Genomic DNA, 144,179 nt, shown 5'->3' on the forward strand with positions numbered 1-144,179 from the left:
GTAGACAGTTTGGAAGAATGTTACAGGTTGCAGGGGGATTTAGATAAACTGCAGAATTGGGCTGAGAGGTGCAAGTGGAGTTCAATGCAGCTAAATGTGAGGTGATGCACTTTGGGAAGAATAACAGGAAGGCAGAGCACTGGGACAATGAAAAGATTCTTGGTAGTATGGATGTGCAGAGGGATGTCGGGATCCATGTACATAGATCCCTGAAAGTTGCCACCCAGGTGGATAGTGCTGTTAAGGCGGCATACGGCGTGTTAGATTTCATTGTAGAGGGATTGAGTTCTGGAACCGCAATATCATGCTGCAACTATACAAAATGCTGGTGCGGCCACAGTTTTAATATTGTGTACAGTTCTGGTCGCCCCATTACAAAAAGGATGCGGAAGCATTGGAAAAGGTGTAGAGGAGATTTATCAGGATGGTGTCTGGTCTGGAGGGAAGGTCTTATGAGGAAAGGCTGAGAGACTTGGATCTGTTCTCATTGGAAAGAAGGCAGCTAAGGGGGGATTTGATAGAGACATACACGATGATCAGAGGATTAGATATGGTAGACATTGAAAGTCTTTTTCTGAGGATGACGACGACAGCTTGTACGAGAGGGCACAACTACAAATTGAGGGGTGATAGATTTAAGACAGATGTCAGAGGCAAATTCTTTACACAGAGAGAGTGGAAAGTGTGTGGAATGCTCTACCAGCTAAGGTAGTCAACTCAGCCACATTAGGGAGTTTTAAACAATCCTTAGATAAGCTCATGGATGATTTTGGGATAGTGTCGGGGGACGAGTTGAGACAATTCCACAGGTCGGCGCAACATTGAGGGCCGAAGGGTCTGTTGTGCACTGTATTGTTATATGTTCTATTTCTATAATCTGCATTTTTTTCCTCTAGAAATGACAAATTCTAGAGGCCATAGATTTCAGGGGACGGGGGAAATTTAAAGAAACTAAAAACCGAGAGAACAGCAGATGCTGTAAATCAGAAACAAAAAACAGAAGCTTCTGGAAATGCTCAACAAATCTGAAAGCATCTGTAAAGAGAAATCAGAGTTCACGTTTCTGAGGAAGGACCCGAAACATTAACGGATTTTTATTTTCACAGATGCTGCAAGACCTGCTGAGCATTTCCAACAACGTGTGAAAGTTTAAAGGGAGTTATATCAGGCAAGTTTCTTATGCAAAAGGTGGTAGATGACTGGAATGTACTCTCCTGGGAGGTGTAAAAGCAGAAACAATCACAATGCTTAAGATGCATTTGGGCAGGCGCATACACTGGTAGGGTTTGGCAGGTATATGGATCATGACCAGGCAGGTGGAATTAGTTTGGGATGGCATCATGGTCCGCACAGACATGTTGGGCCAATTATTCAGATGCTGCACTGTTCTGTTTTCCAGGGTGTAGAATGTGTGGAGCGAGAGATAATATTTTGAGTGGAATATGTCTCTTCTTTAGAATACACAGTAAGTGGATGCATTTTGAGAGAAGCAACGTTGAAACGGAATATATATTTGAATGTCACAGACACAGAGAGCAGGACAGCAAGAATGGGGGACAATGTGTACCAATCATTAAAAGAGAGAAGTGTTTTGAGTGTTTTGAGTAAAACATGAAGTGTTTTGAGTAAAACAAATGGGATGCTGGGCTTCATTAATGGGGGAATGATAACAAACTCACGGAAAAGATGCTGACCCTTGACAAAGCTCTAGTTAGGTCACAGTCAATCATTGCATTCAATTCTGGTCAACAGATTCCTGTTCAGAATGAGGAAGTTAAAATACCATAGAGGGACCAGTTCCATACCTTTTGCTTCTCTTTCAGGACACCGTGGGGTCTCAAGGGTTTAACAGTCCCTTGCCAAAGGCCTTATTTCATCAACTGAAGGTCTGTACTCTTAGACTAGAGACAAAACACCTCAAAAGTGGGGAGGCTGACAGTATCCCAAAATAGAACCTCTTGCAGCCACACATGTGGATTGCCCGGTAACCCCAGACAATTTGCCCTTTCCAGACAAGACTGAGTGCCCTGGGCAAAACCCTGTTAAACTGCCTCCGGCTCCGATTGTCTTACCTCCCGTCTATATTAGCATAGGTAAGTGAATCCCCCATTTACTGAAGGAAGAACCCTTCTGCCTTAATCTCTTCCCATCAACACATAAACATGAACATTACGATAATCAGTTAATGTAATCCATTACACGTTATCACAGGACATCGCCATTCATCAAGCTTTGTAAAGTCATAATTACCTACTTTAAACTATGTAATGACAATCGCCCATGTGACTGATATGCCTTTGTCTAATTCCTATTAAATATACTGTCTCTGGGGGTAAGGCAGAGATTCAGGAAGAACAGCCTCTGCAAGTAGATACTCGGCTACTTCAGAGACGCTTTGAAACTCTCGCTGGCTGTCCAATAATAAAGCTACTGCTGTTGTGCAGAAAACTTGCATCGTCTGGATTTGTGGAACAAAATAGGCATCAACAATGAAAGATATGAGTGATCTTCAGAGTGTGGAATACAGACTTACTGGAGTGGTTCACTGATGAAGAAAATGCAGTCACTGGATTGATCTGAAGAAATTGCGATTTTCTTTGAAGTGAAGAAGTTGGAAATATTTTTGATAGAGCTGTATAAGATTATAACAGACCTAGATATAGCAGACAAAAATATCTGCATTTGATAGTTGATGGCACAAGAGTTAAGGTCAGATGTAAGGTTTTGAGACAGTGGGAAATGAGCAAGTGTTTTTGCTGACTGTATTGGCTGGAAATATGCAGAACATGTTGCCTATTATGGTGGTGCAAGTTGAGAAGATCAATGATTGAGAAAAACAATTAGATCAGTTCTGAGGGAAATAAACTTGCAGAGTTTGGGGTACGTAGAGGGAATGAGAATATTGGATTCTGCTACAGAGAGCCAGCTTGGATTTTATGGGCCTCGTTCTGTGCAATAGTGCATTTTATTTGGACTTGCTTAACTTGCTGTGGTCACCGATTAAGTTGTAATTTAGGTAAATCTGCTCAGTGTTCCTACTCAGACCAATACAGGCTGTCTCTCCACAGCAGGAGATAATGTTTACTGCTTTATACTGGGTTCTTGGGGAGATAGTGGAGGGGGCGTGGGTGGGGGCGGGCTAACGGTGTGTGTGACAGTCTGCTACCATTTATCTGAAATGGCAAAACACCAGTGCAGCCAGACTGGGGACCGACTCTGGAAATATAGGGAATGCCGAAGAAAATTCTTTACCCATCACACCTGGAAACTGGCCAAACCAGTCAGACTGGGGAGAAGCTGTTCACCTGCTGTATGTGTGTATGTGTGGAGGGGGTGGGTGGGGGTGGGGGAGTGGAAAGGGACTCACTCAGGCATCCAGCCTGCTGAGATACCAGTCAATTTACTGATAGCCACAGTTGAAGGATTTATTTTCTCTTTTTCACGCCCAAGTAATGAACAATGGTTTTGGCAGCTCATAAAGTTGTGCACACAGAGATCTTCGCTTTGGAAATGTTCACAACATTGTAGAACATGCACAGATTCACACTGGGTACAGACTTTTATTTTCCTTTATTCATTCACAGGATGAAGGTGACGCTGGCCCGGCAGCATTTACTGCCCATCCCTAATTGCCCAGAGGGCAGGTAAGAGTCAACCACATTGCTGTGGGTCTGATGTCACAATGTTGGCCAGACCAGGTAAGGATGGCAGCTTCTTTCCCGAAAGGGCATTAGTGAAGCAGATGGGTTTTTCTGACAATCGATTAATGGTCATCATTAGACTCTAAATTCACAAGTTTTTTTTTAATGAATTCAAATCCCCCCATCTGCTGCAGCAGTCTTTGAACCCAGGTCTCCAGAACACTATCTGCGGTTTTAGATTAACTGTCTCACGACAATACCACTCAGCCAATACTTCCCCACATCGCTGTCCATCTGCAGAGTGAACTGCGATTTTCTGGTTCATCAGAACTGGGTAATCACACATACGTTTGCTCAATGATTGTAGGAGTTGGATGTTTACGGGCTATTGACATCCATCTCCGAACCATGTATTCTGGGGTTTGTTTCTGGTGATGATTGGAAGCACCATCAGTCTTGTTATCTTTTGGGGATAACAACAGTTTCAATTAGCTTTCTGTTAAATGCATGGCAATCAATTCTATCTCACAACTCTCAGGCAGATTAGTTTCTTTTGAAGGGCTCTCCATCTCCCCAACCACCTCCATCCTCACCCCCAACAGTACAATAATCTCATAGAGTCTCTTTATGACTATGAATGAGACAATCTGATCTGCTGCTTCTTTCCCTACTCCTATGTCAAGTTGGATCTTAAACTCCGCCCGCTTACTGCAGTTCTGATCCTGCATCATTGTACAGTGTTGCTCGTATTTCATGTCTTGGCCTATCAGTGTTCATGATACTGCATGTAGTATATGGGGCCAACAGTGTAAGAGTTTAGCTCTTTCCTTCCAACAACAGCAGTAGAATTGTGCTCCAACAAAACTTACAGAGATCACGGCCAAGCATATCCCCCAACTTACCTCTTACTATCAAACCAGAGTATCAATCCTCATTCAACTGAGAGAATTCAGGAGGGTATGCCAGTAACAGCAGCATGAATACCTAAAAAATGAGGTGTTAACCTGATGAAGTTCCCAAAGAGGTCTACTTGTGTTCCAAACAGCATAAGCAGCAAGTGATAGACAGAGTGAAGCAATCCGGGAAACAACAGAACAGATCTAAGATCTGCAGTCCAACCAAATCCAGTTGTGTATGAAGTCAGAGCACAGCTGGAGTTCTGAGGACAGTTCTCTTCAAGATATTAACCAACAAGAATGTTAGACTGGATTAATTATCATAAAACTCAAGTCCTTTTGATATTCATATATTTACAATCAGTGTTCAATTCACCAAATGTAGCTGAAGGTAAAGATAATCTTCAAGTGATTGTAACAGTGAAGACATCTGAATACTTGATCAGCAAATTAAAGCCTGTTGTGTTGAGATAGTAATAATTTTAAAGATATTTTTAAAAAGTAAGGTGACTTGAGTATAATGGAAGAAGTTGATTGGTGGGTAGCTGATAATGTTGTTTTAATCTGAAGTTAATTTAGGATTAGTGAACAAATAAACACATGGTAGGGAATCCCAGCCCCATGGAGTGCACATCCAGTTCCATGTGGGAAATCCAAGACACTTGTCTGAGCGACAACCACAAGAACACAGAGGTGACGTGGGAAATGTCAGGAACACTCGATTGACTGCGGTTAAAGTACTGCACACACTTCTGATCCCCTTATTCCAGGGTTGATGTAATCACACCAGAGAGGGTACAGAGGAGACTGATCAGAATATTTCTACAATTGGAAAATTTCTGCTCTGAAGAAAGGTTGGAAAGGCTGGGGATGATTTCCGAGGAGGATGAGCTGAGATTTAATTGAAGTGATAAAATGCTGAGGAATCCAGATCGAGTGGATAGGAAGGAGCTATTCATTAACTGAGAGGTCAGAAACTGGAGGTTTTAGATTGAAACTAATTCCCAGAAAGAAGGAGGGGAAAATTCATTTCGCTCGGAGATGGTGGGGAGCAGGAACTCATTGATGGAATGGAAGAGGCAGTAACCAGCATCACATTAGAATAAAAGGACATGGATGTAACTGAGATGCTGGAACATGCAAGGTTGCGGACTAAAGTCTTCAGAATGGGATCATTGTGATTTATTTAACATTTCCCCAGAATATTAAACTCAAGTCCAATTTGAGAATTTATGAACATCATCCGACCTGAATTCCAAATGTCAGAATAAATTTATCAGAAAGTACAGCACAGATCGAGGCCACTTGGCCTATCCTGCATGTGTTGGCTGTAATAGAATGACCCAGGCTTTACAGCGTTCTGTACTCACCAATGAGAGCAACAATTTCAGACTGTGTACTCTGCCATCTATGTTGTTATAACCTGTTTATTCAATGTATTTCTTTGACAGCTGCTCCCCTTGTTTCCTGGTTTCTTTCCCAGCCCTAACTCCATTCCCTGTGGCCTTGAGGGGCTACCATTTCTGCTGTTTAATCTCTCCTGCCTTCTCCCGTGTGACAGACTGTCTTTTTGTCCTTGTCTCACTCCCACCTTGCTCACAACTTGTTACATTTCTGATGGTTCCCAGACCTCTGTGACTTCACTGCGTCCCCTGGGTCAGTGGCACGAGTTTTGAATTCTCTTCCTCATGAGATAATCGGAAATCTTTCTGGCTGCAGTTTCCCCCAGATTTTATTTTGAAAAAAAGAGGATTTGCGTCAGAGTCAAGTACTTGTGAGCCTTCATCCACAATCCTGAGCACTTAGACATAATATGTGACCCTCCCACAGATGTGCAGGTTTGATGGATTGGCTGTGCTAACATGCCCTGTAGTGTGTAGGTTCGGCGAGTTGGGTTAGCCATGCTAAATGTGTAGTTATGGAGGTAGGGTGGGACAGCAGGTCATTGCAGACTCGATGGACCGAATAGTCTCTTTGTGCGCCTAAGGGACTCTGTAATTCTAACTAGTTGTGATTGTTGTCACATTTTCCTAAGTCCAGGTTCATTCAACTCAGGTACACATGCTGCCTTTTGTGTTTCTTTGGGTGCTCACTCAATCCTTTCCTTCTGATTTACATCAATTTCACACTGTATGTGAGGGTGGGAATGAATGTGTAAATTTAAATACTCCAACCGAAACCCCTCACAAGGCAGGAACTGTTTCTGCTACTAGCATCACTCACAACAGGAAAATAATGGTTCAGTCACAAATCTGACAGAAACACAGTAGTTATAATCACCAGGAAAGGCTTAACAGCTTAAAACTCTTTTCTTAAGAAAAGAGGAGGCTGAGAGACAACCTGGTACAAGTAGGAAGGTTTCAGTCTATGTTTTCAGAGGTTTGAGGTTGAAATCATTGGATTGAAGCATGTTTCATTGCCCCAGGTCATCGAAGGTGCTATCTAAATGTGCATCTTTCTTTCTGCCTATTTGTCTGAGTCAACAATCAGATGGATAGGTCATTGTCTGAGTGTTTTCCCAAATCCCTGATTGAATTTGCCTCCCCCCACAATCTCAGGTGCCAGCTGCCTCTAGTGCACCCACATGGGCATGTTGAAGAGCATGACAGGAGAATGGATTGAAACCGAGAGTTCAATACCAGAATGAAATAGGAAGAAGGAAATAGACGGGACTTTTGGATCCCAGGGGATACAGACTCCAGGATTAGTCCTTGTGGGCATTCCCGCAGTAACACGAGACAGCATTCCATGATGAGCGTTAAATCCGAGTGGCAGTAGAGGGAATCACTGAGCATGAGCAAGTTTAGTTCAAACACAGGAGGTTTGTTCAGTCAGTAACAGTGTGTTAGACATGGAGGTGAAGTGAGCATTGAGGGGAAATGTTACCACAAGCTGCAGATGGATAACTTTCATTGGAACAGGAGGAAGCCATTCAGCCCTTCAACCCTGCTTTACCATTCAAGAGATCATAGCTGATTTGTGGCCTAAGTTGCAATGTTCAAAACTCTCCAAACTCATCAATAAACTCCTCTGCAACAGACAAGATCAATATACAAAAACGAAACATCTGCAAATGCTGGGAAATCAGGAACAAAAACAGAAATTGCTGGAAAAAATCAGCAGATCTGGCAGCATCTGTGGAGAGTGAACCTTTGGGTCCTGTGACCGGTCAGGTGACCAGCTGCAGCTGACCTTTCTGCCTTTTCTGTAACACTCTCTGGAACAGGTTCCAGTGCAAGGGGAATGAGACTGTCAATAACAACTGAGAGAAACAGGAGGACGTGCTCAATCAGAATAAAACACATTTTGGTCTTTCACTTTTAATTCAACTGCAAAAATATTCATTATCATTTCAGAAATAAGATAATAGGCCAGAAATCAACTCTTCATATCATTGGGTCTGGGAGACTGTGTTAATTCTGACCTGGTCCAGCCTACATGTGAATCCAGACATTGAATAACATGATTGACTCTGAACGATCTCTTGGGCAGTTAGAATGGATGACAAATGCTGCCCCAGCAAGTGATGCCATGATCCCATGAACAAACAAAACAAATCCAATCGCTGTGGTTAGTTGTGAACTCGCCGGTGTTATTGGAAATGGACGAATGGGAAGGTTTATGGGGTAAAGGGAGAAGAATGCATTCAGTGAGGTGATCCTTTGGAGAGCTGATAAGCCAATCAGCCTCCTTTCATACAGTAACAATTCAGTGAATATTTCATTCTGAGCCATCTAAGGAAATATCAGGGCAGGGTTTGTAAAGAGGTCAGATTGAATGAGTGTCTCGGTGAACAGAAGTGAGACACAGGTACAGAGAGGTTTTGGGATGGATTAAATTATATTTTATACATTTGCATAGTCATCAACATTACAGCAGTTAAAACTGGGGGTTATTTATGCAGCTAAAGGGGAAACTGGGTAAATATACCGTAATTAGTGCTTACTTTATTCCAGGCACACCAGCCTAGGAGCACATCCTTCCTGTATCTATCCTCTCGAGCTCTTGAAGATTTTTCTTCCTTTGAAGTGTTTCATGTTTAGATACTCCAGAGAAGACAGCTTCAAGCTCCTCAATCTCTCCTGCCAGTGCAATGCTGCTGTTAGAATTCAACTCACTGGTGCATGTTACTGGCTGCTTCATGGACTGGAACTGGCAATTGAGACTGAAAGGTTACTGTATAAAATACCTTCAATGGTATTGCCAGACGAGAGTGGTTTTAGGGAAATGACCTTGACTTACGGGCATTGAGTGTCAGAGCACTTCCTGTTGTGGGGCATCCTGTTTAGATACAATCTATTGATAACTATTAGAACTGACTTGCAGTGGCTCCGTCAAAGTGGTCAGAGCATTATGGCTGTCATCGAAGCTGGTAACAAACTTCCCATGGATTAAAAATCGCAAATGATAGAGTAGGTACGAGGTCTGATGGCACTGTTGGAGTATTGATGTTGTTAATCACATTAACTCGGCTGGAGTTGACTGAATTTATATTGTCTCTTTCTGAATCTCAGGATGTCTCTCTAGGCAGTAAGTCTCCACAAATCGCAATGTGACAATGCGCAGGGATCATCTGTTTTGATTTAAATTGTGACTGTAGCACTGCTGCTTCACAGGACCAGGTACAAGGTTGGAGTCCAGCCTTGGCCAACAGCCTGTGTGGAGTTTGCACATTCACCTATGATTGTGTGGGCCCCCTCCAGGTGCTCTGGTTTCCTCCCACAGTTTAAAAATTTGTGGGTTAGGTGGATCAGTTGTGCGAAATTGTCCACAGTGTCCAGGTATGTGCAGACTTGGTGGATCAGCCATGGGAAATGCAGTGTTACAAGGATGGAGTGCTCCAGGTGGGATGCTCTTTGGATAGTTGGTGGGGTTTGATGGGCAAATGCTCTCCTCCACACTGTTGGGATTCTATTCTATGATTGAGGATAAAACAGGGCGTTCTTAGAGAAGGAGCATGTGGTATGTTTCAATGCTCTCGATGCCTTTAGATCGAGGTTGGCATCGCAGGGGATACCGTGCTTTATCTCCACTGCTGCCCCCTCACCCCTAACTCTACTTTGATTTAGTCCCTTCCCATTCTGTCATTTGAAATGGTTTGCTTTGCCCGTAATGGGCTTTGTTTGTAAATATTCAATTGGTTACACGGGTGGTTTACTGCAGGTGATTATATATTAACAAAACCCAAAATGGCGTAATGATGAACGTGGGAAGGTTGCTCAGCTCTGTGTGATAACACGTCTGGGTCGGAGAAATGGTGGGGGGGGGGGGGGGAAAGAACACTTCACAGCTCACAGAAGGAGAACTGAAAAGCAGTGAAATCAAACAAAGGTTCAGACAGGGAGGGAATATTTCCCTGGAGTTTGAGTAACTGGAAAGAGATGGTGTCCGGGAATAGACAGGATTTTGTTTTACAAGGCATTTGAAATTTTTAAAAACTGTTATATTCAGATAGTTTCATTTCTTTTCTTTTAGTTTTATTTATTGTGGAATAAATAGCTACAATATTTTAAAACCAACTTCACAAATGTTAAATAAAATCCATCAAACCGTCCTTCACTGAAAACTGATGTGGAAGTGCAATCTCCTGGAGAATCCCTGCCCACTTCTTCCTACCTGGGCTCCAAGGCTATATATACATACCTGGGAGATAGCAGCAGGAGGCCATTCGGTCTTTCAATCCTGCTCCACCATTCAAGGGAAAACAGCTAACCATGCAGCTCAATCTCCTGTTCCTGCTGTGTTCCAATCCCCTTTCATGACTTTACCTTGAAGAACTATATCTAAGTCCTCCTTTGGCTTCACCACCTTTTGTTCCAGTGGCGTTGCGGTGTTACTGTGTGGGTATAGGCAGGGGTATTGTGATGGTGCTGCCTCCTGGAGGATGCACTCAGCGTCCCTCATCATCCTGCAGTAACACCAACTGGGTTTCAGCAACTAGAGATAGAAACCATTTCCAGGATATGGGCATCACTGGCTCAGCCAGCATTTATTCCCCATCTCTAGTTACCCTTCAGAAGATGGTAGTGAGCTGCTGTCTTGAACCATTCACAGTCCATTTGGTGATGATAGACCGACAATGCTGGGAGGGAGAGTGTTGAAGGATTTTGGCCGAGTGATTCTCTATCTTTGGTTCTTCAAATGCTGGTTAACTTAATCACAATCTGTATATGATTTTGAGATTTCAGTCTGCAAATCTTCACCATCTAGCACCCTGTATAAAGGAATATGTACAGATTAGAAATTCAGAGCAGACAATTCTAGTTTCTCTGGAATATCTTTTTCCCCCTTTCTTCCCTCAAAGCTGTAACCCTCCAGCCCACTTACTCTCTCCCACCATTCTGACTCTGCTGCCCCCTAATGTACCCCTAATGTACATTCTCATGGAGTTACTGATAAACAGATCTATGCCACCACTTCCCGTCCCTGGTTAGACGCTGCACCCTTTCTGGGTTCACTTCCTTTCCCTTCAGTTGCTGCAAGTCAATAATGTAACAGCAGAATGAAACAAAAGGAAACAGACAGGGAGGTGGCAGATCCTGGACAGTAGAGGAACCTTCAGTCTGGGAGAATGGGTCAGATTCTTCTTTGTTTCTCATTTGTAGATTCCAGTGTTATGACAAGTTGGGAATGGAACTTGGTTCCATGTGGGTGTGGTGACACTTTGACCCTCCAACAGATCAATACTATAAGCAAATACGTTCCTCGTCCAGCCAATCACAGTGTGAAATCCTTTCCACTAGTTCCCCCAAAGCACATGCTCCAAAACTCACCCACATTCTGTACTTGTGCAGTGCCGGGTTTCCCCACAGACGTGTGGTCCCTGCCTCGGAATTTGGGAGTTGCAGTCCTCATGCAGCCACTGGATCCCTGTCTCTGGAACGTGAATGAAAAGTGTGGGGTGGAGGATGTTGTGTATTGGATCCCCATTCAGACACACGGGACATGTGGGCTGTCACTGGGATTTACTAAGACATCCGCTTAGACAACCTGATTTCTGATGTAAGGAACATATATTCAGCCAATTGGGGGCTAGGGAGGTTAATAAGGGGCAGCAGGTTTTAAGCAGAGGTGGCTCAGTGGCTAGCACTGCTGTCTCACAGCATCAGAGACCTTAGGCGACTGTGGGGAGATTACACATTCTCCCCATGTTTGCATGGTTTCATGCAGTTCTCCAGTTTCCTCACACAGTCCAAAGATGTGCAGGTTAGGTGGATTGCCCATGCTAAATTGCTGATAGTGTCCATGCATATGCCGGTCAGACAATTAGCCATGGGAAATGCAATGTTACAGGGAATGAGTGGGTCTGAACGGGATGCACATCATAGGGTTGGTGTGGACTCGATGGATGAATACCCTGTTTCTGCTCTATAGGGACTCTATTCTATTCTCATGAGGAAGAATGTACTTATCTCGATGTGTTGTGAATCTGTGGAATTCCCTACTCAAAATGCGGTGGATGCCAGGACAATGAGCCAATGTAATGAAGAGATACAGATGTTCAATTTGCAATGGGTTGAAGGGTGAGAAAGAGCTGGCAGGAAAATCCAGCTGAGACCGATGTGAGCTCAATGATCACCTTTTTAAATGGTGGGGCTGGTTCTCCTGTGCCCAGTGCGTCTCTTCCTACGGTAATAACTGGAAAGCTGAATCCAAAACTCACCACTTTCACCAAAGGAGATTTTCGGAAAATGACATAGTCAGATGGATTAGCGTTCCAAACTTAGATAGTGAGGAAGTGTGTAGGAGATAATGATTTTGCAATTTTAAACTGAGGGGAGACAGTGATTTATGGTTTTTGATTGTGTAGTACATTCACACCGCCCAGAATACGTTGTTGTGAATATCTATCCTGTACTTTATTACAAAGCCAAGGTCACTGACAATGAAAACCAAAACACCCAGGTAACATCGTCTCACCTCGTAATCTGATAAAAGACTTCTGAGAAGTCTGGTTGAACTTAGAACACAGATGAAAAGCTGGAAGATTAGATCCACTCCCAAGATCCTGCGCTTTTTAAACAAAAGGAGACTACAATAGGATGAGGCAGAAGTTGGCTAATGTAGACTGGAAACAAAGACTTTACGGTGGGAAAGTTGACAGACTGCGGGAATATCAAAGCAATTTTTCAAACTGCTCAGCAAAAGTATATATCAGGGAAAAGGAAGGACTGTAGGAAAAGGAATAATCTGCCATGGGTGGCTGAGGAAATAAGAGAGTCTATCAAACTGAAATAGAATGCATACAAATTGCCAAAGACCAAGGAGATTAGAAAAAGTTTAAAGATCAACAGAAAGCGAGATGGGATTGGGGGAGAAAAGTGATGAGTAGCTATCCCCAGGGACAGAATAGCAGTTTACACTGTTAGAGGGGAACCTATTGTGTGAGGAACATATGGCCTCTGTAATTGTTGAAGCACTTAACTGTTACCACAGAGATAATCCTGATCAAGTTAAAAATCACAGCACTCTCCAAAAGCTTGTACTTCCAAATAAACCTGTTGGACGAAAACCTGGTGATGTGTGGTTTTTAACTTTGTCCAACCCACCACCGGCTCCTCCACATCAGAATCCTGATAGACAGCCCCATTGAAACTGAAGCGCCTGTCAGATACTTGAGGGAGCCAAAGGGGCATGGGGGGAGGGGTGTGTGGTTTAACCACAAAGTGCTGAACTGAACTCGACTTTCAAACTGCCGTTGCCATGGAGATAATACTGAGATACAGTTTCTATTCAAAGTCCCAAACCACAAAGGTATAAGAATGGGAGCGGCACATCGGACAGGTGGGGAGTTACCTGATGCTGCCTGGAGGTGTTCTACATGTACACTATCCAGGTAACTGCCATGTTTCATCAATAAAGACTCAAAGAATAGCTCTCAGAGTTCTGTGCCTAGCTATTCCTATCCAGCAGGGTTCAGGAATATGAGGACACAGCAGTCAGTCTTCACAGTGGAGGATACGAAGAACATGCCAGTAATTGATAAGGAGACTGAGGAAGGTGAGGACCTAGAAACAACAGTTATCATGAAAGAGTTAGAGCTGGGCAAGCTAATGGAGCTAAAGGTAGACAAGTCTCTTTGCCCTGATGGAATATATCCCAAGATACCAACAGAGTTAGGGGGAGAAATAGCAAATTGACATAGTCATAGAATCCTACATCAGAGACAGGCCCTTTGGCCCAAACTGGCCCATGCCAATCAGAATGTCCATCCATGCTAACCCCATTACCATGCACTTGGCTCATCTGATTCTGAAACTTTCCTATCCATGTATTTGTCCAAATGCCCTTTAGATGTTGTTAACAGACCCACCTCAACCGCTTCCACTGGCAGTTCATTCCATATACATACCACCCTCTGTGTAGAACAGTTGCCCCTCAGGTTCCCTTTTATTCTTTCTCCTCTAACCTTAAACTGATACCCTCCAGTCCTGAATTCCCTGGGAAAAAGACTGAGTGCATTCATATTACCCATGCCTCTCATGATCTTATACACTTCTTTAATATATTACCCCTCGGTTTCCTCTGCTCTAAACAAAAAAGTCCTCGCTTGTCTAACCTCTCCCTGTAACTCAGACCCCTGAGACCTGGCATCATCCTTGTAAATTTCTTCTGCACCTTTCCAGTTTCATAACTGGAACCTACACTGCACTCATCACATTTCCCGTGTTACCCCACGGGGCACTGGAACCGACGTGACAACACCAATGAATTACAATCCATGATCGACAATTCACTCCGTTACAACAATTCCATTTTCACAGCTTCTTCCATGATGCAGGAATCCTTTTGTCTTTCTGGTTTCATGGTAAATTGCCCTCATACAAAACCAATCTGGGGCTTAACTGTTCCTGGGAAATGTGCCATGATTTTTTAGACTTTCAAAAACCAAATGAAATCTCTCTCTACAGTCATCACACTAACACGGACTTTGCTGTCTCAGTACTTTTTCCAGCCGCACTGACATTTGAGATATTCGTCCACGGGCAGAATGCACACCTTTCGTTCCAGATGAAAAGGCCAATGATATCCAGATCGGCACGGATCAAGTAACTATCAAAACTGAACATGAAATTCAATTTGAATTTCTCAACTGCAAATCCCCCCTTTCAGTACTCTACAACAGAGAAAACAAAGTGCTGGAGATCCTCAGCAGGTCTGGCAGCATCTGAAATGGTGACAGATGCAGAAAACATTGCAGCCTGGAAGAAGTGTTCAGATGATTACACCAGGCACGTGCGCTTGATGACCAATATGGAGAAGATGGGGGCATTGTGTTCAACAGTTTTATACCAGAGACTCTGACCCCATTTTATTCTGTGTTTCTCTGAGATTCCCTCTTTTCAGAAGCAGGCAGGAGTGGGAAGCAGTGGAGAATGTAAATGATGTGTGACCTTCCTAGTGAGAGGATTCGAGTACCGGAGCAGGGATCCCTTTCTCGAAGGGCCTTGGCGAGACCACACCTGGAGTACTGCGTGTACCTTTGTTCCCCTTTCCCAAGGAAGACTCTCCTGGTTACTGAGAGAGAGTAAAGGAGGGGCACCAGCCTGAGTCCTGGGATGTGTAGATAGTTAAGGGCTGCAGATGCTGGAAGTCAGAGTTTATACAATGTTGATCTGGGGACGTGCAGCAGGTCAGACAGCATCAGAGGGGCAGGAACGTTGATGTTTTGGGTCAGGACAGTTTGTCAGTCCGAATGAATAGTCCTGACCCAAAACATCAATTTTCCTGCCCCATCGTATCCATGCTGGTCATCAAACGCCTATTTATTCTAGTCCCACGTTCTGGCACTCCATGTAACATCTTGGTGTGATCATCTAAACACTTCTTCCAGGCTGCAATGTTTCCTGCATCTGTCACCATTTCAGATGCTGACAGACTTGCTTAGGATGTCCAGCAATTTATGTTCTTATTGCAGATTTCCACCATTTTGCTGAAGCACATAGACATGTATACAGCTCCATATTTTGTTGACTCACATTTCTGAGATGGCAGGACTGATGGCTGAAGAGGGACTCAATCCTCGTTTAATCCTCCTTTTCTTTGGCTTTCTGAGCTGCTGACTACATCACTAATATTCTACCTCCCATTCCCTGACCTGAATCTGACCCATCTAAGCCGACACTTTAGTTCCCAACCCCCTGCCAGACTAGTTAAAACCTCACCAATGGAACTGCAAAAGCCCCCATCAGATTTGTCTCAGCTCTGCTCAGGGGTAACCGGTCAGGCTGGTATAGGACCCACCCAGAAACAGTCCCAGTGCCTGAAGAATCTAAACCTTTCTCTGGTACACCATTTCCCCAGCCACACATCCAGCTGATCTACCCTCTTATTCCTGCTCTCAGTAGCACATGGCACTGGGAGTAAGTCTGACCTTATTACATTTCAGGATCTACATTTTAATGCATCTCTGCTCTCCCTATATCTAGCTTTCAGGCCCTCATCCCCCTGTTTAGCGATGTCGTTGGCATCTGTGTGTTCCACCACCATGGGCTGTTTAACTTCCAGCTCCAGAAAGTCCTGCAGCCGCTCCATGATATTGCGGATCCTAGCTTTATGGAGGTAACATACCATCCTGGATTCATGTCTATGGTCACAGCAGTGCCCGCCCTAACCCTGAGCATTGAATCCCCTGTCACGAGAGCCGTGTTTCCTCTCTTTCCTCCCGCTCTTTGCAGCGGAGCTCTCTGTGGTGGCATGACCCTAGCTGGTGCTGATTTCCCGAGAAGCCACCCCACCCATTCCCACCCTTACAGAATCCCAAGCGGGATACAGTATCTCTATGAGAAGGGGATGACCACTGGGCACCCCTGCACCCCATTTCTGAGCCTTTTCCTTGATCTGATGGTCACCCATTCCCTTTCTGCCTGTGTAGCCCTCACCTGCAGTGTGACTAACTCACTAAACATGCTGTCCATAACATTCTCAGATTCTCCACAGTGAGTCCACTCACAGCTCCAGGTCTGAAAAGCAGGTTCCCAGTAACTGCAGATGAACACACTTGCAGCACACATAGCCGTCAGGCACACTGGAAGCGTCCCTTATTTCCCACATTGTACAAGAGGACCACACCACGGGTCTGAGGTGCCATATCACAACATCTCTCTACATTTATCTCGTTACTCCCATTAAGAAAATTTAAATGAGTGCGCAACCTTCCTTCACTTCAAACATGCACATTATAATAAAAAAAAAACTTTACTTCAGCAGATATGTCATACTTTAAAAACTTAAATACTCAGCAGGTATCACTGAGAAATTGACTGTTCCCATTGGGACCACGCGAATTACTGAATGGCCTGAACTAAACTTGAGTTTCAGCTTCACCTTCTCCCAGTCTCACCTCACTCTGTTTACACCCAACTCCAAAACACTCTCATTGAGCCAAGCAGCACTCTCAGTGCAGCCTTGTCATTTTCAATGTCTGCTCACACCGACACTGCCCTCAGCCTCCTGTACTGTTCTAATGCATCTCAATGGGAGCTCAGGAACAGCATCTCATCTTTCAGTTCAGCCCTTTGCAACCCCAGAGTCAACATGGACTTCAGCAGTTTCTGGATGAACAGACAGTTGTCAGAATCTGGAATGTTCCACCTGAAATGGTGCTGGAATTTGAGTCCACAAGGAAATTCAATGAGAAGCTTGCAGGGAATTGGAAGTAGAGGGTTTACAGGTTAACATCATGAAATGGGTGACTGGGACTAAATCTGGCATTTGGATAAATCTGTGCTCTCTCTCAGGCCAATACCTCCTTCCACAGCTGCAGGACCAAGAATTGAACACATACCCAAAGGGTGATCTGACCATGAACTTGAACATCTTTCTGCTTTTTGCTTGACAAAACTATTGGTGATATTTTCTCAGACTGAACAAACCTTTCTCGTTCCACAGTTAAATGCCAATGATATTCAGATCGTGATTATTCCGTGGACTGTAGAAACTTGTTTTTGAGATCCCAGTCTCAATTATTCTCAATTAATATCCTATAAAATGAATTCGCAAAACAAAGCTCACAATCAGTGCAAGACGAATAGTGAGGGCGAACACTTCTCTTGGTATGTGTTTGATGTATAAACACTCCTCTTGAAATCACCCCACCCCCCCAAAAAAGAGGACATGTGCATGCGCCTTGCTGTACCTTACCCCAAATAAAGATGGCGGCCATAACCCAGGACCTCTCACTGCCTGAGGCCCACAGCTGTTTTCCTCTTTGCTGCAAATGTGGGACCAAGATTTTCTAATTCAGATTAACAACCTGCACAGAGTATGACTAAACCCTCCCAGTCTACACTGATACATCTCATCCGGTTTCTGCTGCCACTCTCCCCTTTCCACCTCCTGCAAACACCAAGGGTCATCACGGGTTCTGTGACCCTTCATCAGAACCGAAAACAGCTGGGAAAAGTAGAATCCCTATAGCGTGGAAACAGGCTCTTCGGCCCAACAATTACACATCCACCCTCCGAAGTTCATTTCACCCAGATCCATTCCCCTCCCTATTACTCTCCATTTCCCCGGACTAATGCACATCCACGAACACTACGGGAAATTTAGCTGGGCCAATTCACTGAACCTGCACATCTTTGGACTACAGGAGATAGGGGTAAAGAGTAAATAATAGGTGGGGACAGAGTGCAAAGAGAGACAGGAACATTTGTAAAGACAAAGGAGTGAATAACGATCTGGTGGGACGGTGGAAAGCTGTTAGTGGAGGAGACAGGAACCTGGTAGCATCTGAGTGGCAGTGGTGGAAATGGTGACTGATGAGTTACATTGTGGCTGCAAAAAGGCCACACTTTAACGCAAGCTGGAAGAACAACACCTCATCTCCCAGTCGGGGACCCTGCAATCCTCTGGCTTCAACATCAAATTCAATAATTTTAGGTCTGAACTCTCCCACGTCCTAGTGTCTTTGCCCCCTACCCCACATACCAGGCCTTGTTATTACATAGCCTGCCATTACACACTACCAATGTTTAGCCACTAACAGTCCCCATAAACAGCTATTCACCCTCCCCTCCCCCCCCCCCCCAAGCCAAATCGTTATCCACTCCTTTGTCCAACTGCTCCTATCTCTCTCTTTGGACTCTATCCCCCCCTATCATTTACTCCTTAACCACTACCTTCTGCATAAAAACCAACATTTTTTCCGAGTAGCACTAGTTCCTGAGGATGGATCACCGAATCCAAAATGCAAACCGATTTCTCTTCACAGATGCTGCCAGATCTGCTGAGCTTTTCCAGTACTTTCAGTTGTTGTGTGTGATTTACAGCCTCCGCAGTTCTTTTGGTTCTAATTTCCCCGGAGTATCTAATTCAGGTCCAGCAGACTGAAACAGTGTTTATCAACCCTCCCAGTCCACACTAACTCCATCTCTCTCCCAGTATCTGCTGTCTCTCCCACTCCTTCACATTCAGTCCCCCCTCACAGTGACACTGCGCCTGCAAAGCTGATGGTCATGTGTTGGCCTGCTGGACCCACCCCTCATTCACTCCCATTGGCTGGAGGATCACGCCAACTCTCCTATTGGTCTGAAGCTGTGTCAATCAGCCAGGCCCCATTGTGACCTGAGTGGTGGGATCCTCCCAGGTGCATCAGAGGCTGAGGGGTGACCTCATAGAGGTTTATAAAATCAGGAGGGGCATGGGTAGGATAAATAGACAAGGTCGTTTCCCTGGGGTGGGGGAGTCCAGAATGAGAGGGCATAGGTTTAACATGAGAGGGGGAGAATTTAAAATGGATCAGAGGGGCAATTGTTTTTCCCACTGAGTTTGGTGCGTGTATGGAATCTTCTGTCGGGAAGTGGAGGATGTTGCTACAATTATACAAATTTGGCATCTGGATGGGTATATGAATAGGATAGAGTGATATGTGCCAAGTGTTGGCAAATGGGTCTAGATTAGGTTGGGATATCTGGTTGGCATGGACTTGTTTAACCAAAGGGTTTATTTTCATGCTGTACATCTCTACGGCTGTGCCCTGTGATGAGCTTCATCATTCACAGTGAATTGGGCAGTATCACAGAGCACAGGGGCTGGAGGCTATTCCGCCCATTGGGGCTGTACTCTCTCCCTCTGGAGATAGTGCCAGTCAGTCCCAACTCAACTTCCATTTGGACATAGCCCTCCAAATCCTTCCTTAAAAAAGTTAAATTTCAAATTTGTTTTGACAATAGCTACTGAATCTGCATCCAGCTGTCTTTCAAACTGTTCCAGATGCTCAGAATTTAGTGAGTAAAATAATCTTCACATTTTTAATCTGCATTATTTGCCAGTTACCTGAAAGTAGTTGCTAAAAATTGTGACGTTAAAAATTTCTCACTCTGTCTCTCTATAAATGAAATGCCCTGGAAACAAATCAACTCCTGGTCGAAATCACAGCTTAACCTTCTCAGCTCCAAGGAGAATTGTCTGACCTTCTGCTAACTCTCCATAAAAGAGAAACCTATCTTAATTTTAATTTATTAGTGCCATAGAGATGTACAGCACAGAAACAGACCCTTCAGTCCAACTTGTCCAGGCCAACCAGATATCCTAAATTAATCTTGTCCCATATGCCAGCACTTGGCCCATAACCTTCTAAACCTTTCCCAATCACATATCCAATGAGATGTGTTTTAAATGTTGTAACTATACCAGCCTCCACACTTTCTCTGGCAGCTTATTCCATACACGTATCACGTTCAGCTTGAAACTTTGCCCCTAATATCCCTTTTCAATCTTTTCCCTCACACCTGTGCTTTCTAGTTTTGGACTCACCTAAACAGGAATAAGACCCTGGCTGTTTACCCTATCCATGCCCCTCACGATTTTATCAACCTCTATGGTCACCCCTCAGCATCCGATTCTCCAGTGAAAACAGCCTCAGCCTATTCAGCCTCTCCCTATAGCTCAATCCCTCAACCCTGGAAACATATTTTCTGAATCCTTTCAAGTTTCACAATATCATTCCGATAGTGGGGAGACCAGGACTGAAAGCTGATTCAGTCACTTCTGGAATTCTATGTCCTGTACAGCCGCAAAATGACGTCACAACTCCTGTACTCAATGCACTGACCGATAAAGGCAAGAATACTAAACACCTTCTTCACTACCCTGCCTATCTATGATTCCACTTTCAAGGAACGATGAACCTGCACTCCAAGATCTCTTAGTTCAGCAACACTGCCCAGGACCTTCCCATTAAGTGTAGAAGTCCGGCTCTGATTTGCTTTTCCAAAATGCAGAACCTCACATTTATCAAAATTAAACTTCATCTGCCACTCCTCAGCCCATTTGATCGGAGTCTCATTGTACTCTGAGGTAACTTTACTGTCCACTGCACCTCAAATTTTGGTGTCTATTGTAAACCTACTAACCATAGCTCCTATATTCACATGGAAATCATTGATATAAATGACAAAAAGCAGTGGACCCAGCACCCAGCCTGACAGCATTTTGCTCACCACAGGCTTCCAGTCCTAAAAGCACCCTTCACCAAGACACTGACTGCTCAGCAAGGTTAGAGCTCATGGAATACAGGGAGAACTAGCCAATTGGGATCCAGAACTCGCTCAAAGGCAGAAGACAGAGGGTGGTGGTGGAGGGTTGATTTTCAGACTGGAGGCCTGTGACCAGTGGAGTGCCACAAGGGTCGGTGCTGGATCCACTACTTTTCGTCATTTATATGAATGACTTGGATGTGAACATAGCAGGCATAGTTAGTGAGATGACACCAAAGTTGGAGGTGTAGTGGACAGTGAAAACAATTACCTCAGAGTACAACGGGATCTTGATCAGATGAGTGAATGGGCTGAGGAGTGGCATTTGGGGAAATCAAATCTTAGCAGGACTTATACACTTAATGGTAAGGTCCTGAGGAGTGTTACTGAACAAAGAGACCTTGGAGTGCAGGTTCATAGCTCCTTGAAAGTGGAGCCGCAGGTAGATAGGATAGTGAAGGCGGCATATGGTTAGAACATTAAGTACAGGAGTTGGGAGGTCATGTTGTGGCTGTACAGGGCATTGGTGAGGTCACTATTGGAATATTGCGTACAAACCTGGTCTCCTTCCTATTGGAAGGATGTTGTGAAACTTGAAAGGGTTCAGAAAAGATTTACAAGAACGTTACCAGGATTGGAGGATTTGATCTCAGCTGGGGGTTGAATAGATTTTGAATAGACTGGGGCTATTTTCCCTGGAGCGTCCGAAGCTGAGAGGTGAGCTTATAGAGGTATATAAAATCATGAGGGGCATGGATAGGATAAATAGACAAAGTCTCTTCCCTGGGGTGGTGGATCCCAGCACTAGAGGGCATAGGTTTAGGGTGAGAGGGGAAAGACTTTAAAGAGACTTGTAGGGCAACGTTTTCACAGAGGGTGGTATGTGTATGGAATGAGCTGCCAGAGGAAGTGGTGGAGGTTGGACGAATGCAACATTTATAAGGCATCTTGATGGGTATATGAATAGGAAGGATATGGGCCGGGTGCAAGCAGGTGGGACTACATTGCGTTGGGATATCTGGTCAGCATGTACTGGTTGGACCGAAGGGTCTCTGCTTCTGTGTTGTACATCTATGACTCTTTGATGTTCCAGTCAATTTTGTATCCAAATAGCTAGTTCCGCCTGTATTCTATGGTGTTGAACTTGCTAACCAGTCTGTTATGTGGAACCTTGTGTCTTTCTCAAGTCCAAGTTAATGACTTCCATGCACAAAGCCATGCTGACTATCCCTAATCTTTTCTTGCCTTTCCAATGACATGTAAATTCTGTCCCTGAGAATCCCTTCCAACAACTTGCCTGCCACTGACTTCAGGCTCACTGGTCTATAGTTCCCTGGCTTTTCCTTACTACCTTTCTCAAATAATGATTTGGAGATGCCAGTGTTGGACTGGGGTGTACAAAGTTAGAAATCACACAACACCAGGTTATAGTCCAACCGGTTTAATTGGAAGCACACTTCCAATTAAACCTGTTTGACTATAACCTGGTGTGTGATTTTTAACTTTCTCAAATAATGGCACCCATCTTCCAGCACCCTGTCTGTGGCAATCGATGATACAAATATCTCAGCGAGGGGCCCAGCAATCACTTCCCTGGCTTCCCACAAAGTTCTGGGATACACCTGCTCAGATTCCTGGGATTTATCCACCTTTCTGCTTTTTAAGACATCCAGTACCTCCTCAACTGTAATATGAACAATTGCCAAGTTATCACTATTTATTTCTCCAAACTCTCTAGCTTCCATATCAGTTTTTACTGAAAAATGATGTGAAATACTGACAGAATCTCTCCCACCGCCTGCGGTTCCATAGACAGCCTAACTGATTTTTGAGGGTTGCTATTCTCTGCCTGGTTACTCTTTTGTCCATAGTGTATTTGTCGAATCTCTTTGGATTCTCCTGAAACCAATTTCCCAAGCTATCTCACGTCCTCTTTTTGCTCTCCTGGTTTCCCGAGAGTTTTCCTCCTCTAGGAGTCACACAAACACAGCTCTCAATACCTGCCATATCCCTCCTTCATTTTCTTGACCAGAGCCTCAATTTCTCTAGTCATGCAGCATTCTCTACACCTACCAGCCTTGGCCTTAACAGGAAAATACTGTGTCTGTACTCACATTATCACAGGCCTATGGAGGCATTGGCAGATGTGGACATCAAAACAATCAATCATTCTCAGTAAAGAGGTACTGTTGAAAAAGCTAAGAGCCCAAAGGTAGATGGGTCTCCTGGCCCTGATAGAATGCATCCCAGAGATGGCGGGGGAAAATAGCAAATGCTCATGTGATTATTCACTAAAATTTGATTGACTCTGGGACAGTTCCGACAGATTGGCAAGCTGCAAACGTGATGCCACTTATTCTAAAAAAATGCATAGGCTGCTGGTGAGGCCACACCTGGAGTACTGTGTACAGGTTTGGTCTCCTTACTTCTGCAAGGATGTACTGGCACTGGAGGGAGTGCAGATGAGGGTCACTAGTTTGGGCCTGGAGTTGAGAGGGTTGGTGTATGTGGAGAGATTTAGGACTGAGTTCAGGAGGAACTTCTGCAGCTAAAGGGTTGTGAATCTGTGGAATTTGCTGCTGAGTAAAGCAGCTGAGGCTTTCATCTTGAATGTGTTTAAGGCAAAAGGTAGATTTCTGAACAGGAAAGCAATTAAGGGTTACAAGAAAGAGCAGGAAAGTGGAGCTGAGGCCATGAAAAGATCAGCCCTGGTCTTACTGAATGGCAGAGCAGGCTTGAGGGGCCAGATTGCTTACTCCTGCTCCTCTTCCTTATGTTCTTATGTTCCCCCTTTCCAGCCATCCCTTTCCCTGGAAATAACTTCCCGCAAACAAATTTTGCAAGTTCTTACCTTGTGCCATCGAAATTGTCCAATTTAGAAAGCTATCTATTAGATCTGGTCTATTATTTTCTGTAACTATTTTAAAGCTAGTAGAATTATCAGAGAATCCAGACAGCGTGGAAGCGGGCCATTCAGCCCATCACATCCACACTGAACATCAGAGCCTTCTACCCTACCCCTATAACGTTGCAATTCCAATGAGCAATCCACCTGGCCAGCACATCCCTGAACACTATGGGCAATTCAGCCTGGATAACCCACCCATCCTACACATCTTTGGACTGTGGGAGGAAACCAGAGCAACCAGACGAAACCCAAGCAGACAACCACAACAAGGTGATCATCCCTTTCTTATTTCCCAGTCCATCCAAATAACTTCACTGGAAATACTCCCAATAATATCCTCCCTGAGCACAACCATAAAGGTATCCCTAATCCAAAATGCCATTCTGCCTCCTCACGTCCCTCTTTCTATCCTTCCCATTGCATCTATACCCATCCATCACTGAGCCACGTTTCTGTAATATTCATGATATCCCAGTCCAATGTTCAAAACCAAATCCTCAGCTCATCTGCCTTCCCTGTCGGGCCTCTTGCACTGAAATAAATGCAGTGAAACTGCTCGGTCCTTCCTCGTTCTGTGCCTTGCCCTTGCCTGCCTTGACTGTCTAACTTGGAGGAGAAAGTGAGGTCTGCAGACGCTGGAGATCAAAGCTGAAACTTTATTGCTGGAACAGCACAGCAGGTCAGGCAGCATCTAGGGAACAGAAGATTCGACGTTTCGGGCACATGCCCTTCTTCAGGAATGACTGTCTAACTTCTCAACTGTACCAGCCTCAGACATACCTCTTCTCTCACTATCTCTTTAGGTTTACCCCCCACTCCCTCACTGGTTTAATGCCTCCTGAGTAGCACTAGCAAATCTCCCTGCCTGGATATTAGACACCTTCCAATTCAGGTACAATCCATCCTTCTTATGCAGGTCAATTCTACCCCAGCAGAGATTCCAATGATCCAAACATAGCAATCCTTCTCCCTGCACCAGATCCTTAGCCACACATTCATCTGCTCTATCCTGCTGTTCCTACTCTCACTAGCATGCGGCACAAAGAGTAATCCAGATATTACTACCCACGAAGACCTACTTTTTAATCCTCCAGGATAATTTGCTATATTCTCTCGTCAGGACCTCATCCTTTCCTCTTCCGATGTCATTGGTACTAATGTACAATGAGCTCCCACTGATCATACTCCCTTTTGAGAATACTCTGCTCCCTCTCCGAGACATCCTTGTCCCTGGCACCAGGGAGGTACCACCCATTCTGATGTCTCACTGTCAGCTGCAGAAACGGCAGTCTGTGCCCTATACCAGAGAATCTCCTATCACCATCGATTACCAGGCACCTCATATACCTCACATTACATTGGAGCCAGTCTCTGTACCCCAGTACCTTGCTTGTCAGTGCGATATGCCCCTGAGAGGGTGACCTCCGACGCTTTCCGAAACAGTGTACTTGTTTGAGATCAATCAGCCGGGCCCCATTGTGAGGTAAGTGGTGGGATCCTCTCTCTCTCTGCCCAGTGATGAGCTTCATCATTCATAGTGAATGGGGCAGTATCACAGAGCACAGGGGCTGGGGGCTATTCAGCCCATTGGGACTGTACTCTCTCCCTCTGGAGATGCTGCAAATCTGTCCCAACTCCCCTCTCACTTGCCCAAAGCCCACTAAGTCCTTCCTTAAAAAGTAAAATTATAAATCTGTTTGAGAACATCTGCTGAATCTGTGTCCAGCTGCCGTTCAGCCTATTCCAGGTGCGCAGAACTTACTGAGTGAAATAATGTTCCCATTTTCACTCTGCATTATTTGCCAGTTACCTGAAAGTAGTTACGAAAAATTGTGATCGTGCTAACAATTCCTCTCTCTCTGCAAATTAATTGTTTGGAAACAAATCTGCACCTGGTCCAAATCACTGCTTAACTTAATTATCTGTGCTTCTGCTAGCTCTCCACAAAAGAGGAACACATCTTAATTTATTAGTGTCATAGAGATGGACAGCACAGAAACAGACCTTCGGTCCAATTCGTTCATGCCAACTCGGGATCCTAAACTACTGGAGTCCCATTTGCCAGCTATTGGGCCCTATCCCTCAAAACCCATCCCATTCATGGATGCCTTTCAAATGTTGTAATTGTATCAGTCTCCACTACTTCATCTGGCAGCTCATTCCACACACACACCACACTCAGCTTGAAAACGTTGCCCCTTAGATCCCTTTTAAATCTTTGCCCTCTCAACTTAAGCCCATGTGCTCTTGTTTTGGACCCACCTCACCTGGGGGGGGGGGGCGGGAAGACCCTGGCTGTTCACCGTATCCATGCCCCTCATGATTTATAAATCTCCATAAAGTCACCTCTGTCTTTGACTCTCCAGGGAAATTACCCCCAGCCTCTCCCTGTAGCCCAAATCCTCCAACCCTGGCAAAGTCTTTGTCAATCTTGTCTGAATTCTTTCAAGATTCAGAACATCCTTCCCAGAACAGGGGATTTTGAACTTAAAACAGAATTCCTGAAATGGCTTAATCAATGTCCTGTCCAGCCACAATATGATGTCCCAGCTTCTGTATTCAATGCATCGACCAATAAATATAAGCATACCAAACACCACCTTCACTAGTCTGCCTATCTGCGACTCTACTTTCAACGAACAATGAATCTGAACTCCATGGTCTGTTTGTTCAGCAACACTCCGAAGGACTTTACCATTAAGTGTAGAAGTCCTGCCCTGATTTGCCTTTCCAAAATACAATAGCTCAAATTTATCTAAATTGAACTCAGTCTGCCATTTTTCGTTCCAATGGCCCATCTGAACAAGATCCTGTTGTATTCTGAACTAACTTTCTACACTGCCCACTACACCACCAATTTTAGTGCCTTCTGACCATATCTCATATATTCACATCCAAGTCATTTATTGAAGGCCCCAATATCCATTGCTGCAGCACACTGCTGCTCACAGGCCTCCAGTCCACAAAACAACCCTACATCACCACTCTCTGTGTCCTACCTTCAAGCCAGTTTTGTATCTAAATAGCTCATTCTCCCAGCATTCCATGTTATCTAACCTTGCTAACCAGTCTGCTTTGTGGAACCTTGTTCAATTCCCATGGAGACAACGTTCACAGGCTGCCATCAATCATCTTTGTCACATCTTCAAGAAAAAAAACACACTCAAGTTAGTGAGACACGATTTTGCACAAACAAAGCCACTTTAACTCTCCCTAATCATTTCCGAATACACGTTTATCCTGTCCTTTAGAATCCCTTCCAACAACTTGCCTGCCACTGACTTCAGGCTCACTGTTCTCTTGTTCCATGGCTTCTCCTTCCCACCTTTTTAAAAATAATGGCACCTCACCTGTCGCTATCAATGATACAAATATCTCAGGAGAGGCCCAACAATCTTAATGGAGGACAGAGGGGGTTAGGGAGGATATTCTAGAGGTTTGTGTCCTTGGCAGCTCCAATCGTGGAGTGATGTAGGTGGGGAATAGCTGTCAACGGAGACAATTAGTGGTTAATCGTGGGTAGTGTGTAATGGCAGGCAATGTGATAACAATGTGTGTGAGTTAAGGGTTGGAGGGGTGGAGCTCAAGGGCAGTGGTGTCGGAAGTGGAGGAGATACACTGGAGGGCATTGGGGTTGACCACATGAGAGGGGAAATTGCAGTCCTTGAAATATGGTCCATTTGGTATGTTCTGGAGTGTTCTGCCAGCTTGCAACAAGCTTCACTGGATCACTGCACCTAAGCATGAGACAGATGTTGGCCAGGGAACACGCTCGCGTGTTAAAGTGGCAGGCAACCAGGAGCTCAGGGTCTTTTTTGGCCTGAGAGGGAGCATAGATTGATCCAAATTGCACTTCATTTCTTTGTAGGAACTGTAAGATTTAGTCCCAATCACCCAATTCATAATGTTAACCTGTAAACTCCTTATGGACTCGAATCCTAGCACCTTTTCAGGTGGAATGTTCCAGATTCTGATAACTCTGTTCATTGAGAAAAATGATCCCTTTTATATCTTTTCCCTCTCATCTTAAGCCTGTGTCCTCTAGTTCTGAACCCACAGAACCCGGGAAAAAGTCCCTGACTGCTCACCTTATCCAGGTCCATCATGATTTTATAAACATTTAGAAGGTCACCTCTCAGTCTCTAACTCTCCAGGGAAAATAGTCCCAGCCTATTCAGCATTTCCCAATAGCTCAACCCGTCCAACCCTGGCAAAGTCCTTGCAAACCTTTCCTGAAACCTTTGAAGTTTCACAACATCATTCCGAAAACAGGGAGATTGGAACTGAAAACAGAATCCCAGAAGAGCATTAATCAATGTCCTGTACAACCACAATATGACGTTACAACAGCTGCATTCAATGCATTGACCAATAACGGGGAGTGTACCAAACACTGCATTCACTACCCCGCCTACCTGTGACTCTACTTTCAAGGAACTATGAACCTGCACTCCAACGTCTCTTTGTTCAGCAACACTCCCCAGGACTTTACCATTAAGTGTACAGGTCCTGCCCTGATTTGCCTTTCCGAAATCCAACAGCTCACATTTGTCTAAATTGAACTCCATCTGCCATTCCTTGCGCCATTGGCCCATCTGATCAAGATCCTGTTGCATCCTAAACTAACCTTCTTCACTGTCCACTACACCTCCAATTTTTGTGCCTTCTGTAAACCTACTGACCATACCTTACACATTCACATCCAAGTCAATTATTTAAGGACCCAATATCGATCCTTGTAGCACACTGCTGACCACAGGCCTCCAGTCCGCAAAGCAACCGTCCATCACCACCCTCTGTCTCCTACCTTCAAGCCAGTTTTGTATCCAAATGGCTTGCTCTCCCTGCATTCCATGTTACCTAACCCTGCTAACCAGTCTGCTTTGTGGAACCTTGTTGAATGTCCACATAAACAACATTCACCGCCTGGCTTCATCAATTTTCTTTGTCACTTCAAAACACTCAGTCAAGTTAGTGAGACACAATTGTGCACGTACAAAGCCACATCGACACTCCCTAATCATTCCTTACCTTTCCAAATAGATGGATATCCTGTCCCTCAGAATCCCTTCCAACAACTTGCCTGCCACTGACTTCAGGCTCACTGTTCTCTTGTTCCATGGCCTCTCCTTACCACCTTTTTAAAATAAGGGCACCTCACCTGTCGCTATCAACGATACAAATATCTCAGGAGAGGCCCAACAATCACTTCTAGATTTCCAGAAAGTTCTGGGATACACCTGATCAGGTTCCAGGGCTTTATCAACCTTGATGTGATTTAAGACATCCAGTACCACCTCCTCTGTAACATGGACACTTTTCAAGTTATCTCTGTTTATTTCTCCAAACTCCTGAGCTTCCATATCCTTCTCCAGTAAAAAATGGCAAGAAATAGTTGCATATCTTTCCCACTCCCTGTGGTTCCATAGACAGCCTTGTTGATCTTTAAGGGGGCCTATTCTCTGGTCGAGTTAATCTTTTGTCTGTGATATATTTGTTTAATCTCTTTGGATTTTACTTAAACCAGTGCCTGAAGCTATTTCATGTCTTCTTTTTGCTCTCCTGATTTCCTTCAAGTATGAAAGCGTGATCCTGTACTCCCAATTCCTCTGCCTCTGCGATATCTGCTCCCAGGAGGAGCAATTCCACCCCAGGACATCCCAGAAAGGCCTCCTACTTCAAGGACCACAATTTCCCTCTCACTTGATCAACAATGCCCTCCAATGCATACCCTCCACTTCCTGCACCTCCACCTTTATCCCACCACTTCAACCACAATAAGATTATAACCTTGCAGTCTTCATCTTCCACTCCACTAATCTCCAGATACAGTGCATTAACCTCTGTTATTTCTGCTACCTAAAGTCGGATCCCACCACCACAGACATATTTCCCTCTCCATCCCTATCTGCGTTACATGGAGACCATTCCCTCGGCAACCCTCTTGTTAGGCCCACCCCCTCCCACCAACCCATGCTCCACACCCTCGACCCTCCCTTGCTGCCACGGGAGATGTAAAACATGCGGCCACACCTCCCTCTGACCTCTGTCCAAGACACGAAAAGGATCTTTTCACATCAGGCAGAGATTTCTCCGCACATCCCAAAACCTCATCTACTGCATCTGGACACTATGGGAAATTTAACGTGGTTCATCCAACTAACCTACACATCTTTGGACTGTGGGAGCAAACTGGAACACCCGAAGGAAACCCTCACAGACACTGGGGAGAACGTGCCAACTCCAACACAGAGTCGCCAGAGGCTGGAATTAAACCCAGGTCTCTGGTGCTGAGGAAGCAGCGCTAACCACTAAGCCACAATACTGTGGGATCTTCGGTGCTGATGTGCTGCCCCACTGATACCTCGGTCACTCACCCTGCCTCATTTCCTAAGAGGCAGCGATGACAGAGTGAAATTATCGCTAGACAATTAATCCAGAGACCCAGATAACGTTCTGGGGACCTGGGTTTGAATCCTATCACAGCAGATTTTGGAACGTGAATTCAATAAATATCTGGAAAAATTAATTTTGTGACGACAATGAATCCATTGTCAATTGTTGGGAATCCCATCTGGTTCACTCATGACCTGTAGGGAAGGAAAATGCCATCCTTACCTGTTCTGGTCTGCATGTGACTCCAGACCTATAGCAACGTGGTTGATTCTTAACTGCCCTCCGGTTAAACAAAGCAATAAATGCTGGCCAAGCCAGTGACAGCCTCATCCTGTGAATGAATAAAGAAAACAGGTCAGGTTTTGTTCCTTCTCTAGTAGGTACATCCTACAAACTGAATCTGAAATGTTCTCGTACACACTGAACAAATACCTTTCCATCCAAACCCTTAACACTACAGCACTCCGAGGCTATGTTGGTAAAGTTAAAACCCCTTAAAATTGCATCCATATTATTCTTACAGATAACTGAGGTCTCCTGGTAAACTTGTGTCTCAATTCCCCGCTGACTATTGGGAGAGAGTCTATAATACAATCCCAGTAAGACGGTTATCCCTTTCTTATTTCTCAGTACCACCCAAGTAACTTGCCTGGATGTACTCCCAGGAATATCCTCCCGAAGCCCAGCTGTAATGTTATCCCTAATCAAAGACGCCACTCCCCCTGGACAGTTGCCCCCTTTCTATCGCATCTACACCCTGGAATATTAAGCTGCTAGTCCTATCCATCCCTGAGTGATGCCTCTGTAATTGCTATAATATCCCAGTGCCATGTTCAAAACCATTCCCTGAGCCCATCTGCCTGACCTGTCAGGCATCTTGCACTGAAATAAATGCAGTGTAATTGGTCCGTCCCACTTTATTCTGTGGCTTGCTCTTGCCTGCCTTGACAGTCTAATCTGAACAGTACCAGCCTCGGACATCCCTCTTTTCTCACTATCTCTTTAGGTTTACCCCAACTCCCTCACTGGTTTAATGCCTCCCGAGTGGAACTAGCAAATCTCCCTGCTCATCAGGACCCCATGCTTTCCCCTTCCTATGCCATTGGTACCAATGTACAATGTCCTCCCACTGGCTATTCTCCCCTTTGAGAATATTCTGCTCCCTCTGTGAGACATCCTTGACCCTAGCATCAGGGAGGCACCACCCCATTCTGATGTCTCACTGTCAGCTGCAGAAATGGCAGACTGTGCCCCTGACTAGAGTGTCCCCTAACACCATCGTTTGCGTGGAACTGGGTATACCTTACATTATGTTAGAGCCAGTCTCAGTTGCAGTAACTTGGCAGTCAGTGCTATATTCCCCTGAAAGTCTATTACCCCCTACATTTTCCAAAACAGTACACTTGTTTGAGCTGGGGATAACCACTGGATATTCCTGCAGTACTTGCCTACCCCTCCTAGTTTTCCTAGAGGTAACCCATCTACCTGACTGTATCTGCAGTGTCCTGTAATCCTGAGACTGCCACCTATCACACCCCCCGGCTCCTATCAATACCTCACTGCCTTTAATCACTCCTCCACCAATCCATGTGATCTGATAGGATTTGCAAACACACTTCCTGCAGACACAATCATCAGGATCATTGAAACTCTCTCTAATCTCCAACATCCGACAGGAACAGCATACCAATCTACAACAGGCCATCTCTCCGCCTTAACAATCTACAGACCAAGACAAAGGCACAGTCTTACTGCTCGAAAAATACTGCCCGAGAATAACTTAATGCTTACGCTTTATATTTTAAACATTTAAACAGCAGACCGAAAGACATAAAAAAGAAACCCTCCCCTTTCTCACTATTAATATAATAAAACTGTCTAAAATTGATGTTTCAAGAGACTGAAACCCACTGAGCTGATTCGGCTGTGAGCAGCTCAAAGAGAGAGGTCTCTCTGAGGGCAGCTGTGAAATGTCACTGTTTGTTTCTCTTTTCTCCAAGCTGCATTTCCGAGCGGTTTATACCTGCACAACCAGTCAGCTGGGAGAGGTCACTGCTCGGTTTTATTCACTGGAGGTTGCCTTTGCTGCCCAGACCAGTATTTATTGGCCACCTTTATGTGTCTTGGAGAAAGTGGTGGTGAACGGCCGCCCTGAAATGCTGCAGTCCATGTACACCACAGTGATGTTTGGACAACAATCCCCCACTAGACCCACATCCCTCCCTGTCTCTGTAATCCCTCTCCAGCTTCAGAAATTGCATGTGTGTAATTTTACCTCAAATTGTACACTGAGAATGATGGAGCTTTTTTAAAAATAATACATTGCTAAAAAGGGAGGCAATGGCCAGATGATATTCTTGCTAGACGAGTAAAATGAGCAATCTTCCGAGGATTACGGTTAGATGGTAGCACCATGGCTGATGGTGGCATGTGATATCAATAAAATCTCGAATGAAAAGGCTCATGATGACCATGAAACTACTGTCGACTGTTAGGAAAAAACCCATCTGGTTCACTAATGCCCTTTAGGGAAGGAAACTGTCTTCCTCACCCGGTCTGGCCAACATGTGACTCCAGACCCACAGCAATGTGGTTAACTCCTAACTGCCCTCAGGGTAAACATCCACATCTGAGTGAATAAACAAAAAGAGATTTATATTTAAATCGCAGAGGAAAGATTTTTTAAAAACAAAATGGTGTTTTCAAACTTTAAAAAAATCACCTTGGTCAGATGGCACTATAGACGCTGCAATAATCAGGGAGAATATAAGGAACAAATATACAGAGAGATCTCCGATATACAGTCACAACAATAAGGTTATAGTAGTAGGTGATTACGATAGTGTGAAAGGTTTGGTTGGTAAAGAATGTGTTAAATGAGTTCAAGAAATGTTCTTTATCAATATTTAAATGTTCCTATCAGGAAGCAAGCAACACCTGACCTTTTCTTGTCTGATCAGACAGGGCAAGTGACTGAAGTGATAGGACGGGAACAGTTTGGGTGAGAGGAAATTGTGGGTACCATGGAGAAATAGTTGTATAATCGATAACTACAGGTGAGCTGCCTGATGACTGGAGAGTGGCTAATGTTGTACCTTTGTTAATGAAGGGGTATAAGGAGCAGCCCAGGAACTGTAGACCTCAGTGGTGGGTAAGCCGTTGGAGGCGATTCAGAAGGATAGGATTTGCATGTATTTGGAGAGTTAAGGAATGATTAGGGACACTCAACATGGTTACTTAACAGGGTGTCTCACAGACTTGATTGAGATTTTTAAGGTAGTCACCAAGAAGATCGATGAGGGCAGAGTGGCAGACATTGTTTATTTGGACTTTAGTAAAGCCTTTAAAAAGGTTGTGCAGGGGAGACGAAGTTGTAAAGTTCGATCCCATGGGATTCAGCAAGAGCTTGCCAACTGGATACAAAATTAGCTTAACAATAGGAGACAGTAATAGTGGAGGGTTGTTTTTCACACTGGAGGCCCGTGACCAGCAGTGTTCTCCAGGAATCGGTGCTGGGTCCATTTTTGTTTGTCATGTGTGTAGATGGTTTGAATTAGAATATACAAGGCATGGTTTGTTGTGGGTGACATCAAAAACTGTTAAGGTAGACAGTAACAAAAGGTTATCCACGAATACAGAGGGATCCTGATCAATTGGGTGAATGGGCTGAAATGTGGCAGATGGAATTTAATTTGAATAAATGTAAGATATTATATTTAATAAAACAAAATCTCCTTTAGCCTCATTAATTAATTACACTAATTAAAAGTAAGGCCTTGAGTAGTGATGTGGAACAAAGAGACCGAGGGGTTCAGGTCTTTGCAGTTTGTGTCACATGTAGACAGGGTGGTCAAGTGGGTGTTTAGCACGCTTACCTTCATTGCTCAGACCTTTAGGTATAGGAGTTGGGACCCTGTCATGAGGTTATACATGATGTTGGTGAGGCCTCTTCACTGTGTTCAGTTCTGGTCCCCGTTAGAGGAAGGATGTTATTAAATTGGAGAAGGTTCAGAAGATGTTTCCCAGAATGTTGCCATGAACGGAGGGATTGTTTTAGAAGGAGAGGATGGATAGGCTGGGATGTCTGTCACTGGAGAGCAGGAGGTTGAGGGGTGGCCTTATTAGAGGTTTATAAAATCATGGAGTGTGAGCAGCAGCTAAGGTAAGACAGTTTGTTTTAAAATTACTTACCGGTAGCGGACAGCGGTGTTTTTTTCTCTCTTTACAGAAAGAGCGGGAGCAGCAGGGGAAAGTGACGAAGACCGGAGGGGCAGTCGGGTAGGTTTTTTTTCCCTTTAAAAGCGCGCAGGAGAAGAACCCGAGGCACTACAGAGGTAGTATCTCCCACCCGCCCTCCTCCTCTAACCTAAATAATAAGACCCGTTGTGGTAAGTAGGTAAGTGCTGCATTTTGCTTGTTCTATTCTTTAGACCTAGTTTTTTTTTTACAAAAGGTTACTTTCAGAGGGATGGAAGTGAAGGCAGTGCAATGTTCCTCTTGCAACATGTTTCAGGTGAGGGATGCCATGGACATCCCTGCTGAAAACACTTGCCGGAAGTGCACCCATCTCCAGCTCCTCCAAGACCGTGTTAGAGAACTGGAGCTGTAGTTGGATGAACTTAGGATCATTCGGGAGGCAGAGGGGGGCATTGATCGGAGCTTTAGGGAAGCAGTAACTCCAAAGATGGCAGATAGATGGGTGACAGTGAGGGGGACTGGGAGGAAGCAGCCAGTGCAGGGACCCCCTGCGGCCGTTCCCCTCAAGAACAAGTATACCGTTTTGGATACTTGTGGGGGGGACGACTTACCAGGGGTAAGTAACGGGGCTCAGGTCTCTGGCACGGAGCCTGTCCCCGTTACTCAGAAGGGAAGGGTGAAGAAGAGCAGAGCAGTAGTAATTGGGGACTCGCTAGTTCGGGGCACAGATAGGAGGTTTTGTGGGAACGAGAGAGACTCACGTTTGGTATGTTGCCTCCCAGGTGCAAGGGTATGTGATGTCTCTGATCGTGTTTTCCGGGTCCTTAAGGGGGAGGGGGAGCAGCCCGAAGTCGTGGTCCACATTGGCACCAATGACATAGGTAGGAGGAGCGCTGAGGATGTTAGACAGGCTTTCAGGGAGCTAGGTTGGAAGCTCAGAGTTAGAACGAACAGAGTTGTTGTCTCTGGTTTGTTACCCGTGCCACGTGATAGAGAGTCGAGGAATAGGGAGAGAGAACAGTTAAATGCGTGGCTACAGGGATGGTGCAGGAGGGAGGGATTCCGGTATTTGGATAACTGGGGTTCTTTCTGGGGAAGGTGGGACTTCTATAAACAGGATGGTCGACACCTGAACCTGAGGGGCACCAGTATCCTTGGTGGGAGGTTTGCCAGTGCTCTTGGGGGGGGCTTTAAACTAACTCTGCAGGGGCATGGCAACCCAGACTGTAGCTTTAGGGTGCAGGACCTGGAGTGTAGGGAGGTTAGGAACATGGCATCAATTTCAAAGGAGGGTGCCTGTAAACAGGAAAGTGGTTTGAAGTGTGTATACTTCAATGCAAGACGTATACGAAATAAGGTAGGTGAACTTGCAGCGTGGGTTGGTACCTGGGACTTCGATGTTGTGGCTATTACGGAGACATGGGTAGAACAGGGACAGGATTGGCTGTTGCAGGTTCCAGGGTTGAAATGTTTTAGAAGGGTCAGAGGTGGGGGTAAAAGAGGGGTAGGTGTGGCATTGCTTGTCAAAGATAGTATTACAGCTGTGGAACGGACGATGGATGAAGATTCGCCATCTGAGGTAGTTTGGGCTGAGGTTAGGAATAGGAAAGGTGAGCTCACCCTGTTAGGAGTTTTTTTACAGGCCTCCTAATAGTCCTAGAAACGTAGAAGAAAGGATTGCGAGGATGATTCAAGAGAAGAGTGAAAGTAATAGGGTGGTTGTTATGGGGGACTTTCCTGATATTAATTGGGAAAGCTATAGCTCAAGTTCGTTAGATGGGTCAGTGTTTGTCCAATGTGTGCAGGAGGGTTTCCTGACACAATATGTAGATAAGCCAACAAGAGGTGAGGCCATACTGGATTTGGTTCTGGGTAATGAACCAGGCCAGGTGTTAGAATTAGAGGTAGGTGAGCACTTTGGGGACAGTGACCACAATTCGGTGACCTTTACTCTAGTGATGGAGAGGGATAAGTGTGTACTACAGGGCAAGAGTTATAGCTGGGAGCATGGAAATTATGCTGTGAGGCATGACTTAGGATGTGTGGCCTGGAAAAGTAAGCTTCAAGGCAAGGGTGTAATTGATATGTGGAGCTTGTTCAAGGAGCAACTATTGAGTGTCCTTGATAAGTATGTACCTGTCAGGCAGGGAGGAAAGGGTCGTGTGAGGGAGCCGTGGTTTAATAAGGAATTGGAATCCCTTGTTAAATGGAAGAGGGCGGACTATGTAAAGATGAGGCGTGAAGGTTCAATTGGGACGATTGAGAGTTATAAGGTAGCCAGGAAGGACCTGAAGAGAGAGCTAAGAGCAGCAAGGAGGGGACATGAAAGGTCCTTAGTTGGTAGGATTAGGGAAAACCCGAAGGCTTTCGATAGGTATGTCAGGAATAAAAGAATGACTAGGGTAGGAATAGGTCCAGTCAAGAATAGTAGTGGGAAGTTGCGTGTGGAGGCTGAAGAGATTGGGGAGACACTGAATGAATACTTTTCGTCAGTATTCAATCAGGAACAGGACATTGTTGTCAATGTGAGTACTGAGCCACAATTAAGTAGAATGGATGGCTTTGAGGTATGTCGAGAAGAGGTGTTGGAAATTCTGGAAAGGGTGAAAATAGATAAGTCCCCTGGGCCTGATGGCATTTATCCTAGGATTCTCTGGGAAGCAAGGGAGGAGATTGCAGAGCCATTGGCCTTGATTTTTATGTCCTCGTTGTCTACAGGAGTAGTGCCAGAAGATTGGAGGCTAGCAAATGTGGTTCCCTTGTTCAAGAAGGGGAGTAGGGATAACCCTAGTAACTATAGGCCGGTGAGTCTCACTTCTGTTGTGGGCAAAATCTTAGAGAGAATTGTAAGGGATAGGATTTATGAACATCTGGATAGGAATAATGTGATCAAGGATAGTCAGCATGGTTTTGTGAAGGGCAGGTCGTGCCTCACAAACCTTATTGAATTCTTTGAGAAGGTGACTAAGGAGGTGGACGAGGGGAAAGCAGTAGATGTGGTGTATATGGATTTTAGTAAGGCGTTTGATAAGGTTCCCCATGGTAGACTACTGCAAACAATACGGAGGTATGGCATTGAGGGTGAGTTGGAGGTTTGGATTAGGAGTTGGCTGGCTGGAAGAATACAGAGGGTAGTAGTTGATGGCAAAGGTTCATCTTGGAGTGCCGTCACTAGCGGTGTTCCGCAAGGATCTGTTTTGGGACCATTGCTGTTTGTCATTTTTATAAATGACCTGGAGGAGGGGTTAGAAGGTTGGGTGAGCAAGTTTGCAGATGATACGAAAGTCGGAGGAGTTGTAGACAGTGAGGAAGGATGTGGCAGGTTACAGCGGGATATAGATAAGCTGCAGAACTGGGCAGAAAGGTGGCAAATGGAGTTCAATGTAGCTAAGTGTGAGGTGATTCACTTTGGTAAGAGTAATAAAAAGATGGGGTACTGGGCTCACGGTCGGATACTTGGAAGTGTGGATGAGCAGAGGGATCTTGGTGTCCATGTACACAAATCTTTGAACGTTGCCACCCAGGTAAATAGTGCGGTGAAGATGGCATATGGCGTACTGGCTTTTATTCGTAGAGGAATTGAGTTCCGGAGTACTGAGGTCATGTTGCAGTTGTATAGGACTCTGGTGCGGCCACATCTGGAGTATTGTGTGCAGTCTTGGTCGCCATACTATAGGAAGGATGTGGAGGCACTGGAACGAGTGCAGAGGAGGTTTACCAGGATGTTGCCTGGTATGGTAGAAAGATCGTGTGAGGAAAGGCTGAGGCACTTGGGGTTGTTTTCATTGGAGAAAAGAAGGTTTAGGGGTGACTTGGTAGAGGTGTATAAGATGATTAGGGGTTTAGATAGGGTCGACAGTGAGAATCTTTTTCCTCGTATGGAGTCAGCTATTACAAGGGGGCATAGCTTTAAATTAAGGTGGGGGGGGGGGGGGGGGGGGGGGGGGGGGGGTAGGTATAGGACAGATGTTAGGGGTAGGTTCATTACTCAGCGAGCCGTGAGGTCATGGAATGCCCTGCCAGTAGCAGTGGTGGACTCTCCTTCATTATGGGCATTTAAGCGGGCATTGGATAGGCATATGGAGGATAGTGGGCTAGTGCAGGTTAGGTGGGCTTGGATCGGCGCAACATCGAGGGCCGAAGGGCCTGTACTGCGCTGTATTCTTCTATGTTCTATGTCCTATGTAGATAAGATGAATGGCTGCATGGGAGGGGGATTCAAGACACCGGTGCATACACTTTGAAAAGAGATGACAAAGATTTTAAAAAGACATGAGTTTTTCTATTTTTGCACTTATGGGTTGAACTTCCAGAGGAAGTGGTAGCTGTGAATACAATTACAATACTTAAAAGATATTAGGATAAGTACATAAATAGGAGATATTTGGAGGGATATAGGCCAAGCAGAGGCAGGTGTGATTAGTTTAGGTGGAATTATAGTCGACATGGATTGGTTAGACCACAGGATCCATTTCCATGATACATAACTTTGAAACTCTTAACTCTCGGTGTCTTCGTGTTCACAACTCTCCCTATCACTGTCACCTCATGAAGCTTCACAACTCTTCCTTATCTCTGCTATCATAAGCATCTCTGTAACATCCTCCAATCACACAATCCTCCCTATCTCTGTAATCTCGATCCCCACAAATCTCTCTGCTAAGTGCCTTTCTGTAATTCCAGCCTTGAGGATAGCCCATTTTTAACTCAGATTCCTGCACCCTGAGCTCCAGAATTTCCTACTAAACCTCTCTGCTCATTTGCCTCCCCAAAACATTAACCAATCATCTATCATCTATTCTAATATCAAAAAGGTATGAGATGATCGCAGTGGGTCTGTGTGCTTGATGACCAATATGGAGAAGATGGGGGCATTGTGTTCAACAGTTTTATACCAGAGACTCTGACCCCATTTTATTCCGTGTTTCTCAGTGATTCCCTCTTTTTGAAGCAGACATGAGTGAGAAGCAGTGGAGAGTGTAAATGATACACAGTCTGCATAGTGAGAGGATTCCACCACCACTGGCTGTTTACCCTCCAGCTCCACAATGTCCAATAACCTATCCATGCTATCGCGGATCCTGGCACCAGGGAGGTAACATACTATCCTGGATTCATGCCTGTGGCCACAGAAGTGCCTGTCTGTACCCCTGACTATTGAATCCCCGTCACTCTCTTTCCTCCTGTTCTGTGCAGAATCCGAAGCGGGATACAGTATCTGTTTGATAACGGGATGATCACTGGGAACTCCTGCATTTCCTTCCTGAGCCTTTTACTTGATCTGATAGTCATCCATTCCCTTTCCTAACTCACTGAACGTGCTGTCCATAACATCCTCAGAATTGCAGATGAGCTACAGTGAGTCCATTCACAGCTTCAGATCTGAAAAGCAGTTTCCCAGTAACTGCAGATGGGCACACTTCCTGCACATATTGTCGCCAGGGACACTGGAAGCATCCCTTATTTCCCACATTGTACAAGAGGAGAATACCGTGGATCTGAGGTCTCCTGTAACAATGTCTCTCTAGATTCAGCTAGTTCTCCTATCGCGAGAACTTAAATGAGCTAGCAACCTTTCTTCACTTCAAGCATGTCCATTATAATCTAAAGCCCTGACTTTTACTGAAGCTGACATGTTATACTTTAAAATCTGTTACAAAATATTCAGCAGGTATCTCATAAAAATTGGCTATTCCCATTGGGGCCATGTGAATTTCTGAATGGCCTGAACTAAACCTGAGTTTCAGCTTCACCTTCTCCCTGTCTCACCTCATTGTTTTCACCCAACTCCAAAACACACTCACTGAGCCAAGCAGCATTCTCAGTACAGCCCTGTCATTTTCAGTTGTCAGAATCTGGAACATTCCACCTGAAAAGATGCTGGAATTTTAGTCCAAAGGAATTTTAATGGGTAGCTTGCAGAGAACTGAAAATAAAGAGTTTACAGGTTAACATTACGAAGTGGGTGATTGGGGACTAAATCTGACAGTTCCTGCAAAGAGATGAGGTGCTCCCTTTCAGGGCAATATCTCCTTCCTCAGCTGCAGGGCCCAGAACAGAGCACACACCCAAAGGGTGATCCAGCCACAAATTTGTCAATCTCTCTGATTTTTGCTTTACAAAAGTATTGAAGATTAGATTTAGATTAGTTTACAGTGTGGAAACAGGCCCTTCGGCCCAACAAGTCCACACCGACCCGCCGAAGCGAAACCCACCCATACCCCTACATTTACCCCTTACCTAACACTACGGGCAATTTAGTATGGCCAATTCACCTGACACTGCACATCTTTGGACTGTGGGAGGAAACCGGAGCACCCGGAGGAAACCCACGCAGACACGGGGAGAACGTGCAAACTCCACACAGTCAGTCGCCTGAGGCAGGAATTGAACCCAGGTCTCAGGCATGGTGAGGCAGCAGTGCTAACCACTGTGCCACCGTGCCACCCACTAAATGATATTTTCTCATAGACAGAACAGACAAACCTTTCTGTTTTCACAGTTAAATGCCAATTATATTCAGGTCCTGATGTCTCTGCTGACTGTAAAAACCTGTTTTTGAGATCCCAGTCTCAATTAATATCCCATAAAATGAATTCACACAACAAAACTCACAGTCAGTGCAGGATGAATAGTAAAGACAAATATTTATCTTGCACCTAACCTACACGTCTCTGAAAACTAGGGGCAATTTAGCTCCCAGTGCAATGGCAAAGGAGACAGGGGTTAAAGAGTGAATAATTGGTGGGGACAGAGCCCAAAGGAACATTTGGAAAGAAAAAGGACTGGATAGCGATCTGGCTGGGAGAGTGCATAGCTGTTAATGGAGGGAACAGGAACCGGTGTCTGGCAGCATCTCAGTGGATGTGATGGAAATGGTGGCTGATGTACGTTCTGCCGCAAAAAGACCCTGAGCTTCCAGTTGCCTGCCACTTCAACACACGAGCCTGTTCCCTGGCCAGCATCCCTGTCTCATGCTTACTGCAATGTTCCAGTGAAGCTTGATACAAACTGGCAGAACACTCCAGAACATACCAAATGGATCCGTATTTCAATTACAGCAATTTCCCCTCCCATATGGTCAACAATACCCTCCACCGTATCTCCTCTACTTCCCACACCTCCGCCCTTGAACCCAACTCCTTCAACTGCAACAAGGATAGAATCCCCCAAGTCCTCACATTCCACCCAGGTACAACACATCGTCCTCCACCATTTCCACCACCTACAATCAGACCCCATCAGAGATATATTTCCCTCCCCAGCCCTTTCAGCATTCCTCAGAGACCATTCTCTCTGTGACTTCCTTGTTAGATCCACGCTCCCCACCAACCCATCCTCCACTCCCAGGCACCTTCGCTCGCCATAGCAAGAGGTGGAAAACCTGTGCCCACACCTTCCCCTCACCTCCATCCAAGACACCAAAGGATCCTTCCACATTCAGCAGAGATAGTTCTTACATTCAAACATCTCACCTATTGAGTCCTTTGCTCTCGATGTGGTCTCCTCGACAGTGGGGAGACAGGACACCAACTTGCGGAATATTTCAGGGAACACTTCTGGGACACGTACCAACCAACCACACTGCCCTGTGGCCGACAACTTCAACAGCCCCTCCCACTCCGCCAAGGACATGCAGATTCTGGGCTGCCTCCATCGCCAAATCGACCCATCCGAAGCCTGGAGGAATAACACCTCATCGTCCGCCTTGGGACCCTTCAACCACACAGCATCAATGTTTCCTCATCTCCCCTCACCCCACCTTATCCTAGCTCCAACTCTCCAACTCGGCACTGGCCTCTTGAACTGACCCACCTGTCCATCTTCCTTCCCCATTATCCACTCCACCCTCTCACCATTACCTCTCATCTGCATCTACCTATTGCCTTCCTAGCTCCCTTCCCCCCCAACCTACACACCCCCTCCTATTTATTTCTCAGCACTCTTTCCCACACCGCACATTCCTGATGAAGGGCATATACCTAAAATGTCGATTCTCCAGCTACTTGGATGCTGCCTGACCTGCTGTGTGTTTCCAGTGCCACATGTTAACGAAGCTGGAAGAAGAAAACCTCATCACCCACTCGGGGACCCTTCAGCCCTTTGGCCTCAATATCAAATTCAATAATTTTAGATCCTGAACTCTCCCACGTCCTAGCATCCTAGCCCCCTACCCCACACACCAGGCCTTGTTATTATATAGCCTGCTATTACACACTGTGATTAGCCACTAACAGTCCCCATAAACAGCTATTCACTCTCCCCCAGCCAGATCGATATACACTCCTTTGTCCAATTTCTCCTCTCTCTCTCTTTGGGCTCTATTCCCAATCATTTACTCTTTAACCTATACCTTCTGCATATAAACCAACATTTTTTCCTCAGTCACATCAGTTCTGAGGAAGGTTCATAGGATCAGAAATGTTAACTATGACTTGTCTTCACAGATGCTGCCAGACCTGCTGAGCTTTTCCAGCACTTTCTGGTTGTTGTTTATCATTTCCATCATCCACAGTTTTTTCTGGTTTTTATTTAGCGGGAGCTTGTAATTCATGTCAAGCAGCCTACATCATGTGTTTATAAACCACCCCAGTACCCACAAACTCCATTTTTCTCCCAGTCTATGCCACTCCCATCACACTCACTGAGTCCCCCCCTCACAGTGACACTGCGCATGCACAGCTCATGGTCACGTGTTGGCCTGCTGGCCACACCCCTCATTCACTTATATTGGCTGGAGGATCACGCCAACTCTCCTATTGGTCTGCAGCTGCTGTCAATCACCTGGGCCCCATTGTGTCATGTTGGTGGGATCCTCCCATAAGTGTTGGGGGCTGAAGGGTGACCTCATTGAGTTTTATAAAACCATGAGGGGCATGAATGGGATAAATAGACAGGTCCAGAACGAGAGGGCATAGGTTTAAGTTGGCAGGGAAAATATTTAAAAGGGACCTAAGGGGCAACTTCTGTCAATCAGAGGATGCTGCATGCATGGAATTTTCGGTCAGGACAAGTGGTGGAGCCTGGTACAATTACACCATCTGAAACGCATCTGAATGGGTATATGAATAGGAAGGGTATAGAGGGATATATGCCAAGTGCTGGCAAATAGGACTTGATTAGGTTAAGACATCTGGTCAGCATGGACGAGTTTGACCGAAGGGTCTGTTTCTGTGCAGTACATCTCTATGGCTCGATGGCTCTGCGGTGGGATGAGCTTCATCATTCACAGTGAATGGGGCATTATCACAGAGTATAAGGGCTGGGGGCTATTCAGCCCATTTGAGCTGTACTTTCTCCCTCTGCAGATGCTGCAAATCTGTCCCAACTCCCCTCCCATCTGTCCATAGCCCTCCAAATCTTTCCTTAAAAAGTTGAATTCCAAATTTGTTTTGACAGTAACTGTTGAATCTGCATTCAGCTGTTGTTCAAACTGTTCCAGATGCTCAGAACTGACTCAGTAAAATAATCTTCTCATTTTTACCTTGCATTATTTGCCAGTTACATGAATGCAGTTACTAAAAATTGTGACAAACTTTCTACTTTCCCTCTCTGTCAACTAAATATCCTGGAGACAAATCTGCTCCTGGTCGAAATCACGACAAGGGGAGGTTGAATAGGCTGGGGCTGTTTTCCCTGGAGTGTCGGAGGCTGAGGGGTGACCTCACAGAGGTACATAAAATCATGAGCGGCATGGATAGGATAAAGAAGATAAATAGACAAAGTCTCCTCCCTGGAGTGGAGGCTTCCAGAACTAGAGGGCATAGGTTTAGGGTGGGAGGGGAAAGATATAAAAGAGACCTGAGGGGCAACGTTTACACACAGAGGTTGGTACGTGTGTGGAATGAGTGGCCAGAGGAAGTGGTGGAGGCCAGTACAATTGCAACATTTAAAAGGCATCTAGATACGTATATGAATAGGAAAGATTTGGAGGGATATGGGCCGGGTGCTGGAAGGTGGGATAGATTGGGCTGGAATATCTGGTTAGCATGGATGGGTTGGACCGAAGGGTCTGTTTCTGTGCTGTATATCTCTGTGATGAATGACCTTTCAGCCATTTTTTTTTAAAACCAAATAGCTAGTTCTCCCCGTATTCTATGACGTTGAACTTGCTAACCAGTCTGTTGTTATGTGGAACATTGTGTCTTCCTGAAGTCCATGTTAACGATGTCCATGCACAAAGCCATGTTGATTCTCCCCAATTATTTGCCTTTCCAATTACATGCAAATCCTGTCCCTTAGAATCCCTTCCAACAACTTGCCTGCCACTGACTTCAGGCTCACCGGTCTATAGTTCTCTGGCTTTTCCTTACCACCTTTCTCAAATAATGGCACACATCTTCCAGCACCTCACCTGTGGTTATTGATGACACAAATATCTCAGGGAGGGGCCCAACAATCATTTCCCTAGCTTCCCACAAATTTCTGGGATACATCTGATCAGGTCCCAGGGATTTATCCACCTTTATCCATTTTAAGACATTCAGGGTATCCTCCTCTGTAACATGGACACTTGCCAAGTTATCGCTATTTATTTGTGCAAATTCTCTAGCTTCCATATCGTTTTTCAGTAAAAACCAATGTGTGATATTCATATAGAATCTTTCCAACCTCCTGCGGTTCCATAGTCAGTCTTGTTGATCTTTGAGGGTCCCTATTCTCTGCCTGGTCACTCTTTGTCCTTAGTGTATTTCTAGAATCTCTTTGGATTCTCCTTAAACCTATTTCCCAAAGCCATCGCTTGTCCCCTTTTTGCCCTCCTGGTTTCCCTCAAGTATTCTACTACTGTCTCTATACTCCTCCAGGGATCCACTCAAACCCAGCTGTCTGTACCTGTCATATCCCTCCTTCATTTTCTTGACCAGAGCCTCAATTTCTCTTGACAGGCAGCATTCTCTACGCCTCCCAGCCTTGCCCTTAACAGGAACATACTGTCTGTGTACTCTCATTGTCTCATTTTTACAGGCCTACGGACGCAATGGCAGATGTGGACAGAGAATCAATCATTCTCAGTAAAGAGGAAGTGTTGGGAAAGGTAACAGCCTAAAGGTAAAAGGGGTGCCTGGCCATGATGGAATGCATCCCAGGGGCGAAAGGAGATGGCCAGGAAAATAGCAAATGTGTTTATGATAATTCCCGAATATTTGCTGGACTCTGGGACGTATCTGACAGATTGGAAAGCTGCAAATGTGATGCCACTATTTTTAAAAAAAAACACCCATTAGTTTAACTTCTGTAGTGGGGAAAATGCTTGAACCTCTCAAGGAAGTAGTAGCGAGTTATCTGGGCAGAAACTATCCCCCATTGAGCAGACACAGCATGGATTCATGAAAGGCAGCTCATGTTTAACGCATTTACTTGAACTATTTGAGGACATCACAAATGCATTGGACAAGGGGGACCCGGTGGATGTGGTGTATCTGGATTTCCAGAAAGTAATCGACAAGTTGCCACATGAAAGGCTGCTGTATAAGATAAAGGCTGCACGGCTTTATGGGTAATGTATTAGCATGGATACAGGATCGGTTAACCAACAAAAAGTAAAGAATGGGGATAAACGGGTGTTTGGATTAGTGTTGGCACTACAACTGTTTACAATTTACACAAATGTTTTGGAGTTGAGGACCAAGTGTACGGTGTCAGAGTTCAGATTTGAAACAAAGATGAGGTAGAGCAATGTGTGCAGAGGCCACCGTAAGTCTGCACAGGGATACAGATCGGTTGAGTGAGTGGGTAAGGATCTGGCAGATGGAGGACAATGTTGGGAAATGAGAGGTGGCACGGTGGCACAGTGGTTAGCACTGCTGCCTCACAGCGCCAGAGACCCGGGTTCAATTCCCGCCTCAGGCGACTGACTGTGTGGAGTTTGCACGTTCTCCCCGTGTCTGCGTGGGTTTCCTCCGGGTGCTCCGGTTTCCTCCTACAATCCAAAAGATGTGCAGGGTCAGGTGAATTGGCCGTACTAAATTGCCCGTAGTGTTAGATAAGGGGTAAATGTAGGGGTATGGGTGGGTTTCGCTTCGGCGGGTCGGTGTGGACTTGTTGGGCCGAAGGGCCTGTTTCCACACTGTAATCTAATCTAATATGGAGGTCATCCATTTTGGTCGGACTAACAGCAAACTGGATGATGAAATGGTGAAAACTTGCAGCATGCTGCTGTGCAGAGGGAGCTGGGTGTCCTTCTGCATGAATCACAGGAAGTTGGTTTGCAGGTGCAGCAGGTAATTAAGGCAGTGAACGGAATATTGTGCTTCCTTGCTAGAGGGATGGTTATGCTGCAGCTGTACAGGCCACACCTGGAGTACTGTGTACAGGTTTGATCTCCTTACTTCAGCAAGGATGTACTGGCACTGGAGGGGGTGCAGAGGAGGGTCACTAGTTTGGGCCTGGAGTTGAGAGGGTTGGTCTATGTGGAGAGATTGAGAAAACTCATTGTAATTTAGAAGAATGGGAGATTGGATGGGGTAAAAAAAACAAAATTATGAAGGGAGTAAGTAAGATAGAAGCAGGGAGTTTATTTTCACCAGAGGTGGGTGAAACTAGAGAACGTAGCGTCAAAATAAGGTGGAGCAGATTTAGGACTGAGTTCAGGAGTAACTTCTTCAGCTAAAGGGTTGTGAATCTGTGGAATTCCCTGCTGAGTGAAGCAGTTGAGCTATCAACTTTATTTGCCTTTAAGGCAAAAGGTAGATTTGTGAACAGGAAAGGAATTAAGGGTTATGGTGAGAGAGCAGGAATGTGGAGCTGAGGCCATGAAAAGATCAACCCTGATCTTATTGAATGGCAGAGCAGGTTTGAGGGGTCAGATGAAAGTTTTTGCCTTGTGCCATCAAAAGTGACCTTTGAAAAGTTAAGTTTCTAAATTGGACAATCTGGTCTATTATTTTCTGTAACTATTTTAAAATTAATAGAATTATCAGAGAATCCCAGAATCCCAACAGTGTGGAATGAGACCATTCGGTCCATCACATCGATACTGACGCTCAGAGCCTCCTAACCTCCCCCTGTAACGTTGCATTTTCCAGGGCCACCCAACCTACACATCCCTGAACACTACGGGCAATTCAGCCTGGATAATCCAATCTACCCTGCACATCTTTGGACTGTGGGAGGAAACCAGAGAACCCGGATACAATCCACGCAGACAACCGCAATAAGGTGATCATGCCTTTCTTAATTCCCAGTTCCACCCAAATAACTTCACTGGGCGTACTCCCATGAATATCCTCCCTAAGCACAAACATAATGCTATCCCTGATCAAAAACGCTACACCCCCCTCTCTTGACCCCGTTTCTATTCTTCCTATAGCATCTATACTCTGAAACATTCAGCTGCCAGTCCTATCCATCCCTGAGCCACGTTTCTGTAATACTCATAATATCCCAATGCCATGTTCAAAACCATACCCTAAGCCCATCTGCCTTCCCTGTCAGGCCTCTTGCATTGAAATAAATGCAGTGTAACTGCTCAGTCTGACCTCATTCTCTGCTTTGCCCTTGTCTGCCTTGACTATTTGACCTCAGAACTGCACTAGCCTCAGACATACCTCTTTTCTCACTATCTATTTGCAATCACACCCACTCCCTCACTGGTTTAATGCCTCCTGAGTAGCATTAACAAATCTCCCTGCCCAGATATTACACACCTTCCAAATCAGGTACTATCCATCCTTCTTATCAGGTCAACTCTACTCCAGAGGAGATCACAATGATGCAAAAATGTGAATCATTTTCCCCTGCACCAGCTCCTTAGCCACTCATCCAGCACCTCCTCCTCTGTAATATGGACATTTTTCAAGACGTCACCATTTATTTCCCCACATTCTATATCGCCCATGTACTTCTTCACAGTAAACACTGATGCAAAGTATTGTTTCCCTATCTCGCCCATCGCCTGAAGCCCCACACAAAGACTGCCTTGCTGATCTCTATTTTCTCCTAGTTAGCCTTTTGTTCTTAATGTATTTACAAAAGCCCTTTGGATTATCCTTAACCCGATTCGCCAAAGCTATCTCACGTCCCCTTTTTGCCTCCTGATTTCCCTCTTAATTATACTCTTACTGCCTTTATACTTGAAGGACTTTTGGATTGGAATAAATGCAAAATACTACATTCTGACAAAACAAACGAGGGTAGGACTTACACTCAATAAAAGTAGGACCTTGAGTAGTGATATGGGAACGAAGAGACCGAGGGCTTCACTCTTGGAAGTTTGTGTCACATGTAGACAGGGTGGTTAAGAAGGTGCTTAGCACACTTACCTTCATTGTTCAGACCTTTGAGTACAGGAGTTGGGACGTTATGTTGAGGATGTACAGGACGTTGGGGAGGCTTCTTCTGGAATACTCTGTCCAGTTCTGGTTGTGCTGTTATAGGAAGGATATTATTAAATTGGAGCAGGTTCAGGAGAGATTTACCTGCATGTTGCCATGAATGGAGGGATTGTGTTCTAAGGAGAGGCTGGATAGGCTGGGATTTTTTTCCACTGGCGTGCATGAGGTTGAGGGGTGACCTTATTAGAGGTTTATAAAATCAGAAAGAGTGTAGATAAGGTGAATAGCCGGGGGAGAGGGGGATTCAAAACTCGGGTGCATTCATTTTGAGAAGAAATGAGAAAGGTTTGAGAAAAGATATAAGGGTTTTAAAAAAAAAATATACGTGTGGAATGAATTTCCAGAGGAAGTGGTAGCTGTGAATACAATTACAATATTTAAAATACATTCAGATAAGTACATAAATAGGAAATATTTGGATGGATGTGGACCAAGCGGAGGCACGTACACTTAGTTCAGTTTGGAATTATGGTTGGCATGGACTGGTTGGACCACAGGGCCTGTTTCCTTGCTGTATAACATTATGACTCTAATCCTCACTAACTCTAAATCCCTCCATCCTCAACTCTCCTGATCACTGTCACCTCATCCAGCCTCACAACTCTTCCTTATTTATATAATTCCTCACCAGCCACAGAACGCTCCCTATCTCATGTCCTCCAGTTTCTCAGATCTCTGCTACAAGTGCCTTTCTTTAGTTCCAGCCTTGAGGATGCCCTCATTCACTCTGATTGGTTGGAAGACAAACTGGTACGACCTGGTCCTCTAGTACTGCCCTCTGCCCCTATTGGCCTGCGCTGACATCAATCACACGAGACCCATTGTGAGGTGAGTGGTGGGATCCTCCCTCTCTCTGTCCTGGGATGAGCTTCATCATTCACAGTGAATGGGGCAGTATCACAGAGCACAGGGGCTGGGAGCTATTCAGCCCATTGGGACTGTACTCTCTCCCTCTGGAGATGCTGCACATCTGTCCCAATTCCCTTCCCATTTGCCCATAGCCCCCCCAAATCTTCCCCTAAAAAGTAAAATTCCAAATCTGTTTATGAATAACTGCCAAGTCTGTGTCCAGCTGCCAATCAGACAGTTCCTGATGCTCAGACCTTACTGAATAAAATATTGTTCACATGTTCACATATTATTTGCCAATTACCCGAAAATAGTTACTAAAATTGTGACATTGTTCACAATTCCCTTCTCTCTGCAAATTAAATATCCGAGACACAAATTTGCAGCTGGTCAAACTCACTGCTTAACCTTCTCAGCTCCACATACAATTATCTGTGCTTCTGCTAGCTCTCTACAAAAGAGGAACACATCTTATTTTCATTTATTCGTGTCACAGAGATGTACAGCACAGAAACAGATCTTTGGTCCAATTTGTCCATGCCAACTAGGAATCCTAAACTAATGGAATCCTATTCCCAGCTATTGATCCGTATCCCTCGAAACCCTTCCTATTCATGTACCCAATCAGATGCCTTTCAAATGTTGTAATTGTATCAGCCTCCACTACTTCATCTGGCAGCTCATCCAATACACACACCACACACAGCTTGAAAACTTTGCTCCTCAGATCCCTTTTAAATCTTTGCTCTCTTGACTTAAGCCCATGTGATCTTGTTTTGGAACCACCTAACTTGGGGGGGGAAGGACCCTGGCTGTTCACCTTATCCATACCCCTCATGATTTTACAAATCTACACGAAGTCACCTGTCAATCTTTGACTCTCCAGGGAAATTACCCCCAGCCTCTCCCTGTAGCCCAAATCCTCCAACCCTGGCAAAGTCTTTGTCAATCTTGTCTGAACTCTTTCATGATTCAGAACATCCTTCCCAGAACAGGGGATTTTGAACTTAAAACAGAATTCCTGAAATGGCTTAATCAATGTCCTGTCCAGCCACAATATGATGTCCCAGCTTCTGTATTCAATGCATCGACCAATAAATATAAGCATACCATACACCAGCTTCACGAGTCTGCCTATCTGCGACTCTACTTTCAACGAACAATGAATCTGAACTCCATGGTCTCTTTGTTCAGCAACACTCCGAAGTACTTTACCATTAAGTGTATAAATCCTGCCCTGATTTGCCTTTCCAAAATGCAGCACCTCGCATTTGTCTAAATTGAACACCGTCTGCCATTCTTTGCTCCAATGGCCCATCTGATCAAGATCCTGTTGTATTCTGAACTAACCTTCTTCGCTGTCCACGACACCTCCAATTTTGGTGTCTTCTGTAAACCCACTGACTATATCTCATATTTACATCCAAGTCATTTATTTGAGGACCGAATATCCATTCCTGCAGCACACTGCTGCTCACACGCCTCCAGTCCGCAAAGCAACCCAACATCACCACCCTCTGCCTCCTACCTTCAAGCCAGTTTTGTATCCAAATGGCTAGTTCTCCCAACATTCCATGTTATCTAACCTTGCTAACCAGTCTGCTTTGTGGAACATCGTTCAGTGCCCATATAGACAACGTCCACAGTCTGCCTTCATCAATCATCTTTGTCACATCTTCAAAAAAACTCAATCAAGTTAGAAAGAGAGAATTACTCACACAAAGTCATGTTGACTATCCTTAATCTTTCCTGGTCTTTCCAAATACATATAAATCCTATCCCTCAGAATCCCTTCCAACAATTTGCCTACCACTGACTTCAGGCTGCCTGTTCTCTTGTTCCCTGGCCTTTCCTTACCACCTTTTTAAAATAACAACACCTGTCTTCCAGCACCTCACCTGTCACAAACGATGATATAAATACCTCAGGGAGGGGCACTGCTTTCCTAGCTTTCCACAAATTTCTGGGATACACCTGATCAGGACCCAGGGATTTATCCACCTTGATGCCATTTAAGACATCCAGTACCACCTCCTCTGTAACATGGACACTTTTCAAGTTATCACTGTTGTTAACTATCAAGTTCTCCAAACTCTCCAGAAAAGAGTAGCATAGTATCTCTCCCACCTCCTGTTGTTCCACAGATGGCCTTCTTGATCTTTAAGAAGTTGTATTCTTTGTCTATTTTTTCTTTTATCCTTGATATATTTGTAGAATCGCTTTGGATTTTACTTAAACCATTTCCTAGAGATATTTCATGTTCCCTTTTTGCTCATCTGATTTCCCTTGAGTATATTCCTGTAAAAACATGAACCTGTACTCCCAATTCCTCCGCCTCTGCCATATCTGCTTCCAGGAAAAGCAATTCCACTCCAGGACATCCCAGAAAGGATTCCTATTTCAAGGACTGCATTTCCCTCCCACGTGATCAAAAATTCCCTCCAATGCATATCCTCCACTTCCCGTACCTCCACCTTCCCCCCCACCCCTCCAACCACAATAAGAATATAATCCACCGGTCCTCGCTTGCCACCCCACGAATCTCCAGATACAGCGCATTAACCTCTGCAATTTCCGCTACCTACAGTCAGACCCCACCACCATGGATATATTTCCCTCCCCAGCCCTTCCACAGAGACCATGGGATATTTGGTGCTGATGTGCTGCCCCACTGATACCTCAGTCACTCACCCTGCCCAATGGTCTAGTGATACTATCGCTAGATGGATAATCCAGACACCCAGATAACGTTCTGGGTCCCAGGGTTTGGATCCCATCACAGCAGACAGTGGAATGTGAATTCAATAAAAATTTGGAAGTAAGAATCTATTAAAGACCATGAATCCATTGTTGATTGTTGCAAAGAAAAACAATGAGATTCACTAATATCCTTCAGGGAAGGAATCTGCCATCCTTACCTGGTCTGGCCTGCATGTGACTCCAGACCCACAGCAACATGGTTGAATCTTAACTGCCCTTGAGGCCCAGCCAGTGACACCCTCATCCTGTGAATGAATTAAAAAAGGTCAAGTCTTGTATACAATCATACTATTCTTACAGATAAGTGATCTGTAAGTAAATTTGCTTCTCAATTCCCGGCTGACTATTTATTTCTCAGTTTCACCTGCACAACTTGCCTGGATGTACTTCCAGGATTATCCTCCTGAAGCCCAGCCATAATGTTATCCCTCATCAAAACCACCTCACCCCCCTGCTCTGTTGCCCCCTTTCTATCCTTGCTATAGCATCTATACCTTGGAACATTAAGCTGCTGGTCCTAACCATTCCTAAGTCATACCTCTGTAATTGCTGTAATATCCCAGTGCCATGTTCAAAACCATACCCTGAGCTCCTCTGCCTGACCTATCGGGCCTCCTGCATTGAAATAAATGCAGTGTAACTGCTCAGTCCGACCTCATTCTGTGCCTTGCCCTTGCCTGCCTTGACTGTTTGACGCCTGAACTGTACCAGCCTCAGACTTGGCTCTTTCCTCACTCTTTTGAGTTTACCTCCATTCCTTCACTGGTTTAATGCCTCCTGAATAGAACTAGCAACTCTTCCCTTTCAGTGCAGGTACAATCCAACCTTCTGATGAAGGTCAATTCTACCCCACAAGAGATTTGAATGATCCAACAATGTGAACTCTTCTATTCCTATGTCATTGATAAATAAACAACAGCCTCCCGCAAAATGGTTATTCTCCCCTTTAAGAATGTTCTGCTCCCTCTCCGAGGCATCCTTGTACAAAAATTACACATTCGAATAATAAACCTTACACTCATCACATCATTATAAAAAGATTACATAACACATGATGGTTTGGGGAGACCTTTTGAGAGAATGTGATGATTCAAAGGAGAATTTTTAAGCAGCAAAAGGGATTGATCTGGAACGCAATACTCACACACACACAATGCGAATATCCAGGTCCTGATGTACTGAGTAATTCAGAGTTTGGCAGAACATTTACTGAGATTACCATCTGAATGTCCACCTGTAATATCCTGTAATACAAGTTTATACAATCTGTCACTCTCAGTTCAAGTTAGAAACCCACACCATCCCCTCCTCCTGGCGCAGGATTACTGTACATAGTTACAACAGGTCATCAGGAAGGGGAATGGAATGTTTTGTTTAGAGGGTTTTCAGTATGAGAGTTTGGAGTATATACCTGAGAGTAACGTGAGGAAGTGGTGGTGAGACCACCATATCTGGAGTAATGTGAGCAGTTTTGGTCCCTTTAGATAAGGAAATGTGTCACTTTATTGGAGGCATTTCAGGGAAGATTCACTAGTAGAAAGTGCGGACTGCAGATGCTGGAGATCAGAGCTGAAAAATGTGTTGCTGGAAAAGCGCAGCAGGTCAGGCAGCATCCAAGCAGAAGGAGAATCAACGTTTTGGGCATAAGCTGAAGAAGGGTTTATGCCCGAAACATTGATTCTCCTGCTCCTTGGATGCTGCCTGACCTGCTGTGCTTTTCCAGCAACACATTTTTCAGCAGGGAAGATTCACTGGGATGATCCCTGGTTTGGAGGGATTATCTTTTAAATAAAGGCTGAACAGGTTGGGACTCTACTCACTGGATTTTGGAGAAAGAGAGGTGATCTCATTGAGACAGATGGGATTCTTAAGGGGTTTGACAGGATAAATACTGAGTGGATGTTTCCGAGTGTTAATACTGAAAAGGGAGTCTGGAACCAGATTCTGGGTCAGTCGCGGAATCAAGGGTTCTGCTTCAGATTCGTCAAGTTTAAGGTGACACAGAGGCGGGTAAGGGGTTTCAGTAGCAATGGAGCTGGGGTGAGGTGGAGACAAACAATGTTTAAGAGATTGGAATTCCCTGGTGTTTGGGATTGTGCAGATGTCTGATCAGAAGGTCACCTTAGGGTCAAATATAACAGCAATATTGTGAAGAACGTATTTCTGCCTCAGACAGTTACCAGGGAGAGGGAGAGGCTCAGCAGTAAGAGAAAGGAATTTGGAATAACAACTGAAGGCAATGGGTTTAACCGTTACAATGTTTCATTGGAGGAAACTGCAGCTAATGAAGTAGTGGGAATGTGATAAGCAGTTTGGTAACTGAGTAACAGTGGAACAATGGAGAGGGATGGTGGGGAGGGAGAGCTGGACAGTGTCAATGTACATGTGAAACCTAACATGGTGCTTTTTCACAATGTCAACTCCTGGCAGTATGTAGGTGAGATACAGGAGAGAGCAAGGATAGATACTGGAGGGACACCAAATGCAAGGAATTCAGAAAGGAAAGAGAGAGTGGAAATGGAGCAGGATTTTCCAAAAACCATGAGGTCAAAAGGAAGTTTTTCAAAGAAGGGGAGAGAAGGGCATAACCAGAAAAGACAGACAGCCAGAACAAGGAACAATATCTGTGAATCGGTGAGGAGGAGGAGGAGACAGAGTGTTGGAAAGTCTGTGGTTTAGCGAGCGTTGGGTAAATTGTAAAGATGAGCTCTGATAAGGCTTAACAAGAGACTGGAGAAAGATGTAGGTTTAGGACAAAAACCAGGAACACCACGTGAGGCAGTTTGGCTCAGTGGGCTAGTGGGAGGGAGGGAAGCAGCAGATCGGATTATCTCAGTCATGGTGACAGAGAAACTCCATGTGCTCCTCACTCATGTTATTGGAGGGGAGGATAGAGGAGACAGGATGATGGACAGTGTTTTACAAAGAAACAAAACCAGGGTTAGTGATATTTAAAATGAGTGAACAAACCTGATGTGTTTAGCTTTTATCCAGAATATTAAAACAAACGACTGAAGTCCTGGTTCGAATCCCATCTTTATAGATGGTGGAATCTGAATTCACGAAAAAATAACTGGAATTAGGAATCTCCTGATTTCCATGAAACCATTGTCAATGGTAAAAAAAATCCTGCCAACCTGACAGCGGCCCAGCCAGCTACTCACTGTATTAATCACTGCAAAGTCTCAACACAGGAATGAAACTGGATGGACCATGTGGCATCTAACAAGGCACCAGAAATTACAACCACAGAATCAGCCCTCTCGATGGTGCAACGTCCTCCTCACTAACATATGGTTTTTGGTGCCAAAATGTGGAGAGCTCTACCTCAGACTAGTCAAGAAGCAGCCTGACATAGTCATATTCACGGAATCATCCCTTACAGACAATGACCAGACACCACCATCACCATCCCTCGATATCGAGAGTGTGGTGCTGGAAAAGCACAACAGTCAGGCAGCATCAGAGGAGCAGGAGAATCGACGTTTTGAGCCTCAGCTCTTCATCAGTCTGATCTGGTGTGCTTTTCCAGCACCACACTATCGACTCTGACCTCCAGCATCTGCAGTCTTCAATTTCTCCTAAAATCTCTGGATATGTCCTGTCCCACCGGCAGCACAGACCAGACAGAGGTGGTGGCACAGTGGTGTACAGACAGGGAGGATTCGCCCTGGGAGTCTCATGGCTCCTGCTGATTACCATGTACCGTCCTCCCTTGGCTGATGGATCAGTTCTCCTTCATGTTGAACATTTGGAGGAAACACTGAGGCAACAAAATGGTGTCAAACATACTCTGGGTACAGGATTTCAATGTCCACAATCGAGACTGGCTCTGCAACAGAATTACTGACTGAGCTGGCCAGGTCCTAAAGGACATAGCTGCTCAACTGAGTCTGCAGCGTGTGGTGAGGGAACCAACAAGAAGGAAAAAAACATACTTGATCTCATTGTTATGAATTGACAAGCTGCAGATATGTCTGGCCATGACAGTTATCGGTAAGAACGACCATCACATGTTCCTTTTGGAGACAATGCCTTGCCTTAAAGTTGAGAAAACCTCCGCTGTGTTGAGTGGCACTATCACCGTTCTAAATGGGACAGACTTCAAAGAGATGTAGAATCTCAAATAGGGTATCTATAAGGTACTGTGGGACATCAACAGCAGCAGAACTGTACTCCAGCACAATCTGTAATCTCATGGGTTTGTAAATCCTGCTCTCACCCATCACAATGGACAGTAAAGGAGGGCTTGCCAAGAGCAGCACCAGGCATACCTAAAAATGAAGTGCTAATCTGGTGAAGCTATCAAACAGAATTACCTGCATATCAAACAGCATCAGCAGCAAGCAACAGAGCTAAGTGATCCAACATCCAATGGAACAGATCGGAGCTCTGCAGTTCTGCCACATCCAGTTGTGAACGGTGATGGACAATTAAACAACTCACTGATGGAAGCATCACAGATATCCCCACCTTTACTGATGGAGGGGCCTCACATACCCATGTACCAGATAAGATGACAGCATTTGCAGCAATCTGCAGCCAGAAGTGCAAAGTGGGATGATCCATCTCAGCCTTCTCCAGTGGTTTCCAACATCACAGATGTGAGTTTTAAACCAGTTCGATTCAGTTTGAATCACATCAAGAAATGGTTAAGTAGTTAAAGGCTACTGGCCCTGCCAATATTCTGGCAATCATACTGATGGCTTGTGCTCTAGAACTTGCCACCCACCGAGCCACGTACCGCTCCAGCACTGGCATCTACCGACAATGTGGAACATGGCCCAGGGATGTTCAACACAAAAACACAGGGCAATCCAACCCAGGCAATTTCCCTCTGTCAGTCCACACTCGATCAGCAGTAAAGTGATGGAAGATGTCATCACCAGGGCTACCAAGCAACAGCTGCTCTGCAACTTTAGGCTCCACCAGGGCCAATAAGCTCACGATTGTGTCACCGCCTGATTCACAAACTGACAACCAGTTGAATCCCAGCGGTGAGGTGAGGGTGATAGCTCAGCCCCACTCCAAGATCACTATTTCGAGCTGATTTCACCCTTGTCTCAACACAATGTGATGAAAGTATATGAGCTATCTCTAGACTTCATTATCCAAACTCACTCCCTGGCCAGCTTCCCATATTCAACCTCCCTGTAATCTCAAGAACATCTAAATATCTGCTTGTTGATTCATCAAAAGTCTCCTATTCATAAGCAACAACATAGAGTCATAGAGATGTACAGCATGGAAACAGACCCTTCGGTCCAACCCATCCATGCCAAACAGATATCCCAACCCAATCTAGTCTCACCTGCCAGCATGTGGCCAATATCCCTCAATTTAAATTTCTCACACTTGATTTAATTCCTGGCTGTGATAATCCCTAGCTCCCTGCACCACACACACTTTGAGACCTCGACAACCCATTTTCTTTGAGACTCCCAACAATTTGTTAATTCATTACTTCATCTGTGTGGCTGTTTCTACAGTTGCTGAAGCAGCATGGTCTGAAATTTGCAACCAAAATCTCACAGGTCTGTTTTCCACCTTTAAGACATCCCTCAAAACCTACTTTTGGTCACCTGACCTAATATCTCCATCTCTGGCCTTATGTCTAAAGTTCTCAATAGTATTTTTGTGAAATTATAAGCATGATAATAAAAATACAAACTGTTGTTGATTTGACATTATTTTCAAATCATCACTGTTGCTGTAATGAATAATCTATAATGTCTCTTACCCAACCACATTGTAAGAGCACCTTCACCACACAAACTGCAGCTGTACAAGAAAGTCAAACATCACCCTCTCCACAAGCAACAGGGCTTTGGCATTAATCACTGGTATCTGTGGAAGGAGAAACACAGTTGATGTTTCATGGAGTGCAAAATGGATTACAGGGAATGAAAATGGTGCAGAATTTGATAGCCAGAAATGGAAGGAAAATACACTTGCTTTTTGGAAAAAAGAATTCTTGACTGTCAAAAATATTCAAGAAAAAAGTAATCTGATAATCTAGCAGCACATGGTCAGGGGCTGGGCCGCAGTGAAAAACTCATTTGCAAAGGTCTATAAAAGTAATAATACAGTAGTAAACAGACCAAAAATACACCCATGGTTCGAGACTGAGGAAGCCAGATATTGACAAAGTGGTCATGAGGGAGCCCAGAGGTGAATCAGAGCAGTATTGACTGCTATGATCCCAATGACTCTATACCAGAGAAAGGCTGCACATGCGCCTGGCTGCACCTTGCCCCCTACAAAGATGGCGGCTCCGCACATGTCCAGTGAATCGTTGTCCCGAATAAAGATGGCGGCGCTCACTCAGGCCTGCAGCCGCGCTGAGGCAATTCCCCATTTACTGCAAACACGGGACTGGGACGTTCAAATTTGTGTTTTCCGACGTGCACAATTTGTTTGTAAAACCTCTCCGCTCATGGCAACACAGTTTTTCTCCAGTTTCCCTATTTATTTTTTTCCTTACCGTATCCTTTCTTTCCATAACTTCCCGAGCATTCATTACAGCGACTCTGCGCCGCGCGCGAGTGATCACATGGTTTAGTTTAGCTCCGCCCGACATTCACTTTGATTGGTTGGAGGACCAACATCCCGCTAGGTCATCCAGCTCCGCCCACCGTCCTTTCATTGGTCCGGTGCTGACATCAATCACCCGGAGTCCCTTTGTTGGCGAGAACATGCGCAGTGTGTCCTCCTTCAGCTGATATGTTGGGTAATGTGATGGGAGAGTTTACTGAGGGGAAGGATTCCCTTTGTGTGAGCTCTGCAGTAGATTTCCTCTATTCATGGAGGGGATTGCCTCCCTACTCATGACTGTATAGCTGTGATTGATGAATCAATGCCTTCTGAATCAGTACATAAACACCCCATTTTCACTCCTTTACACAACATCTGAGATCTTAAGCACATTGTATCACGCTCTTCTTTGGAAACAAAAAAAAAACATGAAATAGAGCCTCAAGGAATCGGTGCAGGAGTAGGGCATTCATCGCCTTCAGCTTGTTCCCCCATTCTATCAGATCATGGCTTGGCCAACCCAGACCTCAATACCTCTTTTATGCTTGATCCGCATAGCCCTCAACTGCTCAATATTTCAAAAATCTATTTGCCCTTTTTTAAAATAATTTGAGATAGAATCATAGATTCCCTACTATGTGGAAACAGGTCCTTCAGCCCAACAAGCCAGAACAACCCTCCGAAGAGTCAGCCAACCATTCCCCTCCCACACTTAACTTTCACAATTGTTTGGGTGCGGAAATTCTAGCCATTCACAGAGAAAAAGTTCTTTACTTTTTCTAAAATGAATGTTCCCTTATGTAATGTCCCTTGGTTTGAGACTTCACTGGTGCTAGAAAATCTAGTCAACATCTACTCTGTCAAGCTCCTCAGAATCTTGTTTCCATAAGATCACTCCTGCTTATCTATTCTTGATAGGTCAACACTTTCGTCCTCGAAACATCTAATTGAATCTTTTTTGAATGGTCTCCGATGTTGGTTTATCCTTTATTAAATATGGGAGCTAACATTGTATACAACACTGCAAGTGAGGACTCACCAACAGCCAGTGTGGTAAACCAATCGTCAATCCATGCTAATACATTACGCCGATACCATGAGCTCCTAAATTGAGCAATTGACTTTTATGTAGCACCTTATCATTTGCATTTTTAAAATCCAAATACAGATCATTGGATTGCCCTTTATCAGCCCTGCTTGTTATCTCCTCAATGAACTGTCGCAAATTTGTCAAAGATAATTTCTCTTTCACAAAACCCAGTCTACCATGTTTAATGATAAGCTTTTCTAAATGTCCTGCAATTTCTTACTTTAATATTTGACTCTGTAGATTCTTTCAGTAGCTTTGTTAAGTATGATTCCCCTCTCTTAAATCCACGCGGACTCTGTCCAATCCTGTCACTGTTCAGTAAGAAACTTGACTGTATCCCAATGTAGTTAGTAAATGTATCTATATTTATTTTTAAAAATCGATTACTTATCAATGCTGGACCCATGCAATATCAATAAATTAGTGACTCTGAATTTGGGTAATAATATTTTTTCTGTTAATTCCTTTATGTACTGTGTTATGCAGACAGCGCCAAGCTGTTACTCTCAATTGTGAGTAACTTTGAAAATAATATATTTAAAAAATGACATCCCAAAATACTGCCTCATTATTGTGCAAGGAGGATTTTGCATTCAATAGTTTGCAGATAAAATTGAACAGCTTTTTGCTGCAATTTGGCCAGACTGCAGGTTACTCCAAAGTGGCAACTCTGCTCTCAAATTCTTCCTTGACACTGCCCAAGGCGATACTGGTGGGACTTCACTTTGCCATTCTTGTTCACCAGCTTTATTTCCAGGTTTAATCCTATAATCATTCTAGAGCTTGTAATTTTAACCAAACTTATCTTTTGGGTACATATGTAAATATCATACTGAAATGTTGCACTGAATGGTAACAAATCTGAAATTAGTCTCTAATCAGATAGTAACGTGCTTCGACCTTTCTACGTATGTGTTGCCATAAGTCTATGCCAGTTATTTTTCTGAAGCCTGTGATTGCTGATGAAGGGCTTATGCCTGAACCATCAACTCTCCTGCTTCTCGGATGCTGCCTGACTTGTTGTGCTTTTCCTGCATGACACTTTTTGACTCTGATGTCCAGCTTCTTTGGTCGTCACTTTCTCCTTTGAGTAGATTAAACCAAGAATATTTTTTGTTGATCAAAGTGCAATAGGAACCAATTCATGAAATTCAGATATCTCACATTTACCTTAACTATGTGAAGGCTAAGGCATTAATAAATTATTGTCAGTAATTGAAACCGTGCTGACAAACTTGTGCAGTATCAGTGCCTCAGCTTTAGAGTGTTCCCAGATATCGCACAGCTGCAGTATTTTGTTTTGCACTCGGCTATATTTTGTTCTCAATTGTTTCTTTGTGAAAGATTACAAAATTAACTTAGATGAATGAACTTATGATTTCTTTAACCAATGTTAGAGAAAACAACGTCAGTATTTCAAGTGCTGATAAAGTAAAATAAAATGATAATCAGTAGAAAGGGTTTAAGATGGATATGGAACAAATGCTGGGATTAGATTAATTTAGGATATCTGGTCAGCATGGGCAAGTTGGACTGAAGGGTCTGATTGTGTGTTGTACAACTGTGACTTCATTCTCTCAAGTATTCAAGAATTTGAATACTTCGAGGAGGAAAAGGAGAATTTATGCAGAGAATGCACTTGAAATGATAATTGAGGTGTATCAAACTCACATTGTTTCATGACCTTTTCCTCTGGGTTCTTCAATGAACAAACTTGTTTTATTATCTGAATAACTATGTATCATGTGATTTGTTTTGCACAAAATATTTCGTTAGGATCTCGTGAACTATTAAGAAGTGTTCATGTTTAAAATTTAGGCAGCGTGATTATTAAGCAAGAAAAGGTGAGTGTTTTACTCCCACTGAATCATTGCTCTATAAAAGGTGACAAGCTTTTTATCTTTTCTGGGCACTGAATATATGGAAATCAATTCTGAAGGAAAAAATCCTCGACGGTAATTTTTTTTTCGATTAGTTACAGTGTGGAAACAGGCCCTTCGGCCCAACAAGTAACACCGACCCGCCGAAGCGCAACCCATCCAGACCCATTCCCCTATACCTAACACAATTTAGCATGTCCAATTTACCTGACCTGCACATTTTTGGACTGTTGGAGGAAACCGGAGTACCTGGAGGAAACCCACGCAGACACGGGGAGAATGTGCAATCTCCACACAGTCAGTCACCTGAGACGGGAATTGAACCCGGGTCTCTGGTGCTCTCTGGTGCTGTGAGGCAACAGTGCTAACCACTGTGCCACCCCAATTACTCCCCATATGTTCCCACATATGGGGAGTAATTGCTTCTGGTCACTCTTCAGGCTATAGAGGCTCGGAAAGAAATGAGTTGGCAAAAGTTTGTCCATCCAAATGATGTTGCTATGCTCATTGGTAAACTTGCAAGATCTATTGAAGAAACACGTGTTTCAGAGTGTATGCAATAAACCTGAACATTGTTATTTTTTCACAGAGCTTGGGACCCGACTGGAGCAGCAATGAAGCTCGTATTGTTTTTTTAAATTTCCGAGCTTGCCAAATTATTGTTGGTAAATGCAGGTGACTTTATCAAAGCACATTTCACACTCCCCAGCTAGGAATTTGGTCCCAATTCTGTCAGTCCATCCATTCCTTTGGATCACACGCATTTTAGATGTGAGCATTCCATTTAACTATTTGAATTGAATATTTCAGTGGTTAAATCCTCTTGCATTCTTAATTTCAAATTACTCAATGTGATTTTTTTGTCCCCCCTGAATTTGCCAAGCACTGGGCAGTTCTGGAATATTCGAAATATTTACAATAGATGCATTCACACTATTGAAGGCAACCTGGCAGATTTGAATACCATTCAGGTAGTCAACAACAATACATAAGTAACTTTATGAATTGCTTACTGTACACCAACAACGCAAACCAAGTATCAGTGAAACCACAGACTGTTTCCCAAGGATTCCCAAATCTAAACAGTGCATTCCAGATATGCTCACTATCACCATCTGGGAGCAGTCTCCAAAAGTGCTCCCAGAATTTAGAAAGTGCATTCACTGCCCTCCAAAGCTCAATCTGCTGTCACAGGCTTCACTCTTATTGTATACAATGGTAGTTATTGTCCAGTTCTTTAACGTGACAAATGATTTTACAAACAATTTATAAAATACTTTAAATCCTGAAGAAATGTGATGTCAGCCCTTTGTAGAAGTGAAAGAAAGTGTGATGTTTGTTTGACCTTTGGCTCTATGTATCAGACTGAACTGAACCTTTAGCAAGATGTGGGATGTTTCCCACACACTTTGTTTAAAAAAAGCAAAGATTTTGCTCTGAGATTTAAATGTTCAATCAGGTTTAATAAAAATCTTTCCAAAAATTGAGAGTTTGACTTCAGCTCCTGTAAAGAGACACGCTCTTTGCCTTCAATTTTGTGACATGTGATCATTCTTCGGTAAAGGTGGCTGTGTGCAACACTGCAGGATGTTGTCTGAAGTGCCTCATTGGGTGGATGAGCTTTATTACTGGTGTAACTCGGCTAATTTTGAAATGGAATGTTACTTTGAGTTAAATCTTGTTTTTAAACTGAGATGTGCTTGTGTAACTCAAGTGTGGAAACTATGCTCATGTTTGCAATGAACCTTTCACTTTTGCAGATTAGTATTTTTCCGATCTGTTTTGTAAATAAAGTTGAATATCGAAAGCACAGTGATGGAGAACTGCAGGCCCAGCAGCATCTCTGAGGGGAATTAAACATTGTAAGTTCCAAGTCCAATGACCTTTTGTCCATTCAGACAAAAACTTGAAATGTAACATTTTTTTTTCTCTTCACCAATGCCCTCAGAACTGCTGAGTTTCTCCAGCACTTTGTTTCTGGGTTTAGATCACCAGCACCTGCAGTTTATTGTTTAGATCCTATGATTTGACTTGTGGAGCGAGAGGCAGCAACTGTGATCAACGAGGATAAAACTCCCCAACCACAGAAAACAAACTGGTTCTTTATACTTTTCAAAACACTACTGTAAATAAGAAATGCAATTAAGCTGAATGCAATATGGTATACCACCGGCCTTGTCTCAAACCTGCTACTCATCTTTGAGAACTCATCTGTCAGAATTGTGTTTGCTCGCTTCCTTTGAGATCACGGTCCACAAATGTCCCAGTTCCAATTCTTGGGCCGGGCCCGGTTACCACATTGCTGTGGGGTGGGGAGCTTTATGTCAGCCTGAAGTTTTTGTTAATAACAACATTGCAGGTTGAAGTTGACGGTTTTGACGAATATTGCGTCGTTAAACTTGGAGGCAATCCTTCCGAATGTATTGACTAACTGGACTGAGCCTGTTTACATGCAGCCCTGTTAGTCGTGCTGTAATATTCTAAGTTAAGAATCACACAACACCGGTTATAGTCCATCAGGTTTAATTGGAAGCAAACTAGCTTTCGGAGCACCGCTCCTTCATCAGGTGAGTGTGGAGGGCACAATTCTAAGGCACAGCATTTATAGCAAAAATTTATAGTGTGACGTAACTGAAATTGTCCATTGAAAAATACCTTGGTTGTATGTTGAGTCTTTCATCTGTTCGAATACCATGATAGTTTCACTTCTTTCATGTATAAATCACAAAACCTTTCTTCAAAAGTTGCATTTCTGACAGTGGCCCATCAAATCACTCATTGTATTAGTCACTGCACAGTCTCAACAAAGGAATGAAACTGGATGGACCACATTACATCTACCAATGCACTGGAAAATACAACAACACAATCAGCCCTCTTGACCCTACAACCTCTGTCTCACTGTGGGCCAACAGCAGTACCAGAACTGTACCCCAGCCCAATTTTGTAATCTAATGGCCTGGTATATCCCCCACTCAACCATTAACATCAAGCCAGGGGAATCAACACTACTTCAATGGAGAGTTCCGCAGGGCATGCCACGAGCAATACCAAACATACCTGAAAATGTGGCGCCAACCTGGTGAAGGTACAGTGCAAGCAACACCAAATAGAACTATGTGATCCAACAACCAGTGGATCAGATCTGAGCTCTGCAATTTTGTCACACCTAGTCAGGAATGGTGATGGGCAATTAAACAACTCACTGCAGGAAGCATCACAGATATCCCCACCCTTAATGATGGAGGGGCCTCACACATTCATACAACAGATAAGACGACAGCATTTTCAGCAATTTTCAGCCAGCAGTGCCAAGTGGATGAGGCTTCTCCATTTGTCCATGACATCACAGATGTGAATCGAATTGGTTGAAAACCCATTTCAAATCAGATCAAGAAATGGACAAGTAGTGTAAAGGCTATGGGCCCTGCTAGCATTGTGGCAATATATACTGATAGCTGTGCTCCAGAACTTGCTGAAAATGTGTTGCTGGAAAAGCGCAGGCAGGTCAGGCAGCATCCAAGGGGCAGAAGAATTGACGTTTCGGGCATGAGCCTTTCTTCAGGAATGAGTTTCTGAATGCTGCCTGACCTGCTGCGCTTTTCCAGCTACACATTTTCAGCTCTGATCTCCAGCATCTGCAGTCCTCACTTTCTTCTCCAGAACTTGCTGCCCACCAAGACAAATACTGCTCCAGCACTGGCACCTACCGATATTGGGAAATGTTTCCCAGTGTTGTTCAACACAAAAACGCAGGACACATCCAACCCAGCCAATTTCCCTCCATCAGTCCACACTCGCTCAGCAGTGAAGTGATAGACGTTGTCATCAATAGTGCTGTCAAGCACATGCTCACAATAACCTGCTCAGTGACGCCCAGTTTGGGTTCTTGCAGGGCCAATCAGCTTCTGAGCTTGTTACAGACTTGATTCACAAACTGACAAACAGCTGAAGGTAACAGCCCGTCCCACTCCAAGACCACTATTTCGACTTCAGTGATATCATCTGACCTCACCACAGTCTCAGCTAATTCAATGAAATTTTCATTCATTCATTTTATGAACTCTAGATTTCATTATCTAAACCCACTCCTGGCCAGCATCCCACAATCACCCTCCCTATAATCTCCAGAATATTGAAAACTCTACTGCCCAAGTGTTCACTTGTACCAGAACTTGCTGATCCATCAAAAGGCTCCCATTTATAAGCAACAGCAATTTACTTTCACACCCTTGACTTAATTCCTGGCTGTAATCATTCCTATCTCCATGCATCAGACACACTTTCACATCTCAATAACTCATTTCAGTTTAGACTCCCAATGATATGTTTATTTTTGAGTTCAGCTGTGTGACTGTTTCTATAGATTCCAAGGCAACATGGTCTGGAATTCCCACCCTCTAAGATCTGCTTTCTTCCTTTAAGTCATTCCTGAAAAATTGCTTATTTCGCAAAGGTTTGGTCACCGGACATAATATTCTCTATCTGTAGCCTTACGTCAAAAGTTCTCAATATTTTGTGAAATTAAAAATGTGTTGATTTATACAGATATCTTCTACTCTTCACTATCTCTGAGTGCATAATCTGTAATGTCTCCTACCCAACCACGTTGTGGGAGCACCTTCACCATACCAACTGCAGCAGTACAAGGAAGTCAAACATCACCTTCTCAACAGGCAACAGAGCTTTGGCCTTGATCACTGGTATCTGTGGAAGGAGAAATACACATCATGTTTCAGGGAGTGCAATATGATTTATGGGGGAATGAAAATGGTGCAGAATTTGACTGTCAGAAATGGAAGGAAATTCCACTCACTTATTGGAAAAAAAAGAACTCTTGACCGTCAAAGATATTGTGGAAAAAATAACCTGATAATAGAGTATATGGTCAGGAGCCAGGCAGCAGTGGACAATTCATTTACAAAGAGGACTGTGAACGTAATAGTAAAATACTACACAGAGCAAAAATACACACGAGAGACTGAGAAAGCTAGATAACAAACAAGTGGACATCAAGGAGCCCAGAGATGAATCAGAGCAATGTTCACTTTTATGATCCCACAGTCAGAGATGTCTAGCACAGAAATAGACTTTTTGGTCCAACCCATCTTTGCCAACCAGATATTCTAACCTAATGTATTCTCATTTTCCAGCACTTGGCCAACATCCCTCTGAACCCTTCCTATTCAAATGCCTTTGAAATGTTACAATTTTAGTTGCTCTTTAGGCTCCTTTTGAATTTCCCACCCCACCCTAAACCTATATCCTCTAGTTCTGGGGTCTACCAACCCTTGTCTACTTACGCTATCAATGTCCCTCACGATTTTTATAAGCCTCTATAACATCACACCTCAGTCTATGACACTGCAGGGAAAATGGCCCCAGCCTATTATGCCTCTCCCCGCAACTCATATCCTCCAACACTGGCAACATCCTTGAAAATCTATTCTCAAACCTTTCAAGTTTCAGTGCCTCCTTCTGATGGGAGGGAGACCAGAACTACACACAATATTCCAAAAGTGACCTAACCAATGACCTGTCCAGCTCCTTTACCCAATGCTCTGACCAATAAGGGGAAGCATACCAAATGCCTTCTTCACTGTCGTATCTACCTGCAACTCTACTTTCAAGGAAATATGAACCTACATTCCAAGGTCTCTTTGTTCACAAGATTTTCCAAGATCTTACAATTCAGTGTGTGAGTCCTGCTCTGATTTGCTTTTCTAAAATGCAGCACCTCACATTTATCTAAATTAAACCCTATCTGCCACTCCCCAGCCCATTGTTCCATTCGATCAATATCCCATTGTACTTTGAGATACCCTTTATCACTGTCCACAATACCTCCAATTTTGGTGTCACCTGCAAACTTACTAACTGTACCGCCTCTATTCACATCCAAATCATTTAAATGAATGAAAAAACAAATCCAGAAAAAAAAAATCCATTTCTCTGGGTGCGAATATGCTCTGTGCAAATCCTGCCCTGTGACTCCCTACCAGAGAGGGCTGCACATGCGTCCCGCTGAACTTTGCCCCCAACAAAGCTGGCGGCTGCACGGGTCCAGTGAATCGTTGCCCCGAATAAAGATGGTGGTGCTTACTCGAATCAATCGCTGGATGAGGCATTTTCCCGTTTACTGCAAAAACGGGACTGAGTTTCAAATTTGTATTTTCGATGTGCACCAAATGTCTGTAAACCCTCTCAACCCATACCGACACCATTTCCCTCCCGCTTCCTGCTGTTTATTTCTATCTTTACCAACAGCTCTCCATCCACACATCCCGAACAGACCGCGAGGATGATCAAGTGGTCTAGTCTAGTCCCGCCCCTCATTCACCCTGATTGGTCGGAGGACCAACTGTGCGCCAGGTCCTCCAGCTCTGTCCCTGCCTTTCCATTGGTCCGCCGCTGACATCAATCACCCGGGGCGCATTGTTGGCTGGAGCATGCGGATTGCTTCGTGGCTTTTGTTGCTGTTCATGAGTTACAAAAATGACAACAGCATCTCAAAACCCCCTGATGAAGAAGCAGCAAACCTAGTGCTTCCAAATAATCCTGTTGACCAATAGCCTGGTGTTCTGTGAATTTTACTTTTGTCCATCCCAATCCAACACCAACACCTCCAAGTCACGAATGAGGGGGGGGGATGTATAACCTAAGATCTAGGAACAGTAGAAGGCCGTCCTGCCCTTCGAGCCTGCTCTGCCATTCAATAAGATCATGGCTGATCATTTCGTGGACACAGAACCATTTACCCACGTTCTCGCCGTGTTCATTAATTAATTACATTTTTAAAAATCTAACCTAGTTTTAAAAACGTTTTCTGAACGAGCACCAACTACTTCCCTGGGCAGTGAATTCCATAGAGGTCAAGAAGTTCCTTGTCAATTCAGTCTTAAATTTGCTGCCTCTAGTCTTGCGGTGATGCCCTCTTGTCCTAGCTTCACCTGCCAGTGGAAACAGCTCTCTACTTCTATTTTATCCATTCCATTCATTATTTTATATGTTTTCATTCTTCTGAATTCCAATGAATATAATCCCAATCTACTCAGTCTCTGTTAAGCCGAACCTGTCAACTCTGGAATCAACCTAGTTAACCTCCTCTGCACCCCATCTTTTCTCAAGTAAGGAGACAAAAACTACATGCAGTACGCCAACACCCAAATACAGCTGAAACAAAACCTCTGCTTTTAAACACAATCCCTTCAGCAATGAAGGACAAAATTCCATTTGCTTTCTGAACTGATTATTGTATCTGGTGACCAACCTTCATGTAGAAGGATGCTTAGGTCACTCTGCAGAGCAAATAATGCAACTTTTTAACATTCAAGTGATTTTTTTTAATGTTACTACAACCAAAGAGTATAAACTTTATATTTACAAACATTCTATTTCAATTTACAGACCATTACCCACTCACTCCATGTTGAAATGTTCCTCTGCAAAGTTTCACAGTCCTCCGCTCACTTTGTTCCGCTAATCATCTTAGTGTCACATGCAAACGTTGACACCCTACGTGTGGTTCCAACTCCAAATCATCTGTATCAGTTGTAAATAATTGCAGTCATAACACCGATCCCTGAGGCACACTAATTGTCAATGATTGCCTGCCAGAATAATGCTCATTTATCCCCACACTTTGCTTCCTATTAGTCAACCAATCTTCTATCCATGCTAATACTCTGCCGGTAACGCCATGCACCCTTATATTATGCAACAGCCTCTTGCACAGCACCTTGTTGATGGTCTTTTGGCAATCCAGGTACACCGCATCCACTGGGTCCCCGTTGTCTACCTTGCTTGAAAAGTCTTCATAGAATTCAAAAAGATTGGTCAAGCATGACCTGTCCCTCATGCTGTGTCTGTACAATGGGACAATTTCTATCGAGATTCTCTATTATTTCTTCCTTGATAATAGACCCAAGCATCTTTTCCACTACAGAGAATAAAGTAACTGGTACATAATTCCCCACTTTTTGTCTACCTTCTTTTAAAAACATTGGTGTCACTTTTGCTGTTTTGCAGTCTGCTGGGACTGCCACAGGCTCCAGTGAATTTTGGAAAATTACTGCCAGTGAATTTGCTATTTTTCCTAGCATCTCTTTTAGTACCCTGGAATGCATTCCATCAAGGTGAGGAGACTATTCTATCGTTAGCTCAATTACCTCAAAACAGTCTAAAGCTAGCTGTTCTGGAATAATGATAGTTTCCAAATCCTCACCTACCTTTGTCTCTTTGCTAGTTACTGGAAAGATATTAGTATCCTCCACTGTGATATCCCATAACTAAATGCCTCTTCTCATTTTCCAAAGGACCAACATTTACTTTAGCCATTCTTTTCTCGTTATATATATTTATATAAACTTTTCCTTTCTGTCTTTGTGCTAGTTTATTTTTCTCATGTTCTATATTACTTTTCTTTATAGCTCCTGTGGCTTTCGGTTGACCTTTAACATTTTCCCAGTTCTAGTTTCATGCTGTTTTTGGCCACTTTGTCCAACTTCTCTTTCAACTTGATTTTCCAGAACAGCAACCCAATTCTCCAAGCATTTCACATACTATTTCTTCTTGCGATGGTACTCTCGAGCTGCTTCCCTGTTTCTCATGAGGCGGACCTCACGTTTACGAGTGGTTTCTTCAGCATTCTGGGGCTGGCTTTGCAGGACTGGTGAAGATACCATAACCATTCCCTGGTCAGCAGTGGAGTTAGGAGTTCTACAGATCTGATAGGTTTGGACATCTCCAGCAGCACCTTGAACAAGCATTTGGCTGCCTGGCACAAAGATTTGCGGTCCATCAGGGCTCTGTGCATACTGTATAATGGCTGCTCCAACCTTGGCTGTCGCTGTATTGGTCATTGTTCATGTGTGGAGTCCTTGCATTTAATCTGTACCATTGTTGGCCAGCTGAATTGCTTCCCCCTGTGTCATAGCAATGTATTGTCCACTGCTAATCTGATAGATGGGTGTCTGCATCATCGTTGTAGTAATGGTTGAGACAGTCTCTTCTTCTGATTTCTCCTCATCGATTTCTTGGCACACTGGGGGGATCAGAAGAAAGTTCATTCAGGATTTTCCTGTATGAAGGCCGTCTCGATAGAATTTCTCTACGTTTCTGAGAGTCAGTCGTGCTATCCACAGATTCCTGGGAGTCTTCATTTTAAAGTATAGTAGAAATCTGAGCAGTCTGAACTTGAGGGGACTGCGTGACTGAGGACTGAGCTGCTTGGATAACGACTTGGACTTGAACAGTCTGCCCATTCGGCAATTGCACTAAAGTTACTGCTGGACTTGTTGTTGATTGGATCCCAGGCATGGTTACCTGCATGGTCACATGATATATTCATGATCGGGATGAAGTGATGGGGGCATTCCAACGAAGTTTGCTGATGATACGAAGTTAGGTGGACAGGCAAGTAGTACTAAGGAAGTGGGGAGGCTGCAGAAGGATCTATACAGTTTGGGAGAGTGGTCCAGGAAATGGCTGATGGAATTCAACGTGAGCAAATGCGAGGTCTTGCACTTTGGAAAAATGAATACAAACATGGACTGCTTTCTAAACGGTGAGAAAATTCATAAAGCCAAAGTACAAAGGGATCTGGGAGTGCTAGTCGAGGATTCTCTCAAGGTAAACGTGCAGGTTGAATCCGTGATTAAGAAAGCGAATGCGATGTTGTCATTTATCTCAAGAGGGTTGGAATATAAAAACAGCGATGTGCTACTGGGACTTTAAAAAGCTCTGGTTAGGACCCATTTGGAGTACTGTGTCCAGTTTTGATCCCCACACCTCAGGAAGGGCATACTGGCACTAGAGTGTGTCCAGCGGAGATTCACACGGATGATCCCTGGAATGGTAGGTCTAACATATGAGGAATAGCTGAGGATCCTGGGATTGTATTCATTGGAGTTTAGAAGGTTAAGGGAGATCTAATAGAAACTTACAAGATAATACATGGCTTGGAAAGGGTGGACACTCAGAAATTGTTTCCGTTAGGTGAGGAGACTAGGACCGGTGGGCACTGCCTTAGAATTAGAGGGGATAAATTCAGAACAGAAATGCGGAAACATTTCTTCAGCCAGAGCGTGGGGCCTGTGGAATTCATTGCCATGGAGTGCAGTGGAGGCTGGGATGCTAAATGTCTTCAAGGCAGAGATTGATAAATTCTTGATGTCACAAGGAATTAAGAGCTACGGGGAGAATGTGGGTAAGAGAAGTTGAAATGCCCATCAGCCATAATTAAATGGCGGAGTTGACTTGATGGGCCGAATGGCCTTACTTCCACTCCTATGTCTTATGGTCTAATTTGATCACTTTCCTCAGATACCCATTGCTGAGTATGCCTTTTCATACAGTCCTTCCATTTCACTGGAATAGACCTTTGTAAAATGTCTTTGAAACTCTTCCACTGCTCATCAACTTCCCACCATAAAATTTTTGTTTCCAGTCTACTTTATCCAGATTCTCTCTTATTCCCTTGTCCCTTAATGTTTCTGTTGCTTAGCTGCTGAGTCGCGCCACAATCAACACTGCAATTGGGAGGAAGGGGCGGAACTGGAGGACAGAGCAGCGTCCGGTCCTCCAAACAGAGTGAGTGAGGAGCGGGACCAATGCATTCTCGGGAGTGAACGCTTCAGCATTGGTCAGAAAGTAAACTGTTTTGCAGGATTGATCATTCTCACGACATAGTGGAGTATTATCCCCTCTCATAAAACAATGTGAGGTTTTAAAGAAATCGTTAAGATGTAAATCTGACAACATAGTTAAGATGTAAATCTGACAATGTACATATTTCTAATCGATTTACACAACTCGAGTAACAAACTTATTTTCAAATTCCCAGAATGATTGGAAATTTACATACCTGGCCGGTATGATTAAGTTGGATGGAAAAATCTATTTGGATATGGACCATCTCAATGACTGTAACTCGACAGAAATTGCTAATGTCTAATATTTCTCCCGTGATTCTATGCAGTTATGAATATTCTCTATAAACTCACTGATAGCCTCCGACGCACGCGCAGTTTGGTTTCTATGAAGGGCATGCGCAGTGTCACATTAACCAGGACACGGCGAGACTTGGAGCAGCTTTCTCCGGGTGCGGCTACGCTCGGCTTCAGAGAGTGGCGTGTGGGAGACTCACTGGGAGAAAGGAGCGGAGAGAATTCACAAGACGCCGATACAGGTGAAAAAACCCGAAAAAGACCCTCCAGGCCCTGATAAGGAGATGGTGGTCTCTGTCGGGAAAGCGGCCCAGGGTGACGGCCGCCATTTGTTTGAGGGAAGAGGGAGTGCGGGCCTCAGAGCCGCCATCTTGAGAAGGTCAATGTGCAGGTGGGCGGGGCTATTGGGGTCGAGGACAATTGGAGAAAAGACCCACCTTAGATTACTTCACTAAAGACATGAATGCACCCGGTGGATTTTTCTTAACATCAGCAATTGTTTAATACTCACTCACAGGTTTTTAGTTACATCTTTTTTGAAGCATTTAATTCACATTCAATCATTTGCAATGGTGGGATTTGAACCTGTGTCCAGAGCACACTTGCTGAGTTTCTGGATAAATTGTTCCACAATAATGCCAATAGGCCATCACTTCGCCTGCTCACAAGTTGCGCATCCCAGTGCAACAAGAATCAAAACCCTTTCTTCCTGCACAATTGTTTGATCTTGCACTCTGGTGATATTACTTAGTAACTCTCCATGTGGTATCCCTCACTGTGTGGGTCGAATTGTTGCCTCTGTCAGTGTCCCTCGCTCTTGCAGCTACTCCAGATCCTGAGCAAACAGAATTCTCCACTCCAGATAGACGATGGAGACTGGGGTGTTCCAGATTTCTGTCGGACTCAGTGCCATTTGACATGTGTAGCCATCACTGCATCATTCTAATTTCCAATTCTGTTTATCTGTCTGTAGGTACTCAGGAAGGTCCTGACCTAATAGACTTCCCAGCTGCTGGGTGTCTAATCCATCCCTCATTGAAGATGGTTTGTCAGCCAGAGAGACACAGGGCAGGGAGATCTGGAGCCTTCAATAAATCCTGCAGTGAGGTAAGATCACTCACAGTGCAGAGAGCAATGAGAGGGCTCCAAACATCAGTTAACAGGACATGACATAGCTATATGCTGGAAGGGGAGCACAATACAGACACACCCCAGGTTCGGTCACCGCCTTTACTGCAAGTTTTGTTGTACTAAGACAACATCGGGAGTGTCACAGTTATCAATCCAAGCCTGTGCTGTCTTAGTGAGCATCAGTACAAAAGAGGGGAAAGCAGGCCTTCCACGAGAGGGTGGGAATGCTGTCTGGGAATGTTCCATTCTGTGTTCCCTCTCCCACACTGTATCTATGGCTTGTCATGTGGATCAGCCATTCTAATGCTAAAAACAGTTCCTATCTCTGTACTTTCCTCCCCTCTCACCAATCACTTCATACGTTTGAACCTGCTCCAGTCCAGACGACCATCCATATCTCTGTAACTTACTTCGGTCTCGACAACATGCCTTGTCACGAGAGTCCACTCCCTCAATAACGCAAGACTTAGGGTCTGTTTCTGTGCTGCATGACTCTCTGGCCGAAGTCACCAATGCTGGCCAGGTTTCCTGAACTGAATGAGTTGCATCTCCCTGCGTTTGGCCCATGGCCCTTCAAACTTTCTCCCCTCCATGTTCCTGCCCAAATGTCTTTTCCATGTTGAAATTGTTCTTGTTTCTCCCATGTGCCACTGGCAGTCCATTCTGTATATGAACCGTCCTCTGTGGGAAATGTTGCCCCTCAGCTCCCTAAGTAAATCTTTGCTCTCGGTCACTCCTCAGGCCTTACCCATTCTGCTGTGGGACACAAACCCTCCCCGGTACAGACTTCCCTCGGACATTTGTGGGTGGCATGGTGGCACACTGGTTAGCACAGCTGCCTCACAGCGACAGAGACCCGGGTTCAATTCCCGACTCAGGCGACTGACTTTGTGGAGTTTGCACGTTCTCCCCGTGTCTGTGTGGGTTTCCTGCGGGTGCTCCGGTTTCCTCCCACAGTCCAAAGATGTGCAGGTCAGGTGAATTGGCCATGCTAAATTGCCCGTAGTGTTAGGTAAGGGGTAAATGTAGGGGAATGGGTGGGTTGCGCTTCGGCGGGTCGGTGTGGACTTGTTGGGCCGAAGGGCCTGTTTCCACACTGTAATGTAATCTAATCTAATTACCCATCCTGCTGTGGGACACAATCCCTCACCGGTACAGATGGCCCTCGGGCCTTACCCATTCTGCTGTGGGACTGAACCCCTCCGCGGTACAGACTCCCTTCGGGCCTTACCCATTCTGCTGTGGGACACAACACCTCCCTGGTACAGACTCCCCTTAGGCTTTACCCATCCTCCTGTGGGACTGAACTCCTCCCTGGTAAAGTCTAATCTTGAGCCTTTACCACCCTGCTGTTGGACACAACCCCACTTGGGTACAGTATTCCCTCTGGCCTTACCCATTTTGCTGTGCAACACATGCCATCCCCAGTACAGACTGTCCACAGGCCTTACGCATCTTGCTGTGGGACCGAACTCCTCCCTGGTACAGTCTACCCTTGAGGCTTACCCATCCTAATTTGGGACGCATACCCTCCCCAGTACAGATTACTCTCTGGCCTTAACCGTCTTGCTGTGGGATACAACCCCTCTGAGGAACAGACTCCCCTCGAGCCTTACCCATCCTGCTGTGAGACACAACCTCTCCCTGGTGCAGACTCTCCTCGGGACTTAACCGTCTGGCTGTGGGACACAACCCCTCCCCAGTACAGTCTACCCTTGAGCCTTACCTGTCCTGCTTTGGGTCGCATACCTTCCCTGGTACAGAGTACCCTCGGGCCTCACCCTTCCTGCCATGGGACACAACCGCTCCCCAGTATAGACTCTTGACTGGCCTTAACCATCCTGCTGTGGGACACAACCCCTCCCCAGTTCAGACTCCCCTCGAGCCTTATCCATCCTGCTGTGGGACACAACCCCTCCCCAGTTCAGACTCCCCTCGGGCCTTCCCCATCCAGCTGTGGTACACAACCCCTCCCCAGGTCAGACTCCCCTCGAGCCTTCCCCATCCAGCTGTGGGACACAACCCCCTTCCCGGTACAGACCCCCCTCTGGCCTTATCCATCCTGCTGTGGGACACAACCCCTCCCCAGTTCAGACTCCCCTCGAGCCTTCCCCATCCAGCTGTGGGACACAACCACTCCCCAGTTCAGACTCCCCTCGGGCCTTACCCATCCTGCTGTGGGACACAACCCCTGCCTGGTACAGACCCCCCTCTGGCCTTACCCATCCTGCTGTGGGACACAACCCCTCCCCGGTACAGACTCCCCTCGGGCCTTTCCCATCCTGCTGTGGGACACAACCCCTCCCCAGTTCAGACTCCCCTCTGGCCTTACCCATCCTGCTGTGGGACACAACCCCTTCCCGGTACAGACCCCCCTCTGGCCTTATCCATCCTGCTGTGGGACACAACCCCTCCCCAGTTCAGACTCCCCTCTGGCCTTACCCATCCTGCTGTGGGACACAACCCCTCCCCAGTTCAGACTCCCCTCGAGCCTTATCCATCCTGCTGTGGGACACAACCCCTCCCCAGTTCAGACTCCCCTCGAGCCTTACCCATCCTGCTGTGGGACAGGTTGATAATTATATTGAATAGTATCCCTCCAGTGTGGAAACAGGCCCTTAGTCCAGCAAGTCCACACTGACCCACGATAGATACCCTGCTCAAAATAGCTTCAAAATACATAGAAACAGTGATCACTGAATTGGGTAAAAACTCCACAGTTACATTGGGCAGTTTAAAAGTCTCGCTGTATTGTTGATATGTTCCTTTTCTTCAAACAGGTAACATTTTTATTAAAGCAGCAGATGTTCATTTTGAGAGTGTCTCTGTTAAACTAGAATCTGTTCTGTTCTTTGTGTAACAGGCTGTTGTTGTGTGCGATGGACTGTCACTAACAGTGTAATTGACCTGTGAGTCCTTGATCAGGTTTCCTTTGTCTGTAAATCTAATAATCAGTGAACTATGCATCTGCTCTTCTTAGCGAAAACAAAGAATCATTTCTCAACGAAAAAACGGCACATCACAAAGCTATTTCATGGATTTCTGGCACACACCACCTACCAATGTATCTGGTAAGTCTGTTTCCTGAATAATTCTGAAATCTATCTGTAACTCTGAAAGTATCTGTATTGCTTGTCAGTTGGTTGAGAATTCAGCCTCTTTGTTCTGAGCTGTTGTGATGCAGGCGGTGGCTTCATTCTGTCTCTGCCAAGTTTGTTTTCTCCTTCTGCTGTGATTCTGGGAGATTCCTTTCTGCAGGTGAGAATATTCAGTGACTGAACATTGAATGATTTTGACTCTAACAGAGCAGTGGCCTTGTTTTCAGCTCATTACTCACTTTCCATTTCCTGGTTGTGTTGAATGTTACAGAAACAGACTCTGAGCAATGTTTCCATTCACTTGTATTAGATTCATTGACAGCCACGTGGTCAGTCAGTTTCAGGCCGATGGATCAGTTTCTCTGTCCTATTAGATGGTGGCCACTTACACAGTTTCCGATGGTTCACCTCAGTGTCAGGCCGTCAGCTGCTGAAACCCTCCATCCAGCATTTGTTCTCTCTCACCATGACTACTCCAATACAGTCCCAGCTCGTTTCCCACATTCTACCTCCATATACTCACGATCACCTCAGATTCTACTGTCAGTATCCTTACAGCAAGTCACGTAAGTCATCCACCTCCATTTCACGCTGCTCTACATTACATTCAGTCCAAATATAATTTCAGAATTCCATTCATTGCGTTTAAAAACACCCATGATCTTGTCCTGTCCAAGCATCCAGGTTCCATCAGGTAGGTGGGTGTCCGCGTGGTTGGGTTGGAGCAAGAGCAGGAAACTGAGGATCGTACAGGGGACAAAGATGGGGTTGGATGCGGGATGTTTAAGGAGAGAGAGCTGGTGTATTGTTGGGGATAGCTTCTCAGGGGAGTAGCACAGCGGTAGCCAGGTCTATAATACTCAATGGCCTGAGTTATCGGAAGAGGTTGGACAAGCTGGGACATTTTTCTTCAGAACACAGGAGACATAAGGGAGATCTTATAGAAATGTATATGATCATGAGAGGCATGGATAGGGTGAATGCATTCAGTCTTTTTCCCAGGGTTGAAGAATTGAGGACTAGAGGGCATCAGTTTAACGTTAGAGGGGAAAGAATAAAAGGGAACGTTAGCAGCAACGTTTTTAGACAGATGCTGATTCTCATACGGAATGAGCTGTCAGTGGAAGTGGCTGAGGCAGGTACATTAACAACATTTAAAAGGCATTTGGACAAATACATGGATAGGAAAGGATTAGAAGGAGATGGGGCATGGGCAGGGAAATGGGGTGACCATAGATGGACATTATGGTTGCCAGGGATCAGTCTGGCCCTTAGGGCCTCTCTCTGTGCTGTAGGACTCTATGACTCTATAACTGACTCTGCTGTAGACCAAGGTCGGGCAAAATCCAAGGGAGCGAAAATGGGAGGAGAAGCACTAGTTGGGGGCATAGACAGGTGTTACTGTGGCTGCGTCTGAGACTGTTGTATCCCTGGTGCCTGGTCAAGGACATCTCTGAGCATTTGCTTGAAATTCTGAATTGGGAGAATGGGAGGCCAGAGGTCATTGCTACCAACGACACGAGTAGAAAGAGGGATGAGATCCTGAGGAGTAAGCACAGGAAGTAGGGAATGACTGAAAAGCAGAACCTTGAGGCTAGTAATCATTGCGTTAACACCAGTCCCATGTGCTTGTGAGACAAGGAATTGAAAGATAGCAGAGATGACTGCATGGCTGAAGAGCTGGTACAGGGGGAAGAGTTTCAGGATCTTGAATAATTGGGACCTGAACTAGAGGGGAACTGATATCCTCACTGGGAGGCTTGTTCCTGCTACAAGGGAAGGGTTTAACCTAGAATGGCAAGGTCCTGGGAATCACAGCAGCAGGGCAGCACGTGGGGGGTAAGGAAGGTCGGAAGATGTATACGAGTCAATCAGAAAGGAAATACAGAGAAATGAACACCATTGTACGAATGGGCTGATTGTGTTAATTTCAACACAAGGCGCAACATAGTTAAAGTAGATAAGCACAGATCCGATATTGTGGCCATTCCAGAGATTTGGTTCGGAGAAGGATAGGACTGGCTGCTCAATATTCCAGGGTTTCATTGTTTCAGATGAGATGGAGAGGAGGGTAAAAGAGGTGGAGGAGCTGCATTACCAATCGAGTGAATGTTATGTCTGCACCCAGGACATACTGGAGGGGCTCGCCCACTGAGGCAACATGGATAAGAAGGATGCAGTTAATGGGATTATACTATAGGGACCTCAATCTGCCAACGATACCTCGAGGTACAAATATCTTGGCAGAATATCTCGGCAGAGACAATAACAACAGAGTTCTCAAAGTGTCTTTAACTTCTCCACCATTTGCTGGCACTACTTTAGAGCAAGAGGCTGAGACGGTGCAGAGTTTATTAAGTGTATCCAAGAGGGTTTCTTGAAATAGTAGTGTAAAGGAGGGGTAGGGGCCATAGTGGACCTTATATTGCTGAATGAGCCTGGCCAGGTGACTGACCTTTCAGTGGGAGACCATTTTGGAAACAGTGATCACAACTTAAGTTTTTTTTTAAGGCAGCTACGAATAAATGGGATGTTTCTAAATTGTGGGATTGCAAATGATGTCAGTATTAGGCAGGAGCTAGGGAGTGTTAATTGGGAGGAGCTGTCATCAGACAATGCCACATTGGGCACGTGGGAGTTAGTTAAAGGCTTGCTGATTGGAGTTCACGACCAGCATGTTCCAGTAAGGAGGAGGGATAAGGCTGGTAATGTAAGGGCCCCTTGGATAACAAGGGAGGCTGGGAATTTAGTCAAAAGGGGAAAAAAACAAGCCTATGCAAGGTTTGGGAAGCTAGAATTGGGCATGGCATGTAAGGAACGTAAAAAAACAAAAGCTGGAAGGAACCTGAACCGGGAATGAGCAGAGCAAGGAGGGGCATGCCCTTCGCAAGTAGGGTTAAAGAGCATCCCAAATCGTTCTGGAGATAATTACCCACAAGAGGATGTGAACATGGATTGTTACAGCGCAGTACAGGCCTTTTGGCCCTCAATGTTGCACCGACCTTTGAAAATAATCTGATGCCTATCTAACCTACACCCTTCCAATATTACCCATATGTATGTCCAATGCCCATTTAAATGCCCTTTGCGTCGGCAATTCTACTACTGTTGCAGGCAATTAAGTCACCTCTCGACCTTCTTCTTTCCAACTAAAACAGCCTCCATTCCCTCAGCCTTTCCTTGTAAGACCTTCCTTTCATACCAGGCAATATCCTAGTAAATCTACTCTGCCGTCTTTCCACAGCTTCCACATTACTTGGAAAGAAGTCGGGCCAGTCAAGACTAAAGGAAGGAACTTGTGCTTGAAGTCAGTGGAAGTGGACGAGATCCTAAATAATTACTTTGCATCGGCATTCACCCAGGAAAAGGATATTGGGGATAATGAGATTTGTGTGGAGTATGCTAATGTGCTCGGGTATTTTTGAGGTCGAGAAAGAAGCATTAGATTTCTTGAACAGCATTAAAGTGGATTAATCCCGAGGATCCGACGGTAGCTACCCCAGGTTATTGAGAAAGGCAAGACAGGAGATCTTTGGGGTCTTGGACATGATTTTTGAGTCCTCACTTGCCAGTGTAAAGGTCGCAGAGGACTGGTGAGTAGCTTATGGTGTTCCTCTCTTCAAGAAGGGAAATAGGGACAATCCAGGAAATTATAGCCTGGTGAGTCTCACCTCAGTGGTTGGGAAGCTTTGGACAGAATTTTTACGGATAGGATTTATGCGCATTTGGTAAAGAATGACCTAATTAGGGACAGTCAGCGCAGCGCCATGAGATGCACAGGGTTGACGGTCAAAATGTTTTACCCAGAGTTGAAATATCTTTACGAGAGAATGTGCATTTAAGGTGAGAGGGGGAGAGCTCAAAGGAGATGTGAGGGGTAATGTGTTTTCCACAGAGAGTGGTCGGAATCTGGAACATGTTGCCAGGGATGGTGGAGGAGGCAGAAATGAGAGGGTTGTTTAAGGGGTTTTTGGGTGAGCATGTGAATATACAAGGATATGGAACAAAGATAGGAAGAAAGGATGAGTTTAATTTGGTGTCACATTCAGCACAACATTCTGGGCTGAAGGGCCCGCTCCTGTGCTGTACTGTTCTTTGTCGTGTTTCTTTTGTTACAACATGACGGTGACCCCCTCTGTTAGTTAAACCAAACACCCAGAAAAGTTCACCTCCCCACATAATCTGTTAAAGTCTTAGTGACAGAAAACTCACACATTCCACTATTTAAAGAAAATAGCATTAATCTATTTTTAACTCAAAGTGAATATTAAACAACTATTCATAAATCTAAGCTCTCCCTTTCTCTTCACTGCATATTATCTGCCTCCAGCCCTATGACTATATGTTATTTCAATAAGACACTTATTAAAATTACATCAATTTAATATCTAACCCACACAGTGACTCGTGAATTTTGTGTCTTTCTGCTTCTGGCTGAGGATCTCCCTGGGTCGTCGTTGTCTTCTTTTACTCCGAGTATGTTTCATATGAAAAGGTACCCTTTGATTGAGAGATTTTCCTAATTTATTGGTGAGCAAGATGTTGACTCTCCCAGACAGCAGTTACTCTCTGACCAATTTTTAAAATGTCCACATTTTATACGCCCCCATCAGATCATCTCATTGGCTTGATGCTGGCAAAACAATAAATTCAAACTCAATTGGGTTTTAGAATCTTGGGGTATAATTTAAACTGTTAGGTTAAATTTGAATTTTGTCAAAACAGCAACCAACATAGGTCTATATTTCACAGCCAAATGTTACATTTGTTTCTTTTCCCAGTACACAGTTCAGAAGAGTGTTCTTTCCCTCTTAAAGATAGAGTACACACCTTCAACTTTATAACACTTTGAGCATTACCTTATCAGAAAGTTCGTTTATTAAAGTGACAAGCAGTAGATTGTTTACATAACCTTTTTGGCTTAATATTTCAATTTCAACATAAAACAAAAGCTTGTGTTTGTGAGAGGATCATGTTACTGTGTGCAACAGACTGTCACTAATAAGATTATGCTCCCAATAATGCAGATTTCCTTTATAAATTCTGCATGAAGTGATTTAAACAAATTAGATTAGATTACATTACAGTGTGGAAACAGGCCCTTCGGCCCAACAAGTCCACACCGACCCGTCGAAGCGCAAACCACCCAGACCCATTCTCCTACATCTAACACTACGGCCAATTCAGCATGAACAATTAAGCTAACCTGCACATCTTTGTGACTGTGGAAAGAAACCCAAGCACCCAGAGGAAACCCATGCAGACACAGGGAGAATGGGTGGAGTTTGCATAGTCAGTCGCCTAAGGCGGGAAATGAACCCGGGTCTCTGGCGTTGTGAGGCAGCAGTTCTAACCACTGTGCCACCGTGCTGCCTACAATCTTTTAATCAGAACAAAGACTGTTATTAAGCTGCAGTCAGGCTCCTGGGGCTAAATGGTATCGTTCTGTCTGTGTTGCTAAAGTTTTTTTGGGAGAAACAATCCCCTCATTTGCTTGGCTTGGCTGTGGCACTGTGATTGCGCTATTGAAACAGCAAGGACTCTTTCTGAGTCTCATTGATGTCTGGGTGTAAATTAGGGTCCATTGTTCATCGCTGACTCTGGAGGCAGTTCTGATACATGGGAATATTCAATTTAAAATGCTGATCTTGCAAAATAGCAAGGTTTTCTCCCAGACAGGGAATCAGACGTCCATTACTGATCCTCACTGACCATGACAGGATTCAAACCGAGAGATTTATTTTTGTGACTGACACAGTCAGATGTGGTATACAGTAGCTCTCACAGTCCTGTCCTTCCACACACCCCGGCTTCTGGACTCTGAATCAGAGGATCTCGATGGAGAAACACTTCCAGCAGTTGGGACAATTCAGGAGATACCCAATATACACATTCTCCCTCAGGGGGAATCCCTGAAAAGTGGTCTGTCAGGTTCATAATGGATATTTCTTTAATATTTACCCAGTGAATTCCTAGAACAGAGAGATTCATTGGAGGCCCAGATTGTCAGCTTGAAGAGTAGTCACTGCTTTGGTGTAGGAAATGGAAGGGTATCATTTGGATTGTTCATTTCACCCATTTGTAGAGGGAGCTATTGCTTTCCATGTGAGTGGGAGCTTGAGAGAAGCGGATTTATCGTGATTGTGGGGATGTTGACACTAACTTTCAGGAACGGATTAATACACCAGAGGAATGTGTCAGTGTTTCCAGGGGGCTCCGAGAGGGGTGGGGGGGATTGTGTCAGTGTTTCCAGGGGGCGCCGAGATGGGGGGGGTGAGGAGGGGGAATGTGTCAGTGTATGCAGGGGACGCTGAGGGGCTGGGTGGGATGTATCTCAATTTACAGGGGGCTCCTGTCTCCCCACACACCCCCAACCGCGTCCAACGCTGCTCCCATCAACCACGTCTGACACCGTCCCCCCAACCCCGCCCCCCCAATGCCGCCCTCCCAACCCCGTCCCCCAATCCCGTGCAACGCCGTTCCCCCCCAACCACGTTCCCCCATCCCTGTACCCGCCCAACACCGTGCAATGCCATCCCCGCCCAAACCCGTCCCCCAACACTGTGCAATGCTGTTCCCCCCAACCCCATTCCCCCAACTCTGTGCAACCCCGTTCCTCCAACTCCGTCCCCGTCCAACCCCATGCAATGACCCCCCAACCCCGTTCCCCCAACCCTGTGCAACGCCGTCCCCGCCCAAAACCGTTCCCCCAACCCCATCCCCACCCAACCCCGTCCCCCCAACCCTGTGCAACCCCATTACCCCCAACCCCGTTCCCCCCCAACCCCGTGCAACGCAGTCCCCCCAACCCAGTGCAACGCCGTCCCCACCCATACCCGTTCTCCCCAACCCCGTCCCCACCCAACCCCGTCCCCCAATACCGAGCAACCCTGTTCCCCCTCAGCCCCATCCCCCCAACCCAGTGCAACGCCGTTCCCCCCAACCCAGTGCAACGCCGTTCCCCCTAACCCAGTGCATCGCCGTTCCCCCTAACTCATGCATCGCCGTTCCCCCAACCCGTGCATCGCCGTTCCCCCCACCACAACACCGTTCGCCCAATCCCATCCCCCCAACCCCGTGCAACGCCGTTCCCCCCAACGCCGCCCCCCCAACCCTGTCCCCCAACCCCACGCAACCCCGTTCCCCCCCAACCCTGTCCCCCCAACCCCGTGCAACGCCGTTCCCCCCAACGCCGTCCCTCCCCCAACCCTGTCCCCCAACCCTGTGCAACGCCGTTCCCCCAACCCTGTCCCCCCAACCCTGCGCAACCCTGTCCCCCCAACCCCGCGCAACCCCGTTCACCCCAACCCTGTCCCCCCAATACTGTGCAACCCCGTTCCCCCTCAACCCCAACCCCGTGAAACGCCGTTCCCCCAGCACCGTGAAACGCCGTTCCCCCCCCAGCCCCGTGCAATGCCATTCCCCCTAACCCAGTGCAACGCCGTTCCCCCTAACCCATGCAACGCCGTTCACCCCCAACCCCGTGCAACCCTGCCCCCCCAACACCATGCAATGCCGTACCCCCCAATGCCGGTCCCCCCAACCCCATCCTCCCAACACTGTACAAACGCCGTCCCCCCAACCCTGTGCAATGCCGTCCCCCCAACCCTGTGCAATGCCATTCCCCCCACCACAACCCCGTTTCCCCAATCCCGTCCCCCAACCCCGTTCAACGCCTTTCCCCCCAACGCCTTTCCACCAACGCCTTTCCCCCAACCCTGTCCCCCAACCCCGTACAACGCCGTTCCCCCCAACCCTGTCCCCCAACCCCGTACAACGCCGTTCCCCCCCAACCCTGTCCCCCAACCCCGTACAACGCTGTTCCCCCCAACCCTGTCCCCCAACCCCGTACAACGCCGTTCCCCCCAACCCTGTCCCCCAACCCCGTACAACGCCGTTTCCCCCAACCCTGTCCCCCAACCCCGTACAACGCCGTTCCCCCCAACCCTGTCCCCCAACCCCGTACAACGCCGTTCCCCCCAACCCTGTCCCCCAACCCCGTACAACGCCATTCCCCCCAACCCCGTGCCACACCGTTCCCCCCCCAACCCAGTGCGACGCCGTTCCCCCCAACCCCGTGCGACGCCGTTCCCCCCAACCCCGTGCGACGCCGTTCCCCCCAACCCCGTGCGACGCCGTTCCCCCCAACCCCGTGCGACGCCGTTCCCCCCAACCCCGTGCGACGCCGTTCCCCCCAACCCCGTGCGACGCCGTTCCCCCCAACCCCGTGCGACGCCGTTCCCCACCAACCCCGTGCGACGCCGTTCCCCACCAACCCCGTGCAATGCCATTCCGCCCCCACAACCCCGTTCCCCCAACCCTGTGCATCACCATTCCCCCATCCACATTCCCCCCAACCCCGTGCAGTGCCATACCCCCCAATGCTGGTCCCCCCAACCCCGTCCTCACAACCCCGTGCAACGCCGTACACCCCAATGCCGTTCCCCCCAACCCCATCCTCACAACCCCGTGCAACGCCGTACACCCCAATGCCGTTCCCCCCAACCCCGTCCTCCCAACCCCGTGCAACGCCGTACACCCCAATGCCGTTCCCCCCAACCCCGTCCCCCCAACCCCGTGCAGTGCCGTACCCCCCAATGCCATTCCCCCCAACCCCATGCATCACCATTCCCTCCAACCACATCCCTCCAACCCTGTGTAAAACCCTCCCCACAACCTTGTGCAATGCCGTTCCTCCCAAGCCTGTCACCCAACCCAGTGCGACGCCGTTCCCCCCAACCCCATACAACACTGTTTCCCCCCACCACATGTAACACTGGTCCCCCCCAACGCCGTTCGCCCGCAACCCCATACAACACCGTTTCCCCCCACCACATGTAACACCGTTCCACCCAACCCGGTGCAACACTGGTCCCCCCCCAACACCGTTCGCCCGCAACCCCGTGCAACGCAATTCCCCCCAAACCCATCCCACGCCGTTCCCCCATCCCCATCCCCCCAAAACCGTGTTACGCCGTTCCCCCTCAACCCCGTGCAACGCCGTTCCCCCCCAACCCCGAGCCCCTAACCCCGTGCAACACCGTTTCCCCCAACCCCGTACAACGCCTTTCGCTCCCCCAATCTCGTGCAACGCCGTACCCCCAATGCCGTTTCCCCCAAACCCGTGCAACGCCATTCCCCCAACCCGGTGCAACGCCGTTCTCCCAATGCCGTTTCCCAAACCCCGTGCAACCCCCTACCCTCCAATACCATTCCCCCAACTCCGACCCCCCAACCCCGTGCATCACCATTACCCCAACCACATCCCCCAAACCTGTGCAACGCCGTCCCTACAACACCGTGCAACACCGTTCCACCCAACCCAGTGCGACGCCGTTCCCCCAACCCCTTGCGACGCCGTTCCCCCAACACGGTGCAACGCCGTTCTCCCAATGCCGTTTCCCAAACCCCGTGCAACCCCCTACCCCCCAATACCATTCCCCCAACTCCGACCCCCCAACCCCGTGCATCACCATTACCCCAACCACATCCCCCAAACCTGTGCAACGCCGTCCCTACAACACCGTGCAACACCGTTCCCCCCAACCCCGTGCGACGCCGTTCCCCCCAACCCCGTGCGACGCCGTTCCCCCCAACCCCGCGCGACGCCGTTCCCCCCAACCCCGTGCGACGCCGTTCCCCCCAACCCCGTGCGACGCCGTTCCCCCCCAACCCCGTGCGACGCCGTTCCCCCCCAACCCCGTGCGACGCCGTTCCCCCCAACCCCGTGCGACGCCGTTCCCCCCCAACCCCGTGCGACGCCGTTCCCCCCCAACCCCGTGCGACGCCGTTCCCCCCCAACCCCGTGCGACGCCGTTCCCCCCAACCCCGTGCGACGCCGTTCCCCCCAACCCCGTGCGACGCCGTTCCCCCCAACCCCGTGCGACGCCGTTCCCCCCAACCCCGTGCGACGCCGTTCCCCCCAACCCCGTGCGACGCCGTTCCCCCCAACCCCGTGCGACGCCGTTCCCCCCAACCCCGTGCGACGCCGTTCCCCCCAACCCCGTGCGACGCCGTTCCCCCCAACCCCGTGCGACGCCGTTCCCCCCAACCCCGTGCGACGCCGTTCCCCCCAACCCAGTGCGACGCCGTTCCCCCCAACCCCGTGCGACGCCGTTCCCCCCAACCCCGTGCGACGCCGTTCCCCCCAACCCCGTGCGACGCCGTTCCCCCCAACCCCGTGCGACGCCGTTCCCCCCAACCCCGTGCGACGCCGTTCCCCCCAACCCCGTGCGACGCCGTTCCCCCCAACCCCGTGCGACGCCGTTCCCCCCAACCCCGTGCGACGCCGTTCCCCCCAACCCCGTGCGACGCCGTTCCCCCCAACCCCGTGCGACGCCGTTCCCCCCAACCCCGTGCGACGCCGTTCCCCCCAACCCCGTGCGACGCCGTTCCCCCCAACCCCGTCCCCCCCAACCCCGTCCCCCCAAACGCGTGCAACACAGTTCCCCCCAACCTCCTCCAACACCGTTTCCCCCAACCCCGTGCAACGCCATTCCCCCCAACCCTGTCCCCCCACCCCGTGCAAACCCGCTCCCCCAACCCCATCCCACCAACCCCGTGCAACGCTGTTCCCAACCCTGTCCCCCAACCCCGTGCAACGCCGTTCCCCCAACCCCATGCAACGCAGTTTTCCCGCAACGCCATTCCCACAAACCCCATCCCCAACCCCGTGCAACGCCGTTCCCTCCAACCCTGTCCCCCCATCCCGTGCAAACCCATTCCCCCAACCCATTCCCCCCATCCTGTCCTCCATCCCCATGCAACGCCGCTCCCCCCCAACTCTGTCCCATCAAACCCATGCAACGCCATTCCCCCGCACCACATGCAATACTGTTCTCCCCCAACGCTGTTCGTCCCCAACGCCGTCCCCTCCACCCCATGAAACGCAGTTCCCCCCACCCCGTTCAATGCCGTCCCCCCACCCCGTGCAACGCTTTTCCCCCCACCCCGTGCAATGCCATCCCCCCCAACCCCATCCCCCAACTCCGTGCAACTCCATTCCCCCCCAAACCCGTCCAATGCTGTTCCCCCAACCCCGTGCAACGCCGTTCCCCCAACCCCGTCCCCCAACACTGTGCAACGACGTTCCCCCAACCTTGTTCCCCACAACCCCGTAAAACGCCGTTCCCACAACCCCATCCCTCCAACCCTGTGCAACACCGTTTCCCCCAACCACGTGCAATGGCGTTCCCCCAATCCTGTGCAACGCCGTTCCCCCCAACGCCGTGCAATGCCGTTCCCCCCAAGCCCGTCCCCCAACCCCGTGCAATGCAGTTCCCCAAACCCTGTCCCCCCACCCCGTGCAACCGGGTGCCCCCAACCCCGTCCCGCCAACACCGTGCAAGGCTGCTCCCCCAACCCCATGTAATGCCGTTCCCTCCACCACGTGCAACTCTGTTCTCCCCCAATTCCATTTGCCCCCAACCCCGTCCCCCCCACCCCGTGCAATACCGTTCCGCCCCACCCCGTGCAACGCCGTATCCCCAACCCCGTGCAACGTCGTTCCCCCAACCCCGTGCAACACCGTTCCCCTCCAACCCCGTGCAATGCCGTTCCCCCAAACCCTGTCCCCCCACCCCGCCAACACCGTGCAAGGCTCCTCCCCCAACCCTGTTCCCCACAACCCCGGTCCCCCATCCCCATCCCCCAACACTGTGCGACGACGTTCCCCCAATCCCGTCCCCATCACCCCGTGCAACGCCGTTCCCCCCAAACCCCGTGCGACGCCGTTCTCCCGAAACCCCGTGCGACGCCGTTCCCCCCAAACCCCGTGCGACGCCGTTCCCCCCAAACCCCGTGCGACGCCGTTCCCCCCAAACCCCGTGCGACGCCGTTCCCCCCAAACCCCGTGCGACGCCGTTCCCCCCAAACCCCGTGCGACGCCGTTCCCCCCCAAACCCCGTGCGACGCCGTTCCCCCCAACCCCGTGCGACGCCGTTCCCCCCAACCCCGTGCGACGCCGTTCCCCCCAACCCCGTGCGACGCCGTTCCCCCCAACCCCGTGCGACGCCGTTCCCCCCAACCCCGTGCGACGCCGTTCCCCCCAACCCCGTGCGACGCCGTTCCCCCCAACCCCGTGCGACGCCGTTCCCCCCAACCCCGTGCGACGCCGTTCCCCCCAACCCCGTGCGACGCCGTTCCCCCCAACCCCGTGCGACGCCGTTCCCCCCAACCCCGTGCGACGCCGTTCCCCCCAACCCCGTGCGACGCCGTTCCCCCCAACCCCGTGCGACGCCGTTCCCCCCAACCCCGTGCGACGCCGTTCCCCCCAACCCCGTGCGACGCCGTTCCCCCCAACCCCGTGCGACGCCGTTCCCCCCAACCCCGTGCGACGCCGTTCCCCCCAACCCCGTGCGACGCCGTTCCCCCCAACCCAGTCCCCCCCAACCCCGTCCCCCCAAACGCGTGCAACACAGTTTCCCCCAACCTCCTCCAACACCGTTTCCCCCAACCCCGTGGAACGCCATTCCCCCCAACCCTGTCCCCCCACCCCGTGCAAACCCGCTCCCCCAACCCCATCCCACCAACCCCGTGCAACGCTGTTCCTAACCCTGTCCCCCAACCCCGTGCAACGCCGTTCCCCCAACCCCATGCAACGCGGTTTTCCCGCAACGCCATTCCCACAAACCCCATCCCCAACCCCGTGCAACGCCGTTCCCTCCAACCCTGTCCCCCCATCCCGTGCAAACCCATTCCCCCAACCCATTCCCCCCATCCTGTCCTCCATCCCCATGCAACGCCGCTCCCCCCCAACTCTGTCCCATCAAACCCATGCAACGCCATTCCCCCGCACCACATGCAATACTGTTCTCCTCCAACGCTGTTCGTCCCCAACGCCGTCCCCTCCACCCCATGAAACGCAGTTCCCCCCACCCCGTTCAATGCCGTCCCCCCACCCCGTGCAACGCTTTTCCCCCCACCCCGTGCAATGCCATCCCCCCCAACCCCATCCCCCAACTCCGTGCAACTCCATTCCCCCCCAAACCCGTCCAATGCTGTTCCCCCAACCCCGTGCAACGCCGTTCCCCCAACCCCGTCCCCCAACACTGTGCAACGACGTTCCCCCAACCTTGTTCCCCACAACCCCGTAAAACGCCGTTCCCACAACCCCATCCCTCCAACCCTGTGCAACACCGTTTCCCCCAACCACGTGCAATGGCGTTCCCCCAATCCTGTGCAACGCCGTTCCCCCCAACGCCGTGCAATGCCGTTCCCCCCAAGCCCGTCCCCCAACCCCGTGCAATGCAGTTCCCCAAACCCTGTCCCCCCACCCCGTGCAACCGGGTGCCCCCAACCCCGTCCCGCCAACACCGTGCAAGGCTGCTCCCCCAACCCCATGTAATGCCGTTCCCTCCACCACGTGCAACTCTGTTCTCCCCCAATTCCATTCGCCCCCAACCCCGTCCCCCCCACCCCGTGCAATACCGTTCCGCCCCACCCCGTGCAACGCCGTATCCCCAACCCCGTGCAACGTCGTTCCCCCAAACCCGTCCCCCAACCCCGTGCAACACCGTTCCCCTCCAACCCCGTGCAATGCCGTTCCCCCAAACCCTGTCCCCCCACCCCGCCAACACCGTGCAAGGCTCCTCCCCCAACCCTGTTCCCCACAACCCCGGTCCCCCATCCCCATCCCCCAACACTGTGCGACGACGTTCCCCCAATCCCGTCCCCATCACCCCGTGCAACGCCGTTCCCCCCAAACCCCGTGCAACGCCGTTCCCCCCAAACCCCGTGCGACGCCGTTCCCCCAAACCCCGTGCGACGCCGTTCCCCCCAAACCCCGTGCGACGCCGTTCCCCCCAAACCCCGTGCAACGCCGTTCCCCCCAAACCCCGTGCGACGCCGTTCCCCCAAACCCCGTGCGACGCCGTTCCCCCCAACCCCGTGCGACGCCGTTCCCCCCAACCCCGTGCGACGCCGTTCCCCCCAACCCCGTGCGACGCCGTTCCCCCAACCCCGTGCGACGCCGTTCCCCCCAACCCCGTGCGACGCCGTTCCCCCCAACCCCGTGCGACGCCGTTCCCCCCAACCCCGTGCGACGCCGTTCCCCCCAACCCCGTGCGACGCCGTTCCCCCCAACCCCGTGCGACGCCGTTCCCCCAACCCCGTGCGACGCCGTTCCCCCCAACCCCGTGCGACGCCGTTCCCCCCAACCCCGTGCGACGCCGTTCCCCCCAACCCCGTGCGACGCCGTTCCCCCCAACCCCGTGCGACGCCGTTCCCCCCAACCCCGTGCGACGCTGTTCCCCCCAACCCCGTGCGACGCTGTTCCCCCCAACCCCGTGCGACGCTGTTCCCCCCAACCCCGTGCGACGCTGTTCCCCCCAACCCCGTGCGACGCCGTTCCCCCCAACCCCGTGCGACGCCGTTCCCCCCAACCCCGTGCGACGCCGTTCCCCCCAACCCCGTGCGACGCCGTTCCCCCCAACCCCGTGCGACGCCGTTCCCCCCAACCCCGTGCGACGCCGTTCCCCCCAACCCCGTGCGACGCCGTTCCCCCCAACCCCGTGCGACGCCGTTCCCCCCAACCCCGTGCGACGCCGTTCCCCCCAACCCCGTGCGACGCCGTTCCCCCCAACCCCGTGCGACGCCGTTCCCCCCAACCCCGTGCGACGCCGTTCCCCCCAACCCCGTCCCCCCCAACCCCGTCCCCCAAACGCGTGCAACACAGTTCCCCCCAACCTTCTCCAACACCGTTTCCCCCAACCCCGTGCAACGCCATTCCCCCCAACCCTGTCCCCCCACCCCGTGCAAACCCGCTCCCCCAACCCCATCCCACCAACCCCGTGCAACGCTGTTCCTAACCCTGTCCCCCAACCCCGTGCAACGCCGTTCCCCCAACCCCATGCAACGCGGTTTTCCCGCAACGCCATTCCCACAAACCCCATCCCCAACCCCGTGCAACGCCGTTCCCTCCAACCCTGTCCCCCCATCCCGTGCAAACCCATTCCCCCAACCCATTCCCCCCATTCTGTCCTCCATCCCCATGCAACGCCGCTCCCACCCAACTCTGTCCCATCAAACCCATGCAACGCCATTCCCCCGCACCACATGCAATACTGTTCTCCCCCAACGCTGTTCGTCCCCAACGCCGTCCCCTCCACCCCATGAAACGCAGTTCCCCCCACCCCGTTCAATGCCGTCCCCCCACCCCGTGCAACGCTTTTCCCCCCACCCCGTGCAATGCCATCCCCCCCAACCCCATCCCCCAACTCCGTGCAACTCCATTCCCCCCCAAACCCGTCCAATGCTGTTCCCCCAACCCCGTGCAACGCCGTTCCCCCAACCCCGTCCCCCAACACTGTGCAACGACGTTCCCCCAACCTTGTTCCCCACAACCCCGTAAAACGCCGTTCCCACAACCCCATCCCTCCAACCCTGTGCAACACCGTTTTCCCCCAACCACGTGCAATGGCGTTCCCCCAATCCTGTGCAACGCCGTTCCCCCCAACGCCGTGCAATGCCGTTCCCCCCAAGCCCGTCCCCCAACCCCGTGCAATGCAGTTCCCCAAACCCTGTCCCCCCACCCCGTGCAACCGGGTGCCCCCAACCCCGTCCCGCCAACACCGTGCAAGGCTGCTCCCCCAACCCCATGTAATGCCGTTCCCTCCACCACGTGCAACTCTGTTCTCCCCCAATTCCATTTGCCCCCAACCCCGTCCCCCCCACCCCGTGCAATACCGTTCCGCCCCACCCCGTGCAACGCCGTATCCCCAACCCCGTGCAACGTCGTTCCCCCAAACCCGTCCCCCAACCCCGTGCAACACCGTTCCCCTCCAACCCCGTGCAATGCCGTTCCCCCAAACCCTGTCCCCCCACCCCGCCAACACCGTGCAAGGCTCCTCCCCCAACCCTGTTCCCCACAACCCCGGTCCCCCATCCCCATCCCCCAACACTGTGCGACGACGTTCCCCCAATCCCGTCCCCATCACCCCGTGCAACGCCGTTCCCCCCAAACCCCGTGCAACGCCGTTCCCCCCAAACCCCGTGCGACGCCGTTCCCCCCAAACCCCGTGCGACGCCGTTCCCCCCAAACCCCGTGCGACGCCGTTCCCCCCAAACCCCGTGCGACGCCGTTCCCCCCCAAACCCCGTGCGACGCTGTTCCCCCCAAACCCCGTGCAACGCCGTTCCCCCCAAACCCCGTGCGACGCCGTTCCCCCCAAACCCCGTGCGACGCCGTTCCCCCCAAGCCCTGTGCGACGCCGTTCCCCCCAAACCCCGTGCGACGCCGTTCCCCCCAAACCCCGTGCGACGCCGTTCCCCCCAAACCCCGTGCGACGCCGTTTCTCCCAACCCTGTGCAATGCCATTCTGCCCCCCACAACCCCGTTCCTCCAACCCTGTGCATCGCCATTCCCCCATCCACATTCCACCCATCCCCGTGCAACGCCGTTCTCCCCCAACCCCGTGCAACGCCGTTCTCCCCCAACCCCGTGCAACGCTGTTCTCCCCCAACCCCGTGCAACGCCGTTCTCCCCCAACCCCGTGCAACGCTGTTCTCCCCCAACCCCGAGCAACGCCGTTTCTCCCCCCCCAACCCCGTGCAACGCCGTTCTCCCCCAACCCCGTGCAACGCCGTTCTCACCCAACCCCGTGCAACGCTGTTCTCCCCCAACCCCGTGCAACGCCGTTTCTCCCCCCCCAACCCCGAGCAACGCCGTTTCTCCCCCCCCAACCCCGAGCAACGCCGTTTCTCCCCCCCCAACCCCGAGCAACGCCGTTTCTCCCCCCCAACCCCGAGCAACGCCGTTTCTCCCCCCCAACCCCGAGCAACGCCGTTTCTCCCCCCCAACCCCGAGCAACGCCGTTTCTCCCCCCCCAACCCCGAGCAACGCCGTTTCTCCCCCCCCAACCCCGAGCAACGCCGTTTCTCCCCCCCAACCCCGAGCAACGCCGTTTCTCCCCCCCCAACCCCGAGCAACGCCGTTTCTCCCCCCCAACCCCGAGCAACGCCGTTTCTCCCCCCCAACCCCGAGCAACGCCGTTTCTCCCCCCCAACCCCGAGCAACGCCGTTTCTCCCCCCCCAACCCCGAGCAACGCCGTTTCTCCCCCCCCAACCCCGAGCAACGCCGTTTCTCCCCCCCAACCCCGAGCAACGCCGTTTCTCCCCCCCCAACCCCGAGCAACGCCGTTTCTCCCCCCCAACCCCGAGCAACGCCGTTTCTCCCCCCCCAACCCCGAGCAACGCCGTTTCTCCCCCCCCAACCCCGAGCAACGCCGTTTCTCCCCCCCCAACCCCGAGCAACGCCGTTTCTCCCCCCCAACCCCGTGCAACGCCGTTTCTCCCCCCCAACCCCGTGCAATGCCGTTTCTCCCCCCCAACCCCGTGCAACGCCGTTTCTCCCCCCCCAACCCCGTGCAACGCCGTTTCTCCCCCCCCAACCCCGAGCAACGCCGTTTCTCCCCCCCCAACCCCGAGCAACGCCGTTTCTCCCCCCCCAACCCCGAGCAACGCCGTTTCTCCCCCCCCAACCCCGAGCAACGCCGTTTCTCCCCCCCCAACCCCGAGCAACGCCGTTTCTCCCCCCCAACCCCGTGCAACGCCGTTTCTCCCCCCCCAACCCCGTGCAATGCCGTTTCTCCCCCCCAACCCCGTGCAATGCCGTTTCTCCCCCCCCAACCCCGTGCAACGCCGTTTCTCCCCCCCCAACCCCGAGCAACGCCGTTTCTCCCCCCCCAACCCCGAGCAACGCCGTTTCTCCCCCCCCAACCCCGAGCAACGCCGTTTCTCCCCCCCCAACCCCGAGCAACGCCGTTTCTCCCCCCCCAACCCCGAGCAACGCCGTTTCTCCCCCCCCAACCCCGAGCAACGCCGTTTCTCCCCCCCCAACCCCGAGCAACGCCGTTTCTCCCCCCCAACCCCGAGCAACGCCGTTTCTCCCCCCCCAACCCCGAGCAACGCCGTTTCTCCCCCCCAACCCCGAGCAACGCCGTTTCTCCCCCCCCAACCCCGAGCAACGCCGTTTCTCCCCCCCAACCCCGAGCAACGCCGTTTCTCCCCCCCCAACCCCGAGCAACGCCGTTTCTCCCCCCCCAACCCCGAGCAACGCCGTTTCTCCCCCCCCAACCCCGAGCAACGCCGTTTCTCCCCCCCCAACCCCGAGCAACGCCGTTTCTCCCCCCCAACCCCGAGCAACGCCGTTTCTCCCCCCCCAACCCCGAGCAACGCCGTTTCTCCCCCCCAACCCCGAGCAACGCCGTTTCTCCCCCCCCAACCCCGAGCAACGCCGTTTCTCCCCCCCCCAACCCCGAGCAACGCCGTTTCTCCCCCCCCCAACCCCGAGCAACGCCGTTTCTCCCCCCCAACCCCGTGCAATGCCGTTTCTCCCCCCCAACCCCGTGCAATGCCGTTTCTCCCCCCCCAACCCCGTGCAACGCCGTTTCTCCCCCCCCAACCCCGTGCAACGCCGTTTCTCCCCCCCCAACCCCGTGCAACGCCGTTTCTCCCCCCCAACCCCGTGCAACGCCGTTTCTCCCCCCCCAACCCCGTGCAACGCCGTTTCTCCCCCCCCAACCCCGTGCAACGCCGTTTCTCCCCCCCCCAACCCCGTGCAACGCCGTTTCTCCCCCCCAACCCCGTGCAACGCCATTTCTCCCCCCCCAACCCCGTGCAACGCCGTTTTTCCCCCCCCAACCCCGTGCAACGCCGTTTCTCCTCCCCAACCCCGTGCAATGCCGTTTCTCCCCCCAACCCCGTGCAACGCCATTCCACCCCACCCCATCCAACTCCTTTGCCCCCAAACCCATTGCCCCAACACCGTTGCCACCACTCTGAGTGCGTGAGAGAGTCCCATGGTTTGTGAGAGAATCACAGAATATCCCAGGGTATGTGCACACGCGCGAGAGAGAGAGCGTCCCAGTGTGTGTGCGCGCGTGCAAGAGCGTGTCCCAGGGTGTGAGCGCGCAAGAGAGAGCGTCCCAGGGTGACCCAGAGTGTAATGGAATCCCAGAGTCTGTGAGGCAATCCCAGAGCGTCCAAGAGTGTCAGAGAGAGTCCCACAGTGTCCGAGAGTTGGTGAAAGAATCCCAGTGTGTCCCAGACTGTGTACCGAGAGTGTGTGGGAGAGGGTCCCAGTGTCCCAGATTGCGTAACGGAATCCCAGATTGTCCCAAAGTGTGTTTGGGATACTTGAGTGTGTGAAAGAATTTGAGAGTGTCCCAGGGGGTGTGAAAGAGTCCCAGTATCCCAGAGTGTGTGAAGGGAATCCCAGAATGTGAAACAGAATCCCACAGTGAGTGAGAGAGAGTCCCAGAGTGTGTAACGGAAGCCCCGAGTGTATGAGAGAATCTCTGAGTATGCCAGAGTGTGTAAGGGAATCCCAGAGAATCCGTGAGTGTGGAACAGTATCTCAGGGTGTGTGTGAGAGAGTCCCAGGCTGTGCCAGAGTGTAAGAGAGCCCCAGAAAGTGGCAGAGGGAGTCCAAGAGTTTGTGAGAGGGAATCCCAGAGAGTCCCAGATGATGTGAGAGTGTCCCAGAGTGTGTGTGTGTGTGTGTGTGTGTGTGAGTGAAATAGAGAGAGAGAGAATCCCTGAGACCCAGCGTAGTGTGTCTGTGAGAGTCCCAGTGTGTGTGTGTGTGAGTCCAAGAGTGTGTGTGTGTGTGTGTGAGTCCAAGAGTGTGTGTGTGTGTGTGAGTCCAAGAGTGTGTGTGTGTGTGTGAGTCCAAGAGTGTGTGTGTGTGTGTGTGAGTCCAAGAGTGTGTGTGTGTGTGTGTGAGTCAGAGTGTGTGTGTGAGTCCAAGAGTGTGTGTGTGTGAGTCCAAGACTGTGTGTGTGTGTGTGTGTGTGTGTGTGAGTCCAAGACTGTGTGTGTGTGTGTGTGTGAGTCCAAGAGTGTGTGTGTGTGTGTGTGTGAGTCCAAGAGTGTGTGTGTGAGTCCAAGAGTGTGTGTGTGAGTCCAAGAGTGTGTGTGTGAGTCCAAGAGTGTGTGTGTGTGTGTGTGAGTCCAAGAGTGTGTGTGTGTGTGTGTGAGTCCAAGAGTGTGTGTGTGTGTGAGTCCGAGTGTGTGTGTGAGTCCGAGTGTGTGTGTGTGTGTGTGTGTGTGAGTCCGAGTGTGTGTGTGTGTGTGTGTGTGTGAGTCCGAGTGTGTGTGTGTGTGTGTGTGTGTGAGTCCAAGAGTGTGTGTGTGTGAGAGAGAGTCCACGAGTGTGTGTGTCAGAGAGAGTCCACGAGTGTGTGTGTCAGAGAGAGTCCACGAGTGTGTGTGTGAGAGAGAGTCCACGAGTGTGTGTGTCAGAGAGAGTCCACGAGTGTGTGTGTGAGAGAGAGTCCACGAGTGTGTGTGTGAGAGAGAGTCCACGAGTGTGTGTGTGTGTGTCCACGAGTGTGTGTGTGTGTGAGAGTCCCTGTGTGTGTGTGTGAGAGTCCGTGTGTGTGTGTGAGAAAGAGAGAGAGAAAGAGAGCGAGAGTCCAAGAGTGTGTGTGTGTGTGTGTGAGTCCAAGAGTGTGTGTGTGTGTGAGAGTCCAAGAGTGTGTGTGTGTGTGAGAGTCCAAGAGTGTGTGTGAGAGAGAGTCCACGAGTGTGTGTGTGTGTGAGAGTCCACGAGTGTGTGTGTGTGTGAGTCCAAGAGTGTGTGTGTGAGAGAGAGTCCACGAGTGTGTGTGTGAGAGAGAGTCCACGAGTGTGTGTGTGTGTGAGTCCACGAGTGTGTGTGTGTGTGTGTGTGTGTGTGAGAGAGAGTCCAAGAGTGTGTGTGTGTGTGTGTGAGAGAGTCCCTGTGTGTGTGTGTGTGTGTGAGAGAGAGAGAGAGAGAGAGAGAGAGAGAGTCCCTGTGTCTGTGTGTGAGAGTCCGTGTGTGTGTGAGAGAGAGAGAGAGAAAGAGAGCGAGAGTCCCAGAGTGTGTGTGTGTGTGTGTGTGAGTCCCAGAGTGTGTCAGAGAGGGGATACCAGAGTATGAGAGAGAAAGGGAATCCCAGTGAGTCCCAGAGTGTGTGAGAGAGAGGGAATCCCAGAGTGTGTGTGAGAGAGGAAATCCCAGAGAGTCCCCGAGTGTGCGTGAGAGATATGGATTTCCAGAGGGTCCCCGAGTGTCTCTGAGAGATAGGAAATCCCAGAGAGTTTCCGAGTGTGCGTGAGAGATAGGGAATCCCAGAGACTCCCCGAGAGATAGGGAATCCCAGAGACTCCCCGAGAGATAGGGAATCCCAGAGACTCCCCGAGAGATAGGGAATCCCAGAGACTCCCCGAGTGTCTCTGAGAGATAGGGAATCCCAGAATGTGGGTGAGAGATAGGGAATCCCCGAGTGTGGGTGAGAGATAGGGAATCCCCGAGTGTCCCCGAGTGTGGGTGAGAGATAGGGAATCCACGAGTGTCCCCGAGTGTGGGTGAGAGATAGGGAATCTCGGAGTGTGCGTGAGAGATAGGGAATCCCAGAGTGTCCCCGAGTGTGCGTGAGAGTGAGGGATTCCCAGAGAGTTCCCGAGTGTGCGCGAGAGTTAGGGATTCCCAGACAGTTCCCGAGTGTGCGCGAGAGTTAGGGATTCCCAGACAGTTCCCGAGTGTGCGTGAGAGATAGGGAATCCCAGAGAGTCCCCGAGTGTGTGCGAGAGATAGGGAATCCCAGAATGTGGGTGAGAGATAGGGAATCCCAGAGAGTCCGCGAGTGTCTCTCTGGGATTCCCTATCTCTCAATGTGGGTGAGAGATAGGGAATCCCAGAGAGTTCCTGAGTGTCTCGGAGAGATAGGGATCCCCGAGAGTGTGAGAGAGATAGGGAATCCCGGAGTGTCCCCGAGTGTGTGTCAGAGATAGGGAATCACAGGGAGTCCCGGAGTGTCTCAGAGATAGGGAATCCCTGAGTGTGTGTGAGAGATATGGAATCCCAAAGTGTCCCCGAGTGTGTGTGAGAGATAGGGAATCCCGGAGTGTCCACGACTGTGTGTGAGAGATAGGGAATCCCAGAGTGTGCCCGAGTGTGCGTGAGAGTTAGGGATTCCCAGAGAGTTCCCGAGTGTGCGTGAGAGATAGGGAATCCCAGAGAGTCCCCGAGTGTGTGTGAGAGACAGGGAATCCCAGAGAGTCCCCGAGTGTGTGTGAGAGATAGGGAATCCCAGAGAGTCCCCGAGTGTGTGTGAGAGATAGGGAATCCCAGAGTGTCCTCGAGAGTGTGTAAGAGATAGGGAATCCCAGAGAGTCCCCGAGTGTGTGTGAGAGATACGGAATCCCCGAGGGTGAGAAAGAGATTGGGAATCCCAGAGTGTCCCCGAGTATGTGTGAGAGATGGGGAATCCTGGAGGGTCCCCGAGAGTGTGTGAGACATAGGGAATCCCGGAATGTCCCCGAGAGAGTCTGAGAGATAGGGAATCCCGGAGAGTCCCCGAGAGTGTGTGAGAGATAGGGAATCCCAGAGTGTCCCCGGGAGTGTGTGAGAGATATGGAATCCCAGAGAGTCCCCGAGTGTGTGTGAGAGAGGGAATCCCAGACTGTCCCCGAGTGTGTGTGAGAGATAGGGTATCCCAGAGTGTCCCCGAGAGTGTGGGAGAGATAGGGAATCCCGGCCTGTCCCCAAGTGTGTGTGAGAGATATGGAATCCCAGAGAGTCCCCGAGTGTGTGTGAGAGGGAATCCCAGACTGTCCCCGAGTGTGTGTGAGAGATAGGGAATCCCAGAGTGTCCCCGAGTGTGTGTGAGAGATCGGGAATCCCCGAGTGTATGTGAGAGAGGGAATCCCAGACTGTCCCCGAGTGTGTGAGAGACATAGGGAATCCCAGAGTGTCCCCGAGTGTGCGTGAGAGATAGGGAATCCCGGAGTTACCCGAGTGTGTGTGAGAGATAGGGAATCCCAGAGTGTCCCCGAGTGTGTGTGAGAGATAGGGAAATCCAGAGAGTCCCCGAGTGTGTGAGAGATATGGAATCCCCGAAGTTGAGTAAGAGATTGGGAATCCCAGCGTGTCCCCGAGTGTGTGTGAGAGATAGGGAATCCTGGAGTGTCCCCGAGAGTGTGTGAGAGATAGGGAATCCTGGAGTGTCCGCGAGAGTGTGAGAGAGATAGGGAATCCCGGCGTGTCCCCAAGTGTGTGTGAGAGATATGGAATCCCAGAGAGTCCCCGAGTGTGTGTGAGAGAGGGAATCCCAGACTGTCCCCGAGTGTGTGTGAGAGATAGGGAATCCCAGAGTGTTCCCGAGTGTGTGTGAGAGATCGGGAATCCCCGAGTGTGCGTGAGAGATAGGGAATCCCAGACTGTCCCCGAGTGTGTGAGAGACATAGGGAATCCCAGAGTGTCCCCGAGTGTGCGTAAGAGATAGGGAATCCCGGAGTGTCCCCGAGTGTGTGAGAGACATAGGGAATCCCAGAGTGTCCCCGAGTGTGTGAGACACATAGGGAATCCCAGAGTGTCCCCGAGTCTGCGTGAGAGTTAGGGATTCCCAGAGAGTTCCCGAGTGTGCGTGAGAGATAGGGATTCCCAGAGAGTCGCCGAGTGGATGTGAGAGATCGGGAATCCCAGAGTGTCCCGGAGAGTGTGTGAGAGATAGGGAATTACAGAGAGTTCCCGAGTGTGTGTGTGAGAGATATGGAATCCCTGAAGTTGAGTAAGAGATTGGGAATCCCAGAGTGTCCCCGAGTGTGTGCGAGAGATAGGGAATCCTGGAGGGTCCCCGAGAGTGTGTGAGAGATAGGGAATCCTGGAGTGTCCCCGAGAGTGTGTGAGAGATCGTGAATCCCGGAGTGTCCCCAAGTGTGTGTGAGTGATAGGGAATCCCGAAGAGTCCCCGAGTGTGTGTGAGAGAGGGAATCCCAGACTGTCCGCGAGTGTGTGTGAGAGATAGGGAATCCCGAGGGTGAGTGAGAGTTTGGGAATCCCTGAGTGTCCCCGAGTGTGTGTGAGAGATAGGAAATCCCCGAGTGTGTGAGGAAGGGAATCCCAGACTGTCCCCGAGTGTGTGTGAGAGAGAGGGAATCCCAGCGAGTCCCCGAGTGTGTCAGAGATAGGGAATCCCAGAGTGTCCCCGAGTGTGCGTGAGAGTTGGGGATTCCCAGAGAGTCCCCGAGTGTGTGTGAGAGATAGGGAATCCCAGAGAGTCCCCGAGTGTGTGCGAGAGAGAGGGAATCCCAGAATGTGGGTGAGAGGTAGGGAATCCCAGAGAGTCCCCGAGTGTCTCTCTGGGATTCCCTATCTCTCACCCACATTGAGAGATAGGGAATCCCAGAGAGTCCCCGAGTGGCTCTGAGAGATAGGGATCCCCGAGTGTGTGAGTGAGATATGGAATCCCGGAGTGTCCCCGAGCGTGTGTGAGAGATAGGGAATCCCGGAATGCCCTGAGTGTGTGTGAGAGATAGGGAATCCCCGAGTGTGTGTGAGAGATAGGGAATCCCAGAATGTCCCCGAGTGTGCGTGAGTGTTAGGGATTCCCAGAGAGTTCCCGACTGTGCGTGAGAGATAGGGATTTTCAGAGAGTTCCCGAGTGTGTGAGAGAGACAGGGAATCCCAGAATGTCCCCGAGTGTGTCAGAGATAGGGAATCCCAGAATGTCCCCGAGTGTGTCAGAGATAGGGAATCCCAGAGTGTCCCCGAGTGTGTCAGAGATAGGGAATCCCAGAGTGTCCCCGAGTGTGTGTGAGAGATAGGGAAACCTGGAGTGTCCCCGAGTGTGCGTGAGAGATAGGGAAACCCGGAGTGTGCCTGAGTGTGCGTGAGAGTTAGGAATTCCCAGAGAGTTCCCGAGAGTGCTTGAGAGATAGGGAATCCCAGAGAGTCCCCGAGTGTGTGTGAGAGAGATAGGGAATCCCCGAGTGTGTGTGAGAGATAGGGAATCCCAGAATGTCCCCGAGTGTGCGTGAGAGTTAGGGATTCGCAGAGAGTTCCCGAGTGTGCGTGAGAGATAGGGAATCCCAGAGAGTCCCCGAGTGTGTCAGAGATAGGGAATCCCTGAGTGTCCCCGAGTGTGTCAGAGATAGGGAATCCCTGAGTGACCCGAGTGTGTCAGAGATAGGGAATCCCAGAGTGTCCCCGAGTGTGTGTGAGAGATAGGGAATCCCAGAGTGTCCCCGAGTGTGTGTGAGAGATACGGAATCCCCGAGGGTGAGTAAGAGATTCGGAATCCCAGAGTGTCCCCGAGTGTGTGTGAGAGATAGGGAATCCTGGAGGGTCCCCGAGAGTGTGTGAGAGATAGGGAATCCTGGAGTGTCCCCGAGAGTGTGTGAGATATAGAGAATCCCGGAGTGTCCCCGAGATTGTGTGAGAGATAGGGAATCCCGGAGTGTCCCCGAGAGCGTGTGAGAGATAGGGAATCCCGGAGTGTCCCCGAGAGCGTGTGAGATATAGAGAATCCCGGAGTGTCCCCGAGATTGTGTGAGAGATAGGGAATCCCGGAGTGTCCCCGAGAGCGTGTGAGAGATAGGGAATCCCGGAGTGTCCCCGAGAGCGTGTGAGAGATAGGGAATCCCGGAGTGTCCCCGAGAGCGTGTGAGAGATAGGGAATCCCAGAGTGTCCCCGAGTGTGTGTGAGAGATAGGGAATCCCCGAGTGTGTGAGAGAGAGAGGGAATCCCAGAGAGTCCCCGAGTGTGCGTGAGTGATAGGGGATCCCAGAGTGTCCCCGAGTATGTGTGAGAGATAGGGAATCCCCGAGTGTGTGAGGGGGATAGGGGATCCCAGAGTGTCCCCGAGTGTGCGAGAGAGATACGGAATCCCGGAGTGTCCCCGAGAGTGTGTGAGAGATAGGGAATCCTGGAGTGACCCGAGTGTGTGTGAGAGATAGCGAATCCCCGAGTGTGTGTGAGAGATGGGGAATCCCAGAGTGGTCCCGAGTGTGCGTGAGAGATAGGGAATCCCATAGAGGCGCCGAGTGGGTGTGAGAGATGGGGAATCCCAGAGTGTCCCAGAGTGTGTCGGAGAGATAGGGAATTCCAGAGAGTCCCGGAGTGTGTGTGATAGAATCCCAGAGACTACCCGAGTGTGTGTGAGAGATAGGGAATGCCAAAGAGTCCGCGAGTGTGTCTGAGAGGCAGGGAATCCCCGAGTGTGCGAGAGAAAGGGAATCCCTGAGTCTCTTGAGAGATAGTGAATCCCAGAGCCTGGGTGAGAGATAGTGAATCCCAGAGTGTCCTGGAGTGTGTGTGATAGAATCCCAGAGAGTCCCGGAGTGTGTGTGAGAGATGGGGAATCCCGGAGTGTGTGTGAGAGATTGGGTATCCTAGAGAGTCCCCGAGTTTGTGTGAGAGATAGGGAATGCCAGAGAGTCCCCGAGTGTGTCAGAGAGATAGGGAATCCCCGAGTGTGTGTGAGAGATATGGAATCCCAGCATGTCCCCGAGTGTGTGTTAGAGATAGGGAATCCCAGAGAGGCCCCGAGTGTGAGAGAGAGATCGGGAATTCCAGAGAGTTCCCGAATATATGTGAGAGATAGGGAATCCCAGAGAATCCCTGAGTGTGTGTGATAGAATCCCAGAGAGTCCCTGAGTGTGTGTGAGAGATAGGGAATCCACGAGAGTGTGAGAGATATAAGGAATCCCGGAGTGTGTGTGAGAGATAGGAAATCCCAGAGTGTCCCCGAGTGTGTGTGATAGAATCCGAGAGAGTCCCCGAGTGTGTGAGAGTGATAGGGAATCCCAGAGAGTCCCCGAGTGTGTGTGAGAGATAGGGAATCCGAGAGAGTCCCCAAGTGTGTGTGATAGAATCCCAGTGAGTCCCCAAGTGTGTGAGAGATAGGGAATCCCAGAGTGTCCCGGAGTGTGTGTGAGAGATAGGGAATCCCAGAGAGTTACCGAGTGTGTGTGAGAGATAGTGAATTCCAGAGAGGCCCCGAGTATATGTGAGAGAGAGGGAATCCCAGAGAGTCCCCGAGTGTTTGTGAGAGATAGGGAATACCCGAGAGTGTGTGAGCGATAGGGAATCCCCGAGAATGTTAGATTGATAGGGTATCCCAGGGAGTCCCGGAGTGTGTGAGAGATAGGGAATCCCAGAGAGGCCCCGAGTGTGTGTGATAGATAGGGAATCCCATAGTGACCCCGAGTGTGTGTGAGTGGTAGGGAATCCCAGGGTGTCCCCGAGTGTATGTGATTGAATCCCACAGAGTCTCGAGTGTGTGTGAGAGATAGGGAATGACAGAGAGTCCGCGAGTGTGTCTGAGAGACAGGGAATCCCCGAGTGTGTGCGAGAGAAAGGCAATCCCCGAGTGTGCGAGAGAAAGGGAATCCCCGAGTCTGGTTGAGAGATAGTGAATCCCTGAGCCTGGGTGAGAGATAGTGAATCCCTGAGTGTGTGTGAGAGATAGGGAATCCCCGAGTGTGTGTGAGAGATAGGGAATCCCAGAGTGTCCTGGTGTGTGTGTGAGATATAGGGAATCCCAGAGTGTCCCCGAATGTATGTGAGAGAAAGAGAATCCCAGAGTGTGTGCGAGAGAAAGGGAATCCCAGAGTGTGTGCGAGAGAAAGGGAATCCCAGAGTGTTGCGAGAGAAAGGGAATCCCCCGAGTGTGTGCGAGAGAAAGGGAATCCCCGAGTTTGTCCGAGAGAAAGGGAATCCCCGGGTCTGGGTGAGAGGTCGTGAATCGCAGAGCCTGTGTGAGAGATAGTGAATCCCAGAGTGTGTGTGAAAGATAGTGAATCCCAGAGTGTGTGTGAAAGATAGGGAATCCCAGAGAGTCACGGAGTGTGTGATAAATTCCCAGAGAGTCCCCGAGTGTGTGTGAGATACAGAATCCCAGACTGTCCCCGAGTGTGTGTGAGAGATAGGGAATCCCAGAGTGTCCCAGAGTGTGTGATAGAGATAGGGAATCCCCGAGTGTGTGTAAGAGGTATGGAATCCCAGAATGTCCCCGAGTGTGTGTGAGAGATAGGGAATCCCAGAGTGTCCCGGAGTGTGTGTGATAGAATCCAAGAGAGTCCCTGAGTGTGTGTGAGAGTTGGGAATCCCAGAGAGTCCACGAGTGTGTGTGATAGAATCCCAGAGAGTCCCTGAGTGTGTGTGAGAGATAGGGAATCCCGGAGTGTGTGTGAGAGATAGGGAACCCCAGAGTGTCCCCGAGAGTGTGTGAGAGATAGGGAATTCCAGAGAGGCCCCGAGTATATGTGAGAGAGGGGGAATCCCATAGAGTCCCCGAGTGTTTGTGAGAGATAGGGAATTCCAGAAAGTTCCCGAGTGTGTGTGAGAGATAGGGAATCCCCGAGTGTGTGTGAGAGATAGGGAATCCCCGAGTGTGTGTGATAGATAGGGAACCCCAGAGTGTCCCCGAGAGTGTGTGAGAGATAGGGAATCCCAGAGAGGCCCCGAGTATATGTGAGAGAGGGGGAATTCCATAGAGTCCCCGAGTGTTTGTGAGAGATAGGGAATTCCAGAAAGTTCCCGAGTGTGTGTGAGAGATAGGGTATCCCCGAGTGTGTGAGAGAGACAGGGAATCCCCGAGTGTGTGAGAGAGACAGGGAATCCCCGAGTGTGTGTGAGAGACAGGGAATCCCCGAGTGTGTGTGAGAGACAGGGAATCCCCGACAGTGTGTGAGCGATAGGGAATCCCAGAGTATGTGAGATTGATAGGGTATCCCAGGGAGTCCCGGAGTGTGTGATAGAATCCCAGAGTGTCCCCGAGTGTGTGTGAGAGGTAGGGAATCCCAGAGAGTCCCCGAGTGTGTGTGAGAGATAGGGAATGCCAGAGAGGCCCCGAGTGTGTGTGAGAGATAGGGACCCCAGAGATTCCCGAGTGTGTGAGAGAGAATCCCAGATTGGCCCCGAGTGTGTGTGAGAGATAGGGAATCCCAGAGTGTCCCCGAGTGTGTGTGAGAGATAGGGAATTCCAGAGTGTCCCCGAATGTGTGTGAGAGATAGGGAATCCCCGAGTGTCCGTGATTGAATCCCAGAGTGTCCCTGAGTCTGTGTGAGAGATAGGGATTCCCCGGGTGTGTGTGAGATATAGGGAATTCCAGAGAGTTCCCGAGTATATCTGAGAGATAGGGAATCCCAGAGTGTCCCCGAGTGTGTGTGAGAGATAGGGAATCCCAGAGTGTCCCCGAGTGTGTGTGAGAGATAGCGAATCCCAGAGTGTCCCCGAGTGTGTGTGAGAGATAGGGAATCCCAGAGTGTCCCCGAGTGTGTGAGAGAGATAGGGAATCCCAGAGTGTCCCCGAGTGTGTGTGAGAGATAGGGAATCCCAGAGTGTCCCCGAGTGTGCGTGAGAGATAGGGAATCCCAGAGTGTCCCCGAGTGTGCGTGAGAGATAGGGAATCCCAGAGTGTCCCCGAGTGTGTGTGAGAGATAGGGAATCCCATTGAGTCCCCGAGTGTGTGTGAGAGATAGGGAATCCCAGAGTGTCCCCGAGTGTGCGTGAGAGATAGGGAATCCCAGAGAGTCCCCGAGTGTGTGAGAGAGATAGGGAATCCCAGAGTGTCCCCGAGTGTGCGTGAGAGATAGGGAATCCCAGAGTGTCCCCGAGTGTGCGTGAGAGATAGGGAATCCCAGAGTGTCCCCGAGTGTGCGTGAGAGATAGGGAATCCCAGAGTGTCCCCGAGTGTGTGTGAGAGATAGGGAATCCCATTGAGTCCCCGAGTGTGTGTGAGAGATAGGGAATCCCAGAGTGTCCCCGAGTGTGCGTGAGAGATAGGGAATCCCAGAGTGTCCCCGAGTGTGCGTGAGAGATAGGGAATCCCAGAGTGTCCCCGAGTGTGCGTGAGAGATAGAGAATCCCAGAGTGTCCCCGAGTGTGTGTGAGAGATAGGGAATCCCATTGAGTCCCCGAGTGTGTGTGAGAGATAGGGAATCCCAGAGTGTGTGAGAGAGAAAGGGAATCAACGAGTGTGTGTGAGAGAAAGGGAATCCCCGATTCTGGGTGAGAGATAGTGAATCCCCGAGCCTGAGTGAGAAATAGTGAATCCCAGAGTGTGTGTGAGAGATAGGGAATCCCAGAGAGTTACCGAGTGTGTGTGAGAGGTAGGGAATCTCAGCGAGTCCCCGAATGTGTGTGAGCGATAGGGAATCCCAGAGTGTGTGTGAGAGATAGGGAATCCCCGAGTGTCCCCGAGTGTGTGTGATAGAATCCCAGTGAGTCCCCGAGTGTGTGTGAGAGATTGGGAATCCCAGAGAGTCCCCGAGTGTGTGTGAGAGATAGGGAATTCCAGAGAGTTCCCGAGTGTGTGTGAGAGATAGGGAATCCCAGAGTGTCCCCGAGTGTGTGTGAGAGATAGGGAATCCCAGAGTGTCCCCGAGTGTGTGTGAGAGATAGGGAATACCAGAGTGTCCCCGAGTGTGTGTGAGAAATAGGGAAACCCAGAGAGTCCCCGAGTGTGTGTGATAGAATCCCAGAGAGTCTCTGAGTGTGTGTGAGAGATTGGGAATCCTAGAGAGTCCCCGAGTGTGTGTGAGAGATAGGGAATCCTAGAGAGTCCCCGAGTGTGTGTGAGAGATAGGGAATCCCAGAGTGTCCCTGGGTGTGTGTGAGAGATAGGGAATCCCAGAGAGTCCCCGTGTGTGTGAGAGAGATAGTGAATCCCAGAGTGTGTGCGAGAGAAAGGGAATCCCCGAGTGTGTGAGAGAGAAAGGGAATCCCCGAGTGTGTGCGAGAGAAAGGGAATCCCCGATTCTGGGTGAGAGATAGTGAATCCCCGAGCCTGAGTGAGAAATAGGGAATCCCAGAGTGTGTGTGAGAGATAGGGAATCCCAGAGTGTGTGTGAGAGATAGGGAATCCCTGTGCGCGTGTGAGAGATAGGGAATCCCTGTGCGCGTGTGAGAGATAGGGAATCCCCGAGAGAGTGCGAGAGTAAGGGAATCCCCGAGTCAGGGTGAGAGATAGGGATTCCCCGAGCCTGGGTGAGAGATAGTGAATCCCAGAGTGAGTGTGAGAGATAGGGAATCCCAGAGAGCTACCGAGTGTGTGTGAGAGGTAGGGAATCCCAGCGATTTCCCGAGTGTGTGTGAGAGATAGGGAATCCCCGAGTGTGTGTGAGATATAGGGAATCCCGGAGTGTGTGTGAGAGATAGGGAATCCCAGAGTGTGTGTGAGAGATAGGGAATCCCAGAGTGTCCCCGAGTGTGTGTGATAGAATCCCAGTGAGACCCCGAGTGTGTGTGAGATACAGAATCCCAGAGAGTCCCCCAGTGTGTGTGAGAGCTCGGGAATCCCAGCGTGTCCCGGAGTGTGTGTGAGAGATAAGGAATCCCAGAGAGTCCCCGAGTGTGTGTGAGAGATAGGGAATTCCAGAGATTTCCCGAGTATATGTGAGAGATAGGGAATCCCAGAGAGTCCCCGAGTGTGTGTGTGAGATCGGGGATCCCCGAGTGTGTGTGAGAGATAGGGAATTCCAGAGAGTCACCGAGTGTGTGTGAGAGATAGGGAATCCCAGAGTGTCCCCGAGTGTGTGTGAGAAATAGGGAATCCCAGAGAGTCACCGAGTGTGTGAGAAATAGGGATTCCCATAGTGACCCCGAGTGTGTGTGAGTGGTAGGGAATCCCAGGGTGTCCCCGAGTGTGTGTGATTGAATCCCAGAGAGTCTCGAATGTGTGTGAGAGATAGGGAATGCCAGAGAGTCCCCGAGTGTGTCTGAGAGATAGGGAATCCGCGAGTGTGTGCGAGCGTAAGGGAATCCCGGAGTGTGTGTAAGAGATATGGAATCCAATAATGTCCCCGAGTGTGTGTGAGAGATAGGGAATCCCAGAGAGTCGCCGAGTGTGTCTGAGAGATAGGGAATCCCAGAGTGTGTGTGAGAGATAGGGAATCCCAGAGAGTCCCCGAGTGTGTGTGAGAGATAGGGAATCCCTGAGTGTGTGTGATAGATAGGGAATCGCAGAGTGTCACCGAGTGTGTGTGATTGAATCCCAGAGAGTCCCTGAGTGTGTGTGAGAGATAGGGAATCCCGGAGAGTTCCCGAGTGTGTGTGAAAGATAAGGATCCCAGAGATGTCCCGAGTGTGTGAGAGAGAATCCCAGAGTGTCCCCGAGTGTGTGTGAGAGATAGGGAATCCCAGAGTGTCCCCGAGTGTGTGTGAGAGATAGGGAATCCCAGAGTGTGTGTGAGATATAGGGAATCCCCAAGTGTGTGTGAGAGATAGGGTATCCCAGAGTGTCCCCGAGTGTGTGTGAGAGATAGGGAATCCCAGAGAGTTACCGAGTGTGTGTGAGAGATGGGGATCCCAGAGATTCCCCGAGTGTGTGAGAGAGAATCCCAGATTGGCCACGAGTGTGTGTGAGAGATAAGGAATCCCATAGTGACCCCGAGTGTGTGTTCGTGGTAGGGAATCCCAGGGTGTCCCCGAGTGTGTGTGATTGAATCCCAGTGAGTCCCCGAGTGTGTGTGAGATACAGAATCCCAGAGAGTCCCCCAGTGTGTGTGAGAGATAGGGAATACCAGAGAGTCCCCGAGTGTGTGCGAGAGATAGGGATTCCCATAGTGACCCCGAGTGTGTGTGAGTGGTAGGGAATCCCAGGGTGTCCCCGAGTGTGTGTGATTGAATCCCAGAGAGTCTCGAGTGTGTGTGAGAGATAGGGAATGCCAGAGAGTCCCCGAGTGTGTCTGAGAGATAGGGAATCCGCGAGTGTGTGCGAGCGTAAGGGAATCCCCGAGTGTGTGAGATATAGGGAATCCCAGAGCGTCCCCGAGTGTGTGAGAGAGATAGGGAATGCCAGAGAGTCGCCGAGTGTGTCTGAGAGATAGGGAATCCCCGAGTGTGTGTAAGAGATATGGAATCCCATAATGTCCCCGAGTGTGTGTGAGAGATAGGGAATCCCAGAGAGGCCCCTAGTGTGTGTGAGAGATAGGGAATTCCAGAGAGTTCCCGAGTATATGTGAGAGATAGGGAATCCCAGAGAGTCCCCGAGTGTGTGTGACAGATAGGGAATCCCGGAGAGTTCCCGAGTGTGTGTGAAAGATAAGGATCCCAGAGATGTCCCGAGTGTGTGAGAGAGAATCCCAGATTGGCCCTGAGTGTGTGTGAGAGATAGAGAATCCCAGAGTGTCCCCGAGTGTGTGTGAGAGATAGGGAATCCCAGAGAGTTACCGAGTGTGTGTGAGAGATAGGGAATCCCAGAGTGTGTGTGAGATATAGGGAATCCCCAAGTGTGTGTGAGAGATAGGGTATCCCAGAGTGTCCCCGAGTGTGTGTGAGAGATAGGGAATCCCAGAGAGTTACCGAGTGTGTGTGAGAGATGGGGATCCCAGAGATTCCCCGAGTGTGTGAGAGAGAATCCCAGATTGGCCACGAGTGTGTGTGAGAGATAAGGAATCCCATAGTGACCCCGAGTGTGTGTTCGTGGTAGGGAATCCCAGGGTGTCCCCGAGTGTGTGTGATTGAATCCCAGTGAGTCCCCGAGTGTGTGTGAGATACAGAATCCCAGAGAGTCCCCCAGTGTGTGTGAGAGATAGGGAATACCAGAGAGTCCCCGAGTGTGTGCGAGAGATAGGGATTCCCATAGTGACCCCGAGTGTGTGTGAGTGGTAGGGAATCCCAGGGTGTCCCCGAGTGTGTGTGATTGAATCCCAGAGAGTCTCGAGTGTGTGTGAGAGATAGGGAATGCCAGAGAGTCCCCGAGTGTGTCTGAGAGATAGGGAATCCGCGAGTGTGTGCGAGCGTAAGGGAATCCCCGAGTGTGTGAGATATAGGGAATCCCAGAGCGTCCCCGAGTGTGTGAGAGAGATAGGGAATGCCAGAGAGTCGCCGAGTGTGTCTGAGAGATAGGGAATCCCCGAGTGTGTGTAAGAGATATGGAATCCCATAATGTCCCCGAGTGTGTGTGAGAGATAGGGAATCCCAGAGAGGCCCCTAGTGTGTGTGAGAGATAGGGAATTCCAGAGAGTTCCCGAGTATATGTGAGAGATAGGGAATCCCAGAGAGTCCCCGAGTGTGTGTGACAGATAGGGAATCCCGGAGAGTTCCCGAGTGTGTGTGAAAGATAAGGATCCCAGAGATGTCCCGAGTGTGTGAGAGAGAATCCCAGATTGGCCCTGAGTGTGTGTGAGAGATAGAGAATCCCAGAGTGTCCCCGAGTGTGTGAGAGCTAGGGAATCCCAGAGTGTCCCAGATTGTGTGTGAGTGACAGGGAATCCCAGAGAGTCCCCGAGTGTGTGTGAGAGATAGGGAATTCCAGAGTGTCCCCGAGTGTGTGTGAGAAATAGGGAATCCCAGAGAGTCCCCGAGTGTGTGTGAGAAATAGGGAATCCCAGAGAGTCCCCGAGTGTGTGTGAGAGATTGGGAATCCCAGAGAGTCCCCGAGTGTGTGTGAGAGATAGGGAATCCCAGAGTGTCCCCGAGTGTGTGTGAGAGATAGGGAATCCAAGAGAGTCCCCGACTGCGTGTGAGAGATAGTGAATCCCAGAGTGTGTGCGAGAGAAAGGGAATCCCCGAGTGTGTGAGAGAAAGGGAATCCCCGATTCTGGGTGAGAGATAGTGAATTCCCGAGCCTGAGTGAGAAATAGTGAATCCCAGAGTGTGTGAGAGAGATAGGGAATCCCAGAGTGTCCCCGAGTGTGTGTGAGAGATAGGGAATCCCAGAGAGTCCCCGAGTGTGTGTGAGAGATTGGGAATCCCAGAGAGTGCATGAGAGGGGGAATCCTAGAGTGTGTGTGAGAGAGATAGGGAATCCGAGAGTGTGTGTGAGAGAAAGGGAATCCCAGAGTGTCCCCGAGTGTGTGTGAGAGATAGGGAATCCCAGAGAGTCCCCGAGTGTGTGTGAGAGATAGGGAATCCCAGAGAGTCCCCGAGTGTGTGTGAGAGATTGGGAATCCCAGAGAGTGTATGAGAGGGGGAATCCTAGAGTGTGTGTGAGAGAGATAGGGAATTCGAGAGTTTGTGTGAGAGAGGGAATCCCCGAGTGTGTGCCGAGAGAGGGAATCCGAGAGTGTGTGTGTGAGACGGAATCTGAGAGTGTGTGTGAGAGAGGGAATCCCAGAGTGTGTGTCAGAGAGGGAATTCCAGAGTGTCCCGGAATGTGTACGAGAGAGGGAATCCCGGAGTGCGTGTGAGATAGCCAATCCCAGAGTGTGTGTGAGAGAATCCCAGTGTGTGTGTGAGAGAATCCCAGAGTGTGTGAGAGAGAGGAAATTCCAGAGTGTGTGCGAGAGCGGGAATCCCAGACTGTGTGAGAGAGAGGGAATCCAGGAGAGTCCCAGAGTGTGTGTAAGAGAGGGAATCCGAGAGTGTGTGTGAGAGAGAGGGAATCCCAGAGTCTATGTGAGAGAGAGATTCCCAGAGTGTGAGGGAGAGGGAATTCCAGAGTGTGTGTGAGAGGGAATCCCAGAGTGTCCCCGAGTGTGTGTGATAGAATTCCAGAAAGTCCCCGAGTGTGTCTGAAAGAGAGGGAATCCCAGAATGTGTGTGAGAGATAGACTATCCCAGAGACTCCCGGAGCGTGTGACAAAATCCCAGAGAGTCCCCGAGTGTGTGAGAGATACAGAATCCCAGAGAGTCCCCGAGTGTGTGAGAGATACAGAATCCCAGTGAGTCCCCGAGTGTGTGTGAGAGATAGGGAATCCCAGAGTGTTCCCGAATGTGTGTGAGAGATAGGGAATCCCAGAGAGTCCCCGTGTGTGTGAGAGATACAGAATCCCAGAGAGTCCCCGAGTGTGTGAGAGATACAGAATCCCAGAGAGTCCCCGAGTGTGTGAGAGATACAGAATCCCAGAGAGTCCCCGAGTGTGTGAGAGAGATAGGGAATCCCAGTGAGTCCCCGAGTGTGTGAGAGAGATAGGGAATCCCAGAGAGTCCCCGAGTGTGTGAGAGAGATAGGGAATCCCAGTGAGTCCCCGAGTGTGTGAGAGATTCAGAATCCCAGAGAGTCCCCGAGTGTGTGAGAGATACAGAATCCCAGAGAGTCCCCGAGTGCTTGTGAGATACAAAATCCCAGAGAGTCCCCGAGTGTGTGAGAGAGATAGGGAATCCCAGAGAATCCCCGAGTGTGTGAGAGATACAGAATCCCAGAGAGTCCCCGAGTGTGTGAGAGAGATAGGGAATCCCAGTGAGTCCCCGAGTGCTTGTGAGATACAGAATCCCAGAGAGTCCCCGAGTGTGTGAGAGAGATAGGGAATCCCAGAGAGTCACCGAGTGTGTGAGAGATACAGAATCCCAGTGAGTCCCCGAGTGTGTGAGAGAGATAAGGAATCCCAGTGAGTCCCCGAGTGTGTGTGATAGAATCCCAGAAAGTCCCCGAGTGTGTCTGAAAGAGAGGGAATCCCAGAATGTGTGTGAGAGATAGACTATCCCAGAGAGTCCCGGAGCGTGTGATAAAATCCCAGAGAGTCCCCGAGTGTGTGTGAGATACAGAATCCCAGAGAGTCCCCGAGTGTGTGTGAGATACAGAATCCCAGAGTGTTCCCGAATGTGTGTGAGATACAGAATCCCAGTGAGTCCCCGAGTGTGTGTGAGATACAGAATCCCAGTGAGTCCCCGAGTGTGTGTGAGATACAGAATCCCAGAGAGTCCCCGAGTGTGTGAGAGAGATAGGGAATCCCAGAGTGTTCCCGAATGTGTGTGAGAGATAGGGAATCCCAGAGAGTCCCCGAGTGTGTGTGAGAGAGAGAATCCCAGAGTGCGTGTGAGAGATAGGGAATCCCAGAGTGTCCCCGAGTGTGTGTGATAGAATCCCAGAGAGTCTACGAGTGTGTGTGAGAGATGGGGAATCCCAGAGTGTGTGTGAGAGATAGGGAATCCCAGAGTGTCCCGGAGTGTGTGTGAGAGAGAATCCCAGAGTGTGTGAGGGAGAGGGAATCCCAGAGTGAGTGAGGGAGAGGGAATCCCAGAGTGAGTGTGTGAGAGAATCCCAGAGTGTTTGTGAGTGAGGGAATCCCAGAGTGTGTGTGAGAGAGGGAATCCCAGACTGTATGAGAGAGAGGGAATTCCAGAGTGTGTGTGAGGGAATTCCAGAGTGGGCGTGTGAGAGAGGGAATCCCAGAGAGTCCCCGAGTGTGTGTGAGAGAATCCAAGTGTTTGTGTGAGAGAGGGAATCCCAGACTATCTGAGAGAGATTTGATCTCAGATTCCCAGAGTGTGTGTAAGAGTGGGAATCCCAGATTGTGCGTGAGAGCGGGAATCCCAGAGTGTGTGTGAGAGAGGGAATCCCAGAGTGTGCGTGTGGGAATCCCGGAGTGGGTGTGAGAGTGGGAATTCCAAATTGTGTGAGAGAGTGAGGGAATCCCAGAGTGTACCAGAGTGTGCATGAGAGAAGCCCAGAGCGTGAAAGAGTGGGAATCCCAGAGTCTATGTGAGAGAGGAAATCCCAGAGTGTGTGTGAGAGTGGGAATCCCAGAGTGTGTTTGGGAGCGGGAATCCCAGAGTATCTGAGAGAAATGGGATCTCAGATTCCCAGAGTGTGTGTAAGGGTGGGAATCCCAGAGTGTGAGGGAAAGGGAATTCCAAAGTGTGTGTGAGAGAATCCCAGAGAGTTCGAGAGTGTGTGTGAGAGAGGGAATCCCGAGTGTGTGTGAGTGGGGGAATTCCAGAGATTCCCAGAGTGTCGGAGAGAGATGGAATCCCAGAGTATCCCAGAGTGTGTATGAGAGAATCCCAGAGTGTGAGAGTGTGGGAATCCCAGAGTGTGTGTGAGAGAGGGAATCCCAGAGTGTGTGAGAGAGATGGGGAATCCCAGAGTCTGTGTGAGAGATAGGGAATCCCAGAGTTTGTGTGAGAGATAGGGAATCCCAGAGTTTGTGTGAGAGATAGGGAATCCCAGAGTGTGTGTGAGAGATAGGGAATCCCAGAGTATCCCCGAGTGTGTGTGAGAGATATGGAATCCCAGAGTGTCCCGGAGTGTGTGTGAGAGATAGGGAATCCCAGAGTGTCCCCGAGTGTGTGTGAGAGATAGGGAATCCCAGAGTGTCCCCGAGTGTGTGTGAGAGATAGGGAATCCCAGAGTGTCCCCGAGTGTGTGTGAGAGATAGGGAATCCCAGAGAGTCCCCGAGTGTGTGAGAGAGATTGGGAATCCCAGAAAGTGTATGAGAGGGGGAATCCTAGAGTGTGTGTGAGAGAGAAAGGGAATCCGAGAGTGTGTGTGAGAGATATGGAATCCCAGAGTGTCCCCGAGTGTGTGTGAGAGATAGGGAATCCCAGAGAGTCCCCGAGTGTGTGAGAGAGATTGGGAATCCCAGAAAGTGTATGAGAGGGGGAATCCGCGAGTGTGTGTGAGAGAGATAGGGAATCCGCGAGTGTGTGTGAGAGAGGGAATCCCCGAGTGTGTGCGAGAGAGGGAATCCCCGAGTGTGTGCGAGAGAGGGAATCCCAGAGTGTGTGTGTGAGACGGAATCTGAGAGTGTGTGTGTGAGACGGAATCTGAGAGTGTGTGTGAGAGAGGGAATCCCAGAGTGTCCCGGAATGTGTGTGAGAGAGGGAATCCCGGAGTGCGTGAGAGATATCCAATCCCAGAGTGTGTGTGAGAGAATCCCAGAGTGTGTGAGAGAGGGGGAATGCTAGAGTGTGTGAGAGAGAGATAGGGAATCTGAGAGTGTGTGTGAGAGATCGGGAATCCCAGAGAGTCCCTGAGTTTGTGAGAGAGATAGGGAATCCCAGAGTGTCCCCGAGTGTGTGTGAGAGATAGGGAATCCCAGAGTGTCCCCGAGTGTGTGTGAGATTGGGAATCCCAGAGAGTGTATGAGAGGGGGAATCCTGGAGTGTGTGTGAGAGAGATAGGGAATCCGAGAGTGTGTGTGAGAGAGGGAATCCCCGAGTGTGTGCGAGAGAGAGGGAATCCCAGAGTGTGTGAGAGAGAGGGAATCCCAGAGAGTCCCAGAGTGTGTGTGAGAGAGGTAATCCGAGAGTGTGTGTCAGAGAGGGAATTCCAGAGTGTCCCAGAATGTGTGTGAGATAGGGAATCCCAGAGTGCGTGAGAGATAGCCAATCCCAGAGTGTGTGTGAGAGAATCCCAGACTGTGTGAGAGAGAAGGAATCCCGGAGAGTCCCAGTGTGTGTGTGAGAGAGGGAATCCCAGTGTGTGTGTGAGAGAGGGAATCCCAGAGTGTGTGCGAGAGCGGGAATCCCAGACTGTGTGAGAGAGAGGGAATCCTGGAGAGTCCCAGAGTGTGTGTGAGAGAGGGAATCCCAGAGTTTGTGAGAGAGAGGGAATCCCAGAGTGTGTGTGAGAGAGGGAATCCCAGAGTGTGTGCGAGAGCGGGAATCCCAGACTGTGTGAGAGAGAGGGAATCCCGGAGAGTCCCAGAGTGTGTGTGAGAGGGGAAATCCCAGAGTGTGTGTGAGAGGGGAAATCCCAGAGTGTGTGTGAGAGAGGGAATCCCAGAGTGTGTGAGAGGGAATTCCAGTGTGTGTGTGAGAGAGGGCATCCCAGAGTGTGTGAGAGAGTGGGAATCCTAGAGTGTGTGAGAGAGGGGATCCCAGAGTGTGTGTGAGAGAGGGAATCCCAGAGTGTTTGTGAGAGAGAGAATTCCAGAGTATGTGTGAGAGAGGGAAACCCAGAGAGTGTGAGAGAGTGGGAAACCCAGATAGTGTGTGAGAGTGGGAATCCCAGAGTGTGTGAGGGAATCCCAGACTGTCCCAGAGTGTGTAAGGGAATCCCAGGGTGTGTGGCCGAGAGTCCTGGTGTCCCAGATTGCGTATGGGAATCCCAGCGTGTCCCAGAGTGTGTTAGGGATTCCTAGAGTGTGGGAGAGAATCCCAGAGAGTCCCAAAGTGTGTGAGAGAATCCCAGAATGTGTGAGGGAATCACAGATTGTGAGAGAGAACCCAGTGTATCCCAGAGTCTGGAACGGAATCCCACATTGAGTGAGGGAGAGTCCCAGAATGAGTTAGAGAGTCCCAGAAACTCGTGGTGTGTAAGGGAATCCCCGAATGTAAGAGAGATTCCCAGAGTGTGCAAGAGAATCCCAGTGAGTGTAAGAGAATCACAGTGTGTGGGAGAGTGTCCCACAGTGAGTGTGAGAGAGCCCCAGTCTCCCAGATTGCGTAAAGGAATCCCAGAGACTCCCAGAGTGTGTGATAGGTAATCCCAGAGTGTGTGAGAGAATCCCAGCATGTCCCAGAGTGTGTTCTGGATTTCTAGAGTATGTGAGAGAATCCAAGAAAGTCTCAAAGTGTGTGATTGAATCCCAGAGTGTGTGAGGGAAACACAGAGTGTATAACAGAATCCCACAGTGAGTCCCAGAGTGAGTGACAGAGTCCCATGGTGTGTGAGGGTATCCCCGAATGTAAGAGAGATTACCTGAGTGTGCCAGAGTGTGCAAGAGAATTCCAACGTGTGTAAGAGAATCACAGTGTACCAGTGTGTGTGTGTGTGTCCCAGAGTGTGTGTGTGAGTCCCACAGTCTGTGTGAGAATCAGTGTCCCTGTGTGTGTGTGTGAGAGAGAGAGAGAGAGTCCCAGTGTGTGTGTATGTGTGTGTGTGTGTGTGTGTGAGAGAGAGAGAGAGAGAGAGAGAGAGCCCCAGAGTGTGTGTGAGGATCAGTATCCCAGCGTCTGTGAGAATGAGAGTCCCAGCGTGTGTGTGTGTGAGAGTCCCAGAGTGTGTGCCAGTGAGGGGATACCAGAGTGTGTGTGTGAGAGAGGGAATCCCAGAGTGTGTGTGAGAGAGGGAATCCGAGAGTTTGTGTGAGAGAGAGAATCCCAGAGTGTGTGTGAGAGATAGGGAATCTGAGAGTGTGTGTGAGAATGAGAGTCCCAGAGTGTGTGTGTGAGAGTCCCAGAATGTGTGAGAGAATCAGTGTCCCAGAGTGTGTGTGTGAGTCCCTGTATGTGTGTCCCTGTATGTGTGTGAGTCCCAGTGTGTGTGTGTGAGTCCCAGTGTGTGTGTGAGAGATAGGGAATCCCAGAGTGTGTGTGAGAATGAGAGTCCCAGAGTGTGTGAGAGAATCAGTGTCCCAGAGTGTGTGTGTGAGTCCCTGTATGTGTGTGTGTGAGTCCCTGTATGTGTGTGTGTGAGTCCCAGTGTGTGTGTGAGTCCCAGTGTGTGTGTGAGTCCCAGTGTGTGTGTGTGTCCCAGAGTGTGTGAGAATCAGTGTCCCAGTGTGTGTGTGTGAGAGTCTCAGAGTGTGTGAGAATCAGTGTCTGTGTGTGTGTGTGTGTGTCCCAGCGTGTGTCAGTGAGGGGATACCAGTGTGTGTGTGTGAGAGAGGGAATCCCAGAGAGTTCCAGAGTGTGTGTGAGAGAGGGAATCCCAGAGAGTGTGTGAGAATCACAGTGTCCCAGAATGTGTGTGTGTGTGTGAGTCCCAGAGTGTGAGAATCACAGTGTCCCAGAGTGTGTGTGTGTGTGTGTGAGAATTAGAGTGTGTGTGTGTGAGTCCCAGTGTGTGTGAGTTCCAGAGTGTGTGAGAATCAGAGTCCCAGAGTGTGTGTGTATGTGTCCCAGAGTGTGTGTGTGTGTGTGTGTGTGTGTGTGTGTGTGTGAATCCTAGAGTGTGTGTGTGTGTATGTATGTGAGAGAGTCCCAGAGTGTGTGTGTGTGTGTGAGTCCAAGAGTGTGTGAGAATCAGTATCCCAGAGTGAGTCCCAGAGTGTGTGTGTGTGTGTCCCAGAGTGTGTGTGTGTGTGAGTCCCAGTGTGTGTGTGTGTGTGTGTGTGTGTGTGTATGTGAGAGAGTCCCAGAGTGTATGAGAATCACAGTGTCCGAGTGTGTGTGAGAGAGTCCCAGAGTGGTAAATTCTGTGTGGGACTAAACCTGTATCCTGAGGATGTTCAATACTGTACGTGAATAATCCTGTGCCCTGAGGTTGGACAATGCTGGATATGAATAATCCTGTGCCCTGAGGCTGGTCAATACTGGGTGTGAATAATCCTGTGGCCGGAGGATGGTCAATACTGTGTGTGAATAATCCTGTGGCCTGAGAATGGTCAATACTGGGTGTGAATAATCCTGTGGCCTGAGGGTGGTCAATACCGTACGTGAATAATCCTGTGCCCTGAGGTTGGGCAATGCTGGGTGTGAATAATCCTGTGCCCTGAGGCTGGTCAATACTGTGTGTGAAAAATCCCGTGGTTTGAAGATTGTCAATACTTTGTGGGAATAATCCTTTTGCCTGAGGATGGTCAATACTGTATGGAAATAAGTCTGCCACCTGTAAATGGTCAAGACAATGTGTCCATTAATCCTGTAGCCTTATGCTGGTCAATACTGTGTGTGAATAATCCTGTGGCCTGAGGATGGTCAATACTGTGTGTGAATAATCCTGTGGCCTGAGAATCGTCAATACTCTGTGGGAATAATCCTGTGAGTTGTAAATGGTCAAAGCAGTGTGTTTATTAATCCTGTGGCCGTATGTTCGTCAATACTGTGTGTGAATAATCCTGGGGTTGAGACTGTTGAATATTGTGTGTGAATACTCCTGTGACCTGAGGACGGACAATACTGTGTGTGAATAATTCTGTGGCCTGAGGATATTCAATACTGTGTGGGAATAATCCTATGTCCTGAGGATGGTCAATACTGTATGTAAATAATATTGTGGCCTGAGAATGGCCAATACTGTGTGGGAATAGTCCTGTGGGCTGTGAATGGTCAATACTGTGTGTGACTAATCCTTGGCCTGAGTATGATCAATACTATATGTGAACAATCCTGTGGGCTGTGAATGGTCAATGGTGTGTCAGTGAGTCCCAGAGTGTGTGTGTGTGAGTGTGTGTGTGCGTGTGTGTGAGAGAGTCCCAGCGTATGTGTGTGTGTGAGTCCCAGCGTGTGTGTCAGTGAGGGGATACCAGTGTGTGTGTGAGAGAGGGTATCCCCGAGAGTGTGTGAGAATCACAGTGTCCCAGAATGTGTGTATGTGTGAGTCCCAGAGTGTGTGTATGTGTGAGTCCCAGAGTTTGTGAGAATTAGAGTGTGAGTCCCAGTGTGTGTGTGTGTGTGTGTGAGTCCCAGAGTGTGTGTGTGTGCGTGTGTGAGTCCCAGAGTGTGTGTGTGTGTGTGTGTGTGAGAGAGAGTCCCAGAGTGTGTGTGTGAGAGACCTAGAGTGTGTGTGTGTCCTAGAGTGTGTGTGTGTATGAGTCCTAGTGTGTGTGTGTGTGAGAGAGAGTCCCAGAGTGTGTCTGTGTGTGTGTGTGTGTGAGTCCCAGTGTGTGTGACCCTGTGTGTGTGTGTGTGACCCTGTGTGTGTGTGTGTGTGTGTGTGTGTGAGAGAGAGAGAGAGAGAGAGAGTCCCTGTGTGTGTGTGTGAGTCCCAGAGTGTGTGTGTGTTTGAGAGAGAGAGTCCCAGAGTGTGTGTGTGTGTGAGAGAGAGTCCCAGAGTGTGTGTGTAATCCTATCGTTTGAGAATGTTCAATACCATGTGGGAATAATCCTGTGCCCTGTTAATTAGTAAAGAGAATGTGTTCATTAATCCTGTGGCCTGAGGTTGGTCACTACCGTGTGTGAATGATCTAATGGCCTTAGGATGGTCAATAATGTGTGTGAATAATCCTCTGGCCTGTGAATGGTCAATACTGTGTGTGAATAATCCTGTGAGCTGTAAATGATCAAAGCAGTGTGTGTATTAATCCTGTGGCCGTATGTTCGTCAATACTATGTGTGAATAATCCTGTGGCCTGAGGATTGTCAATACACTGTGTGAAAAATGCTGTAGACTGTGAATGGTCAATACTGAGTGAGTAATCCTGTAGACGGAGGATTGTCAATACTGTGTGTGAATTAACCTGTGGCCTGAGATTTGTGAATACAGTGTGTGAATAATCTTGTGCACTGTGAATGCTCAATACTGTGTGAACAATCCTCTGGACTGAGGGCAGTCAATACTGTGTGCGTATAATCCTATGGCCCGTGAATCGTAAATACTGTGTGTGAATAACCCTTGGCCCAAGGATAATCAATACTGTGTGCGAATAGCCCTTTGCCTAAGGATGGGCAATACTGTGTGTGAATAATGATGTGGCCTGTGGATGGTCAATGCTGTGTGGCAATAATCCTGTGGGCTGTGGATGGTCAATACTGTGCGTGAATAACCCTTGTCCTGAGGATGGTCAATACTGTGTGTGAACAATCGTGTTGCCTGAGGATATTTAATACCATTTATGAATAATCCTGTGACTTGAAAATGGTCAATACAGTGTGAGAATAATCCTGTTGCCTAAGGATGATCAATACTGTGTAGGAATAATCCTTTGTCTTGAGGATTGTCACTACGTTGTGTGGATAATCCATGGCCTGAGGATGGTCAATACTGTGTGTAAATTATCCTGTGACTTCAGGATGGTCAATACTATGTGGGAATAATCCTGTGACCTGTAAATGATCAAGACAGTGTATTCATTAATCCTGTGGCCGTATGCTGGTCAATACTGTGTGTGAATAATCCTGTGGACTGTGAATGGTTAATAGTGCATCAGAGTAATCCTGAACTTGACGATGTTCAATACTGTGTGTGAATAATCCTGTGCCTTGTGGATTGTCAGTACTGTGTGGGAATATTCTTGTGCCCTGTGGATTGTCAGTACTGTGTGGGAATATTCCTGTGCCCTGTTAATTGGTAAAGAGAATGTGTTCATTAATCCTGTGGCCTCAGTTTGGTCAATACAGCGTGTGAATGATCTTATGTCCTTAGGATGGTCAATACTGTGTGCGAATAATCCTCTGGCCTGTGAATGGTCAATACTGTGTGTGAATAACCCTTGACCTGAGGATGATCAATACTGTGTGTGAGTAATCCTGCTGACGGAGGATAGTCAATACTGTGTGTGAGTAATCCTGCTGACGGAGGATGGTCAATACTGTGCGTGAATAATAATGTGGCCTGAGGGCAGTCAATACTGTGTGTGAATAATGCTCTGGGCTGTGAATCATCAGTACTGTGTGTGTGTATAACCATTTGCCTAAGGATGGTCAATATTGTGAGTGAATAATAGTGTGGGCTGTGGATGGTCAATGCTGTGTGATAGTAATCCTGTGGCCTGTGGGTGGTCAATACTGGGTGTTAATAATCTGTGGCCTGTGGATGGTCAATGCTGTGTGATAGCAATCCTGTGGCCTGTGGATGGTCAATGCTGTGTGATAATAATCCTTTGTGATGTGGATGGTCAATACTGTGAATCAACAATCTGTGGCCTGTGCATGTTCAATACTGTTTGTTAATAAACTGTGGCCTGTGGATAGTCAATACTGGGTGTTAATAAACTGTGGCCTGTGCATGTTCAGTACTGTTTGTACTGAATGGTCAAGGAGAAAGTGAGGTCTGCAGATGCTGGAGATCAAAGCTGAAACTTTATTGCTGGAACAGCACAGCAGGTCAGGCAGCATCCAGGGAACAGGAGATTCGACGTTTCGGGCACAGGCCCTTCTTCAGGAATGATTCCGTCACCGCGCCTAACTCCGCCCCCCGGCCGAGTTCCGTCACCGCGCCTAACCCCGCCCCCACGCCGCGTTCCGCCACCACGCCTAACTCCGCCCCCCGGCCGAGTTCCGCCACCGCGCCTAACCCCGCCCCCACGCCGCGTTCCGTCACCGCGCCTAACCCCGCCCCCACGCCGCGTTCCGTCACCGCGCCTAACCCCGCCCCCCCGCCGGTCACCATCACCATATCCAACTCCGCCCCCACGCCGACCTCTGTCCCCGCCCCCAGGCCTAACCCCGCCCCGACATCCAGCTCCAGTCCCACACCAGGTCCTAGCTCCCCGCCCTGCCGTGTGTTCACCATCCCTCCGGACCTGCCCCTCTCTGAGGATGAGAGATCAGTCCTCAGCAGAGGTCTCACCTTCGTTCCCACACGTTCTCGGGTCAATGAATTCAATACACGGAGTGACACCGAACAATTCTTCCGCCGCCTTCGCCTCCGTGCCTACTTCTTCAATCAAGACTCTCGCCCACCCTCTGACGACCCCTTCTCCTACCTCCAACACACCCTGTCCACCTGGACACCCCGTGCTGGCCTCCTACCTGCCCTCGACCTCTTCATAGCAAACTGCCGCCGCGATATTAACCGCTACCTGAACTCCCCCACCCCTCCCACCCACTCCAACCTCTCACCCTCGGAACGCGCAGCACTCCAGTCCCTCCGTTCCAACCCCAACCTCACCATCAAACCAGCTGACAAGGGAGGCGCAGTAGTAGTTTGGCGCACTGCCCTTTACACCGCTGAGGCCAGACGCCAGCTCGCAGATACCTCCTCCTACCGTCCCCTTGACCATGACCCCACCCCCCACCACCAAACCATCATCTCCCAGACCATCCATAACCTCATCACCTCAGGGGACCTCCCATCCACCGCATCCAACCTCATAGTCCCACAACCCCGCACCTCCCGCTTCTACCTCCTGCCCAAAATCCACAAACCTGACTGCCCCGGCCGACCCATTGTCTCCGCCTGCTCCTGCCCCACCGAACTCATCTCCGCATACCTCGATACAGTCCTGTCCCCCTTAGTCCAAGAACTCCCCAGCTACGTTCGGGACACCACCCATGCCCTCCACCTCCTCCATGATTTTCGCTTCCCCGGTCCCCAACGCCTTATCTTCACCATGGACATCCAGTCCCTGTACACCTCCATCCCCCATCACGAAGGACTCAAAGCCCTCCGCTTCTTTCTTTCCTGCCATACCAACCAGTACCCTTCCACTGACACCCTCCTCCGACTGACTGAACTGGTCCTCACCCTGAACAACTTCTCTTTCCAATCCTCCCACTTCCTCCAAACGAAAGGAGTAGCCATGGGCACCCGCATGGGCCCCAGCTATGCCTGCCTCTTCGTAGGGTATGTGGAACAGTCCATCTTCCACAACTACACTGGCCCCACCCCCCACCTTTTCCTCCGCTACATCGATGACTGTATCGGTGCCGCCTCGTGCTCCCACAAGGAGTTTGAACAGTTCATCCACTTCACCAACACCTTTCACCCCGACCTCAAATTCACCTGGACAGTCTCAGATTCCTCCCTCCCCTTCCTCGACCTTTCTATTTCTATCTCAGACGACCGAATCAACACGGACATCTACTACAAACCGACCGACTCCCACAGCTACCTGGACTACACCTCCTCCCACCCTGCCCCCTGTAAAAACGCCATCCCATTCTCCCAATTCCTTCGTCTCCGCCGCATCTGCTCCCAGGAGGACCAGTTCCAAAAACGCACAACCCAGATGGGCTCCTTCTTCAAAGACCGCAATTTCCCCCCCGACATGGTCGACGATGCCCTCCACCGCAACTCCTCCACTTCCCGCTCATCCGCCCTTGAGCCTCGCCCCTCCAACCGCCACCAGGACAGAACACTGGTCCTCACCTACCACCCCACCAATCTCCATGTACAGCGTATCATCCGCCGTCATTTCCGCCACCTCCAAACGGACCCCACCACCAAGGATATATTTCCCTCCCCTCCCCTATCAGCATTCCGTAAAGACCACTCACTCTGTGACTCCCTCGTCAGATCCACACCCCTCACCAACCCAACCTCCACTCCCGGCAACTTCCCCTGCAACCGCAGGAGGTGCAAGACTTGCGCCCAAACCTCCCCCTCACCTCCCTCCAAGGCCCCAAAGGAAACTTCCCATATCCGCCACAAATTCACAGGCACCTCCACACATGTCATTTATTGCATCCTCTGCACCCGATGTGGCCTCCTCTATATTGGGGGGACAGGCCGGCTACTTGCGGAGCATTTCAGAGAACACCTCTGGGACACCCGGACCAACCAACCCAACCACCCTGTGGCTCAACACTTCAACTCCCCCTCCCACTCCACCAAGGATATGCAGGTCTTTGGACTCCTCCATCGCCAGACTACAACAACACGACGGTTGGAGGAAGAGCGCCTCATCTTCCGCCTAGGAACCCTCCAAGCACAAGGGATGAACTCGGATTTCACCAGTTTCCTCATTTCCCCTCCCCCCACCTTGTCTCAGTCAAATCCATCGATCTCAGCACCGCCTTCCTAACCTGCAATCTTCTTCCTGACCTCTCCGCCCCCACACCAGTCTGACCTATCACCCTCACCTTGACCTCTTTCGACCTATCGCATTTCCAACGCCTCTTGAGCTCACCACTTGTGGCAAAATTCCTACAGACAGCCTGATTCCCACAATTCCTGTGTGTGTGTATGTGTGTCTGTGTGTGTGTGTCTGTGTGTGTGTCTCTCTGTATATATGTGTGTCTGTGTGTATGTGTGTGTGTGTGTCTGTGTGTCTGTGTCTGTGTGTCTGTGTGTGCGTGTCTGTGTGTGCGTGTCTGTGTGTGCGTGTCTGTGTGTGCGTGTCTGTGTGTGTGTGCGTGTCTGTGTGTGTGTGCGTGTCTGTGTGTGCGTGTCTGTGTGTGTGTGCGTGTCTGTGTGTGTGTGCGTGTCTGTGTGTGCGTGTCTGTGTCTGTGTGTGTCTGTGTGTGTGCGTGTCTGTGTGTGTGCGTGTCTGTGTGTGCGTGTCTGTGTGTGCGTGTCTGTGTGTGCGTGTCTGTGTGTGCGTGTCTGTGTCTGTGTGTGTCTGTGTGTGCGTGTCTGTGTGTGTGCGTGTCTGTGTGTGTGCGTGTCTGTGTGTGCGTGTCTGTGTGTGCGTGTCTGTGTGCGTGTCTGTGTGTGCGTGTCTGTGTGTGCGTGTCTGTGTGTGCGTGTCTGTGTGTGCCTGTGTCTGTGTGTCTGTGTGTGTGCGCGTGTCTGTGTGTGCGCGTGTCTGTGTGTGCGCGTGTCTGTGTGTGCGTGTGTCTGTGTGCACGTGTCTGTGTGCGCGTGTCTGTGTGCGCGTGTCTGTGTGCGCGTGTCTGTGTGCGCGTGTCTGTGTGCGTGTGTCTGTGTGTGCGTGCGTCTGTGTGTGCGTGCGTCTGTGTGTCTGTGTGTGTGCGTGTGTCTGTGTGTCTGTGTGTCTGTGTGTCTGTGTGTCTGTGTGTCTGTGTGTCTGTTTCTGTGTGTCTGTGTGTTCACTCTATCTGATTCCAGCTCCTAGCAGAATAATTTGATTCTCTGTCTCTGTATTGTCCTGGTTTCAGCTCCCAAATCAAATGTTGAATTATCCACGATCCTATTGAATACCAGAGCAGGCGCAAGGGGCTGGATGGTCTCCTCCTGTTCCTATTTCAGATGGTCTTATGTTCTTAATGCTATCTCCCAGCTCTTGACCCCCACACTGGAGGTTTGCGACACAAGGGACTGATCTGTAGAGTGCTGCCCTCTTCCGTGAGTCTCGGAGGGAACCAGCCTGATTTGGATTGGAGTTGCAGCCTCTCAGTGAGAAGTGAAATCTCCTCCCGGTTCTCACTGTAGGGTGGAGCAGGCCAGTCCCGGGGAAACAAACAGCAGGCCAGGTCTGCTCTGTCCTTCAGCTCCATTTCAGAAGGCTACGTGAGCGGGGCTTGTTTCTTTCATCAGCTCCCTGTGCTCTCCCTTCTGGGTTAGGGTGGGGCCGAATGGCCTTGCTCCTGGCTCCTATTGAGGTGCAGGCTGGCTATGATTGGGTTATACAGGGCACGTCCCTGGAGTGAGGTCGGTTAGCTCAGTTGGCTGGGCAGTTAGCTTACCACACTTGCTAGAGTTACTCTGAAGGACTCTCCTTCCCAACCTCTCCCCTCACTGGGGCATGGTGACCCTCTGATTAAAACACTACCAGACACCGCTCTGTAATGAGGAGCTGTCCCATGCTCTGGTAAGACTATGGTGATATTACATTGTTTTGCAGTTGAAGCACTGTGTGCAGGACTAGTCACTGTACAGCCAGAGGGATGTTAGTGTGTGGGGAAGGTTTACTGGATGAATCCCCACTGGAATGAACAGCACTCTCTTTTCACCAGTTAAGTCACTCTTACAGCTTTTGTGTTTTTGGTGACACAAGGACCAATTCACTTGAAACAGCAATTGGGCACACAATAAGGTTGGCTAGTTTACACACACAGAAACACACTCTCTCTCTCTTTCTCTCTCTCTCTCTCAGACACTCACTCTCTCAAACACACACACTCTCACTCCCTCAAACACACACACACTCTCTCTCACACACACACACACATTCCTCTCTCTCACACACATGCACACACTCAGACAGACACATATACAAACACATACTCTCTCACACACACATGCAGACACACAGAAATACACACACATGCACTCTCTCTCACACACGGACACGCACTTGCTCTCTGTCTCTCTCTCACACGCACACAACCACAATTAATGTACAAACATGGAGGAAAGTTCGATGGAGAGATTATTTCTCTTAGGACTGAACCCTGATCTCGCATGATGACTGCTCGAGGGAGACAGGCAGCAACTGCAAATGACTTGTTGGATCTTCCTGTGCACCTCTTCTTGCATCGACAGTGTTGTTCTGTTTGGGTGCCTGCTTTTCTAACGCGTCTCCAAGCAACAAGTGACCATAGATTTACAACAGTTTTCCTCCAATCCATGTTTAAGACACATGGTGATGCTATTTGTCACTGATTGTTGAAAAAGATCTGAATCTTCTAAAATGGACGTGGCCTCCACCCCAAATTACGACACCTGTGTGCCTTGCGGACCCTGAGGAAATGATCAGGGAAGTGTTCTGTAACTTCCTACCTTCTGCACCTGGTACCACCAGATAGTGCTCCCTCATACCTCAGAAAGCACTACTCTATTGTGTTTACCCCCAACGTCCCTCAGACAGTACCTCCACAAAACATTCATACCCTCAACACCTCAGAACACAGCCCAGCACACCCCTCACACTGCGTTCATCCACAAACCCCTTCAGACTGTAAGGACCCACGTCCACCACAGTCCAAGGTTGGAGCCCTGGTCCTCAGAACATTATTGGGTCCCTGGATTAATCGTAGAATTCCTACAGTGTAAAATCACGCCGTCTGGCCCATCAGGTCCGCACCGACCGTCTGAAAAGCATCCCACCTACACTCACAATCTCTATTCTATCTCTGTAATTCTGCATTTCCCAAGCCCACCCACCTAACCTGCACATCTTTGGACTGTGGGAGGAAACTGGAGCACCCGGAGGAAATCCACAGATACAGGGAGAATGTGTAAACTCCACACAGACAGTGGCCGAGAGCTGGAATCAAATTTGCATCCTTGGTGCTGTGAGGAAGCAGTGCTAATCACTGAGGCACCATGCTGTCCTCTCTCCCTGGATATCATGTCATCTAACCTTTTACTCAGCAGTCTCCCATGTGAAACCTTCTCATCTATCTTCTCGGTCAACACATCAAAAACTCAATCAAGTTAGACGAACCATTTCCACAAGCCATACTGACCATGCCTAATCAATTCTTGCTTTTCCAAATACATGTAAGTTGTCTCTCAGAATGCCCTCCAACAGCTTACCCACCACTGCCATCAGGCTCACAGCTCCATAGTTCAATGGTTGTTACTTGCAGCCTTACTTCAATAATGGCCCATCATTAATCACCCTCCAGTCTTCAGGCACCTCAACCGTTGTCACTATTCAGTCCATCTGACAAGGCCATCTCCATCCTCCTGTAACCTAAGGCTATCCTCCTCAGTATTTATCACCCAACCAATCTTCATATCATTCATGAACCCAATGATTAACCATCCACCATTCAAATCTAAATCTTTTCTAACAACCACACCAGCAAGACCCCAACAGTGAGACATGAACGGACAGAGATTTCTAATTGGGTCATCATTGTCTGCTTCCTGCCACTCAGCATTCTGCGCAAATTCCTTGGATCTTGAGTTTTTATGTTCACTATCAGTTTCCAGTATGAGTCCTGATAAAAGCATTACTGACCTCCAAGCAGACGACAGGAAAGTATTGTCCTTATTTACACACCTGGTCACCTCCTTAAAAAGTGCAATCCCATTGGTCAGACCTGACCCCCCCCCCCCTAACAGAACCATTCTGACTGTTCATCATGAACTCCAGTCTCTTTAAGTGTTGATTAATTCTATCTCCCAAAATTGCTTCCAACAGACGAAACACCCACGATATTAACCTGACTGGCCTGTAGCTGCCTGGTATATCCCATGTTCCTTCTTGAATAACAGTACCACATGGTCAGTCCGACAACACCTCTCCTGTGGCCAGTGGAGATTTGAAAATGTTTGCAAGTGTCCCTGCTACTTCCTCCATCACCTGACTCGGTAAACTGAGATACATTTCCACCGTCTTTGGAGATTTATTGGGTTTTAAGAAGGCCAGACCACTCAGAACCATCTCTCTCTCTCTATATATATATATATATATGCTAATTCATTTAATTGTCTTAAAGAGCATCTCCACGATTTCATATCAACCCTGTCCCAATGAGCATTGACAAAATGCATCCATTCACTGTAGCCTCTGGGTCCATGCACAAATTCTCACTGTGTTTCACAACATAATCTTTCTCTCATTATCAAGTCACCCTTAATGTCAGTGTAAAGTCCTTTCAGATTTTTATTTCCTCTCTTAGCACTCCTCTCTCCCATACAATTAGCCTGCGATATGATTTGGAGGCGTGAAGGGTGTCATTCTGGATGTGGATTGGCATTTGGAAGTTCAGAAGTAAGGAACACACGACTGTGCTGAGTGTGGAGCACTTGGGATTAGCACACAGAAGCTGACGAATAAACCTCAGCCCTGCAGCATGAAAATCTCCCTTTGAGCTGGCAGGTCAGTCACGCGAAATGAAAACTCGATCCCTGGGAAAAGAGGGTGGAACTCTTCAGGTTCAAGAACCAAATGAAGACGGTCTGTTTGAATCTGGAATCTGGACGTGGGAATCATTGCTGAGCAGGGTATGAAGGAAGCAGAGGCAGAAATGTAGTGAACAATTTCAGACATTCCTCTTAGACCACAAGACATGGGAGCAGAAATTATGCCATTCAGCCTATCTGATAGTGTGGCACTCTCTCAGTACTGACTCTCTAACAGTGCTGGTATCCCCCAGACTGATACGCTGACAGTGCAGCACTCCATCAGTAATGACCCTCTGACAGTGCACCATTTCCACAGTACTGATCCTCCGACAGTGCTGCACTCACGCAGTGCTGACTCTCTGACAGTGTAGCCCTCTGTCAAACCGACCTTCTGACAGTCCAGCACTCCCTCAGTACTGACGCTCTGACAGTGCAGCACTCCCTCAGTACTGACCCTCTGACAGTGCAGCACTCCCTCAGTGTTGACCCTCCGACAGTGCAGCACTCCCTCAGTACTGGCCCTCTTTTTTTTCTATTTCTTGGAGTCTCGTGGAAATTTGGAGAAATAGGGTTTGCAGATTCTGAGGAAGCATGAGAGAGACACACAAACCAAGCCCTGTCTAAAACTCTCTGCAATAGACTATTCAGAGGAACAGAGTCACAGAGATGCACAGCTTGGAAACAGACCCTCCTATCCAACTCGTCCATACCAACCAGATTGTCTCATCTCATTTCATTCAATTTGATATCACTTGGCTGATATCCCTCTGAAACCTTCCTGTTCACATACTCATCCTGATGCCTTTTAAATGTCACAATTGTACCAGCCCCATCACTTCCTCTGGCAGCTACCTGCATCCTCTTGAATAAGTGCTCAAACATTCATACTGTCGATACAAACTCTAATAAACACCAACCTACGAAAGACTATCATTGTCATTTTCAACCCACCCTTTGCTTCTTCATTATGCTGATTCCAACATAGGTAAAGAAACAGTCTTAGTTTCAATGGTGGGATTGTCACGGGGGCTCAGTGTTGTGTCACCACACCCGGGGTTCGATTCCTGCCTTGGGCGACTGTCTGTGTGGAGTTGGCACATTCTCCCCGTGTCATCCAGTGTGACCCTGTAATAAAACTTATTTTCAAATGTGGCTTGCATGTGATTACAACACTCTCTAATAGTTGCATGGAAGGAGGGGGAGAGCTGTACTCTCCTGCTGCTGTCCTTGCGTATCCCACAGTGATGTTAGTGAGGGAGCTCCAGGATATGACCTGAACCATGTAAAGGGCTCTCTTACTGGAGTGCTCTTTTAAAGTTGGGAAGTTAATATAGACCAGGAGGACCCGAGAGATGCTCTCTTGTCAGAGAGAGAGAGGCCTGGTGGGTCACACACCTCAGGTGAGGGGCGAGGTTGAGAAGCTGGGACCTTCATAATAATTTCAGTCATGATAGAGATTGAGCCAGCAATGTTGGTATCACGAACCAGTTAGCTGTGATAACTGCCCCCACCCCTTTGTAGCAGAGGGATTCAATCCCTTTAATAGAGCAAGCTTGAGAATTCAACACTAAAGTCAATCTGTCCAGACGCGCTGGAGACCTGAAACATCAATATAGAGCTTGCTGAAGGAGCTAAGCATGTCCGGCAGCATCTCTGAAGGGAGAGGGAGAGAGAGTTCATCTTTCAATCCAGTGATTTCTGCGGGAACTTTCCTTCAGAACAGACCGTTTTGAGGAAGGGACCCTCGAAATGCAAGTTATTCCTCTCTCTCTCTTCACCGATGCTGCCTGATCTGCTGAATTTCCTCAGCCATCTGTTTGCTTGGAATTTGATCTGACCTGATTCAAGCGTCACTGAGTCTGTGTTCAATGCCCTGAGGCTGCTTCTGCTGAAAGTTAACAAACAGGTTTAAGGCTTTGTAAGGTATTGTATTCGGAGGGCGGCCTACATGGGAAAACAGATAAAGAACACAGGCACTTCACAAAGATCCTTCTCAATGTAACTTTGTGATGTTAATTCAGAAGGAACAGCTCAGACCTAACATTTCAGTTAATCAGCCAAGGGGAGGATATATGTCATGACAAAAACTTGTTTTAAAGACTGTACCGAACCGAACTTTAGTGACTATGTTTGTACGAAAAGTTTTTTTGTGAATAAATTCTCTGTTTGAAACTGATATAAATATTTTTTCGAGGGGGACCAAGTATCTTGAGCTTATGGAGGCATTGCCCTTGTCCCTAATCTTCCTTAAATAAACGCGAGACAAGTTAGATACTCCCCGGGTATAGACATCAAACTGTCATCAACGGGGAGGAGAAGGTGGGATTGTCACCGGGGCTCAGTGTTGCCTCACCCCACCCGGGTTCGATTCCAGCCTCGGGCCACTGCCTGTGTGGAGTTGGCACATTCTCTCCGTGTCAGTTGCAAGTGTACCTGCTATTTCCTCCATCACCTCATTCGGTTAACTGAGATAAACTCCGTGCCAGTTTCCTCCCACTGCACAAAGACTAGCCAGACGAAATGGAGGGATCCAGGGATAGAGTGGGGGCAAGGGCTGCTCGGCCGAGGGTCAGTGTGAACCTGATAGGCCGGATGGCCTGCTTCCACATTCTATGATCAATCCAGAGACTCAAATAATGTTCTGAGCCCTGGCCTCCAATCTTGCGGGTGGCTGTGGGTCATCACAGGGAGAACAGGTTTGGGGATGAATACGGTCCAAGGGGTAATAGGTTTGCTTTCTGAGGTGTTGAGGGCATGAATGTTCTGTCGAGGTTCTTTGGGGATAAACATACTGAGGAGGTGCTTTCTGAGGTACCGAGGGAGCACTATCTGGTGGTATAGGTGCAGAAGGTGGAATGGTACACATACACTTCCCTAATCATTTCCTCAGGGTCCCCAAGGCACGCTGGTGTGGTCATCTGACTTGGAAGCCACTCCCCATTTTAGAAGATTAGATCAACACTCAGTGCAAAGTAACACAAACACATGCCTTAAACATGGATTGGAGGAAAACTGTTATGAATCTATCATCACTTGTTGCTTGGACACGGTTTAGAAAAGCAGGCACCCAAACAGACCAATGCTTTCGATGCAAGGGGTGCTGCACAGGAAGATCCAAGAATTCATTTGCAGTTGATGTCTAACTCCCTGCAGAGGTCATCATCCGAGATCAGGGTTCTGTCCTGGGAGAAATCATCTCTCCATAAAAACCTCAAACATGCTTCTGTGTGTGTGTGTGTGCAAGGTTATATTGTGTATCCAAGAAGATAAATTCCTGCTGCTGTTTCAGGTTGATTGGTCCTTGATTTAAAAAAAACTGGCGAAGACACAAATGTGACAGCTTTAAAAAGCTGCAAAATTCACTTAACTGGGGTAAAGTGAATGCTGTAAAGCTCCCAAAAGAGGTTGGGATGGAAGGAACAAGCAACATTAGATTGAGAAGAGATAGTGCCATTCAGGTGCAGAGGTATTGTTGGAATGTCTATTCACGATTAACTAAGTCATTTCAGGAGAGGAGAAAACAATTCCAGGTAGATCAAAAACACCTTGGAGATAGTTTCTCAACCAACCTGCTCAGTGATGGTACGATATTCCTCTGGACGAGGTGGGACTTGAACCTGGATCTCCTAGCTCAAAGGTAAAGACGCTACCACTGTCCCTTTCTACCTTCCCCAAGCTGCACAAGAGACCTAACACTTAGCTGCAAACATCAATTAAAAACAGCCAATGTGACAAGGTCTTCAAGAAGGAAGGAGGGAGAAACGAGGAATATACAGGCAAATCAGTCTGACGGTGGGGAAACTGTTGGAATGAATACTTAGGGACAGAATGAATCTGTACTTGGAGCAGGCAGGGGTTAATCAAGAACAGAAGGTGTGGTTTTATTAAAGGAAAGTCATACCTGACCAACCTGATCAGATAGGTGACAGCAATGCATTTGGTGTAGACTACTTGGGATTCCGTGGGGCTTTTGATAAGGTCCTGCATGGGACACTGATGGCAAAGACAAGAGCCCATGGCATCCAAGGAAATTTGGCAAATTGGATCCACAATGGGCTGAGTGGCAGGAAGCAGAGGGTGATGGTTGAGATGTGCTTCTGTAACTGGAAGCTTGTGCCCAGTGGGATCTTGCAGAGGCCAGTATTGGGTCCTCACAGTTTCTAGGTTTATAGAAATAACTTTCACTTGAAAGTTGGAGGATTGATCAGTAAGTTCACGGATGATGTGAAAACTAGTGTGCTGGCAAATAGTGAGGAAGATAGAATTAGACCATAGGAGGACAAACATGGTAAGGGAATACATGATGAACTATCGGACCCTGGGAAGCACTGAAGATCAGAGGGACCTTGTTGTACATGTCCACCAGTCACTTAAACACCGGGACAGGTGGTAAAATCGCCTTTCCTTGTTAAGCACAGAGTTTGAGCTGAGAAGTTCTGTCGGAACTGTCGAAAACATTGGCTCGGGGACAGCTAGCTTATTGTCTGCATTTCTGGAATTCACATTTAAGGAGGGATATGCTCGCAGTCAAGACTTGGAAGGATGTTGTCTGAGCTGGAGAGTTTCAGTTATAAAGAGAGACTGGAAAGATTGGGTCATTTTCCTTAGACCAGAGAGATTGAGAGGGGAGTCGCAGGTCGATAAGATAGTGAAGAAGGCATTTTGTATGCTTTCCCTTATTGGTCAGAGCATTGAGTAAAGGAGTTTGGAAGTCATGTTGTGGCTGTACAGGACATTGGTTAGGCCACCTTTGGAGTATTGTGTGCAATTCTGCTCTGATTCTTGTAGAAAGGATGTTGTGAAATTTGAAAGGGTTCAAAAAAGATTTACAAGCATGTTGCCAGGTTTGGAGGGTTTGAACTACAGGGATGCCGGAATAGGCTGGAGCTGTTTTCCCTGGAGTGTTGGAGGCTGAGGAGTGACCTTCCAGACGTTTATAAAATCATGGAGGCACGGATCGGGTAAATAGACAAGGTCTTTTCCCTGGTGTGGGGGAGTCCAGAACTAGAGGGCATAGGTTTAGGGTGAGATGGGAAAGATTTACAAGGTCCTAAGGGCCAACGTTTTCATGCAACAGGCCATGCGTGTATGCAAGAGGAAGTGCAGGCCAGTACGCGGCTAGTAACATATAAAAGATATCAGGAGCGGTAGAAGAAAACTCCACCACTACCTGATGAAGGAGCAGCGTTCCGAAAGTAAGTGGTTCCAAATAAACCTGTTGGACTATAACCTGGTGTTGTGTGATTTTTAACTTGAATTGGAAGGGATTCGAGGGCCATGTGTTGGTAAATGGGACTAGGTTAATTTCGGATATCTGGTCGGCATGGACGAGTTGGGCTGAAGGATCTGTTTCTGTGTTGTACATCTGTTTGACTCTATGACATCATTGAGATGTATAAAATAACGAGAGGTGGTGATTGGGTAGACAGGAAGGAAATATTCCCCTTGATGGAGGAACCAGTTAAGACAAATGCTGTAAAGACTGGAAGGCAGTGCAGATATTTAAGGTAAGGGGCAGGAGACTTTAGGGGAATGTCAGTAATAAAGTCATACAGCATGGAAACAGACCTTTTGGTTCCCCCCAAGTCAATGCTAACCATAATCCCAAACAAAACTAGTCCCACCGCCTGCTCCTGGCCCATATCCCTCCAATTCTTTCCTGTTTGTCCAAATACCTTTTAAACATTGGAACTATACCCGCATCCATTAATTCCTCTGTAAGTTCATTCACACATGAACCACTCTGTGCAGAAAAAGGTGACCCACATTTCCCTTTTAAATCTTTCTCCTCTCACTTTAAAACTATATCCTCTCGTCCTGAAGTTTAGGGGGGAATAAGCTCCCTAGTCCAAGGGGAAAATTTCCTCACTATCTACCTTATGAACACCTCTCATTATTTTATACATCTCAAACATGTCATCGAGTAATAGAGACGTACAGCACAGAAACAGATCCTTCGGCCCAACTCGTCCATGCTGACCGGATATCCTAACTTACCCTAGTCCCATTTACCAGTACTTGATCCATATCCCTCTAATCCCTTCCTCTTCATATGCAAGCCCTGAAGTCTATCACCCGAGGGAAAATACATCTGACATTCACCTTATATATCTGTAAAGTCGCCCCTCAACCTTCAAGCTCCTTTCCATATAAGTCAAACTCTCCAGTCCTGGCAACATCTTGTAAATATTTTCTGAACAGTTTAACAATATTCCTCCTATAAGAGGGAGACCAGAATTGGACACAGTATTCTAGAAGAGGCCTGTACAACCTCAACATGATGTCCTAACTCCTATACTCATGGTCTGTGTAATGAAGGAAAAAGGCTTTCACCCAGAGGGTGGTGAGAAACTGAATTCACTGCCGGAAGGGGATTGCAGACAGAAGCTCTCAAATCATTGAAGAAGTTTTCAGAAGTGCACTTGCAATGCCAAGACATACAAGATGATGGGTCTTGAAGGAGAACCGTTGCTGGTGTTTTTGAATCTGTAGTCTGTACTGTTTGCCCGAAACGTCAATTTTCCTGCTCCTCGGATGCTGCCTGAGTTGCTGGGCTTTTCCAGCACCGCTCTAATCTAGACTCTGGTTTCCAGCATCTGCAGTCCTTGTTTTTACCTGATATAAGGTGATGGGCTGAGGGCTGAGAAATGAAGTTACCATAGTTTGATGGTGGTTTTTGACTGGCACAGAATCAATGGGCTGAAGGCACTTGTTCTGCACTGTAGACCGCTGCGATTTGATAAAAAAGGATAACGAAGAGACTTTGATTGAGGTGTTGGCACTAACAATTGTCAATGTGGCAGTGCCACAAGATTGAGCTTTATTCTGACACACTGTCAGACCTGGATTTGAACTCTGTTCTCACTCTCTGCAGATGGTTCTGGACCTGCTACATTTCTTCAGCACTCAGCGTTTATTTGTGGTTACAGAGAGGGTCTGAGGCTGCAGAGGTGAAACCTAATGGTTTGTTAGATATGGGAAAGCAAAGCAGACACTTCCTGATTGAAAATGAAAACTCAAATATAGAATTGTGAGGCTGTGAATGTATATTTTGTTCCACAAATCCGGACGACACAAGTTTCAGTACAACAGCAGATACTTTATTATCGGAGTGCAGCGCGAGATTCTCCATGTCCCTGAAAGTAGTCGTGTGTCTACTTGTGGTGACACTTCTCCACGAATCTCTGCTCTACACACAAAGGCAGTACTTTTTATGGGAATAATACAAAAGGTCTCTCAGCCACATGGTTGATTGTCGATACATTGTTTAAGATGGGCAATTATCATCTTACAAGGCCCGGTGAATGTCGATGTCCTGTGATAACGAGTGAATGGATTACAGCGACTGATTATCGGATTCTTCATGATCATGTGTCAATGGAAAGAGATTAAACTGAAGGGTTTTGTGTATTCAAGGGGGAATTCGCATCCCTATGTTAATACGGAGAGGAAGCAAGATAATGGGAGCAGGAGGCAGTTTAACAGGGATGCGGCCAAGGCTATCAGTGTTGGCTGGGGAGGACAGATACCTTTGCCTGAGGCTGCAGAGGAATCCACATGTGTGGCTGCAATGGATTCCTTCTCTAAGATTCAGTTATCCTACAGAAATGTTCTGTCTATTCTGTAATTGATACTGTAGTGAGTCTGTTTCACAGTGGAATATTTAACCCTTGAGTGCTCAGAATGCCTTGAAAGAGAATTAAAAAATGGAACTGATCTCTTTCCGGCTTTATAACGTCCTCACAACAGTCAGTGACAGCAATCTCCCCCTGTAGTATATAGACTAGCCCCTCACACACTGACACCAATCACCCCCTGTCGAATATAAACCATCCAGCAGGCACAAATCTCCCCTTGTCTGATTTCACCCAGCCCCACAGACAGTGACAACATTTTCCTCCAGTCTGATATAAACCAGCCCCACAGTCACTGACAGCAATCTCTGCCGGTCTGATATAAACCAGCCACACAGTCACTGACACCAATCTCCCTCTGTCTGATATAAACCAGCCCCACAGACACTGACACCAATCTCACCCTGTCGGATATAAACCAGCCCCACTGTCACTGACACCAATCTCCCTCTGTCTGATATAAACCAGCCCCACAGTCACTGACACCAATCTCCCGTTGTCTGATATAAACCAGCCACACAGTCACTGACACCAATCTCCCTCTGTCTGATATAAACTAGCCCCACAGACACTGACACCAATCTCACCCTGTCTGATATAAACCAGCCCCACAGACACTGACGCAAATCTCCCCATGTCTGATATAAACCAGCCCCACAGTCACTGACACCAATCTCGCCCTGTCTGATATAAACCAGACCCACAGTAACTGACATCAATCTCGCCCTGTCTGATATAAACCAGACCCACAGTCACTGACACCAATCTCCCCTTGTCTGATATAAACCAGCCCCACAGTCACTGACACCAATCTCACCTTGTCTGATATAAACCAGACCCACAGTCAGTGACACCAATCTCCCCTTGTTTGATATAAACCAGCCCCACAGTCACTGACACCAATCTCCCGTTGTCTGATGAAAACCAGCCCCACAGTCACTGACACCAATCTCCCCCTGTCTGATACAAACCAGACCCACAGTAACTGACATCAATCTCGCCCTGTCTGATATAAACCAGACCCACAGTCACTGACACCAATCTCCCCTTGTCTGATATAAACCAGCCCCACAGTCACTGACACCAATCTCCCCTTGTCTGATATAAACCAGACCCACAGTCACTGACACCAATCTCCCCTTGTTTGATATAAACCAGACCCACAGTCACTGACACCAATCTTCCCCTGTCTGATATAAACCAGCCCCACAGTCACTGACACCAATCTCCCCCTGTATGATATAACCCAGTACAACAGACACTGATGCGAATCTCCCCTTGTCTGATATAAATCATCCCCACAGTCACTGACACCAATCTGCCCCTGTCTGCTATAAACCAGCCCCACAGTCACTGACACAGGAATGCTGCCTAAATTGCTGTGCTCTTCCAGCACCAATGATCCAGAATATGGTTTCCAGCATCTGCAGTCATTGTTTTTACCAATCTCACCCTGTCTGATATATACCAGCCCCACAGTCCCTGACACCAATCTCTCCTGGTCTGATATAAACCAGACCCACAGGCACTGACACCAATCTCCCTCTGTCTGATATAAACCAGCCCCACTGTCACTGACTCCAAACTCCCCCTGCCCGATATAAACCAACCCACAGTCACTGACACCAATCTCCTCCTGTCTGATATAAACCAGCCCCACAGTCACTGACACCAATCTCCCCCTGTCTGATATAAACCAGACCAACAGTCACTGACACCAATCTCCCCCTGTCTGATATAAACCAGCCCCACAGTCACTGACACCAATCTCCCCCTGTCTGATATAAACCAGCCCCACAACCACTGACGCAAATCTCCCCTTGTCTGATATAAACCAGCCCCACAGTCACTGACAGCAATCTCTGCCTGTCTGATATAAACCAGCCACACATTCAATGACACCAATCTCACTCTGTCTGATATAAACCAGCCCCACAGTGACTGACACCAATCTCCACCTGTCTGATATACACCTGCCCTACAGTCACTGACACCAATTTCCCCCTGTCTGATATAAACCAGCTCCACAGTAACTGACACCAATCTCCCTCTGTCTGATATAAACCAAGCCCACAAACACTGACGCAAATCTCCCCATGTCTGATATAGACCAGCCCCACAGTAACTGACACCAATCTCCCTCTGTCTGATATAAACCAAGCCCACAAACACTGACGCAAATCTCCCCATGTCTGATATAAACCAGACCCACAGTCACTGACACCAATCTCCCCCTGTCTGATATACACCAGCCCCACAGTAACTGACATCAATCTCGCCCTGTCTGATATAAACCAGACCCACAGTCACTGACACCAATCTCCCCTTGTCTGATATAAACCAGACCCTCAGTAACTGACACCAATCTTCCCCAGCCTGATACAAACCAGCCCCACAGACACTGACACCAATCTTCCTCTGTCTGACACAAACCCGCCCCACAGTCACTGACGCCAATCTCCCCCTGTCTGATATAAACCAAACCAAAGTGATTGACACCAATCTTCCCCTGTCTGATATAAACCAGCCCCACAGTCACTGACACCAATCTCCCCCTGTATGATATAACCCAGGACAACAGTCACTGACACCAATCTGCCCCTGTCTGCTATAAACCAGCCCCACAGTCCCTGACACCAATCTCTCCTTGTCTGATATAAACCAGACCCACAGGCACTGACACCAATCTCCCTCTGTCTGATATAAACCAGCTCCACTGTAACTGACACCAATCTCCCCCTGTCTGATATAAACCAGCCCCACAGTCACTGACACCAATCTCCCTCTGTCTGATATAAACCAGCCCCACTGTCACTGACTCCAAACTCCCCCTGGTCGATATAAACCAACCCACAGTCACTGACACCAATTTCCCCTGTCTGAGAAAAACCAGCCCCACAGTCACTGACACCAATCTCCCTCTGTCTGATATAAACCAGCCCCACAGTCACTGACACCAATCTCCCTCTGTCTGATATAAACCAGCCCCACGGTCACTGACACCAATCTCCCCCTGTCTGATATAAACCAACCCACAGTCCCTGACACCAATCCCCCCCTGTCTGATATAAACCAGCTCCACAGTCACTGACACCAATCTCGCCCTGTCTGATATAAACCAGACCCACAAACACTGACGCAAATCTCCCCATGTCTGATATAAACCAGCCCCACAGTCACTGACAGCAATTTCTGCCTGTCTGACATAAACCAGCCACACAGTCACTGACACCAAACTCCCTCTGTCTGATATAAACCAGCCCCACAGACACTGACACCAATCTCCCCTTGTCTGATATAAACCAGCCCCACAGACACTGACACCAATCTCCCCCTGTCTGATATAAACCAACCCCACAGTCACTGACACCAATCTCGCCCTGTCTGATATACACCTGCCCTACAGTCACTGACACCAATTTCCCCCTGTCTGATATAAACCAGCTCCATAGTAACTGACACCAATCTCCCATTGTCTGATATAAACCAGCCCCACAGACACTGACGCAAATCTCCCCATGTCTGTTATAAACCAGCCCCACAGGAACTGACACCAATCTCGCCCTGTCTGATATAAACCAGACCCACAGTCACTGACACCAATCTCCCCTTGTCTGATATAAACCAGACCCACAGTCACTGACACCAATCTTCCCTTGTTTGATATAAACCAGCCCAACAGTCACTGACACCAATCTCCCCCTGTCTGATACAAACCAGCCCCACAGGCACTGACACCAATCTCCCCCTCTTTGATAAAAACCAGCCCAACTGTCACTGACTCCAAACTCCCCCTGCCCGATATAAACCAACCCACAGTCACTGACAACAATTTCCCCTGTTTGATATAAACCAGCCCCACAGTCACTGACACTAAACTCCCTCTGTCTGATATAAACCTCCCCTACAGTCACTGACGCAAATCTCCCCATGTCTGATATAAACCAGCCCCACAGTAACTGACACCAATCTCGCCCTGTCTGATATAAACCAGACCCACAGTCACTGACACCAATCTCCCCTTGTCTGATATAAACCAGCCTGACAGTAACGGACATTAATCTCGCCCTGTCTGATATAAACCAGACCCACAGTCACTGACACCAATATCCCCTTGTCTGATATAAACCAGCCCCACAGACACTGACACCAATCTCCCCCTGTCTGATATAAACCAACCCCACAGTCACTGACACCAATCTCCTCCTGTCTGATATACACCATCCCAACAGTCCCTGACACCAATCTCCCCCTGTCTGATATAAACCTGCCCTACAGTCACTGACACCAATTTCCCCCTGTCTGATATAAACCAGCTCCACAGTAACTGACACTAATCTCCCCCTGTCTGATATAAACCAGCCCCACAGACACTGATGCAAATCTCCCCATGTCTGATATAAACGAGCCCCACAGTAACTGACACCAATCTCGCCCTGTCTGATATAAACCAGACCCACAGTCACTGACACCAATCTCCCCTTGTCTGATATAAACCAGCCCCACAGTAACTGACATCAATCTCGCCCTGTCTGATATAAACCAGACCCACAGTCACTGACACCAATCTCCCCTTGTCTTTTATCAACCAGACCCACAGTCACTGACACCAATCTTCCCTTGTTTGATATAAACCAGCCCCACAGTCACTGACACCAATCTCCCACTGTCTGATACAAACCAGACCCACAGTCACTGACATCAATCTCCCTCTGTCTGATACAAACCCGCCCCACAGACACTGACGCCAATCTCCCCCTGTCTGATATAAACCAAACCAAAGTGATTGACACCAATCTTCCCCTGTCTGATATAAACCAGCCCCACAGTCACTGTCACCAATCTCCCCCTGTATGATATAACCCAGTACAACAGACACTGACGCGAATCTCCCCTTGTCTGATATAAACCAGCCCCACAGTCACTGACACAGGAATGCTGCCTAAATTGCTGTGCTCTTCCATCACCACTGATCCAGAATCAGGTTTTCAGCATCTGCAGTCATTGTTTTTACCAATCTCCCCCTGTCTGGTATATACCAGCCCCACAGTCCCTGACACCAATCACTCCTTGTCTGATATAAACCAGACCCACAGACACTGACACCAATCTCCCCCTGTTTGATAAAAACCAGCCCAACTGTCACTGACTCCAAACTCCCCCTGCCCGATATAAACCAACCCACAGTCACTGACACCAATTTCCCCTGTCTGATATAAACCAGCCCCACAGTCACTGACACCAATCTCCCTCTGTCTGATATAAACCAGGACCACTGTCACTGACTCCAAACTCCCCCTGCCCGATATAAACCAACCCACAGTCACTGACACCAGTTTCCCATGTCTGATATAAACCAGCCCCACAGTCACTGACACCAATCTCCCTCTGTCTGATATAAACCAGCCCCACAGTCACTGACACCAATCTCCCCCTGTCTGATATAAACCAGACCAACAGTCACTGACACCAATCTCCCCCTGTCTGATATAAACCAGCCCCACAGTCACTGACACCAATCTCCCCCTGTCTGATATAAACCAACCCACAGTCCCTGACACCAATCTCCCCCTGTCTGATATAAACCAGCCCCACTGTCACTGACACCAATCTCCCCCTGTCTGATATAAACCAGTCCCACAGTCACTGACACCAATCTCCCCCTGTCTGATATAAGCCAGCCCCACATTCTCTGACACCAATCTCCGACAGCTACCTGGACTACACCTCCTCCCACCCTGCCCCCTATAAGAACGCCTTCCCATTCTCCCAATTCCTTCGACTCCGCCGCATCTGCTCCTAAAGGACCAGTTCCAAAAACGTACAACCCAGATGGCCTCCTTCTTTAAGGACCGCAATCCCCCCCCCCCCCCCCCCGATGTGGTCGACGATGCCCTCCACCGCATCTCTTCCACTTCCCGCTCCTCCGCCCATGAGCCCCGCCACTCCAAGCGCCACCAGGACAGAACCCCATTGGTCCTCACCTACCACACCACCAACCTCCATGTACAGCGTATCATCCGCCGTCATTTCCGCCACCTCCAAACGGACCCCACCACCAAGGATATATTTCTCTCCCCTCCCCTATCAGCATTCTGTAAAGACCACTCCCTCTGTGACTCCCTCGTCCACACCCCCCACCAACCCAACCTCCACTCCCGGCACCTTCCCCTGCAACCGCAGGAGGTGCAAGACTTGTGCCCACACCTTCCCCCTCACCTCCCTCCAAGGCCCCAAAGGAAACTTCCATATCCGCCACAGATTCACCTGCACCTCCACACATCATCTATCGCATCCTCTGCACCCGATGTGGCCTCCTCTATATTGGGGAGACAGGCCAGCTACTTGCGGAGTGTTTCAGAGAACACCTCTGGGACATCCGGATCAAACAACCCAACCACCCTGTGGCTCAACACTTCAACTCCCTCTCCCACTCCACCAAGGATATGCAGGTCTTTGGACTCCTCCATCGCCAGACCACAAAAAAACGACGGCTGGAGGAAGAACGCCTCATCTTCCGCCTAGGAACCCTCCAACCACAAGAGATGAACTCGGATTTCACCAGTTTCCTCATTCCCCCTCCCCCCACCTTGTCTCCGTTAAATCCATCGAATTCAGCACTGCCTCCCTAACCAGCTATCTTCTTCCTGACCGCTCCGCCCCCACCCCAGTCTGACCTATCACCCTCACATTGAGATCTTTCCACCTATCACATTTCCGAAGCCCCTCCCCCAAGTCGCTCGTACCTACCTACCGTTTATCTTAGCCTGCTGGACAAAATTTCCTCATTCCTGAAGAAGGGCTTATGCCCAAAACGTCGATTCTCCTGTTCCTTGGATGCTGCCTGACCTGCTGCGCTTTTCCAACAACACATTTTCAGCACCAATCTCCCATTGTCTGATATACAACAGACCCACAGACACTGACACCAATCTCCCCATGTTTGATATAAACCAGACCTACAGGCACTGACACCAATCTCGCCCTGTCAGATATAATCCAGACTCACAGTCACTG

The 144,179-nt window shown here is 48.7% G+C and overlaps 1 protein-coding gene, 1 long non-coding RNA gene and 1 pseudogene across 3 annotated transcripts; 1 reads left to right on the top strand and 2 right to left on the bottom strand.

The window, feature by feature from the left end:
* Positions 1-9,921: 9,921 nt before the first annotated feature.
* On the bottom strand, positions 9,922-59,041 carry LOC148135036 (uncharacterized). The gene is made up of 7 exons (XM_087985240.1): positions 58,946-59,041; positions 55,432-55,514; positions 53,606-53,705; positions 52,620-52,706; positions 30,545-30,653; positions 11,311-11,413; positions 9,922-10,751 (listed from the first exon to the last, which is right to left on the bottom strand). Exons 1-5 carry the CDS (start codon positions 59,039-59,041, stop codon positions 30,609-30,611), a joined length of 411 nt encoding a protein of 136 aa, XP_087841366.1. The 3' UTR covers positions 9,922-10,751; positions 11,311-11,413; positions 30,545-30,608.
* Positions 59,042-70,388: 11,347 nt separating this feature from the next.
* Positions 70,389-71,283, bottom strand: LOC148135037 (cyclic AMP-responsive element-binding protein 1 pseudogene; annotated as a pseudogene).
* Positions 71,284-73,040: 1,757 nt separating this feature from the next.
* On the top strand, positions 73,041-81,519 carry LOC148135038 (uncharacterized). 2 transcript variants are annotated; one of them, XR_015755475.1, is made up of 4 exons: positions 73,041-73,153; positions 73,885-74,018; positions 77,023-77,113; positions 80,385-81,519. It is a non-coding gene; the product is annotated as an uncharacterized LOC148135038 (long non-coding RNA). The 2 variants fall into 2 exon arrangements; XR_015755476.1 differs by lacking the exon at positions 73,041-73,153 and adding an exon at positions 73,378-73,428.
* Positions 81,520-144,179: the final 62,660 nt, after the last annotated feature.

This window comes from Chiloscyllium plagiosum, unplaced genomic scaffold (assembly GCF_037043375.1).
Source record: "Chiloscyllium plagiosum isolate Xiang-an unplaced genomic scaffold, Cpla_swu_hap1 HiC_scaffold_51, whole genome shotgun sequence".
NCBI lineage: Eukaryota > Metazoa > Chordata > Chondrichthyes > Orectolobiformes > Hemiscylliidae > Chiloscyllium > Chiloscyllium plagiosum.

Bases quoted from the DNA above. Each gene is read 5' to 3' on its own strand.
- LOC148135036 (XM_087985240.1), bottom strand. From the start codon at position 59,041: ATGTCGGGCGGAGCTAAACTAAACCATGTGATCACTCGCGCGCGGCGC. The intron at 52,707-53,605 runs GTGAGTATTGCG...ATTCATTCACAG, and splicing joins GATATTCGCATTGTGTGTGT to GATGAGGGTGTCACTGGCTG. The intron at 30,654-52,619 runs GTAAGGATGGCA...ATTCATTCACAG, and splicing joins TCACATGCAGGCCAGACCAG to GATGAGGCTGTCACTGGCTT.